Raw genomic sequence first — 144,179 nt, forward strand, 5'->3', positions numbered from 1 at the left:
AAAACAATTTAAAAATTAATGAATTAAATAATTTTATGTAAATTTTCATTCACTTGTGAAGGCCTTACATGTTGAAGACCTATTTGTGTCTAAGAAAATTCTTAATACTCCGTTCTGAGCACTAACCTTATTACATACTATAAAAAGGAATGAATCCCTCTCATTGGCTGTATACCATAATAACAATTACTAAAGAAGTAAAAATCTTCCCTGGTAGATGGTATATAACTTATTTAAAATTTTCTAAAATAGATCCAAGTTGGACTTAAAGTAAAAGACTAGTACAATACAGACGTTTTCGGACTAATCAGTCCATCATCAGGTTAAAGTTCCAGATCCAAAGTAGTTGAAACTAGCTACAGGGGTAGGTCGAATGACCTTACCAATATAAAAAATTTGCTATTTCGGCTACATCGAGTGCGACAATAAATCGATTTTACAAGAATAAAGTGTATTTAAACCATACAGGAGTCTTCATCTTGGCTTCAAACTACATGGTTATCGAGTGCGACAGTAAGTCGATGTTACAAGAATAAAGTGTAATTAAACCATAATGGAGTCTCCACTGAACCAAAAAAGTACGTAAATATAATGAAAAAAACATTGATTCAAAAACGGGGAGCATTAATTTTCGTCCAAAGATCAGTATCATTGGTCCAATGTAAGTAGATACATTAACTAATGCCCAAAAACATCAATTTTTATGAATTAGTACGTTCATTCAATGTACTTTCTAGTTAAGAGTCAATGTATCGGTACATTGAATCAATGTATCGGTACATTAATTCTTAACTAAAAAGTACATTGAATGAACGTACTAATTCATAGAAGTTAATGTTTTTAAGCATTAATTAATGTATCTACTTACATTGGACCAACGATACTGATCATTGTACAAAAATTAATGCTCCCCGTTTTTGAATCAATGTTTTTTTCATTATATTTACGTACTTTTCTGGTTCAGTGAATGTCATCTTCATGTATATTTGTATATAACATACAAAGAGTTAATAAGTAAACAAAATGACGACTTATTATCTACATAAATATTACAAATATAGGTTAAAGCAACGATTTTTTGCCGATTCTCAAACTAATGTGAAATCATATATTTTTAAAACACAAACAACTTTTTATAAAGTAACTTGGAAAAAACTGAATAACTAAATATAACAGAAATTGATTCTTCTTTTAAAATATATAAAAATATATATACTTATATTTATATTATATAAAAAATATAATATACCTGATATCGTGAAAATAAATATATCTACAATAACATCTCCATAAATACAACATCCCTCTGGGATTAATTATCACCACCCATACAAAAAATAAATGGTTGAATGGCATTTTTCTTTGATTTCAAAAATCTAATATGATCTATGATCTTCGACTTCTTGCTAGGTCTTCCCGATGTAAGAATGATTACTGGGAATTTCTGATGGTATATTTTATTATAGGCGAAGGATTTCCTGGCTGAAAAATCTACGAACGTGGTTCAACACAACCACTACAAATCTTTTCAGAGCAGCAGTGTGCAAAGTGCAGATTGCCATGATGGTCGCCAACATCCGAAACGGACAGGCACTGCAAGAAGAAGATATTTTATTATATATTTGATTGTCCATTAAGACCTTTTTTTAACCACTTTAATAGTTCGTACAAACTATCGATGTAGAACCCAAAGAAGAACTCCATGTTAGCCATTTACAATTTATATTAATAATTATTATAAAAAAATAAATCTAAATAGTGAACATAGTTGTATTTTTGGGTATCACTTTTTTTATAGAAATATTTTAATTTATCCTGAAAAAAATTGCTAGATATTGAGATGTTTATTTTTACTTTGATAGATACTACCGACTGCAACAGTTAATAATATTTTTCAATTATTTACGGTTTAATCACCTAAATATTTAATTTACTAATCTTTTATAAGATTATACCATTTAAAAATATTTTCAAATGGTTCATATTTTCTTTTACCTATGTGTCGAATTAGCTTTTGAAAAAATTTACAGAGAACAAAAATTAATTAATAAGAGATATGCAGGATTGAATAATGAAATAGGTACTTACATTCCGTAATGTCTTTATGGGTAATATTTTCAAACAAAAATTTATTTGTTTTATCCTTGATATGACTTTCACACCGAAGAAAGGAGATAATTCTTTCGAAATTGCTGTCCCATCCATCAATAAGTTCATTTCCATTTCCAAATGCCACTCCAAAGTCCATATCAATCTGCAAAAGTGGAAATAGAATGACAACTTTTTTTATAGAAATCCAACAAAATAATTTATAGATAGTTAAAAATATGTATATGTAAATACATACCTTAGAAAAATCAACTAAATCGCTAGTGCCAAACACCGCTCCTCAGAGTTTGCAGGGTGACTGTCTGCTAGGAGGCTGCAACTGTTGTCACGTGATTTTTTTACACCAATAAAAACACTTATAGAGTTTTAAGAAATGTATCGGTTAATGTACAAGATTATTGTTACAATGTATTGATCATTGATTCAGGTATATTACATTAATACAATGCTTGCGTTACATCAAAACAATGTATTGAGTTATCAATCAAAGTCGAAAACATTGATTTAATGTTACGGAAACATTAATTCAATAAACGAGTTCGTAATTTAAAGAACACTGTACATTAGTGCAACATTTTATATTCATTAATTTAACCGCATAATCCTGGTGTATAGTTTCATATATATGCAATGAACAAATTATTAGTATTATGAAAAAAGTCATAGGATAGATAAAACGATTCATTGGATTAATGATTCTATTCATTATTTTTTAATAATGAATATGGTCATTACTTAATGACTACGTGTTTATAGTATTAACGAAATTTTCATGGAATCAATGTAAAAAAAAGTCAATGATTGGCGTTCATTGGTACTATGTACAATATTTTTTTCAGTGTTCATTTGGCTTCAAACTACATGGTTATGTAGTTTGAAGCCAAGATGAAGACTCCATTATGGTTTAAATACACTTTATTCTTGTAACATCGACTTATTGTCGCACTCGATGTAGCCGAATTGGCTAATTTTTTATACTGGTAAGGTCATTCGACCTACCACAGTAGCTAGTTTCAACTACTTTGGATCTGGAACTTTACCCTGATGATGGACTGATTATTTCGAAAACGTTTGTATTGTACTAGTGATGTACCCACTTTAAGTCCAACTTTTATCTATTTTAGAAAATTTTAAATAAATTATATACCATCTACAAGGGAAGTTTTTACTTCTTTAGTAACTTATTACATACATTCGACTATTGAGAGGGTTGCTTTCTGCAATAATTTCTCGAAGTGTATTAGGATATTGAATTGTAACTTGGCTTGTTATAGAGCGTTTCTCTCTACACTGTCACAGGCACATATAACATTCACAAACACATGGTGAGTATTAATCCCTTACTGGTAGGCTTTTTTACTTCTTTTATTCTACCCTCGAAATTTTCTGCCCATATTTCTGCCAAACAATTGAAAAAACCAATGCAGTTTTATTACAGATCTATGTACAAAGAATTTTAGATAAGGTTGTTGCAACGAGTGAAGAATTTGGTCTGTCACTAAACATAAAAAAACAAAATTCATGGTTATATCAAAAAAAATATTACAAACATCGACCTACACGTAAATAATAAGACGATAGAACTAGTTCAGAATTGTAACTATTGAGGGACAAACATTAATGAAATAAACGATTATACCAAAGAAATCAGAATTAGAATAGAAAAGGCTAGAAGTTCTTTCAATAATAAAAAGAATAGAGAACCGCAGGGAGATACTAGATTTCATAAAAATAAGAAAACTACAATATTTGGATCATATAACACGTGGTGACAGAGATGAACTAAAATTAATAATGCAGGGAAAGATTCAAGGAAGGCGCAGCATAGGTAGAAAAAAAATGTCCTGGCAGAGAAAGCTCATGGATACAGCTCAACTAAACTCTTTCAGGCTGTACAGTCGAATCCGCTTATTGGAATAGTCTTCGTGCCAATCAAAAGTATTCCTATAACCGGGATATTCTAATAACCCATCATTGGTCGCTAGTAGAAACGTTTCGAGATTGCAAATTTATATTCCTTAAACTGGGATATTCCTATAAGAGGTATTCTAATAAGCGGGTTTGACTATAGTATGAAAAGTTAGAATAGCAATGATGATTGCCAACCTTCGTCTCGGAGAATGCACATGAAGAAGAAGAATAGATAGTTTTATATTATACGGTACCCTCTATTTCCTTCTATGTTGTTCTAAGTTTATATGTATAAACTGATACAACAGTACGCCAATGTCCTTTTGTTCACGATTTCATCCAATAATGGGCACTTTTTGTCTTTTAATATTTATACATTTTCAATGGGAAGACGGAATTTAATCTTGGGCTCGGATTCGCATTGTTTTCCAAACAATAATCCAATTAAAGTCACTTCTGTCTAAATTATCAATGATTTATAATATTACATCATTTTAATTGCAACAATTGCTTGCCTCTTTCTTCCGTTCACACAACCAACAGTTAAGGTAGATGGCGTTTTTGATTAATTGCTGTCTTAATGATCTAATCATTAAAAATAATTAATACAATTGGAGATAAAGATACGATATTATTTTGTTTTATTAATTTTTTTTATGTTTATTCTGGAAATACTTTGGGGTACAAAGAACCAAGCAGCTGGGAAGTGAGATAGTGAAAGTTGGAAAAGGTAGGTACCCTCTTTAAAAGTGGCGGGCTAAATAACTGGACAGGATACCTGTTGTGTGTTTTATGGTGTCAGAGAGAATAAGTTGACTAGCAGCTGACTTTTTGAGCAATATCAGAAAGACTGTGTTCTTTAAAATTGCGCAGGGAATAGCTGATTTAGAAAAATCAGTTTAATTAACACACACTCTCCTACAGAAAAGAAAGACATGGAAAGATAAAAATAAGTTCTACGAACAACAATGGGAACCGAGAAATCATGTTCTCATGACCATGTTTTTATTGAAAGAAAGCACAATAAATCTGTGACTGATCATAGAAGCTACAGAGGAGTAGATACCGACAGTGATATATATTGACAATAGTCAAACTTAAGCAAGAAATTCCCAAACAACCAGGAAAAAGAAAACATCGATAAAAGTGAAATGGAGCATCTCCAAGATAAAGAGCATAAAGAACAGAGGAAAAAGAGAGTGGTAAGAATCATGACGGAGAGCTTAGAGGAGGAATGGGAACAAATACCTACAAACAACCATTATAGAAGCGGCGGAGCTTAGCATTGGGAAAGCAGAAAAAGAAAAGGGAGGACACTGGCTACTTGAAAAAACCGCAGGCCACAGCCAGTGACATGTAGTATGCCATACCCCGCCGACAATATATTTTGTTAAACGCTTTTATTTAGTTCAATAGTTTGCGTCAAATCTTTAGACGTTAATTTGACTGCCTTTTCTTCAATGCAAATGAATGAAAATTTGCAGACATATGCATTCGCGGGAACAATACACGAATAGTCAATTAAAAAAAAGTTTTTCATGTTTATTAATTGTTTAAATAAAAAAAAATACCCTGGGCTAATTAGCAAAATTCATGGAAAAGTTATTTACCAGCAATTTTATTGCTGGAATCGAATTATAAGATCCTTCATATTAATAATATAGGTATGCAAAGTCCGCAAATAGTGTGCTACTTTTTTTATAAACAAAATGGCGCCGACAAATCGTATTTTTTTCAATTATTGTTCTATAACTCCGAAGATTTTAACTTTACAACAAAAACACCCAAATAAAAATTCACCGCAATTAAATTCTGCATAGAGGTATGTTTTTCACGATTTGCTCCGACGAAAATTTTCCTCGGAAAATGCGGGTTTTCCTAACAAAAACTCTAATTTTCAAATAAAGTTTTAGGTAAGTAATTATTAATCAATAATTAAATAACTTAGTGACATCAAAACTTTCTTGCTGTAGATTGTAATTCCAGAAGCCGGTGAAAATTAAACGAATATTTTAGCAACAATTCAATTGTTAATTAACAATTTTTGATCGCAATAAAAACCAAAATAATCATGATACATTGATCAAACTTATAAAGAATATAAAGATGAGATGCTTATTTAATATTTTATCGATAAAATATAAATTTTTCTTTTTTTTTGCATAATCTTTAAATTTTGAAAAAAAAAATAGTTATAATACGCTGGTCTAATTAGTAAAGTACATACAAAGAAAGGTTATTTAAAAGCAATTTTATTGCTGGATCGAATTATAAGATCCTATATATTATTAATATAGGTATGCAAAGTCCGCAGATAGTGTGCTACTTTTTTTATAAACAAAATGGCGCCGACAAATCGTATTTTTTCAATTATTGCTCTATAACTCCGAAGATTTTAACTTTACACCAAAAACACTCAAATAAAAATTCACCCCAATTTAATTCTACATAGAGGCATGTTTTTCCCGATTTGCTCCGACGAATATTTTCCTCGAAAAATGTGGGTTTTCCCAACAAAATCTCGAATTTTCAAATAATTTTTTTCGGCCGCCGGTGAAAATTTTAGTTACAGTACTGTATTATTCTACTTTCGCGCGTGTAAATTACAAAAAAATATATTTATAATCTTTAATTAAAATATAACCATTAAACTTATAATCGATATTTTTTTGTAAATAATTAGCTTTTACTTCAAACTCACTTCTACGCTTTGAAAGAATTAAAAAAATTTATAAACACCGTAGTCATCGTATGTTTATTTTGCAGTTTCATAACTTTTTTGCAAATGGTTGCAAAAAAGTTTTAAAGCATTCATTTTCAAGATATTCGAAATGCGCATTTTAGCTATTTTTTAAAATTATAATATAGTAAAAACTTTCTGAGAAACGTTAATTTGTTTATAACTATTTTTTTAAAACATTTAAAGATTATGCAAAAAAATTAAAAATTTATATTTTGTCGAGAAAATGTTAAATAGGCATCTCATCTTTATAAGATTTCAAAGTTTGATCAGTGTATCGTAATTATTTTGGTTATTATTGCGACCGTAAATTATTAATTAACAATTGAATTGTTGCTAAAATATTCGTTCAATTTTCACCAGCTTCTGGAACTATAATCTAAACCAAGTAGGATTTTCAGTCACCAAATTATTTAATTATTGGTAGATAATTACTTATCTAAAACTTTATTTGAAAATTAAAAAATTTGTTGGGAAAACCCGCATTTTCCAAAGAAAATTTTCATCGGAACAGATCGGAAAAAACACGTCTCTATGTAGAATTTAATCACGGTGAATTTTTATTTGGGTGTTTTTGTTGTAAAGTTAAAATCTTCGGAGTTATAGAGCAATAATTGAAAAAAATACGATTTTCGTGCGCCATTTTGTTTATAAAAAAAGTAGCACACTATCTGAGGACTTTGCATACCTATATTAATAATATATAGGATCTTATAATTCGATTTCAGCAATAAAATTGCTGGTAAATAACTTTTCCCAAAAATGGCCTATTCTCCGATAATCAGCCCAGACTAAAACGGTTTTAATGGAAAACGCTTAAATTTTCTTGTTTTTTACAATGTAAAACTTGAAACTTTTACGGATTGTATAGCTAATGATATGAACAATACATAATTTCACTTTTTACGTTAATTGTTTACGTTATGCTACATAAATAAACAATAAAGTTTCAAATTTTTTGCCGAGTCCGACTACTTTTCATGTTAGTACATTATAATATGTTTTATACATATTTTAATAAACATGACGATATATATTTTAATGTTTGAAAAGTGTAAGACTATAAAGTAAAAAATACAAAAATATGAAAAAAAATTTTTTAAGAAACGCTTTTCTTTAGTTACGAGTGACTAAAATTAAAAATATTATAAAAAAATCAACTAAAAAGCAAAAAATTAAAAAAAAAATTTAAAAAAATCTAACACATCCGTCAAAGAAAAACGTGGCTTAGTCACTCGTAACTAAAGAAAAACGTTTCTTAAAAATTTTTTTTTCATATTTTTTTGTTGTAAAATTTTTTTTATAAAAGATGCATAGAAAACCATTTGTGTACTTTCAAGTGGTGTATAATATTTTACCTGCTCCCAATTGCAGTTTTAGTATAGTTTAGTCACAGTATTTAGTGGTTTAGTCTTTGAGCTACGTTGACGTCAGTGCCGTTTTATCTATTGGGCGCTTTAGGCGGACGCCCAGGACATAAGCCCCGGAGGGACCCGTAGGGACGCTTCCTTTTATTAATAACAAATTCAAGTCCGCTAAATAATCGAGGACCATATTTTTTTAAATAGAGAAAAAGAACTGTGACAACTTTTAAACTAAAGAGCGATTCCTTAGAAAATTGTAAAAACAATGTATGAAGCTGGAGACAAAGCTTATTATAGAAGATTAAATGAAAGCAACTCTTATAGAGTAAAACCCAATGGAGGCGAAGAAAACTGTTAGCTGTTTATTGTTACCCGTGAAAATTATTTTCAATTGAAAAAAAATAGTTTAACTGATTTTGGATATATTTTACCCACTAGAAATATTTGAATAGTTTACTCAAATCTCACGAAGAAAGTTAATCATCTGAACTCTATGGTTATAGTGGAGTCACTGAAGGTTTTCACCTCCGATTTCGTTGAACCTTTATCGATTCACATGAAAATTTGTAAGTAGTTAGAAGATACTTCAAGGAACAAAGGCGACATTATGCCAACTTGCGCTTTTACCCTGGGGGTGGATGCCACCCCTTCTCGGGGGTGAAATTTATTTTAATAAAAAAAATACCCGAAATCAATAGAGGGGCAACTTCTAAACAAAATGTGTTATATAAAGTTATTAACATAAATCAATACTTTTTGAGTTATTAAATATCAAAAATTTTATATTTTCTTATAAAAAATGCATGTTTTAAAGCTGTTTTTGACGTATTACTCAAAAACTATAAGCTTTTGTAAAAAAAAAGAATGTGTGTGTACTTTGTACGCACGTAAGAAGTTATACTTTTACTACATATTATGTGATTTTTAAGACAATACCATAAATTTAAAAAAATAAAAGAATAAACCCCCCACAAACACATTGAAAAATGCCACAAAGAAAAAATGATTTCTGAACGATAATAATTGTTGGCAAAAATTTTAAATACGCATTTTCTGAAAAAAAAAATATATAACAAATATACTTACAATCATAAAATGCATAAAAAATAAAAAAAAAACTTGCATCGGGAATCGAACCCGTGAATTTCGGGACGCTTTGATTCGTAATCGAAGCCTAGACTCACTCGTCCAATTCCACATTATTTGTCATGTGGAAAAATATGGTAACTGAACGTTTTACTGTTTGACAGTTGTTTTGAATATAATTAAATTATGTAGTTTAAATTTTGTGGAAGAAAATATTAAAATATAACAAAACAGTAAGAAAACAATATATTAAATGAAGATTGGTAGAACTTTTTTTGGTAATCAAATTAAGTATGCAAATCAAAGCATTACATACCTACTAGATAAATAAATCTACGCCAAAAAATCATAATTTAAAAATAAAAGTGGGACCTAATTTGGGATTTCTCTCTAAAATCCCCATTCTTGAGAAAATAAATGTACAGTAGAGCGTCGATTATCCGAACGTCGATCAACCGAACGACCGCTTATTCTAACTATCGACTCCCGCGTCCCGCACTCGAATACCGAGCAAGCGTTAGTAATTGACGCTTAAAATATCTTCAATTTTCTTCAATATTGTATGCAAAAATAATTATGTTGTTGCAAAGACTGCACTTATTTGTTTAGTTGCTAGTTGTCATTATCAAGATATAAATAAATATGTAGGTATATAAATATGGCTTTTATTCACTTGTGGATAAATATGTATGACTATAAATATGTATCAATATATTGTAGTTCGATTATCCGAACAAATCGGTTTTCCGAACACCTATGTCCCCCAATTAGTTCGGATAATCGACGCTCTACTGTATTTCAACCTAATCCAAATGTATAATTACAATATGATTATAATAAAAACTACTTACCAAATTAGAATGAGTTTTCCTTGTCCAAAATAGTCCAAAAATCCAAAAATATAGGTATATGAAAACTATTTAAAAAGGCAGTATAACTATAACTAACTTTTGTTTGTTGTTTCTTTTCACACAAATTTTAAAACGCAACAACCATAAATAATCAAACTATAGCTGTGCCACAGCCGCCATATTGAATAATTTTTGACATGTCATTTGAACATCCAATCAGAACAAAGTTATAATGCGCATGCGCCGGGATCATAGGTTTTAACATATACAAATTCACCCTCATATCGCCGGTAAAGAAGTATAACTTCAAAAACTCTTATTACCAAAATTAAAGATAATAAAAAATTTAATACACTTTCCACTTAAAGAACTAAACTAATGTTATTTCAAAGTGAGTTATGGCTAATTAAATGTATATTTTTTTCGACGAGTACTCAAATCTAAGTATTCAAGCTTACATAACGGGAAAACGATGCATTTTATAGAATATACTTGTAAAACACTTGTCAAAGTACTTCGAAGTACCTATCAAATGAGCTCCAGTAGAAGTTATTAGCATCAAAATTAAGCAAGTTATGATGAAAATAAGAAAACCCTTTCGATTTTTTTAGGAAAAAGTGAAAAATTAAACATACGCCATTTCCACAACAATTAAAATTTGTAGTAATCCTCACAATAATTTCTTTAGATTAACATACTTAATGATTTCAACAATTTTCACCGGTTTAGAATGCATATTTTTTAAAAAAAGGTACAATTTAAAAAATCAGAATTTTTAAAATTATCGTACTTTCCATTTTTTTTGATAACTCCAAAAATACTCACTATACGTAAAAAATGATATATAGCTAAATTTTAGTATTTTTTGTTTCAAATACTTTCTTCAATCTACTATTTCCGTAGAGTAAAAAATAACCGAGATAGAAACGTTAAAATTTTCAATTCTGCTACGAGAGCCATGCAACCGGGGCCATTTAACCTTTTATTGTTAAAAAAGTGAGAGGTTTAGAAGACTAATTTTGACATTTTTTAATAGCTCTTAGAGTCAGATTTTCACTAGTTTTTAGGTGAACCTTATATCTTAAAAATTAATGGAGTTATTTACAAAAAAACAATAACATTTTTTGGAAAAAATTTTAGAAGATACCTTTTGAAACATTTTTGGTGCATAAATTTCATTGCTATCAACTTGTTCGAGGGCTTATTTGATAGATATTTCTATGAGCTTTGACAACTGTTTATTAAGTTTATGTTATAAAGCGCATGATTTTGCCGGTATTTAAGCTTGATTACTTAGATTTGGGTACTCGACGAAAGAAATATACATTCAATTACCTATAACTTACTTCTAGTTAACACAGAAAGGTTTTCCTAGTGAGGAGTTTATTTGATTTTCTATTAACCTCAATTTTAATAAGAATAATTTTTTGTAGAAACTTATAGTTTTTGAGTTATTTATAAAAAATCGGTTAAAAACATTAATTTTTCTCACGAAAAATTAAAATCTTTGATCTTTAATAACTCAAAAAGTTTTGATTTATTTTAATAACTTTATATAACAAATTTTGCTTATAATTTGTCCCTCTATCGAATTGTGGGGTTATTTTTAATAAAATAATTTTCACCCCCGAGAAGGGGTTGCATCCACCGCCAGGGCAAAAGCACAAGTTGGCACCATGTCACCTTTGTTCCTTGAGATATCCTCTAACCACTCACCAATTTTCATGCAAATCGATGGAGGTTCAACGAAATCGGAGGTAATAGCTCATATCCACCTTCAGTGACTGCACTATTACATTAATAACAAGATCAGTTGGAGGTAGATGGATCATCAGTTAAATTGGAGTTATAGACGTTGGCTTGAAAGAGCAAGTAGAACGCGAAGCTGACTATTGAGTAAAGGTCCTAAGAGCCAAGAAGAGTGGTTGTCACCATTACATTATTTGCTTGTCAAGGACTAGCTTTTCGTTGATCCCATGAGAATTTAACAAGTCGCCATAAGGGAAATTACTTAAGTTTTCTTGTATATTTTGCATTTGACAACTTCTTAGCTCAGCATTTACAGCGGAATGCGAATAAAGAAAAAGGTTCAGTTAGCTATCTGCCTGACCAAACTTGCAATGAATTCCTGGAAGCGATGAAAACAAAACATGTAGAAACTTTTGGCGCTGTAAACGCTTTACTTAAAAACTACGGATCCATCGAACATATTTTTCCAGTTACGCAATAATAGAGACAAAAAATCAGCAGTAAGAAGTGTAGCCAAGGCCCTGCATAATAAAATGGATACATTTGAGACAGGTTAACTTGGATACTCAAGTCAAGTCAAGTCAAGTCAAGTCAAATTTATTGATCACATGCGACATTATATAAAGTACATGTATGAGGCAAGTCAAAATTACAGACATAAATATTAAAAGTATATAAATTAATAAATACGATAAAACATTCTTAAAAGTTATTTTTAGAATATGGCTCTAGCTCTCAAACGTACTGATGTACACACCTCCGAAAGTTTGGCTGATGTAAATTCATTCGTATATCTATTGGCAATTTGTTAAAGAAACTTATGGCTGCATAATGTGTGCTACCTTCCAACAAAAGAGAACGATGTTGTGGAAGCATAAAGTGATTGTCTCTGAATCTTGTTGAATAAACAGGGTTAAATTGAAATTTATTAAATTCATAAATTTTGCAATGTAAATACATTATACACGAAAATATAATATACAGACCAGGAATTCTAAGAATATTGTTTTGTCTAATGATGCCTCTACAAGAATCTCTAAATTTCATTTTATACATTATCCTAACAGCTCTTTTCTGAAGTAAGAATATCTGCTCTAATTCAGAGGTATAACCCCAGACTTCAATGCCATATTTGGCTATTGAGTAAAAATGGACTAATAATACTATGGACTAAATGGACTAAAAAAAAATACTCTATTGACACTGATTTGGGCAAGGATTTTAAAACGAGTGAATGGAACAAGCGAAACGTTAGAAACTGTGGATTGGACGTGTCAATTGGAGTAGAATTATTGATATTTGAGTTTTGTTGGAGACGTAAGGAATAAATTAAGCGAAATTGAACCAGAAGCCAAAAAATATTTTTTTGTGAAAGCAATAATCTCAAACATATTCTATAGAATTGGCCTTCAAAAAACAAAGAAAAAAACATTTTTCGATGAAGCAGTTGAAAGTGAAACAATTTTAAAGGGACAAGAGATATTCAGATTTAAAGTACCTATTTAATGTTAGATGCCACAATATTTCTCAAAATCTTTTAAAGAGAATATAATGCTACAAAAATGTTACATCAGCTGTTAGATGTTTTTTACGCTAAATATAGAAGAAATCAAAAAGTGAATGAAGAAAAAAGATGTTGATGAAACCAAAGAGAACTAGCCTAAAAAAATTATTCATTATACTATAACGTTATGCCCAAATTTCAATAAACATTTGAAAATTTGGTGTCATCCAGGATGTAAAGACAACTTTTGCCAATTTTTAACTTTACTGCAAGTTTATTTAACGATACCAATTTCTAATGCGTCAGGCGAGCGGCCTTTTTTGGCTTTAAAAGAATAAAGGTACAATATTGAAGGTCAAAGGATCAAGAAAATCATATTGTAAAAAATGTAGTGGAGCAACTGAATTGCTCTGAGTCAAGAAAAAAAGTGAGCTAATTTTTGTCTTATATATTTTTTAGAATATGTTTTTTGTTTGTCATGTGTTGTTTTGTAGAACGTTCTGTTTTTTTTTATATCTTTAAATGTATTTTTTGGAATATCTTTTACGTTTGCTATTTTTCTCGTTTGTTTTAAAAATTAAATGTTTGCTTAAAAAAATTTGTTTTTTAATTTTTAAAAATGTATGGGTTTTACAATAAACGTTTATAGTTAATGCAGGTTACTGCATGTGATTTTTTTTGTCAAAAAAATTGACAACGAATAGCAATGAAGGGGGCCCCTAAATCTCTAGTGCCCAGGGCCCGAAGTTAGGTTAAACCGACACTGGTTGACGTAAAGTTTTCTTGCGGTATCACGTACCGCATGCCAGTGTTTGGGTCATTCCATTTCAAATCACTCAATTTTGGAGCAAAAAAAAGTTTGGACCTCCGATTTGTCTGAAAATTGGTATATAGCTTCTGCGGAACGTAAAAATAAGATATTTAAGGTCAAAAAATCTTTTTCTTCTTTTTTTCTCAAAACGTTATTTTATGCGATTTTACAATGATTTGGTGTTTATTTATACCAATTTGCATTTTCTATCGTAAAGTATCAACGAAAAACATAATATTTTAATAGAAGGAACTCAAAAATGTCATTATATGGCATTATAACAAGTTACTTTGATTCAAAACAAGCTTTTGATCAAATTTTATAGTGTAGAAAACGTTAAAATACCGTTTTTTACATTTTAATCCATTCCCAAAATACATCATAATCGATTTGGCTGAAAATTTGCCCACAGAGAGACAAAACATAGGACTTTAAGTGGTGAGAAGTATTTGAATTATATTACAATACCAAAAAAGTTACTGCAATATTATAGTCAAAAATATAGGAGTCTACTGTAAGTACAATTAACTCGAAAATATCAACCTCACGTCAAAAATTGTTAAAAAGAAATTGTAATAATTGTAAATACGATTTATTTGGAACAATTTCCGTTCCTACCATTTTCGTCGAAAAGTTAAAAATGGCGGAGATATTGAGCAAAACAAGTTCTCCTTTAAAATCAAGATGGCGGCTAACGTAATGGAGGAATTCATTCATGATTTTAAATTTAGGCTACTATTGACTCCCCTAAAAATCAGAAAAATAAAATTTTGGGCAGCTCGGCATTCAAGGTCAAATGCTATCCCGACTGGACTAATATATACTTTTGAGTTTGATATTACTGCATGTAACATTTTTGGTATTGTAATATAATTCAAATCCTTCTAACCACTTAAAGTCCTATCTTTTTGATATCTGTGGGCAAATTTTCAGCCAAATCGATGATGGGATTTGGGAATGGAGGAAAATGTAAAAAACGGTATTTTAACGTTTTTTACACTATAAAATTTGATCAAAAACTTGTTTTGATTCAAAATAACTCGTGATAATACAATATAATGACATTTTTAAGTCCTTTATATTAAAATATTATGTTTTTCATTGATACTTTACGACAGAAAATGCAAATTTGTTTAAATAAACACCAATTTACTGTAAAATCGCATAAAATAACATTTTGAGAAAAAAAGAAGAAAATTTTTTGACCTTAAATATCTTATTTTTACGTTCCGCAGAAGCTGTATACCAATTTTCAGACCAATCGGAGATCCATAATTTTTTGCCTGAGTGATTTGACATGGAATGTACCGTATACCAACCTTAAAACCACAAACCACAAAAATATAGATATAAATTTTATAAAGATCTCCGAAGAGCAAAAGAAACAATACAAAAAAATACTCCAATAATGATTTTTGAGAAATAAATGCAAGCATTGTTTGTAGCTAATCATTGAAGTTACTAGTCATCAATCCTACTTTGTTTATTTATGAAATAATAACACTCTGTACGCTTCTTATCTTAAAATTTATGTCAAAACGCATTATAAACGCATGAAGCTACTTTTGATTAATGCATCATCATTAAATCTGAATTTGAAAAGCTCATCTTAGAAGTAGCATTTTGCATACAAGACATGCATCACAACTTAACTGTCTCTGAAGTAATAGCATGCATTACTCAATCTATACGTAGAAACGGTCACGAGTGATTGCAATGGTTTCCTTTATTTGTAAATATATTTTTGTTACGTTTATGACAACCAAGAGAAAACTCTAAGGCCGTCCGCACATTGGTCGATCGAAGACACGTTTCGAAGTTTGCGCGTCTTGTACGAACCCTGCGGCACAAGCGATTGTTCTCCGCACACTAGTCGATTCAGTTTGTTCACATCTTCCAACTAGGAAGAACCCATTTTTTATAAATATATCAACTAAAACGACTATTTCGATATGTAAAAAGTACGGTATTGTTACATTTTTAGTATAATTTGTATACAATGAGCATTATACAGTTGAGAACATGTTTCTACTTCCCCAACGAATTTTATATTAATCTAGAAACAGGAGTTCAATGTCTTCAGAATTTTATATTACAAACAATATATTTCCACAAAGCTACGTGTACTACAATCAACGAACATAACATGCACCGACCTTTAATTTACTAACTTACTTAGCACTAATTTAGCGCAAAAAACAACAAAAAACGAAGGAAACAAATAAAATAAACTTATACTCTGGGCTAATTAGCAAAATACAAGGAAAAGTTATTTACCAGCAATTTTATTGCTGGAATCGAATCTTATTATTGTACGTATTAATAATATAGGTATGCAAAGTCCGCAGATAGTGTGCTACTTTTTTTATAAACAAAATGGCGCCCGAAAATCGTGTTTTTTTCAATTTTTGCTCTATAACTCCAAATATTTTAACTTTACACCAAAAACACCCAAAAAAAATTCACCGCAATTAAATTCTGCATAGAGACGTGTTTTTCCCGATTCATTTTGAAGAAAACTTTCCCCGGAAAAAGCGGGTTTTTCCAACAAAATCTTTAATTTTCAACTAAAATTTTAGGTAAGTAATTGTTAATTAATAATTAAATAACTTGGTAATGTAAAAGCTCCTTTCGTGTAGATTATAATTCCAGAAGGCGATGGAAATTGAATGAACAGTTTAGCAACAATTGAATTGTTAATTAAAAATTTACGGTCGCTATAATAACGACAATATTTATGGTGCATAAGAATAACTATGATTTTTTCATAAAAATGCACAATGTACTTCACAGAATTAAAATTAGAATATTTAAGCGGCCTCAGGAATATTTTAAAATTATAAACAATTTTTTGGCTTATAAACAAATAGAATATCTCGGGAAATATTAAACTAAATTAAACTATAAAATGGCATTCGAAAATCAGCGGCAGGACGCTTCTTTTAAAAGAAAAACGTTTAATTATTACGAGTGGTTCCTGAGATACAACCGGTCAAATTTGACCGGAATTTACGGCAAAGATATAAACAATAGGATCATAATTTTTAAACCATCATCTTTTTATTTTTGTCCTTTTTTCCAAACCAATTTTCATATCTTTAAAATACTTATCACATATATTATTATAATAAAAACTATCGATAATACGTGTGAAAATTGCCAAAAATAGCAAAATTCCAATCAAAAATTAGGTTGGAGAAAATGTAACACTCAAAGTTCAAAATCGGTATACGTTAAAAAAAATGCAGTTTCTCGGCTTCCCGTATAGCAATTTCCTTCATTCTTTTTTGTTCCCTAGTAACTCGAGTAGAGCCATCGAACTAATGCATTATTAAATGTCAAACTTGCTTTTGTTTTGTTATAATAGATTAATTTATTTATAAGAACAGAAAACTACATATTTTTTCCAGTTGTAGGCTTTTTTTTAGATAAACTTACTACAAGTGTACCTTTTAAAGTTAAAAACATAAATATTCTCATTTGAAAGCTGTATAATTATTTAAACAATTTTTATTTAAACAAATTAAAATTTTGTGTTATAAGAAATAAATTAATTTATAACAACAAAACAGAAGCAAGTTTGATATTTAATAATGCGTTAGTTCGATGGCTCTACTCGAGTTACTTGGGAACAAAAAAAGAATGAAGGAAATTGCTCTATGGGAAGCCGAGAAAATGCATTTTTTTAACGTATACCGATTTTGAACTTTGAGTGTTACATTTTCTCCAACCTAATTTTTGATTGGAATTTTGTTATTTTTGGCAATTTTCACACGTATTATCAATAGTTTTTATTATAATAATATATGTTATAAGTATTTTAAAGATATGAAAATTGGTTTGGAAAAAAAGGACAAAAATAAAAAGATGATGGTTTAAAAATTATGATCCTACTGTTTATATCTTTGTCGTAAATTCCGGTCAACTTTGTCCGGTTGTATCACAGGAATTACTCATCATAATTAAATGTTTTTTTCCGCAAATCGCCAGGAAATTTTGACATTCCTGTCAAAATTTCTTGAAGAAAAAGTCGGGACTTCCTTACTGTAAGGAAATGTCATTTCCTTACTGTAAGGAAATGATATTTCCGTACAGTTGTTAGTGTTCTACATAAATGATAGAAAACACATTGCTATTAAAACCTTGTAAATTACCTTAATCATTAAATTTTCTTTATCTGGAGCTTCCTGGATAAATTTTTCAATTTCTTCCTTCGTTAAAATCTTAGATTTCTTTGCCCTATAACCTTGAGCTTGCCGTTTCAATAAAGAACGAAGTTTTGAGTATGTAGATATATCTACATTGTGTTTAAGTGCAAGGGTTGACTTCAGCATTGAATAATTAGCCCATAATGTTGAAGATTTCATCTTTAAACAAAGGTCTAGGAAGTATGCCATTACAACATTTTCTGAGAAAGAACTCGTATTTTTACTCATGCGATAATCCATAAAACGTCTGTATGCATTTTCGTACTTTTCTCTTGATTTCTTTGGCAATAATTCTAATGAAGCAGTATTCACTGCCTCAACCAGCTCTGGAGGAGTCCCAGGAATGGAAATTTCATCATCACTTATCATTTTACTTTCGAGAACACCAGCAATTAAATTTATAAGCGTCAAGTTTGACAATTCAACCTCAATACGTTTCCATAGTAACCCAAGTAATTTTATTAGGAATTTCAAAGCACCATTTATTTGGGAATAAAATTATCGCGTTTTTTTTAAATCAATCAATATCTGTCGAATTTTAAACGATTTGCGGAAAAATAGTATGTTTACCTCGTAGGAAAAACCACATTCATGGACTCTGTGTTGCTAAGTCTCGGCTTGCGCCTCGACTTAGCAATCTTCACAGTCGTCCAGGAATGTTAAGCTTTTCCTACCCGGTAAACAATGTACTATTCTTTTAAAAGAAGCGTTCTACCGCTGTTTTTCGAAAATCGCTTTTACAATTTAATTTAGTTTAATATTTTCCGAGATATTCTATTTGTTTATAAGCCAAAAAATTCTTTATAATTTTAAAATATTCCTGAGGCCGCTTAAATAGTCCAATTTCAATTCTGTAAAGTACGTTAGATAGGTATAGTGTCTTTTTATGAAAAAATCATTAGTTATTCTTATGCATTATAATTAGTGTCGTTATTATAGCGACCGTAAATTTTTAATTAACAATTCAATTGTTGCTAAACGGTTCATTCAATTTCCATTGGTTTCTGGAATTATAATCTATACAAAAAGTGCTTTTATACTACTAAGTTATTTAATTATTGATTAACAATTACTTATCTAAAATTTTAGTTGAAATTTAAAGATTTTGTTGGAAAACCTGCTTTTTCCGGGGAAAGTTTTCGTCGAAGTGAATCGAGAAAAACACGTCTCTATGCAGAATTTAATTGCGGTGAATTTTTATTTAGGTGTTTTTTTGTGTAAAATTAAAATCTTCGGAGTTATAGAGCAATAATTGAAAAAAAATACGATTTGTCGGCGCCATTTTGTTTATAAAAAAAGTAGCACACTATCTGCGGACTTTACATACCTATATTATTAATATATACCATCATAAGATTCGATTCCAGCAATAAAATTGCTGGTAAATAACTTTTCCCAAAAATGGCCTATTCTCCGATAATCAGCCCAGACTATTAGCTTCATGACTGGAAACGTGCGTCTCACTCGAACTTTCTCGTGCGCTACCGACCGCAAGAGACGAGAGTCGTACACGACGAGGAGATTTGCAATCCTAAATGCCCCGTCTACGGAGCTCAATGCCACAACGAAGGAACTTAAATGGTGAGAAGAAATCTAGGCGACTGGAATCGAGTCGATTACTTCGAGCGTCGACCCATGTGCGGACGGCCTAAGGCTGTCCGGCAACTGCTAGCAAAAGACTAAGTTTTCACTCTAATGGCATATAAAACAACATAATGTTATTCTACATCGCACCGACTGAAATTTGTTGGATCTTTACCGCGCTGAGCAGATGGGACGTGAATTATAAATTGTGAAATTCCCTCATCTTCCTTAGTCTCAGCATCCGTTATGGCTTGCAAATTGTAGAAGCCTCGGAGGTGTAACCAGAGAAGGTTCCCATTGTTTTCAGTCTGGTGGGATGTAGAGTAACATTATGTTGTTTTATATGCCCATTAGAGTAAAAACTTAGTCTTTTTTCATAGGAATATCTTTAAAACATGACTCATCAAGCTGATGGTTCGGTAGTCACTACATCTTTTCGCATTTGCTTTTTTAGGTATCGTCACAAACGTCGAATGCAGCCAATCCCTTGGTATATAGCCAGTTTCATAAATTTTATTAAAAACATGAAAGCGAAATCTTTTACCAGGCGCATCGCTTATATGGTCTTTGCTAAAAATTTCTTGTTGCAATTTCGTCCATAGTTATGTCAGGTCATATAACTGCTTTGTTAATTTCAAGCTCGGGACTTTGATCATTATGAAGAGTTCCTACAAGTCAGAAAATTTCAAGGCATTATAGATGAGTTTCAGGTTCGATCTAGTACCCTTTTTACTCATAATTACACAGGTATAATTATCGTCGGTCTAATAAGCAAATTGCCTAAGTCACAAATTGGATTTTACAGGAGAGACAAAAAACTTTGGAACTTTCCTATGTCCAAAAGACAACAAAAGTAATAAAAGAGAAAATTACCTAACTCTATGCAATACATAATTGACCAAAATTAATTAAACAAAATATTTACAAAAACTTTTTACTTATTATAATACTATATCCATATTAATAATCAAAATATATTTATTTACTTACATTTTCTAACGTTTTCAATCAAAACAACTTCAGAAACATTGTTACGTACAAGCGAACACCTGATCAAACAATGGACATAGGCAATATTCGTATGAATGTGAAAGAAATAATGGACTTCCACAAAATCCGTTTAGCGAAATTGGCGCGAAATAAAATAATAATAGCGCTTGTGGGAATTGTCAGCCGGTAGCCTTTACCGCCTACTACTAGATCACAATAAAAAACAATTTTCGCAAAAAATGGACTTAAGCAATTGGCGTATTAGACCGACGTTATGTTCTCTTCCTAGTTCTTTTAAAAATTTTCCTTAATTATTTTATTCATTTAAATCTAAATGATATTAACGATCATAATTCCTTGTTTTTTTCATAGTTCTGTAGTCATGGCATACTTTTCAAGTATTTTTATTTTTAGTTTCTTTAAATGCCCTCCATTGTTACCACAAACGTAATTTTTAGTGATTTTGTTGCAACTGTTTGCTGTTTGAGTGAATTACTGAACGGTTTTGCTACTTTGTCGTAAAACAACCGCATCAATATTGTATACATTGAATATTGATGGTTTTGACCTCAAAGCTAGTACTAGATCCACATTCGAATTTTACGGATCATCACATGCAGACCGAAGAAACAATTTGGACCCAAGAAAACAGTAATGAGATTTGTACTCGTAAAATAGAGTTTGGCTGAAGCGGCGAAAAGGAAATTACGGAAGGAAAATATTAAATCCGGATGAATATTTAAATATTAAGTGTTCTCATATCGGTTGAGGTTGCAAAAAATCTAAAAGAGCTCGTAATTGGATTCTTAACATTAAAATATTTAAAATATTTTGAAAATAGCGGTTTTATAGAGATTTCATTTTAATTTTTCTTATATAGGGTGAGGCAGATAAAGGGCTTATTAGAAATATCTCGAGAATTAAAGCCAGCAGAATCATGAAAATTCGAATGAACGTGGTTTTTAGAGCGATCTATTTAATGAAAATATTTTCTTATATTTTGCTTATAACTTCGTTTTTTTTAATGGGACACCCTCTATATTTTTACATTTCTGGATTCTCCTCGATGTCTTCTTTCTTAAAATATGAGCTTTTGCAATGCTATATGGGTTGGTCTAAAAGATAATTACGTATTTTTATTAATTTCGTAGCAATTTTCACACCCTGTAGAATTGCAGTATTTTGACATCATAAACTCTATATACGTTGAAATGATTGATATGATATAGTCTACTATTGTTAAAAATTACTAATTAATACTAATATTGTAATGAAATGGTATTTTATGGTACTTTTTTATTTCTTAAGCATCCCCTATACCTAACTGCTTTAATTTGCGCTTAATTATTAATCGCACAAACCATCTTAACTACAGAGGTATTTTGATAACTCAACCATTATTGGTAATTTTAAGGATCAGTCTAGATTAATGTAACGTTTATTTCCGAAAAATTATTTGTGATTGAATATTTTCACGGCCAACCTAATAAAATTTCACGAAATTTTTGTTGCAATTAATGTTTCGGTTGAATCACCAATAACTCACAAATTAAAGCAGTTAGGTATAGGGAATGCTTAAGAAATAAAAAAGTAGCATAAAATATCATTTCATTACAATACTAATATATAGGGTGTTCAGTTTAATAAAATTCAGAAAATACTTATTCCGAGTTTCGACTAACCCTGTATGCTAAAATTAAAGATTTAGCAACACTAATAATCTTTAACAATAGTAGACTATATTAAAAATGATTTGAACATAAATAGAGTTTTTGATGTCAAACTACTACAGGGTGTGAAAATTTCTACAAAATTAATAAAAAAACGTAATTATCTTTTAAACCACCCGATATAATATTACAAAACCTCATATTTTAGGAAAGAAGACATCGAGGAGAATCCAAAAATGTAGAAATATACAGGGTGTTCCATTCAAAAAATGGAAGTTATAAGCCACTTCCGGTGTAACAGGAAGTAAAAAACAGATAAAAATATGTTCATTAAATAGATCACTCTTCAAAACCCCTTCATTCTAATTTTCACGATTTTGCTGCCTTTAGTTCTCGAGATATTTCTAATAGGCCCTTTATCTGCCTCACCCTGTATAGTAACATTCCATACAATTTACTACTTTACTCCTTACAACGCAACGATCTTTGATATTTTTGCATATCGTCCTAATTTGGTTTTCTAATTTTGTTAGTTTATTGATTCTATTTACCGAAAATTAAATTAGAAATATGTTATACGACATTTTAGAAGATGTACAGGGTGAATTTTTATAAACATGACAGTATGACGTACGTGCACATCGACAGTATGAAGTTAGTTGCTAATTCTTTCAAGTTACGTATGTATCAGTACAAATAAAGTGTGAAAGAAATATATTGGTTTTTTAGTAAGTATATTTATTAAAATTTTTGTGTCTTTGGATTTGTTTTCATCGGGAATAGGACAACAAAAATGAAAATATGATGAAAATAATATTAAAAAGCAATCTTAATATTATTTGTACAATTTGTAAAAATAATTCATTTTGGTATCAATTTTAAAGCATAAGCACACTGACTTACACGGTTGCCGCCCGATAACCGTAGTCAAGCAATGTTTAGCGCCGTTATGTTTTGGATGGGTGACTGCTTAGGAACACCTTATCTTGTAGCTTTGCCTTACTTTTTTGTAGCATCGGATACATATATGTTAGTATAATATATAGCGTTCTTCTTCTTCACGTGCAATCTTTGCGACGGAGATTGGCAATCATCATGGCTATTCTGATCTTAGATGCTGCTGCTATGAATAGTTCGGTTGATGTGCATCCGTACCATTCCGTCAAGTTACGCAACCACGGGATTCGTCTCCTTCCTACACTTCTCTTGCCCTGGATTTTCACCTTTATAATCAACTGAAGTATGTTGTATATCTCATTACGTATAACATGCCCCAGATACTGCAGCTTTCGTGTCTTGATGGTTTCCAATATTTCCAGTCTTTTGTTGACTCTTCTCATGACTTTGTTGTTTGTTATATGCTCGGTCCATGATATCTTCAGGATCCTTCTATACACCCACAGTTCAAATGTTTCCAACTTTTTAGCAGTCGATGCGTTAAGTGTCCATGCTTCTGTCCCGTAAAGCAGAGTCGAGAAAATATAGCACCTTGGCAGCCTAACTCTCAAGTCTAATTTCAGTTCTCTTGCACAAAGTACCTTTCACATTGTATTGAACTTTGCTCTTGCTTTCTCAATTCGAACTTTGATTTCTTTGGAATAATCGTTTGTGTGATTAATTATTGTGCCAAGATAGTTGTAGTTTTCTACTTGTTCTAAAGTTTTACCTTTAATTGTCAGGCTTTCATTATTATTTTGGGTTTTTGATATCCTCATAAATTTAGTTTTCTTGATGTTTATTGATAATCCATATTCTTCTCCATACTCAACTATCTTGTTCATTAGATTTGGAGGTCTTTAAGGTTGTCTGCTGTTAAGAAAGTATCGTCCGCATATCTAATGTTGTTAATTGGCGTTCCATTTACCTTTATTCCTGTTGTTTCTCCCTCAAGAACTCTTTTCATAATTTCTTCAGAGTATGCATTGAATAGTAGTGGTGATAATACACACCCCTGTCGCACTCCTCTTTTAATTTCGATCTCTTCTGATGTGTGTTCGTTAATCCGTATGTGTGCCTGCTGTTTATAATATAGATATGTTATAATTCGAAGGTCATTGTATTGTAATTGTTTTGCTTTGAGGACGTCCATTAGCTGTTTGTGGCGGACTTTATCGAAAGTCTTGTTGTAATCTATGAAACAGATGTACATATCCTGGTTCACGTCCAAGCATCTCTGGATTAGTACTTTGAATGCAAAGAGAGCTTCACGGGTACCTACGCCTCTACGGAATCCAACTTGGGTTTCTTCAATATCCATATCAAGTGTTTGGTAAATGCGTTTATGAATGATCTTTAAAAACATTTTTAGTGTGTGAGACATCAGGCTTATGGTGCGGTGGTCGGTGCATTCTCTAGCATTTTTCTTTTTTGGGAGACAAATAAATGTTGAGGTCAACCACTCATTGGGTATGTCACCCGACAGATAAATTTGATTAAAGAGGTATAAACATTCTCAATTTATTTGCAAAACGAAAATGCAGCAGCTGCATAATACTCTGGTTAAAGCGGAGAGTGCAGGAAGAGTCTATACCGTTTTAGTGATTAAAGAGCTTTACGAGGACATCTATGTACAGGTCTATATAGCGTTAACAGGATTTTAATGTCCATTGATGATGGAAAATTTCCTTCATTTTCTCTTCCGATCGGCTTCCAATCTCTGATCCCATCTCTCTGACATCTTCCATTACTTTATCTCGGTAGTGTACCGAGTTTTCTTTGTCTTCCTCTCTTTTTTTACACTCGGGTGCTCTTCAACCAATATTTTTGTCTTGTCTTTTACTCGTCTCTTTCTAGATGTCCGAGACATCCTAGTCTACGTTTTTTTGGCTATTTTTGTTATTGGAAGGTAGGCATATAATTGGTACTCTTCTACATCTTTGCCAATCGTCCTCTCCTACTTTTCCACAAAAATTCTGAGAAATACCTTTCTTCCCCGTACCTCTAATCTGTTCTCTTTCCTTAATCCTCCCTACACCGAGAGAAAAAAATTCTTGACATAAAGAAACTTTATTAATATTTAAGAAAGATCGACTTGGCATATTGCCTATGAAATATATCTTTGTATGTAAGATATAATTCTCTAAAATATTTCAAATAAATTCTACTATAGCCAAAGAAATATATCTTAAACATGATTGAACTATCACTTTCTGGCAAACTTCAAACCCATTTATCAGAAAGAAATTACACTTGATGTTAATTAATTTTATTAGTCATAAAAATATATTTTCTACACATTACAAAACTATTCTTTCTGAGCAATAATATTTCTTAGTAAGGAATATTATTATTTTACTATTAATAATTAATTTATTTAATGTTAAGAAATATATTTCGCAGAGATAAACGTATATTTAGAGTTAAGCTAATATTTCTTGAAAATAAAGTGATATTACATACGGCGAAATAAATCATTGTGTTAAGGTAAAATTATTATTTATTAATAAAACAAGATATAAAACGTTATTATTACATACAAATATTTTCTCCACTCTTAAACCACTGGCTTCTACACAACAATAAAAGGATGGAGAGGCAAATCCAACTTCCTCAAATTTTCCTTCTTTTGTTAATAGCACTTTGTATATCAGCAATTCACTAAAACAAAATCTTTATGAAGAAAGAGTAAACTTACTTTAATAATTTTTTTTATAAAGATATAGATATTTATTTTGACAAATTTAGGAAATACAAAAAAAAACAAATACCCGGCCCCACATAAGAACTATTAATATTAATAATAATCAATCATATTTAGTTCAAACATGGCATTATTTAGCCTACACATCTTTGTTTATTTTTTTCTTTTTGTTAATGAAATATTAATTATTTATCTGTATAATATTAAGTCACACAATAGACATTGTTTAGCTAAAACAAGAGGGAAAATACAACCAATGTAAAACATTGAAGCAGACATAATAATATGTAATTTTCTTAATTTTTATAATTTAAAAGAGACAGCATACCTAATCATTAAGAAATTTTATTACGTGAAAGTATTATTAGTTTACATCTAAGTCGTTTAATACATATTAACTAATTCACGGTTTTCGGCAATAACATTTCTTAACCATAAACATATATTTCTTTTAGACTAACTGATTTCTTTATCTCAAATAAATTAACAGAAAAAATCCTCTGCGTTGCACCCGCCATGTTTGATATAGCGTTGTATTGTATATTTTTATAGAAGACGATACATTCAAGAAACCTATTATAGTTGATACATAAGTATACACATTTTTAAAAAGGTACTTACATGTATGAAGTTCTACCATTTCTGTAAGGCCCCGCAGTTGGTTAATAACTCCTTTCTTAATATTGTTCTGAAGCTATACATTATATCATTCTGACCCAGCTTTAAATTGTGGCATATTTCCCAGTTAGAATAATAAGCTCCTTTATTTCAGAGTCGTCCATCATTATACCTAAAAAGCATATAAAGATACTATTATGTTTCTTTTTTAACCATTCGGATACGCAACAATATTATTATTACATCTTAAATTACTCAATTTACTTTTATTTAATACCTATATATTATGTACGTACCTTCAAAAAATCCGTTAATTTTTAAAGTACACCAATAACTCCAACATCCATCTATGTGAACATGAACATATCACGCCATCTTGACAAACACTGACGACTAATATACGACGTAATCTACTGACGACGTAATATACTTTGTATATTACCTCTAACATAGGATAGGAACAAGGATATTTCTCTATAGTGTGCACATTCGGTGCTATCTCCCTTTTTGTGTATGAGCATTGCAATGGACTTGTCCCAGTCTTGAGGCATCTTTTCGGCATCCCATATTTCTACTATTAACAGAACTCATCAAGTTGGTTTCGTAAAGCCTCTCCTCCATATTTTAAGGTCTCTGCCACAATTCTGGTCTGCCCGGGCTGGTTTGATTTTGCATATCTTTTATTATTTCTTCAATTTTTTGCTGTTGTGAATTTGGTATTACTTCTACTTCTATTTGGGGTTCGGGAGTATTATAATTTTATTTAGTAGTCACTTCGCCATTTAGCAATTCTTCTAAGTATTCTTTACATTTTTCACATTTTTCGTCTTTGTTCACTATCAGGTTTCCTTGCCTATTTTTTTACACATTGTTCTCCCCTGGTACATTCTTATATATATTTAGGTTAAAAATGTACATCATTAAATTATAAAACCTATTAGTTAGTTATTTCTTCAAGTTCCGTAATAAATTTCTTTACTTAGAGCTAACACAGTCGTTTCGTATAACGGACATCCAAAATGATTTGTATCAAAACACAATAGATGTTATGGCGCTCTCTTGAATAAAAGCCAATAAAAAGCCACTGAATAACATTAAAGTAAAGTAGCAGTACATATTAAGCATTCGATCACAGTGTAACACGTTTTTAACAAATTAATTGGCCTTCTTGTCATTTGTTAATAAACAAGAAAACCTATGAATGTCCGAGCGTAACAGATTTTTTAATCGATATCTAAATAAGTTTAACTGTACACGTGGATATAAAAATGCAGAACAGGAATTAGCCTGTTTTAATTGATGTAAAAACATTTTATAGGCAATAATAGAATAAACTTTTCACAAAAATTATTAAAAAACACTAGAGGCCAAGTTAGACTTCTATCAGCCTAGAGAACAAGCTGGATTTAAATCCGGATATAGCAATAACGACCACTTACTGGTAATAAAAACCGGATAGAGAAGTCTGCAGAATATAAGAAACCATCGGCACTGATATTCGTCGACTAAGAGAAAGCATTCGATACCATAAGCCAGCGGAAAATGTTAAAAGCATTGACAGAATGCCGATTAGACCATCGCTACACTAACACGATCCAATATATTTACCCAAAGGCAACGGCTAGCGTAAGACTATCTTACAAACAAATAAATTCTGTATACAGCGAGGAGTACGACAAGGAGACAGCATCTCACCAAAGCTATTCACATTGTCTTTCGATGTCATCTATGATTCATTCTATTCCCATTTTTTTGTCTAATATCATCGTTTCTTATGTGTTCTAGTGTAGATCTTATCGCTGACCTTATCCAAAAATCCATCTGAATCCCTAGTAATTTAGCGTTGTAACTTCTTGATTAATCTTGCCAGACTTCAGCTCATAGGTTAACACTGGTTTTAATATTGTGTTTTAAATTCATTTTTATTTTCTGTCCTTAATTTTTTTTGCCTTCTTCTTAACGTGCCCTATCAAGTCCCCTTGACGTTGGCGATTAACATGGCGAAACTGTCTCTGTCTCGAGCTATTCTAAATAGGTGTTCTGCTTTCTTTATTCCTGTCCACTCCCGGATATTCTTCAACCAAGAGGCCTGCTTTCTACCAATTCCTCTGCATCCTTCGATTTTACCCATCATAATAAGTTGAAGAATATTATACCGGTCTCCCCTTACTACGTGTCCAAAATAGGCCATCTTTCTATATTTGATGTTATCAAGCAGCTCGCGGGTAGCATTTGCTCTCTTAAGGACTGCCACATTTGTCAGCATAGCCGTCCATGGTATTTTTAGAATACGTCTGTGCAGCCACATTTCAAAGGCCTCCAAACGGTTAATGGTGGATATTTTTAATGTCCATGCTTCGACACCATACAAGAGGACTGACCAAATGTAGCATTTAATCATGCGCTTTCGAAGTTGAAGTTGCAAGGTATCATTACAGAAGAATGACCTCATTTTTAAAAATGTCGTGCGGGCTATCTCGATTCTACATTTTATCTCTTTATCTGGATCTAGTTGCTCAGTAATATGGCAACCAAGATATTTAAAACTGGGTACTCTTTGAATCATATGACCATCAACATATAACCGTGAATCTTGATGGGCCAAACGGCTAAATACCATGTACTTTGTTTTTGAACAGTTTATATTTAGGCCAAAATCTCTTCCCACTCTGTCAATGGCATTTAAAAGGTGTTGTAATCCATTCATATCATCACTTAAAATAACTGTATCGTCTGCATATCTGATTGTATTTATCAGAATTCCATTAACCTTCACACCCCATTCCAAATTATGCAGCGCTTCCTTAAATATTCTATCTGAATACAAATTGAACAACAGTGGGGACAGTATACAACCCTGTCTGACGCCTCTTTGTATTTTGCATATTTCTGTTGATTTTCCATTTATGCAAGCTGTCGCTGTTTGACGCCAGTATAATTTTTCTATGATTCGTACATCTTGACTATCAACTCCTTTATCCTTTAGTATTTTAATTAATTTGTGATGTTGTACTCGATCAAAGGCCTTCTTATAGTCAATAAATACAGCAAAGACGTCTTTCCTTTGATCTCGGCATTTCTGCAATAACACATTTAGTGCAAAGAGTGCGTCCCTGGTTCCCAGTCCATTTCTGAAGCCAAATTGTGTTTCATCCTGGTCTTCTTCACATTTATCTCTGATTCTACTGTGGATGATACGTAGAAAGATTTTCAAGGTGTGGCTCATAAGGCTTATCATTCTATAGTCGCTACAGTTTTTCGGACGTTGTTTTTTTGGTAGGGTTATGAATTCGGACTTTAACCAATCTTCAGGGATATCACCAGTTGAATAAACATCATTGAAAAGTTTGACTAGTATTTCAATGTTTTCCTCATTTATGAGCTTTAACATTTCTGTAGGTATGTTGTCGGGACCAACGGCTTTCTTGTTTTTTGCCAATTTTATAGCATGTTGTATTTCTGATTTTAGTATTTCTGGTCCTTCACCTTCATCTAAAGTGTCCAGTTCTTCGGGTCTATCATCATTATACAGTTCATTTATATAATTATACCAGGTAGTTCGGATTTCGTGTTCGTCTATTATCATTTTTCCCGACGAATCGGTTATAGTATGTGGAGTTTTCTTATAATAAAGACCAGCTACTTCTCTAACTTTTTTAAACATATTAAAGGTATCATGTTTTTCATTCAACTTTTCTAATTCCTTGCATTTATCCTCCATCCATTTTTCTTTAGCTACCTTTATTTTTTGTTTAATTAGTTTTTGTTTTTCTTTGTTTTCTGTTTTGTTATCTTTCAGTTTTCTTCTCTGCTCCATCAATTCCAGGATTTCATCAGTCATCCATTGTTGTTTTTTGTGCCTCTGCATCGTTGTCGTATATTTTTCCATTACTTTCCAGGTAAGATCTTTAAACGTGTTCCATATTTCTGTATTGTTTTCATTTGTTGAATTCTTTAGCTGATTATTCAGGTCATTTTCTATTAGCGTTTTGTTGGATGCTGATATATGTAATTTTGGTGTTTTGGGGTTTTCTTTGACTTTTTTGAGCTTCACTTGGATGTCAGCTATTAGAGGGTTATGGTCTGAACCGATATCTGCACCAGGATATGTCGTTGATCTCTTGACACCATTCTTAAATCTCTTGTTTACTAGAATATAATCTATCTGATTTCTAATTATATGAAGCGAGTTATCTCCTGGTCCCTTCCATGTATATACTCTTCTGTTGTGTAATTTGAACCATGTATTTGCGATTATCATGTCATGTTCTTGACAGAACTGGTATAATCTATCGCCTCTTTCATTGCTCTCCCCTAGTCCATATCCACCTATCAGGTCAGATCTTCGTCCTTGACCAATTTTCGCGTTAAAATCTCCAATAATATATGTGATTTCGTTCCTTTTTAGATTGTTAAGTGTTTGTTTTTTTTGCCACAGTACCGAATTCAGGGCTCCTATCATCTCTCTTCTCTTTACTGGCCCTGGACGTAAACGTATATCCCGGCTGGCCAATTTTAGGAAGGTCTAACGTTAACTGATCCATTTCCAGCTGCTGTGAATACAATAAGATGGATCAATGTAGTCGGCTACACCACTACATGATAGGTACGTTTAGAATAAAAAGATCACTTGTTTCCCTTTACTATTCTTTCTTTATATTTTCTTCGTTTCGTCCTATAGGTACTCGTTTTATACTGTTCCAAGTTCAGATTCTCCGTTCCTTCCCTTAATACGCATAGATATTGTGTTTTTATATTTATTTCCAGGTCTCATTTCTACATTCCTCTTAGATTTCATCCATTTGAATAAATCCTAATCTACTTTGAAATTAGGTCAAAGATCCTAATCAGCCTTGAGAAAATCTAGAACAGATTTTTCCACTCTCGAACCCCCAATCCTTCCAATATTTACTTTTTAAACTACCCTCTTCCCAACGAGGTCTCAATTTACCCCCACTCCAGAAAAGTTAAAAATGACCAGAATGAGCATTAGTGTTTCTTATGGGATTTTTCATTATGGAATTAAAAAAAATAGTTGTTACATTCCTGATAGCTATTTTGCTATTAATTACCTGAGTACGGGTCTGACTTCATTAAAAAAATATTTATTAGACAGCTTAATAGCAAAAGATTCTTTATGAAAGCCATAACATTATCATTAAAATGATTTGTCCATGTATAACCTGTAATACAAACGATAAACGAGACAGAGACTTATTTGATGGAGTATATTTATCAATTTGATTTTCCATATTGAATATTAAGTGTTATTGACACATTTAAAGCAGTGTTAAAGCAAAGCAGGTTGTGAGAAAAAATTCAACATATTTCCTTGTGTCAGTTGGAAAATAAACCACCAAACCACTTAAAGAAAAAAGAAAACCTTGGATGACATTAGAAATTCTTGAACCTATGGAAAAACGAAGAAAACGTAAAGCAAAATACCTACCTGAATAAATACAAAGAAATTCAAAGAAACATCAGAAAGAAATTTCGAAAGGCCCAAAGGGAGGTGACTCTTCGACAGATGCAAGGAAATACAAGATCTGAAAAAAAAGGAATGATAGCTTTAATCTATATAAAAAATAAAGAAATGAGAGGTTCTAGGAAAAGCACAATAACGAATATCCTCAAAATGATATAAGATATTGTTATTAAAATGAAGGAGGAGAAATTTTGTCTATGGACCAATCACATCCAACAACTATATAATTATGAAACAGAAGAACTGTCATTAGAAATCACAGACGATATGGACTACCAACATTACGAGAAGACTTCATCAATGCCTTCAAAAACACAAAAGAAGGCAAATCTACTGAACCAGATGATGTTCCTATCGAATTATTAAAACTCATTGATGAAGATGTTATTGACATAGTCGTTGAACTCTAATATAATACATCAAACTGCCACAATCCCCAGACAATGGCTGCAATGGATCTTTGTAGCAATTTCCAAAAAGTCATGTGCAACAACATGCTCAGATCACAGAAAATCTTTTTAAGAACATGTCTGAGGACGATAGATATATTAAAAATTTATCCTCAAATTCATTTTAATAATTATTGTAATATTGAAAATTTAAAATGTATCAACAAAATAATTAATTTAACTCTATAACTACGTAATATGTTTGCGTTACAAAATAATAAAGAATTTTTTTGTTGTGAATGATCATAGATAAAATCATGTATACAACTTGCATTTAATTATCCGTCATAGTCGCATCATAATGACCATCATTAAATGCTCCTTGCATAACATACTATTTGCAAGTACTTTTAATAGTATCTGCTCCTGGTGTATACGATAACCTAGAAAACCTTTTCATTTTTTGGGTTAATAATTGACGGTGTACCTATTCGTAGCTGTACATCTCTGCATTGCGCCATATTTTTTACACTTTTACACTAGGCAAATAAAAGCACTGGACCAAATGGACCATTTAGTTTATACGGAGATATTTAAGTGGAGACGTATAAAATGTTAGTCCTAAACATCGAATCTAGAGTTTCGGAATTTCTAAGTTTTACGATTTCGCATATTATGAGCAATTTAATGACTAATAAAATGTTTTATTGGTCGTGCTAATAATACATACGATCGTTGAAACTTTATGCAAAAAGATGGGATGTTATGAAAGAGGCAAAGAAAAAAAATTGTTGGTTTCAAAAACTATAGAACTTATAATTGCGGACGTTACAAAAGCAAACTAATATTAAAATTACGAGGAATATTGGACTCATGCATATTAACAAGCATTCGATTCAAGTACTTTAATTTATGGTAATATGCAAAGTAATGTGAAGATGTGTGGATTTGCTAGAACAACAAAAATTAGTAAAGAGCGCACTAGTCATATGTTGAACAAACTTTTGAATACTTATAAAAAAATATTGTGACGCTCGTAGACCCCGATTGACCGCCGAAGATTCCGGCCCATTTTTTGTAATTCAACGTAAACAAACTTTTCATTACCTGTTTGATTTCTGTTGTAAACAGTCTATTTATTCTAGCCCTTTGCCGATTGTACTAGTTAAATTCTGTTTACCCGTAGTTAATGTATTCCATATTTGAAACTCTTCTGTTTTTCGAAATATCCGATACAGTTGGTTGTCTACATTTTGTTAACTTTTCTATTTTCCTAGACTAATTGTAAATACTACTAAAGGAAACGAAAATAAATGTTTGGGGCGGTCTAATAAAGCCGTGGTTATGTTGTAACGTATAAAATAAATATCGTAAACTTTCTAATGAATTAAATGTTAAGCACTTATTGTTTTTAAAGTGTTTGTAAAGTTAGAGTATTGACGGTTAACTGCAAAACCTCGTAAATCGATTTTTGGTCCATTATTACTTTTATACTTTGTTGGTTTATACTTTTACATATCTTTTAAACTACGAAAGCTGGTAATTCAATATTTAAATTTAATGGTACTAGCGACATCTACAAAAACCTCATAAGTAAGATTTTATGAGACAAAACCTCGTAAGTTTAATGATAGTTTAAGATTTTAAGTAACAAAATCTCGTTAATGGTAATGGAATCTTTACCTAAAAAGAACCCTACACACACAAAACAAATAAATTGACTCTTACATAAAGAAGCCAAAATGTTTTTCGCATCTCCTCTAAAGTTACATAAAACTGACTTACGAGGTTTTGCAGTTTAACCGTCGGTATGTAAATAAAATAATATAAAGTAGGTCTTTTTATTTAGACGAATATAAGTTAGTATCTAAAATCTAAAATATAAATCAGTAAAAATAAAATAGTATAGTCAACCGCGTAACATTACAATGTCCTGCCGATGGGTGCCACGTTTGATGACCTTTGACAAAACAAAAATCGGGTGACCTTCTCAGCAGAGTTTGGACCTTATGAAGCGTAATCTGTCGGACTTTTGCCGTCGATTTGTAAATATTGATGAAACCTAAATCCACTACTATATACCAGAGGACAGAATGAACACATGGCAGAGGACTGAAGCTGGAAAAAGTGCTTCGAAGCCACCAAAAGTGGCTCAATGGGTTGGAAAGCCTATGGGTAATTGCCATTATATTTTGGGATTGCAAACGCATAATTTGAATTGATTATCTTAAGAAAAATTTCGACCAGAATAGAACTTGCACGAAAAAGCTTTATTAGCTTGGCGTTCTGTATTGTGCAGTAGAAGTCTGTCACTGACCACACGTTTAAGAGTATTAAAGTTAAAGCATTTTAAATGTCTGCTCATATGGGGACAAGGAAAGACTATCTACTAAGATACTGGGGGATCGAAATGGGGCTAGTAGAAGGAACAGACACGCAAACTTTCATGCGAACGACAGCTCATTTTTTGTGCGGTGGCGGGTCGTAGATTCGTTGGGAAGGGTAGGAGGGTTTAAAGAAGACTAACTACATAACCAAATAAGTAAAGGATACTTACACAGACTTGAGGACTTTCCTACTATTTAAACAAATTGGGAAGCCGTTTGAAAAAATCCTCAAATTCTCATATCGAGTACTTACTGGAAACCAACTGGGGGGACATTCATCGTAGATTCCTCGTTGGGGTTATACTGGGCTATCATTTACCTTTATTGGCTTCTATGCCATTACATTTTCTTCTATTCTAAAACTTAATTCGCTTGTATTAGATATCTGTTAATAATTTTCTTGAAGAAAGAGGTTACATAAATAAAAATGTGTACATTTTATAATGTTTATTTAAACCTTTATACCTTTTATTATGAGAATAAATATATTCTCAAACAAGAAATTAATAATAAAAACAAATACATGGTTTTACAATTCTTAATCTTATTTATTTTTAGCAGTGTACCAAAACAAAAATTTGACTTATGGCTGTCAAAAGTCACTGCCATTAAATTTACTTTACATAAAACTTTCCAAGAATCCATGTTGAAAACAAATTATTTAAATATGTAAAACCTTTACCAAATTAATATCCACTTGTGAATTATTTAAAATAAACATTATCATACCTTAAAACAAAAATCCATGTCACACGTCAAAAACTTATCCAAAATTTTCCATTCTAAGCGGGGCTGGGAGGGAAGACATTCAATTTTGAACCAAACAGGACACAGGATAAAATTGATACCAAATCAAATATAATCGGGGTACTTCAATACAGGAATGTTACCATAACATCATAAAAACAGGAAACCAGGAACCACGCACTCTTTTTTACCGGCAAATCAAACTGCGTAACAATAAAACTGTTTCACAATAATATATCCACTTAAAATGCTGTGAAACTATTGTAATAATATTCCTTGACAAGTTATAAATCCATCAGTTCTTCTACTATAAGAAGAAAACCATTTTAAAAGCCGGCAAAGTGCGTTTCTTTGTGAGTCTGTTGAGTTCTACACAAAAAGATGCTTATACTTCAAACATGCTTTCAGAACTACAGTACTTTTAGAACTGCCTTGCATCGTCACGTCTCTCTCGCGTCCAACGGATGCATTTCTTCTCGATCTTTCGACCAAAACTATTGACCAATCGTCAACTAAAACTCAAGGATCTTTCAAAATTCAGACCAATAATATCATAGGGTTTTTAGCTCTCAAAACTTAAGGGAAATATACTGGGACTTTTGAACGGATCCTTCCAGAACAATAAATGTTTATACAAGTAAACAGGAAATTTCCTATGATTTTACTATGTTGCGAAACAAACAGTATTACTCATAAGCAGGGACGGCTTAGTATTTTTAATGATATATTAACTCACAAAATATATTAGAAAAATAAATATTTTTCTTGGGATAGGATTAAAATTAATGGATATTTTTTATAAAACATTGTAGTATAAATCCATCTGCTACAAAATGGTCCGTTTTGTTCTACGAACGTGTGCTGGAGACCATGCACAAAGAGCGAGAATTGCTCAACGTCATAAAAATGAGAAAGGTTCAATACTTTGGTCATATAATGAGAGGACTTAAATATCGCTTACTCCGGTTAATCATTCACGGTAAAATCGAAAAAAAAAACACTGGGTTAGAAGAAAACAACTGTCCTGGCTGCGTAACATTAGACAATGGACAGGTCGAACGGTCGAGGAATTGTTTCATGTAGCTGCTGACCGAGAAATAATTTCATTAGCTTGTTAACACGATGATACCGAACACTTGAAAACAAGCGCGGCACACAAAGAAGAAGATCTTAAAAAATTTAAACCACCAATAACCATTACATTGCATTACTGAACAAATTGAAGCTGGAACTCAATGAGAAACAGCTTCGCATTGCTAATTGATCTATTTTGTTCTCCTGATTTAGTCCACTCCGATTATTCTATGTTTCCAAATTTAAAGAGATAGATTTTAAATAAAAACTCAGCTTGAACGAAGAGATAAATGACGAAACAAACGTCTATCTTGTAGAGCTTTAAAAATCGTATTATTTGGGATACCTACAACCTACATAAAGCAGTTGGAAAATCGCTGGAAATTGTACTGAGCTAAAAGGACGCTATCAAATAAAATAAAAGCATAATTTAAACGTATTTATGCAATCAAATCAAATTTTATATGTCTATTTGTAAAACAACTCTGCTTAAAATATAAACTCAAGCAATTTGCTTGTAAAACAAAAACTTAGTATGTCATCGAATGACAATAAACTGTGTAACTTTTTTGAACTGTGCATTAGGTAGATAATAGGGCAGATATAAAACGACATAGATACAATTGAATTGCCCTGTCAGCAATAATCATTTTTTCAGCTTCATTTTCTCACGCCCGAGCAATAAATGATCTAATGTGGTTCGAATGTGGCACAAAAACAAATGAGAAACAAGAAAACTGGGTGATGGACTCAATAGTGTTTGTAACGCCTAAGAAAAAAATTGAAAATAATATCAAGAGCCTACTCGCATGTCGGAGATATGGTTTCGCGGCGAAATCACGTCAACTTGGATGGCTTTAAATATGTGGCAACACGTTAAGGAAGGCGGTTAATAAGCGGTTTTAAATTCAAACCTGTCTTATTCTTCTTGTACTGTTTTAATTGTTGTTAGAGATTGTGTTAGGAAAAGAAGTCAAATATTTATATTGCTCCCAGGGAATTGTAACTTGTAAATACACTCACCGGCAAAATTATCCGCCCGCCTAGTATTTCTTTAAGTTTGCAGAATTTGTCAATTATATCGACGTATTTAACACTAAAAACATCGAAATAAATCGATTTCTAAAAACAGCACCTAGAGACTAGTAACTTTTTGCATTGTGTTCAGAATGATATCAGGAAAAAGTGTACTATAGAAAAATGGGTGGAAATGAATAATTGCAGTTTAATGTGCATAAAATGAATTCAAAAGTGCATAAACGTGTCAAAATAAGCACAATAAGGGCTTGATTTTGTTACTCGGAGGGTTTTTGGGTTTGCTGAACACGACTACGCCATCAGAACTGACCTCAGGAGCGCCTGGTTTCCAGGGTCACTGCTAAGGTATGTCATCTTAAGAGTTTTGAAGGTTTTCGGCCTTGCATGCATGCAAATAGATTACTAGGCAGTTTTTGAGGTCGCTGAATACAAATACGCCATTAGAACGGACCTCCTGCACCTCTGGTATTCAAGATCAGTATTAAGGCATGTTATCTTTGGAGTTTGGAGGGTTTTAGGGCACCAGATGTACCGGGGGTCGATTCTGAGGCGTATTCTTCAGCGGCCCAAAAAAACCCAGAGTAGGTAATCTGTTTGCATCAATTTAGTGCCTAAATCCCTCGGAAGTTCAGATGAAGTACTTTAGCAGTGAATCTGGACACCATGTGCTCCGGTAGTCGATTCTAATGGCGTATTCGTCATCTGCGACCCCAAAAATCCCCCTGACTAAAAAAATCTGGCCCTTAATACACTTATTTTGACATTTTTGTGCACTTTTCGATGCATTTTATGCACTTTAAAAATGCAACTATGCCTTTCCACCAATTTTTCTATAGTTGACTTTTTCCTGACATCATCCTGAACACAATGCCAAAAAGTTGAAAGTCTCTAGATGCTGTATTTAAAAATCGATTTATTTTGTGCTAAATGCCCTGCTCTAAATCTTGGACTATATTAATTTATGAAAGATACGGTGAAACCTATCTTTAAGGAACAGAAAACAATAAAATTATTGAAAAAAAAATTCGTTTATCAAGGGATGTTTAGCACAAATCCAATTTTCGGACTAAGTGAATTAGGATAAATTATCTTAAAATAATCTAAGAAATCTCCGGTTTGCATCACCACTTTTTTACCGGTAGATTAGAGTAATTTTACACTGCGTGTAGAATGGAGTGATAAACGAGAGTAAGTGGAACAAAATTTACAGCCTCCAGAAATGATTGTCTTTATTGGATATACGCATTTACACTTTTCAGTTCCAGGTGTATTCTTCCCTTCGAGCTAAAACGTTTGTAAACGATTCGTTCTAGCAATAATCAACGACTAAAACGATTCCAATACGTTTAACTACCCATTACGAAGTACCTAACAGCTTATTACGATATTTTACCATTCAAAGAAACTTCCTTTTGAGTAAGTCGTAGATAGCTATTACGTGACCACTGGAAATCAACATTCCACATCGATAATTTACTAATAAATAACAATAATATCGTAAGTACTATTGTATTGTTTATTTATTAAACGGATGTCAACCCTATACAAGGTTTACAAAGACCAGTTGTTTGTTTTGAATATATTACTGGAAGGGACATATAATATGTATGTAGACAATGCGTTTTATTAGTCAGCGGGCCAGCCTCTCGTAAAGTATATAAGTTAATATAAGCTTGTTTAATTGAAACACATTTTTGGTCAGGTTAGCCTTCGAAACAATTGTAATCACTCAACTGACGTTCTGAGATGTTAGCAAATACTATTGACTGTAATACATCCAACTCCCACAGAAATCTGACAGGACGTTGCCACTAGCGCCACTGTCGGCTTGCGGTGAAACTACGTTGTGACAACGTAAAATTTCAAATTTAATTTTATAAATTTTTGAATAACAAGCTTATTTTGCTAAATTAAATTAGAATAAAAATAGTTCAAACACTTATACAAAAACAATAATAAAGCAATTTTATAAATGTAAGGATAGATTGCTCTGGTTATCACCTTAGACCGCCTAGATGGCGCTCTTTTTTGCTTCCTCTAATGTAATGGGAAATGTCAAGAGTTATATGTATTACAGTCCATAGTATTTGCTCTGAGCTTCGCTGGTGGCGCTCCTAGCGGATTACTAATTCAACTTTCACCGGTAATTTTTAAATTTATTATTTAATTGTTATCGCTTAACATTTACAACGCAAAAAATTAATTAAACTGTAATCGATTATTTTAAGATTTTGTAAATCATTTTGACGTCCTATTGATAAAATATGAATTTTGAAACACATTTTTGGTCAGGTTAGCCTTGGAAACAATTGTAATCACTCAACTGACGTTCTGAGATGTTAGCAAATACTATTGACTGTAATACATCCAACTCCCACAGAAATCTGACAGGACGTTGCCACTAGCGCCACTGTCGGCTTGCGGTGAAACTACGTTGTGACAACGTAAAATTTCAAATTTAATTTTATAAATTTTTGAATAACAAGCTTATTTTGCTAAATTAAATTAGAATAAAAATAGTTCAAACACTTATACAAAAACAATAATAAAGCAATTTTATAAATGTAAGGATAGATTGCTCTGGTTATCACCTTAGACCGCCTAGATGGCGCTCTTTTTTGCTTCCTCTAATGTAATGGGAAATGTCAAGAGTTATATGTATTACAGTCCATAGTATTTGCTCTGAGCTTCGCTGGTGGCGCTCCTAGCGGATTACTAATTCAACTTTCACCGGTAATTTTTAAATTTATTATTTAATTGTTATCGCTTAACATTTACAACGCAAAAAATTAATTAAACTGTAATCGATTATTTTAAGATTTTGTAAATCATTTTGACGTCCTATTGATAAAATATGAATTTTGAAACACATTTTTGGTCAGGTTAGCCTTGGAAACAATTGTAATCACTCAACTGACGTTCTGAGATGTTAGCAAATACTATTGACTGTAATACATCCAACTCCCACAGAAATCTGACAGGACGTTGCCACTAGCGCCACTGTCGGCTTGCGGTGAAACTACGTTGTGACAACGTAAAATTTCAAATTTAATTTTATAAATTTTTGAATAACAAGCTTATTTTGCTAAATTAAATTAGAATAAAAATAGTTCAAACACTTATACAAAAACAATAATAAAGCAATTTTATAAATGTAAGGATAGATTGCTCTGGTTATCACCTTAGACCGCCTAGATGGCGCTCTTTTTTGCTTCCTCTAATGTAATGGGAAATGTCAAGAGTTATATGTATTACAGTCCATAGTATTTGCTCTGAGCTTCGCTGGTGGCGCTCCTAGCGGATTACTAATTCAACTTTCACCGGTAATTTTTAAATTTATTATTTAATTGTTATCGCTTAACATTTACAACGCAAAAAATTAATGAAATTGTAATCGATTATTTTAAGATTTTGTAAATCATTTTGACGTCCTATTGATAAAATATGAATTTATTACTTCGGATACTTTCACAATTATCGTGTAGATGGCGCTAATATTTTTAGATTAAATTATAATTACATATTACGGAACATTAAAAAAACTTAAATTCAGTATTTAAAACGTAAGTATATTTAAGGTAAAAATATATATCACATCTTTGACCAACTAATATTTTTTATAATTAATGTTTTTAATTTTAATTTTAAATTAATCACTTTGACATTTATGTCAAATTTCCGGTAAACGTTTACAGACTTGCCACTACTGGCGCTCGCGAATTTGTAAATATCCCCTCTAGGTACGAGCTCACAGCGTATACGCTCTGAGCTTCGCTGGTGGCGCTCCTAGCGGATTACTAATTCAACTTTCACCGGTAATTTTTAAATTTATTATTTAATTGTTATCGCTTAACATTTACAACGCAAAAAAGTAATTAAATTGTAATCGATGTTTTTAAGATTTTGCTAATCATTTTGCTGTTCTATTGATAAAATATGAATTTCTTACTTCGGGTACTTTCACAATTATCGTGTAGATGGCGCTAAGATTTTTAGATTTAATTATAATTACATATTACGGAACATTAAAAAAACTTAAATTCAGTATTTAAAACGTAAGTATATTTAAGGTAAAAATATATACCACAGCTTTGACCAACTAATATTTTTTATAATTAATGTTTTTAATTTTAATTTTAAATTAATCACTTTGACATTTATGTCAAATTTCCGGTAAAGGTTTACAGACTTGCCACTACTGGCGCTCGCGAATTTCTAAATATCCCCTCTACGTACGAGCTCACAGCGTATACACGTCACACTGATCAGTTCCTATCATTTGCATTTCACTACTATTTATTTTAAGTGTAGTGACTTCAAAATGGCGTTTGTTGTTAACAATCCGTAAAAATATAATCAGCGTGCGGCTTAGCTTCCTTATTTATCGTTTCTAGTAGTTATGGCTATGTGTATTAGTTCACATTCCTGTTCTAATTTTTCCCAATCTCTCCTTTATTTATTCCTCTATTCTTTGCTTTCTTTCTATTTTAGAGCTAGTTGGTATTTTTTCCATTGTGTTCATTTTCTTGATTGCTTGGTAATTTCTGAGTTAAGCTTGACTAAAATGTCAATATGTATATTATGGTCACTGTCGGCATCTGCTCATCTGTAGCTTCAAAAATCAGTCACAGATTTTAATGAGAATATGATACATTTGGTTACTGTTTTCCAATCAGGAGAGATCCATCAAATGGAAAATAGATAAGAGAGATTTTTTGTCACAAATTTAACTGAGAGTTAAAAAATGATCTTTGATTTAAAGTATCTCAGTGGCACTCTAAGTTTTGGATTTAAAAAAATTTAGACCGTTACCTTTAATCGCACCAGTGATGTACATAAAATTCTTAATTCTATGTCTAAAATGCGCAATAAATATATCTTAAAACTTATCAAATTTCATTTGCATATATCAACTGGTTTCAGAAAAATAAATAAATCGTTAGTTAGAAAGATACAATGAAATCATAAAAAAAATAAAAAAAATTTATAACACGACCACGAAAATTAAAAAAGGACACAAACTAACCGAAGGGTTTTTGACCAATAAAGGACTCAAACAAGGATGCTGCCTCTCTCCAACACATTTTAAAATATATTTGGAACAAGCTCTGAAAAATTGGAAACGGAAATGCAAGAACACGGGAATCCCATTGAATGACCATATACTAATACTCTTCGTTTCGCAGACGACCAAATACTAATAGCACAAGATTACGATGATGATGATATCTGTTACATGAAAAGAGGAATATAGGAAATGGGAACTAGAGATTAACATAGGAAAAATCAAGTATATGAATATCGGTGGGACGCAGTAGGATTTGATTCTAGATGGAGGAGAAACAATTAGTAAATTCAACGAATATAAATACATGGGTATGAAAATCACGAATGACGTAAGCCTGAACGGAGCCATTAAAGAACGAAATACTCAGGGCAGGAAAGCAATTACGCTTCTAAACTTAGTACTCTGGAACAAGCAATAAACAATTAAAACAAGAAAAGACTGTAATTCCGTATTGAAAAGCATTATAACATACAGCTACGAAGTATGGCTTATGAGGGAAAAATCAAAACAAATGTTAAAGGTCACCCAAAATGGATTTTTGAGAGAGGAGCTGCAGGAAGATCAAGAAGAGAACATGTCACCAATGAACGGATACGAGAAATAATGAAGGTAACACATAGAATAAATACGAAATCAACGAAATACAACTAAGATGGTTTGGTCACGTACAAAGAATGCATGAGAACAGAATCCCAAAACAAGTACAAAACTGGAAACCGCAAGGTAGAAGAAGTAGAGGTAGACCGAGGAAAAGTTGGCAGGCAGGAATAAAAAAAGCCATGGATGAAAGAGGTCTGCAAGTAGATCAATGTGCGGACAAAGAGGAATGGCGAATGGGTATCGGAAGAGGGAGAACGTTGTGAACTAATAGATACATACATAGTTAAAAAGAAAAATGTCAACACCATGTAGTAGCTTTACAATACCAATAAAAAAATGCTGTCGGTTTTCCAACATCTTATATTTTTTACCGGGCTATACTTAATTAACGTGTACGCTTAAACCACTCAGTATCCATTTAAAATATCGCAGCCTATAATTAAATCTTAGATTTGTAGTTACATCTTTCCGCTGGATTATAAACCGATATAAATTCACCAACGAGTCGCCTATCAATTATTAATTACTGTTTTAATGTAGACTGTAATTAGTTATTCAATTCGAGGGATTGCGAGATACACAAACTTTGATTAATTGACACTACGATCGTCCATTGAAGAAAAAAAAATAGTGCAGAAGAAATTCCTTTGAGGTACTGCGATTACTGCGGAGTCATTTGTCGGAGATTAAAGTAATGACTGCGGTCATTTAATTACGGCTGTACGCTTCTTCTTCTTTCAGTACCCTGTCTGATTATCGAAGGGCCGGCGTAGCTCAGGCGGTAGTATGCTTGGCTCGAGTACTGGTAGGCCGGAGTTCAAATCCCACCTCCGGCAAGAACAACTTCTTTTTCTTCAGGTGCCATCTCCGCCACGGAGGTTGGAAATCATCATAGCTATTTCAATTTTTGAGGCAGTAGCTCTAAATAGTTGTTTTGAGCTGCATCCAAACCATTCTCGCGGGTTCTTTAGCCAAGAAATTCGTCTTCTTCCGATGCTTCTTCTACCATCTATCTTTCCTTGCATTATGAGTCGCAGGATACCATACTTCTCGCCCCGTATCACATGTCCGAGATACTGTAGTTTTATTTCTTTAATTGTAAGTTCAACTAGACATTTTTAAAAATGTCTATAGGCCCCACGTCGACTCAGCCTTAAGTAAATGAGTACCTTGGGTCAAACCAGGGGTAATAAGAGGCGGTTGAAGCGTAGCACTGGCCCTGTTACCTTCCTTGTATACCGTAGGCCCTAGATATAGCAGACTACCCTGCTATACTCCCAAAGCCACGTAAGAGGTATGAAACGGGAGACTATTATTTATCATCATGGCATCTACATATACTCCTAGCGGAGTGATTGCCGCCCTTTTGGGCTCTTCTGATTTATTTTTCGCGGTGAATCAGTCCACATTAACATTTTGGTTTTACAATTGGCTGTGTGACTTGGCATCTTCTACAATTTTTCTCCATTCGTTCCTGTTTTTGCTTGTGGTTGCCCATTCTCTAACTCCCATCTTCTTAAAGCCCTTGGCTATTTGGTTCTTCCATCTGGAAATGGTCTTCCTCGTGGTCTGCTTGAGACAGGTCTCCATTTTGAAATTTTCCAGATGGCGGCTTCTGGATTTCTCCTTTCTATATGTCCCATCCATCTGAGTCTCTGTGCCTTGATAAATCTGACGATATGTCTTCTCCTTTCAGAAGTTCTCTTACTTCGTGGTTCATGAGTTTTCTAAATTCATTATTACCTAAGTTTAGTGGGCTTGGTATCCTCCTAATTATTTTCCTCTCTTGGATTCTCGATCTTTCTTCCTCTTTCTGTGTCTTACTTAAGCACCATATGTGATTACTGGTCTAATTGCTGCTCTGTAAATTTTCAGTTTAGTATTCTGAGTAAGATTCTTATCTTTGAGGAAGTTGTTGTATTTCCAGTAGGTTCTGTTTGATGCCTGGATTCTTTTATTAATTACGATGCTTTTATCGTTAGTTCCATTAACTAAGACCCCAAGATATCTAAAGTATTCTACCTTTTCAAACTCACCAATATTTAAACTTGTCATATTAATCGGATCTTCTCTTGAGCATAGTAGTTGAGCATTTTGCTTTGTTTTGATTTATTGCTAAGCCTCTTTTGGATGCTTCTTTAGGGTATGAACAGAACAAGTGGGTCGCGGTGGAGATGGAGGTGTCACCTAGGAGTCATGTAAAACAAACACATTGTAATTGTAATGAATGGAAGCGAACAGAGCAAGTAAGTCGCGATGGAGGTTTAGCGCGATGCTTTTGAAAATAAAATGAGTTTGTTTTACATGGATGTCTACTGCGCGGCCTACAAGGATGCTTCCCTGTGATTGGTCCGTTCGAAGCCAAGTTGTCATTACCTGAGCTATCTGAGTTGATTCTTTTTATATAATCCCTTTTTTGTATTCAGTTTATTTTTGAATTTCTAAAGTAATTCTTCTTCTTCTTCTTTTTTGTTTTTCGTTTCGCTGCAAGGCGATTACCAGCACGATTTATAAGCGATCTTGACGTAGTCTGGCTCTAAGCCATACCAAAATCGCTGACTATGTTCTTGTAAGGAAGCTTTTGATGAGGTGTGATGTTTATAATTAAATGAGATTAATTGGGTCAGGTTCAGTATGATTAAAAATTAAAACATAAATTAAATGACAAATAGCAACATAATATAACACGGATACATATAAACAGTTGAGCCTTGCAATTTGTAAGCTTATTTTGTTAATTGCTAGAAAACGCATTGCAGTTTATAAGCTTATATGGTTAATTGCAAGAAAACGCATAATTACATTGACTGATTCTTCCGTTAAAGAACTTAGAATATTGTATATAGAGAGCGGTGTTTTGAAGTTCATGGAAATAAATTTTGTGTATATATCGAGACGACCACATTCACAAAAAGGATTATCTTTTATATTCATTTTATACAGATGTTGTTTTGTTAAACAATGGCCTGTGCGCATTCTAATGATGGTGGTAGTGTGTCTTCTATTTCTATATGGAAAATTTGAATACAAAGGTTTTGTAGGAAAGAAATCTTGAATTGTTTTGTATTGCGAAGTCTTCTTCTGGACTAAAGATTTCCATTTTTCTTGGTACTCTTTTGTAATTTTTCCTCTGATGATTGATAGGGCATCCTGGGAATTCAGTTTTACTTCCATGGGTACATTCAGGTCTAAAGTAATTAAATTCAGTAAATTTTTGAAGTATGAAGGAGGATCTGATTATTTACAGCTGACATTTCATCACTATCATCTTTTGACTGACACAACATCGCAAAAGCACAGTATTTTTGTCATTCAAATTTCATTAAACTACTTCACTTGATAGTAGTTCTAGCTCGACTGACAGCGCAGGTGACCTCCTTGCTATGTGCTGTCGACATCGACCGCGACTTAACTAGCAGCATCCAACGCGACCTACACCTCCACCTCGACCCACTTGTTCTGTTCTTACCCTTACATAACTTCGTAAATTCTTCCATTAAACTGTTTAGGTTTCTGCTAATTAATGCTATGTCGTCAGCATACGCCACAAGTTGCGACTTCGACGTTATAATTGTACCTTTTATTTATGTAGCTCTATGTTCTTTCTAGGGCGACATTAAATAGTGGTGTTGATAGAGAGTCGCCTTGTCGTACTCCACTTGCTATGTCCATATTCTTGGTTTTCGTAAGCTTTATTAGTTTCATTGGTATACTTATCTAGGTTTTTCATGTCTTCTATTAGGTCGGGTCTTGCTAAGCTGTCAAAGGCTTGCTTGAGATCTATGAAAAGGATGTGTAATGTGTAAGTCGATATCATGTCCGTAACATTTCTGAATTTACTGTGTGACTATGTGTACTGCGCCTATTGTTGACCTTTGCCTCTCTAAATCCGTGCTGGTAGTCTCTTATTTTAGTTTCAATGTATTTGAGAGTCTTTGTCTGATTAATGGTGTCAATATTTTGTAGCAGCTGTTTAACAGTGACACCAGGGGCGGCCCGTCAGGGTAGGCAAGGTAGGCGCCGCCTAACTTCTTCAAATGTACAATGAGAAATTATTTATTAATATAAATTACTTATTTCAAAACTGTAATTTATAAATTTTGAGACAATACCGAAGTATCTAAAAATCTAAAATAAAGCAAAGCTACTTTTTAATTCATCTCTGAAGTTGTAATAATTATTGTACGCTCCCCGCAGCGTAGCATTACTACGACGACGGCTTTACCCTAGGGCAGGCTCTCTAAAAAGTAGCCGAACAGAATTCGCATTTGTCTCACTCTTTACGCTAAGCACAGCGGCTGTATTGTCGCTTGCCTGGCCGTGTATTTTCGGGCTATAGGTAGGCTAGATTTTTTTGAGCCTTTGACATTGGTTGTGTCGAGCTGCATCTCGGAACTGCCAATTGCATGTTTTAGGATCTTGACTACCAATTCTGAAAAAAACGAAAAGTTCGAATTTTGTCATGAAATTTGGTATGTGGGGTCAGAATAATATTTCTAACAATTTTTCCAAATAACTTTTTGCGATAAAAATTCGTTCTGTTTGCGAATTCGCAGTAGGCCACGTTTAAAATTTAAATTTCAGTTGACTATCTTAAAAAGTGTAAACGATCAAAATCAATGACTGCAAAATTTCAAATTTGTATTTATTTTAATAGCCGAAATATAAGGGTGTCTTCATCTTAAATGCGACACACTGTATACAGGGTGTTTGGTAAAGAATGGGCTATAGGTTAACACTAGATTCCTGAGGTTAAAATATGTCGATATGAGCTAACTTACCTTAGTACGAAAGTTGATAATAACCGAAATACAGGGTGTCAAAGTTAAAACTTTTATTTTATTTATTGTGGAATATTTCCTAACAGACATGGGATAATAACAGAAAATTTGGTAAGCGGGGAATTTTTGAGACGAGAAATCTAAATTCGTCACCAATAATGATGTATTATCCAGGGGGCGCCACATACGCCTTTCAGCGCAAATTTAATAGGTTCAATTTTTTTATTACCCACTCTACATACTTTCCAAATAAAAAATTTTATTCTATTAATATTTTTACTTAAAAAAGGTATACTACATTCATCTCGCTAAACTCAACCGTTTTCGAGATAAACGCATTTTAAATCTGCGAGGCAACGTAATTGTTTGCAGCATATCATTATAGTTACAGTTACACCCGAAAAATAACTTAAAATCATAAAAATTTACAAAAATGTTTCCCAAATTTCTTCAAATGGAATTTGCGACATAAATATGAGAACTGGCACAATTATTATGGTTTCAAGTTTATTTTTCGGGTCTAACTACAATGATATGCAAAAATTATGTTGTATCGCAGACTTAAAATGCGTTTATCTCGAAAACAGTTGAGCTTAGCGAGATGAATGTAGTATACCTTTTTAAAGTAAAAATATTAAGAGAATAAAAATGTTGATTCAAAAACTACGTGGCGTGGGATATACAAAAAATTGAACGTATTAAATGAGCGCTGAAAGACGTATGTAGCGCCCTCTGGGTAATAGATCATTTTTGGTGGCAAATTTAGATTTCTAATCCCAAAAAACCCCGCTTACCTACCAAATTTCGTGTTGTTATCCCATGTCTGTCAGGAAATATTCAAGAATAAATAAAATAAAAGTTTAAGTTTGACACCCTGTATTTCGGTTATTATCAACTTTGGTACTAAGGTAAGTTAGCTTAAATCGACCAATTTTAAGCTCAGGAATGTAAGGTTAAGCTATGGCCCATTCTTTACCAAACACCCTGTATCTATATAGGTATGTACTGTTGTGATCTTGATTATTGATATGAGATAATATTCTTATATGTCATTTAATTTAATCAATGCATTAATTATAATCTAATTAATTTACCAGATCACATATCAATATGTTTTCAATCTCAGGGCGAATTATAAAATTAGTTACTTACTCTCGTGGCTTCTAAGTATTTCTCAATGGTTTCTAATCGGGATAGGAAAGAAAAGAGTAAAATAATACACACATATGGGTTACAATTATAATCAACATATTGTTTATTTTATTTAAATGGCAATCACTGCTTAATATTTGCTAGATCTTATTATTCTTAAACATAACATTTACAAATGGGAATCTTATTTCCTTTTGGTTTCCAATTGAAAGTTTTTATTAACATTTAACTATTAGGATTTATTAGCAACAATTCTATTTAAGTTTGATGAAGCTTTTCTGATATTATTTATTATGTTCTTCAATTTATAATGTGGTATTTAATACGAAAAACCCATACATTCATGTCCAAACAAATGAGACTGACCTTTTTCTGGTGAACTTAGAATGTCTTCACACAAGACCCGTTTCCTGCTATCCTTGGCTGCGATCAAAACCTCGTCCTGGCTTTCAGTAATGTTCTCCTTTGAAAACTAGCTCGTATAGCTCTCGTTCCTGCTTCTGTCGCGATGCTGTATTCTACCTTTTTCGAAACTGCAATCAGCTACCGGGACACTCTTGGCTCAAGGAGGTTCTTTTACTCTCAACCTGGCCTACCTCTCGTTCCACGATAGATACTCCACACTCACGGAACTACACCGGCTTTCTCACTCTCCGTACACTACCGTCCACTACTGGACTTCTCTTCTCGATAGCTCAAAACATTCTGATCTCTATTTTCAGTCATTCACCTACTTTCTAAATATCCCTTCCAGATTCACAAATCAACCTTCCACCACCAACTCTCATTCGCAGTATTCCTTAAAAACCAATTTTTAATCTTTCTAAATATGCTTAACGGATTTCAAAAAAAAATTAGTTAATTCCCATTCTAAAATTACTTTCTACTATTTACAAAATTTAATGACCTATTATCTACTTCAACTGAGTCTTATTTAGCATAGGCTAATGATCGAACCTTCCGCGAACAACGATAATGACCTATTATCTATTTCAACTGAGTCTTATTTAGCATAGGCTAATGATCGAACCTTCCGCGAACAACGATAATGGTACGCGCCATTCACTTTGTTTATTCTCGACGCATTGTCCCGAGTTTCGTAAGCTTCTTCTAATCACTTCTTAAAATTAAACATAACAATTTGTTGTATACAGGTTGTTCTAAATTTATATGCCCGTGGTTGAGAAAATTGAAAATATTTTATATTAAATTGAATTTTGTTTATAATTATCAAAATTTAATTTTCATATCAAATAGAAATATAACAGTACATATTATTATACACCATATGTGTTGCCTACCCGGATACTGAGGTCACGAGCCGCCACTGAGTGACACTTCTCTATAGTTGTTGCATTTTGTGGTGTCTTATAGTCTTAAAACAGTCTGGTGACTATTTTAATGTAGACTGTTATTAGTTATTCAATTCGAGGGATTGCGAGATACACAAACTTTGATGTAAACTTTGATGTAAACTTTGAAGAAAAAAAATAGTGCAGAAAAATTCCTTTGAGTTACTGCGTTTCCTGCGGAGTCATTTGTCGGAGATTAAAGTAATGATCGCGGTCATTTAATTATATCTGTATTTTTCTTCTTCTTTCAATACCTACCTCGTCCGATTATCGAACGTTGGCGATCATATATCCAATAATAATTTTGTTTGCGGCAGCTATAAACAGATTAGTGGTGATCTCTATACCATTGCTAGAGATTTTGGAACCAGGATGTTCTTCTTCAGCCTGGGCCTCTTCCTCTGGTGATATTTCCTTTTATTATTAGGTGTAGAAGGGTATATCTATCTGGATATCTCATTACATGATCGAAATATTGTAACTTTTGAATTTCTATTGTTTTTGTTATTTATGTGCTCTTTTTCATTCGGTGTAAAACTATTTCATTTCTTATTCAGTCAATCCAACTTATCTGCAATATTAGTCGATAGATCCACATCTCAAAGGCATCCAATTTTTCATTAGCGTCTCTGTAAGGGTTCAGCTATACACAATTAACTAATTAGCTCTGTAATTGCATGTTTTACACTGTGATTCTAGCGAGTAAATAGGAGGAACTGAGTTGCCTAATGAGTAAGATAAAAAAAACAAGTGCAAAATACGGACCCAAACTAAACATCACAAAAACCAAATGGATGTTACTAGTAAGCAAAACCCAACAACGATCAAGACAACTGATATTAGAGAATCAAAGAATTGATTACGTGGATTCGTACATCTACTTAGGAACAACAGTTAACTAAAGTTGGTATTAAGTGAAGGAAATACGTATAAGAATAGAAAAATTAAGAGCGTCGTTCACTAGCATGAAGCAAATTTTCACCTCTAGCAGCCTCACCCGACCTCTCAAAATCCGACTTCTGAAATGTTATGTATTCCGGTTTTGTTATATGGAATGGAGGCGTGGACAATGACCGCATCATTGATGAAAAAATAGAGGCCTTCGAAATGTGGGCTTACCGACGTATATTACGTATGTCCTGGACCGAGCACGTGACCAACGAGGAGGTGCTACGCCGGATAGGTAAAGAGAGAGAGAGAGGTAGGAATAACTATAAAGAAAAAAAGTTGAAATACTTGGGTCACGTTATAAGCCACAATAAATATAGAGCACTACAGCTGATCATCCAAGGGAAAATAGACAGCAGAAGGAGTGGAGGGAGGAGGAGACATTCATGGCTCCAAAACTTGCGGTAATGTTGTCATCTTCCGAACTATTCAGATCTGACATAAACAAAGTCAGAATAGCCATGTTAATTGCCAACGTTAGGAACGGACAAGGCACATGAAGAAGAAGATAATTGCATGTTTTCGCTCTATGCAGCCTCTCCAGACTGTGAGGCATTGGATCGGAGACAGAAAAGGAATACTTTTCGAAGACATCGAAGTGACTCCAAATATATATGGCACCCATCCACTAGACCTGTATAAGCTGGTACAGGGTTCCAGAATTCTGGAGCGGGTTTCATAAAGGAATGGAAGATGTACAATAAGCCAATTGACTGCAGCACGACCGGTTCACACCACACGGCTTCCAGAAAAAAAATCCAGCCTCTCCGTTGGGGTAAAAAATCGGATATACTTGGAGCTAAAGGCTCATTAGGATTGGGTCTGAGATGTATAGAGTAGTTGGGATATGGCGCCTTTGGCCCTTAATTAATTAAACGTTTTATAAAACTTCTCCCATCTGACTACAACATACTTTATTTACTGGTATTTAAACTACGAGTATAAACATCAACAATAATTAGTAATGACCTAGCCCAAGATTGACATGCATGCCATGTCAATGTTACTCGGGGTTATTGAATCCAAGAATTAATAATACCTCGATTATTAAGTTTAAGTGAGGTTTAACCATCTTTTATACAGAGTGTTCTAATATTACTACACCTAGCTCGACTGTACAAAATTTCGTTCACTGAGTCTGTATCCATTAGTAGTTTATATTTTTTCCACCTACCTCTACCGAAAGTATACTTTTCCGGACCTGATTGTAGGGAGCAAAGTTGTACTTTTCCTCCCTAGGGAGGAAAATATTTTTCCTCCCTAGGGAGGCAAAGTAAAAGTGACGTCATTAATGAAATATAACTTATTGACGCCCTGTACAATATCTATTTTCTATTACGTAAGTATCTATACATTTTAACGTTTATTTATAAAACACCCAGTATTTTGCAGAATGGTAAAAAACAGTAAATTGTTATTTTTATTTAACAATGTTTACATTAATAATTTGACTTATATTTGACAGTTATATTGTACTTATTTGTTAGTTTTAGTTTTAATAAATTTTGTTGGTTAGTTACATAAATAAATTAAGTAAAAATGAAAAATGACTTGCTATTAATTTGAGAAAGGTGGAAAAACCATATGTATAACATGGGAGTAAAGTGTCTTTTCCTCCCTTGAATGATTACTGCCCTCCGCTACGCGTCGGGCAGTAAACTTCATTCTCGGGAGGAAAAGTAGCACTTTCCTCCCTTGTTATACAAATAGCTATTTCATAATTTAAATATTTGCATCATCAGAAACATACAACTTGTAAGGCGGATCCATATCAATAAAAATTTGTGTGTGTGTTGTATTTTAAAATACAGAAAAAATATTTGCGGCACAAATTTAAATCTGGTCAAGTATTTTTACGACGTAAATATTTATCTTGTGTGTTGTACCGCCGAATAGAATAGAATAGAATAGAAATATGCTTTATTGTCACTGAAAATGTTTACAATTTTATGGACAAAGCTTACATACAGTCAAAAGAAAAATAATATCAACAAGAAATAACAAATAACAACTACAATTCAATAAAATTAGATAAATCGTCAATATACAGTAAATAAGATATAAAACCAAAGACAAAAACAATTAATTGCAAAATTTATATACATTGCAAATTGAAAGTTGAACATACTTACAACAACTAAAATACAACATTAGGAATTGACAGTTTAAGCTACTGCGTATGAAACCCAATTTTCTTAGTTATTCATTAAGAAATTCTTCTATTGAATAATATGGTCTTTCAGATAGATAGGCTTTTGTCAGTTTACGGAATTTTGGGAAAAATATGTTATTTTAGCAGATGCTAAATTGAGTTCCCTTGAGACAGATCTTATTGCAAAGCAAGCTGAGGCGAGTTTCTTACTTAACGAATCGATATGAAGGGACCATTTGAGGTTGCTGTCTAAAAAAATACCAAGAAATTTTACAGAATCAACGGTACTGATCTGACTGTTATTAAGAGGCAAAGGTTGAAGAGCTCCTTTATAGGATAATGCTACTGTTTTATCTACATTAAAAGAGAGTAAATTAGAGTCAGACCAGGTCTTTATCGTCAGTAGATCCGAAGTTATAGTTTCATGAAGAGATGCTATAGTTGAGTTGCTCCAAGTGATACTGGTATCATCAGCAAAAAGAAAAATTTTCCCATCGATTTTTAAATTAGTGATGTCATTTATAAAGATAAGGAACAGAAGAGGACCCAATACTGAACCTTGCGGTACTCCACATACAATGTTTTTGAGACTAGAGTCAGTATCATTTGCTCTAACTAGTTGTTTCCTGTTATTCAAGTAGGATTGGAACCAATTCAAAGAAATACCTCTAGTTCCATAGAAATTTAGTTTTTTAATCAAGATGTCGTGATTTACACAATCAAAAGCTTTGGCATAGTCACAGAAAACAGTGGCAGTATAAAAATTATTGTTTAGTGCTTGATAAACCTCATGTAGTACAGAAAACATGGCATCAGTGGTACATTTATTAGTTAAAAAGCCGAATTGATTTTGAGATAAAATGTTGTTATCAACGATAAAAGACATAAGTCGAGTTTTAATGAGTCTCTCAATAATTTTGGAGAGTACCGGTAGTAAGGCAATAGGTCTATAGTTGCAGGCATTAGATTTTTCGCCACCCTTATGAAGAGGAATAATAATGGCTGTCTTTAGGCACTCTGGAAATTGACCTTTTTCGAAGGAATCATTAATTAGTGAGACGAGGATTTCCAACACATTTTCTGTGAGATTAGAGAAAATTTTTATAGATAGTCCATCAGTACTACAGGATGATTTGCTTTTGATACTATTGATTGTTTGGGTCAGTTCAGAGTTATCGACTGGTTTTAAAAAGAATGAATTCGAGACCTTTCTTGAATTAGGGAGATAGGAAATGGGATCTTTTTGCGGCAAAATAGTTGATGTTATATTTTTACTGACATTAACGAAGTAATCGTTTAGACTCTCAGGATTTGGAAGGGAAAATGATTGAGCTGTGTGAGTTTTATTTCGAAGATCGTTTATTATAGACCAGGTTTCTTTTGCAACACTTTTAGAGCTTCCCAGACGATTTTGATAATAGGCTTTTTTAGCTGATTTGACAAGTTTTAGATATGTTGTCCTGTACTTCGTGATATATTCAGTGACAGACACATTGGTAGTAAATTTCTTGATGTATAGAAGTGAACGCATATTCTTGGCTGATATGCGGATACCTTTCGTAACCCAAGGTTTTCGATGTTTTGGCTTAATAGGAATTAAAGGAAAAGCTTTATTGAAGATGCGGATAAGCTTATCTAGAAAAACACTGAAATTATAGTCCACGTCCATAGAAGGAAACTGCCACTCAGAAGTTAAGCATAAATTTTGGAATTTACGAAAATTCTGGGCGGAAAAAATCCTACCTAAACGTCTGGGTTCTGAGGAGGGTTTGCTGAAGATGTTAAACTTCGTATACACTGCTTCATGATCAGATAGTCCCGCATTAATAACTGTAGAGCAGACATCAAGGGGTGAGAAATCTGAGACAATATAATCGATTATGGTAGATGTAGTTTTTGTAATCCTTGTAGGAGAATTAACGTGCATTGAGAGACCATACGATTCAAATATGTTGACCAGGGATACTTGGGTAGCACAAGCAGCAGCATAATTAATGTTAAAGTCACCGCATAGAATTTTTCTGCTTTTATGAGGCAGGTCATCTAACAAATTTAGCAGGTTCTGAAAAAATAGTTCCACGGCAGAGTCAGGTGATCTATAAATGCAAATAATGTAATCCACTTCAAGTCCACGCGACAAGTGGATTATCAAGTCCACATGAACACTGCTGTGCGGCGAAAATTTCTTTGAAGTCGACTGAAAAACCGCCGGCAGAACGTATAGCGTGCGTTGTTCGTCACGAAAATATTTTTGCATAAATCTATGCGGCGCACAGTCCACATCAATAAAAAGTTCAACGCACACGAGCAAATTTTTGTGTCAAATACAACGTACAATATAAATTTTTATTGATGTGGATCCGTCTTTAGGCAAGTTTATTCGAAATAAATTTTTTGTTGTCTCTGATATTCCATTCTTCTTTTGTTCCTAATTGATTACATATAAATCGAGCATCCTAAAGTTTCTCGTACAGGTACCCGCTCTTTACAACATTAACACAACAGACGAACTAAAGCTCCATTTTTTGCTAGGCGAAAAGATAAGAGCCTAATGAGATGCAGCATCCTGGGGGTCCGCACAACACTGTCTGCCGTTATCTGATACGTATTGAGGCCTCGTTAATAATGCCACAACGGCCTTGATTTCAATACGAAGATCGACGGTGGGCATCCACTGTAAACTGAGATAAACGCTAAAATTGGCTATCGTTGGAATTGACTCTGAGCGGAGTATTTTCACGTGGCGGAAAGATACGCAAATAGGGGTAGCAATTTGTCGGATCGGCTGATTAGTATACGGGTTATAATGTTCTCATTCAGTACAAAATATGTAATTTTACCTCATATTATTTTAATTTTTTTTTTGGTAATATACATTATTGGGATTTATTATAATGCGTAAACATCTATTGGTGAGAAAATTAATTTTTACTAGGAATTTCGTTCAAATAAAGAAAACATAAATTTAGTCTCATATCTCATAATTGAGATTGAGACCCAACAGAAATTTGATGCAAACAGATTAGATACAATATAAACTACGAATATACATAAAATATAGCAATACTTATAGAGAAAAGGTATGACAGAGAAGATTACTGAGAATGAAGTATTGGAAAACGATGACATCGACGAAATCTAAGAAAATCTTTCTGTTCTCCAGTCCAGGTTCATTCCATTAGGTCGTTCTGGATGTAGGGGGAACAGTTCCGGTGGTTCGACCCTGACATTTCTGATAAACCTTATCCTTGATTTCAGTCGGCTGGTTCCTGGCGCTTCGTCAAACCCGTCGTATAATTGGTGCCTTTCATCGAAAGTTTGCCTGAACTTTTCCACATAATATGAGGCGCATCTACGGTCGTCTGATGACTTGTTAGGAATGTCTAGATCTACCCCAAACAGAACAAGCATATTCCTCTGTTGAGAAACATAAGGCCTCAGCTGTTGGCTTTAAGACCTGGGGGATTGCGCTTCACTTGCTCCCTACAGTTTCCGGAGAAGGTTGTTTCTCGTAGAAACCTTTTGTATTTTGCTCTGACGGTGGAATTTTTACGTCAGTGACCGGTCTAGTATTACCCTAAGATATTTGTGCCTATCAGTATGTTCTAAACGTTGTCCCTCCCAAGAGACATTCATGTATTCATCCCATTCATTCATTTCAGAGTTCTACATGGCGTTAGATGGTTGTTGAGATGGAATGCACATACTTGGGTTTTAGTAGGGTTCGGCTTTAATGAGTTTTGTTTGTAGTAAGTTGTCATTTTTAAAGCCTCTTCCATTGTCGACTCTATTTGAGTGAGTATTTTCCGCTTTACGGTGATACCAAGATCGTCAGCGTAAACAAAAATCTCAGTCAGCATTGGTTGGTCGTTGGTGTAGATGTTAAATAGGGGCGGCGCGGTGCCAGAACCATTAAGGTATGCCATTTTTTTTGTGTTCTCCAGAACTTCTGCTCTTCTTTTTATTTAGCACAACGTAGAAGCATCTGTTAGACAACAGTGATCTAATAATATTTATCGCCAACCGTCACTAAAGTCATTCATTATTATACTCATTTTACGCCATTTGCGGCAGTAAAGTAACACTTTATTGTACTGAAAGAAGAATTTTACTTTACCTGCCGCGATTAAGCAAATTAACCGAGATTTAATGTAAGTAGCCGATGGCAGTAATCGATTATTATTTGAGTGAATTTAAAATTTATTTACTGTAATTATTAAAAATATTGTTCTGAAGCTATTTTTTTGTGGCATTTTAATAAAAATAAGCCACAATTTTACCAAAAAAATTATTTTATTAACGGTTCGAAGCCCAAATCGAAACATTAATAAAATCATTTTTTTTTTTGGTAAAATTGTGGCTTATTTCCCATTAAAAGTAATTTATTATTAAAAATGTTGTACAAAATTTACGGTATTCTTGATTAAATTTACGTCAAAAAGTGAAATTCTGTACTATTTTGCAATTACTTATATTCATACAATAGTCCTGTCGCCAATGGGGGTACAACGGCCTCCTTAATTCAGATGGACTTACCCAAGTTTTTTTTATGTAGTTTGACCCGTAGAACACGAATTTTTTGGGAAACAGTCGATCCGGATGTCGATAAGATTGTTATAAACAAAGAACTTGAGGAATCACATAACAGCGATTTCTCGCAAAACAAAACATTTTTTTGTATTTTTTATTTTAACACTACTTTTCTACCATCTATCCAGCTGTCGAGAATATGCACACTGTCCGGCTTCTCGTCCTTGGCACTTTTTCGTTGGGTCTAGAAGTTATATTATAAATATTATCGTATTTAATTTGTTAATGCCCTTCTCCTTCAACACAGTTCAGTTTTGGTTTAGTTTATTAATTTTTTCTTTTGTCTTATATTAAATATTACTTTTTATTGGGGTCTTTTCGCAAAGGTCTACCTTTGTGGTGGACTTTTTGTAATCGGTTTTATAATCGTGAGAAGATCCTTTTTTGTCTAAAAACGTTTAGTATATTCTCTGTTGTATATTGTAATATTCTGTTTTTTTGGCAAAATAAACTTTTTGTATTGTATTGTATTGTATTGTATTGTATTGTATTGTATTGTATTTTTTGGGTCATTCTAAGCAAAAAATGTTCTTACAAGTTTTTTCGTAGGATGCATAGTTTTCGACATAAACGCAGTTGAACTTTCAAAAAATCGAAAAATTGCAATTTTTGAACCCGAATAACTTTTGATTGAAAAATAAAATAGCAATTCTGCTTAACGCATTTGAAAGTTCAAGTCAAATTCTATCGGTTTTGATTACGTTCATTGCTAAAAATTAATTTTTTTATTTTAAACAAAGCTATAAACACATAGTGATTGAATGATGTTTTCAATGCATTTCTCATTTGAAATCGAACGAGTAGGCGCGCATACAGACACTTTCTACGTAGATTACGTATATTAAAACGCATGCATTGGGCACGGGAAACACTATGTGTTTATGGCTTTGTTTAACAAATAAAAACTAAATTTTTGGCAATGTAAATAATCAAAACCGATATAATTTGACTTGAATTTTCAAATGCAGTAAGCAGAATTGCTATTTTATTTTTAAATCAAAAGTTATTCGGGTTCAAAAATTGCACTTTTTCGATTTTTTGAAAGTTTAACGGCGTTTATCTCGAAAACTATGCATCCTACGAAAAAACTTGTAAGATCATTTTTTACTGAGAATCACCCAAAGAATACAAAAAATGTTTTGTTTTCCGAAAAATCGCTGTTATGTAATTCCTCAAGTTCTTTGTGTATAACAATCTTATCGACATCCGGATCAACTGTTACCCAAAAAATTTGTGTTCTACGGATCAAAATACATAAAAAAACTTGGGTAAGTCCATCTGAATTAAGGAAGCCGTTGTACCCCTCCTGGCGACAGGACTACAAAATAAATCAAAACTTTACACATTTTTAGTAATTAGGTATTAAATATTGATAAACAACTATCGAGAACGAACATCGAAACTGGCCGTCCGTCATGCAAACGCATTCTGTCATTACTGTCATACGAAATGTTTATTTCGTCTAAGATTTAAAAAAAAATAAATCTTAGGTTAGGTATTAATTCAGATAAAATGTAAAATGGTGTTTTTGTTAATTCGATTATATTAGGACGGTGATAGATCTTGTTAGTAAATAATATTTTATAAAGATATAGGTATATTATATTTATTTAGATTTTCTATTATTCATCAAGGGAAAAGCCACTGCGGGAAGCTAGCAACTGCGGGGAGTTCATAAACACTGACGTTGTTATTTTGTTATTTTTAATTTTGGGAATCATTTTAAGTAATTATTAGTTTAAGGTTTAAACAAAAATACAATTAAGTAAACTGTTTAAAATATTTTTATTTCGTTGAAATCAAAATAATAGAAATAGACCTTCTTACGTGAGTACAAAGTACACACACTCTCTTTACATTAAAATAATGTTAATGTTTTTTATGATTGGCGATAAAATTTTGTATGCACCACCTCAGTAAAAACTCTTTATCGAACTCGTCTGTTACTCACCTCGCTCGCTTCGCTCTCTCTGCTCGTAATATCAGACTCGTTTGATAAAGAGTCACTTTACTGACTTGGTACATAAATAACTATTACCAGGCCATAGTCAAGTACAGTGTTATATATCTTAGTTAGCAAGGTTCTGTGGTTTATCGTATCATAGACCGCTGTGAGGTCTATCAAGGCAACTCCCACTATCTATTTCTGCTCAAATCCCTTCTCTATGTACTTTGTTAGGATCAGCACTCGGCCTGTTCTTGATTTACCTGGCTGAAGCCTGCTTGTTGTGGGATTAGTTTGGCATCTAATTTTTCCTGGATGCGGTTCAAAATCAGGCGTTCATACAATTTATACAAATGGCATAGCAGAGATATCGGACGTTAGCTACTCGGGAGTTCAGGACCTTTCCCAGGTTTCAGAAAGGCTACTATGTACTTTTGATTTGTGCCACAGTTTTGAAATTTGGTAGGTAGAGCGACAGATGTTAAATAGATCGAGCACCCATTGTTTCGCTGTTTGTCCGAAGTGTTTTATCTGCTCTGTTAGGATTTCGTTCACCCCAGGTGATTTTCCCTTTTTCATATACTCCATACCATTGCTGAACTCTTCGATTGGTAAATGGGTTTCGCAAGAGAGTTGTTTCCTGTTCTTGAGTTCTTATAATCTTGTTTTGCAACGATGGTTTGCTTTGCCATTCAGAAGCAGTTGGTTGGCTATCTGATTTGGCGTTATTGCACATGGCTCTTTCATCTCTGTTGGATCACCGTTAAGTTTCTTAATCATATTCCAAGCCTACTTACTACTGTGCGTCATATCCATTTTACTTAATGTATCGCCCCAACGTTCTTGTCTGGAGGCGCTTAATATTTTCTGCAGTCTCTCTCCTATATCTGCCGTAACTTCGCTAAATGGGTCTTTACTAGATTCTTCGGTGTATTTTGTCATAACGTCTTTTGCTTCGTCATTTAGACCAGATATGTAATGTTGTTGACATACCCAGAGTATGTGTTTACATGAGGTACGTTTTACAAGTTTGATGAACGCATCATAGTTTTTGGGGATCGGGACTATGTTTTTCACTTGTGTTTGTTCTAGCATATACAGGGTGTAACAAAAATACAGGTCATAAATTAAATCACATATTCTGGGACCAAAAATAGTTCGAATGAACCTAACTTACCTTAGTACAAATATGTACATAAAAAAAGTTATAGCCCTTTGAAGTTACAAAATGAAAATCGATTTTTTCGAATATATCGAAAACTATTACAGATTTTTTATTGAAAATGGATATGTGGCATTCTTATGACAGGAGCATATTAAAGAAAAATTATAGTGAAATTTGTGCTCCCCATAAAAATTTTATGGGGGTTTTGTTCCCTTAAACCCACCCAAACTTTTCTGTACGTTCCAATTAAATTATTATTGTGGTACCATTATTTCAATTCAATATTTTCAAAACTTTTTTGGCTCTTATTATTTTTTCGATAAGGCAGTTTTTATCGAGTTGCGGCTTCTTTTTAAATATGTTTACATAAAAATTGTATGGGGGTTTTGTTCCTTTAAACCCCCCAAATGTTTGTGTACGCTCCATTTAAACTATTCCTGCGACACCATTAGTTAAACACAATATTTCTAAAACTTTTTTGCCTCTTTGTATTTTTTCGAGAAGGCACCTTTTATCGAGATATGGCTTCTTTTTTAATACGGTTCGAAATATACCTAAAAATGTAAATCATACATAATTTTTCATATTATTACCAAGTCTCCATAATCGTACTTAACCATATACAAATATGTGGTGGATTTGACAAATATTCAAAATATCTCGATAAAAACTGATTTTTCGAAAAAGTATTAAGAGCCAAAAAAGTTTTAAAAATATTGTGTTTAAGTAATGGTACTACAATAATAATTTAATTGGAACGTACACAAAAGTTTGGGAGGGTTTAAAGGAACTAAACCCCCATAAAATTTTTATAGGGTGTCCAAATTTCACTATAATTTTTTCTTAAGATGCTACTGTCATAAGAATTCCATGTGTCCATTTTCAATAAAAAATCTTTAATAGTTTTCGATATATTGAAAAAAATCGATTTTCATTTTGTAACTGCAAAGGGTTGTAACTTTTTTTATATGCACATTTGTACTAAGGTAAGTTAGGTTCAATCAAACTATTTTTGATCCCAGAATATGTGATTAAATTTATGACCTGTATTTTCGTTACACCCTGTATTTACAAGGAAAATCGTCCTGCCACATAAGAAATGTAATTCTTCACTGTAAATTACGGACGACATAACTCAAATTTATTTTTTAAGCCAAGTATAAGTGAACTGTTCGTTAATTCTATTCAAGTACCTTCTATGAGCAAACTTCTACCCTCAGCAACTTTTCCAATCTCGCAATAATAATATTTTTATTTTATACCTAAACTCAGCTACGTGTGAAAATTTAATTATATACTAAAATCAATTCCAATTTTCCACAACTTCTTAATAACACCCGAGCGGTTTTATATCCATCAACTTTTCCCCATTTCGTTGGCTCAGGTGTTTGTTAGGGGAGCTGGTCGATCAAAAATCAGTTTTAAGACATTTTAGGCACGTGTTCTTTTTCTGTTGTTCGTAATATAATATAAAATATAACAATATTTTCCTCTTTGTTATTTTATGATCGTGAATTTTCAATATAACTTTATGTCGCATTCCTGGGCTTATAGCTCGAAAAAGTTACATTATTGAAAATTGGAGCTACAATAATGAAAATTGTAATAAAATATACCCGTCAAGATGTTAAAATACGTTAACTAGTAAATATGAACGAGCATACCAGTACCCGAGTCAGCTATATTTGTATCTGATTTATTAATTGTACTATATTGTAATACATAATAGACGAAAAGTGGAGGGAAAGAGACGGGTTGGTCGAAATAGTATATTGTGCAACAAGTGCAGAAAGGTACTAATTTCTCACGAGTTTGAAAAGTTGCGGTACGAGCGCAAGCGAGTGCCGCAATTCAAACGAGTGAGAAATTACCTTTCTGCACGTGTTTCACACTATACTTTTTCTACAAGCACAGTTTTTCCTAAAAATAAAAATCACAATTTCCAAACGACGATTAATTATAATAGGTACCTATGTGATAAATTTTAAACTGTATTTAATTAATACCTACTAATCAATTTAAATTCCTTATACCTAAATAAATTGCACAGAAATCAGTTAAAAAAGTAATGCACTGCCTTAATTTGTTTAAATTTAAACAATTATTACACATTATTGACATTATATTTATGCAGTCACGGATTTACACAAAACCTACTTCATTCGACGTCTCTTGCACAGGTTGCTAAATCCTTATTGGTTATTTGATAATTATAAAATGTTTAATAAGAATAAAATTGTAAAATAAAACAGTTGTAATATCCATAATTTAGTTTCTATGCTATAGTTAAATATAATAATTGTCTTATAGGTTATATATTTGTCTAAAATTTAACCACGGATGTAAACAGAATATAACGTTACTCAGAATGCGGTAGTCCACGGATGTAAACAGAATATAACGTTACTCAGAATGAGGTAGTCAACTGTGCAGAAAAGAACTTTGCGGCACAGAAACGTCACTTTTCTGCACACTAATGTCAAATATCTTATACTGTGAAAAAATATCAAGTTTGCTAACATAAAACCGTGCAGAAAAGTGCACTTTGAATAGTGGTTGTAGAAAAAATACTTTTATGGCTGCTTAAGAGGAAACAGTAGCGATCAACAAGTAGCAAAAACGTGTTCCAAGATTGCGGCTGTAATTTTGAATATTTTTTCGAGATATTTGGCACACGTATTCGTAATATAATAAAGAATGGCGGTACAGAGCCCAATTTGAAAAATATATTAATATGTGGAAATTACTCTGTCATTAAATACAATATTAAAAAAACGAGCCTGTACCGCCATTAAGAAGAACAAAAAAATACACTTTTTTCAAATAAACTTTTTTATCCGATGCCTAGATTTTGTGTCATTTTGGAACTACTAAAATTTTTTATTTCATTAGTAGTTCCAAAATGACACAAAATCTAGGCATCGGATAAAAAAGTTTATTTGAAGAAACTGTATTTTTTTGTTCTTCTTAATGGCGGTACAGGCTCGTTTTTTTAATATTGTATTTAATTACAGAGTAATTTCCACATATTAATATATTTTTCAAATTGGGCTCTGTACCGCCATTCTTTATTATATTACTAATATGTGTGCCAAATATCTCGAAAAAATATTTAAAATTACAGCCGCAATCTTGGAACGCGTTTTGGCTACCTGTTGATCGCTACTGTTTCACCTTAATATTAGACAATGGTGTGGTTCATGTGGTTCCACAGTCTAGTAAAATTATTTTGGATGATTTAACTATCAAAGAAATAGACCTTGACGTAAAGTCCACGGAGGTGGAAAACAACGAAATTGCAAATGGAGAGTTTTTGAAAAAGGACAAAAGAACTGGAACTGGAAAAAAGTGGAAGAGTCTTCTAATAATCGGTGCATCTTTTCTAGTAAGGAAGTCCAGGGAGATATGATCAATAAACGGTTGGAGTTCATGAATAGTTTTTTTGCTCTATTGCCATATGTTTTGCCAGGTATCTTCTATTGACTTTTTGAAAATAAGTTTGAGATTGCTAGCTAGTTGAATTATGGTTGTTTCAGTACTATGGTTGGTAGCTTCTTTGGCAAAATGATCTGCTGCCTCATTACCTGTAACTCCAGTATGACAAGGTATCTATACGAGAGAAGTTGTTACATCGTGAGCAGACAGATTGTGGTAGACGTCATAAATGTTTTGAACCAATGAGAAGTCAGTGAAAATTTTATCGATTGAGTGATTAGATAAAAGACACTTTTTACAAATACTAATCTGTCTATTTTAATAAGAAATGATTTGGAAACTGGAAAGTTTATGTTTAATGGATACTGCAGAGTTAACACCAGTGTTAGTTTTAGAAGCATCGCGTCGCGCGTCGGTAAAGAGAATTAAGTCATAAGATTTTCTTTTCTACTATTCCTAAAAATGCGATTTTTATACAGGGTGTTTCATTAATAATTGTTCATATATTAACTGGAGAAACCTTAGCACAAAATACGAAGATTTAACCTAAAACACTTAAATAAAATGTGGTTCCTTACTGAATTACAGGGTGTTTTATCTAAAAATTTAATAGTACATTGTTTACCGGGTAGGAAAAGCTTAACATTCCTGGACGACTGTGAAGATTGCTAAGTCGAGGCGCGAGCCGAGACTTAGCAACACAGAGTCCAGGAATGTGGCTTTTCCTACGAGGTAAACATACTGTTTTTCCGCAAATCGTTTAAAATTCGACAGATATTGATTGATGTAAAAAAAACGCGATAATTTTATTCCCAAATAAATGGTGCTTTGAAATTCCTAATAAAATTACTTAGGTTACTATGGAAACGTATTGAGGTTGAATTGTCAAACTTGACGCTTATAAATTTAATTGCTGGTGTTCTCGAAAGTAAAATGATAAGTGATGATGAAATTTCCATTCCTGGGACTCCTCCAGAGCTGGTTGAGGCAGTGAATACTGCTTCATTAGAATTATTGCCAAAGAAATCAAGAGAAAAGTACGAAAATGCATACAGACGTTTTATGGATTATCGCATGAGTAAAAATACGAGTTCTTTCTCAGAAAATGTTGTAATGGCATACTTCCTAGACCTTTGTTTAAAGATGAAATCTTCAACATTATGGGCCAATTATTCAATGCTGAAGTCAACCCTTGCACTTAAACACAATGTAGATATATCTACATACTCAAAACTTCGTTCTTTATTGAAACGGCAAGCTCAAGGTTATAGGGCAAAGAAATCTAAGATTTTAACGAAGGAAGAAATTGAAAAATTTATCCAGGAAGCTCCAGAAAAAGAAAATTTAATGATTAAGGTAATTTACAAGGTTTTAATAGCAATGTGTTTTCTATCATTTATGTAGAACACTAACAACTGTACGGAAATATCATTTCCTTACAGTAAGGAAATGACATTTCCTTACAGTAAGGAAGTCCTGACTTTTTCTTCAAGAAATTTTGACAGGAATGTCAAAATTTCCTGGCGATTTGCGGAAAAATCTATTTTTGCTCAGCATTTTAAAACTATTCGACGTATCCTTTTCATACTTGGCAGAAAGTGTAGGTACTGTACACCCTACTAAATTAAGATAAATAAACGTTTCTAGCTACTACCAGAGGCGTACGACAGGGGATAGTGGCTGGTTGACCCTTCCCAAATTTTACGCCACTGACTAAATTGCTATTTTAGTGCATTTTTTTATGTTGCAGTACTTTTGATGTAGATAATATACTCGTCATTAGTAACGATAAATTGATTAGTTTTCGAGATATTTCAAATAAAAATTGAAGCGACACAATACACTGATCAAAATAACCGTGTCGTTTCATTTTAAACTTCAAAGATCTCGAAAACTAATGACTTTATCGTTACGAATAAAGAGTATATTATTTTCATAGAAAGTATTGGAAAATCCAAAAATTGAACCAAAATAGCAATTTCGCCAGTGGCGTAGAATTTGTAAAGAGTCAACCATTCACTTTCCCCCGTTGTACGCCTCTGGTAATAGCCAGAAACGTTTGTTTAACATAATTTAGTAGCTTGTACAGTACCTATACTTCCTGCCAAGTATTAAAAGGATACTTTAGATAGTTTTAAAATGCTGAGCAAAAATAATTTTTAAATTTTTAGATAAAACACCCTGTAACTCAGTAAGGCACCCTGTAACTCAGTAAGGAACCACATTTTATTTAAGTGTTTTAGGTTAAATCTTCGTATTTTGTGCTAAGGTTTCTCCAGTTACTATATGGACAATTATTAATGAAACACCCTGTATACTCCAGAAAGCCACTGCGCATCCGCTAGAAAAATATTCTGATTCGGATTTTTTGCACAATCTTACTCAAAAAGGACCACTTTTAACAAATTTGCATGTTGCCAGGACCAAAAGTTGGTCAAAAATTTTTTGTTTGTTTTTTTACGGAGTTTTGAAAGTTTTGAAAAATTTGGAAAGTTTAAAGGAGTTTTGAATATTGTATTGCAAAAAACTCTTCGGAATTTCATCAACCGATGTTTAAAGAATATCTACCTACCTTGGCAACATTAAAATTTTCAGTTTTGCACATAGTTTTTGAGGGTTAAAAAAGGTCGATTTCGCAATTTTCAATTTTTAATCGCTTATGTGTCAAAAACTATCAACTTTAGAGAAAAGTCACTAAAGACCTTTTCTGTTTGGAATGATCCAAAAAACGTAAAAAAAAAATTTGGCCAATTTTTGGTCCTGGTAACATGCAAATTTGTTAAACGGGGTCCTTTTTGAGTAAGATTGTGCAAAAAATCCGAATCAGAATATTTTTCCTAACGGATGCGCAGTGGCTTTCTGGACTAATAAGAATGTTAAAAGATTCACGCTTGTTAAAGATGGTGAGTGAGATGCCTATTGACGGAATATGTTCCCAGGAGGGAAATAAAGTTATGGGAGATATACTAGTCAGACGGAGGTCTATATTTTGAAGTAGCGCAGTAATTAATTGAGGTATAGATTTCATAATAATATTTTGGACATTGTTATTGGCAGAAAAGGGTATTGTGCTAATTGAGAAATGAAGGGAATTTAAGGAATTTTCAGATGTTGATAGGAAAATAAAAGAAATTGTCATCTTAAGGTAAGAGGGGGTTCATTGGATTCACGGTATATGCTCTGGGGCGAAAGGCACCTAGATATAGACGGAGTGCGCTATTATGAACGGTGTTTAATAAATTTATGTCAGATAAGGAACCAGAGGAATAAATAAAGCTACCGTTCAGCTTAGATTGGATGAGAGCTTGTTGACTATATTTTTAACCCGGTCGAAGTTCAATTATACGATATCGACAATAATATAAGTATCATTATGATTATGACACATTTGAACATATTTTTCTCTTAAATCCTTGGTATTTGCTAGCTCCCTTTTTATGGTCATTTAACTCTTTAACATGGACCTTGACCAAGGCAAACATGGATAAAATAATAAAGACACAAAGAGCCATGGGGAGAGCAATGTTAGGAGTAAAATTGACAGACAAAAAGCAAAACAACTGGGTCAGAAATAGAACAAAAGTCAAAGACGCAGGTCAACATATAACCAGGCTAAAATGGAGCTTCGCAGGTCATAACGCTAGACAAACGGACAATAGGTGGAATAGCACGATACAACAATGGAGACCATGGACAGGAAAGAGAGCAAGAGGACGACCCCAGATGAGATGGGGAGACGACATTAAAAAGATAGGAGGAACGCACTGGAAACAGAAAGCACTAAACAGAAGCGAATGGAGGAAACTGGGGGAAGCCTATGTTCAGAATTGGACGAATTAAAGGGCAAAAGAAGAAGAACTCTTTATGAGATTATTTACATGCATTTAACTTTAAACTCAATGCTAAATTAGATAGCGTCAGTTTTTTTTTTTAAAAACGTGTGTATATTATTAAATAATTAAAGTTCAAACACTTCATGCGCTAACTACATGCCTTTCCTAATATATTTTAAGCCTAAGAAAATATGATATAAACAACAACTATCTTTTAAATAGGTATCTTTTGCATATTAAAACGGCGCTATTAACAATACAACGATGAGACTCGGATCTATTTATTCACATCAGATCCAGTTTACAGTGTTCTGTAAGTTCAAGGAAGTGCCTAGTATAAACCACTGCTATTTTAATACCGGCGTGCGAATTTTCTACCGAGAAATACCTCAGAAAATATGTATATGCGTGAGAGAAATTTTTATTAATGGTTATTTTACAATACGTGTCCTTAATATTATCATTAAAACTAGAATTATACGTGTAGTCCAGTCATCGGAGACGGTATCTATCAAAACGAGACGAACAAGCTGAATTTGCTTAGAATGTCCTCAGAGAAATTTAGGACGTCAAAAATATGCCACACTTACTCCCGGGCTTACCCCTAAAACCCACCCTCGCACGGGGGATGGAAAACGTCATTTACCAAGAATCTTTGACAAATAGTTTCAAAAAAATAAAAATATTTTTCAAACAAAAGTCAGTCGATTTCACACATAATTTTGAACAAAAATGTTTATTAACACTTTTCGTTCCCTCAGAAACAACGCTTGAAGCGACCGGAGATAAAATATGCCTAAAAAGCGCTGAATTTAAACTTTTACATTACAAATACTCTCACGTCACGGAAAATATTTCCACGAAGAGGGCTTGAACGGAATGTGTAGCTAAAGTTGTGTATTTCGAAAAACGTACTTGTATTATCAAAAATAAGTAGTTTTAAACGATTTATGTCGTTTGTAATGAGAAAGTTTAAATTCAGCGTTTTTAAGAATAATTGAGATGCATCATATTTCACACTAAAAGTCGAAATAATTAATGTGTGTGTACTTTGCACTCACGTAAGAAGTTATACTTTTATTGTTTTGATTTCAACGAAATTAATATACTTTAAACAGTTTATTTATATTTTATTTAAATAATAAACTAATTTTAATACTTACTACTTTTCAAAAAAATTTATTAATTAAAACAATACCAAAAATTAAAAAATAAAAGAATAAAACACACACAAACACATTGAAAAATGCCACAAATGATCTCTGAACAATAATTGTTGGAAAATTTTTAACTAAATACGTATTAAAAAAAATTGTATAATAATATACTTACAATCACAAAATGTATAAAAATAAAATAAAAGTTTGTATTGGGGATTGAACCCGCGGACCATGGACGCGGTTAGTTTTGAAATTCAAGTATCTTTAGATTTCGGCTACGGAGACATATATGTATGTATTATGTTGGAAAGATACCAACTGAACGTTTTAAACTTTTGACAGTTCTGACTTTAACCTAATTACTTAGTTTGATTTTTGTGATGAAGAAAACAATATTAGATGAATATTGGTAGAATTTTTGTTGGTAATCAAATTATGTAAATCAAAGCATTACATACTAGGTAGGTTTATTAAACATTCTCCAAATAGGTAGGTAGGTAACTATGTAATTTTGTATTACGATACTGAAATATTTAGAATTACGTACCTGTTCCTTTTAAAAACTATTTAAAAAGTCACTACAATTTTAATCTTGCTTTTTTCTCTGCCCTCACAACGATAAAACTAATATAGACAATATTTGTTTACTCACTCATAACCGATATATTGAACAATTATTGACAGTATATTGTAATTACCCAAACAGAGCACATTTAACGTTTCAGTTGCGCTCATGACCAAGACTTTTGAGGAATTCGCGCACATATAAATTTACTCCCAACGCGCCTAAAGAAGTATAACTTTAAAAATTTTAGGTTTTATTTTAAACACTGCAGCTCTATTAATGAATATTCCATAGTGACCGGTCAATCGATGAGATAAATATCGTAAAATAATCAAAACTTGCGCAACGTTTATTTATTTAATAGCAATATAGTAAAATTTCACAGGAAAACTGCACTCTTCAGCTTTGAAACGCATTTTAAATTTTGTCTATAGGACACTCTTATCAATATTATCGATTTTTCACTGTCAAGTTCATAAAAATTGTATTTAAAAAATTAATTATGCTTGCGTAGCTGACATTCAACATCGTTGAACGCTTCAGGCGTTGTAGTGTGGCCGATATGAGAAACAATTGCACATTTAATGATACAAGCATATAATTTGGACCACATATACTACATATATAAAGGTTCAAATTAAGATATGAGGCCATCTCAGATTTTACCTTTTACAAAAATGGCGGGCATTCAAAATGGCCCCTATACATATGTGTTTAATAGTACCATAACTTTTGAACGAAAAGTCCGATTTCAACCAAATTTGGTATATAGGATCTCTTTTTGATTAGCAAGATGTATATGGTGAACCAGAAGAATCGGTTTACCAGAAGTTGTGTTTCTACTGGTTGTTTATGTAAAAATATATTTTTTTCCAATTTTTTTCCTCTGTATATATTAATTTTTCAAAATGGTAATACCGCAATTGAAAATAGCTTAAAAATATTTTGTAAAAAATATTTTGTACTTTTTAGTTATGCTAATTACCATTTAATAAATGCATAACGTATCTTCACATGTACCTATGTGTGGCAGATTCGTGCAAATATTATAAGAATTATTGTGCATTTAATGGTAGAAGCACATAATTTGGACCACGTATACTACACCCATCAAGGTTTACATTTAGATATAGCTCCATCTCAGATTTTAGCTTTTACAAAAATGGCGGGCATTCAAAAATGGCGACTGTACATATGTGACTAATAGCACGATAACTTTTGAACAAAAAGTCCAACGTAAACCAAATTTGGTATATAGGTTCTTTTTTGATGTGTAAGACCAAGGTCTTGAACCAGAAGAATCGATTAACAAGAACTTGTGTTTTTCCTGATTTTTATGTAAAAACATGTTGTTTTTTTACTAATTCTTTCACCCTGTATGAATTAATTTTTCAAAAAGATAATATCGGCGTTAAAAAGAGTGTAAAAGTATTTTTTAGGAAATATTTTGAACTCTTTAGTTATTTTAATTACCAATTAATAAACGCATAACGTATCTTCATGTACCTAGGAACCTATGTGCGGCAGATTCGTGCAAATAATATAAGGATTATTGTTCATTTAATGGTAAAAGCATATAATATGGACCACACACACTAAACATACAAAGATTCAAATTTAGATATGAGGCGATCTCAGATTTTGTCTTTTACAAAAATGGCGGGCATTCAAAATGAATTTGCCGCACATTGGTACATGTGAAGATAAGATATGCATTTATTACATTTATTAAATGGTAACTAACATAACTAAAAAGTCCAAAATCTTTCCTAAACAATATTTTTACACCCTCTTCAATGGCGGTATTACCTTTTTCAAAACTTAATATATACAGAGTGAAAGAATTGTGAAAAAAAAACAACATATTTTTACATAAAAAACAGTAAAAACACAGCTTCTGGTAAACCGCTTCTACCGGTTAAGGACCTCGATCTTATTCATCAAAAAAAAAACCTTGATGCCAAATTTGGCTTAAATCGGACTTTTCGTTCAAAAGTTATCGTGCTATTATTCACCTATGTGTAGCCGCCATTTTGGTATTACCATTTTGAAAAATTAATATATACAGGGTGAAAAAATTGAAAATATATTATTTACATAATATAAAATAGTATTACATAAAAAAACCAGAAAAAATACAACTTCTGGTAAACCGATTCTTCCAGTTCACTACATCGATCTTGTAAATCACAAAAAGAATGTATGTACTAAATTTGGTTGAAATCGGACTTTTGATTCAAAAAATATCGTGCTATTGGTCACAGATGTATAGTCGCCAATTTTGAATGACCGCCATTTTTGTAAAAGGCAAAATCTGAGATGGCCTCATATCTAAATTTGAACCTTTATATGTGCAGTATATGTGGACCAAATTATATGCTTGTATCATTAAATGTGCAATTCTTATATTTGCACGAATCTGCCGCACTATTGTTTCTGAGAGATGTATTCAAGGTTCGAGCACGAGCATCAACAACAAAAATGCCAAACGATATACGAGACGCAATACCATCAGAAGCGAAGTAGAACGGGAGATCCATAACGATGTTGTAATTGAAGATCAAGTCCCCAATGAAGTTCATGAGCAGATTCCTGAGCTTGCCATACAAGAAACTCAACCTGACAATACAGAGCAGGAAAACAACGAGCTACATGATAACCTAGTAAGCGAAATGGCACGTGCTTTACAAGAGTTACCAGACCACCGCTACCACGAGCTACCAGGTTCGAGCACGAGCATCAACAACAAAAATGCCAAACGATATTATCCAGATTTAGCCATACGGCTCACACTCCCTCTGAGGGGAAAATTGACTCATCCCAGATACCTACGGTATCAAAAGGATTGAGCTCTGGTGGGACTCTTTCCGTGTTATCGAGCCCTAGGTGACTTGGAATGCAGGTGCATCTCCCAAAAATTTTCTCACACTTCTGGCCGTCGCAAGTAGTACAGCTTTCTGCATGGTCTTATAAATATGTTCATTGAGACCCAGCTTTTTTATGCTTTCGAGGAGGGTCTTCGGAATGACTCCAGTAGTAGACATAACAATAGGTATCGTCTAGGTACTTTGCATTCTCCATTGTCTCCGTATTTGAATTTCCAGATCTCTATACTTGGCGATCTTTTCAGTAAATTTACTACGTAGATTATTGTTGTTAGGTATCGCCACATCAATTAGTGTTGTGTGTCTTGTTAATTTATTAATTAGTATGAGATCTGGTCTATTATGTGCCACTGTTTGGTCTGTGAGCACACTGCGGTCCCAGTATAGCTTGTAGTTGCCATCCTCAAGCATACTCTCAGGAACGTATTGATAATATGGGAGATGGTCCGCCAAACGATATCCTCTGTCCTGTGGGAGTTTTTGTCAGTTCTTCTATCAGGCGCGGCCCCCTGCGAATGGGGGATGCTTTCTGGGTATTCGTAGCGCCAATACCCAGAGAGTAGCAGGAATACTTGCCGTGGAACAAAAACTGACACCTGGCAGTAGGTATAAAATGCACACCCATGAGAATGGAGAATAATAATTTGTGTTTAGGATCGCTGCCTGGGGATCGCCAGGGCACGTCTAGAGCCGGCGCTGGACGTGACAGCATGCGGGACGTCGGTGGCAGGGTGTTGAGGAGGCGGGCCCCTGTCATACAATCACCTGCGGTCCCAGTATAGCTTGTAGTTGCCATCCTCAAGCATACTCTCAGGAACGTATTGATAATATGGGAGATGGTCCGCCAAACGATATTATTATTATTATTATTATTACTAGATTCTACACAGATATTTTTGTTTAAAATTATCTCAGCTACATTTTTTGTTTCAAATATTTTTTATGCTACGGCGTACAAATTATATAAAAATATATAAAATTATTACCAAAACAAAATATACTTACAGGCAACAACCACTGTCAAATTACATACAAATATACCTAACAGTAATTGCATAAAAGCAAGGATTAGACAAGGAGACCCAATATCACCTAAACTTTTTAATACGGTCTTAGAACATGCTTTCAAGAGTTTGGATTGGATGACAAAGGGAATAAAAATAGATGGAGAATACCTAAACAACTTATGTTTCCCCGATGATATAGTCATAGTAGCTTAGAGTCTAGGTATGACAAGAGAGATGGTAACCAACCAGAGTAATTTGGTAACCAACCAGAACATCATGATTGGTGGAAAAGAAAGAGAACTCGTAGATAGATATAAATACCTGGGACATGAAGTTGCGATTGGCAGGGATAACCAGCCTCATGAACTGAAGAGAAGAATCGGTCTTGGGTGTGCAGCATTTGGAAAACTGATAGAAACTTTTAAAAGTGAGTTACCCACATGCCTAAAGAGGTATTTGAAGGTTCTCCCAGTCTTGACGTACGGATCAGAAACACTTACCTTAACTAAAGCCTCGGCTATCAAACTAAGAGTCACGCAGAGAAGAATGGAGCGGTCCATATTAGGAATAACTCTGCGAGACAAAATCAAAAACGAAGAAATCAGGAGAAGAACAAAGGTGACTGACGTCATCGAAAGGATAGCCAGGTTGAAGTGGAGATGGGCAGGACACATAGCGAGAATGACAGATAGGCGATGGACAAAGAGGTTATTAGAATGGAGGCCAAGAGAAGACAAGATAAGCGTCGGTCGACCGCCTACAAGATGGACTGACGATTTAAGAAAGCTAAATAAAAACTGGATGAGAGCGGCGCAGGTTAGATGGGGTTGGAAACGAGAGGAGGAGGCCTATGTTCAGCAGTGGACTTTTAAGGCTGGATGATGACTACAAATTCTTGGTAACTCGATGTTTTCCATTTAGACCCCTTCCCCACTACCACCAGTTTTAGGAGGGCCCGGTGATGGTAGAGATAGTAATCATTTTTGCATTCCTGATTTTTAGAGATTCAGTGGCAGTTTTGTCTCTGATGACTGGACTAATACTGGATATAATAATTTAGTCCTTCCGTCTTAGTAATGTCGTTTAGATAAATGTGTTTAAAATGTAAATTAAGGTTAAAAACAAGAATAAAGCAGGAAAATATATTTTTCTTTTTTGTTTAATGTCGTGCTTTTCTGTGTAGGTATTTGCAGTCCGTTTGTTCGATAGATTTAGACCAGTAAAAAAACAGTAGAAAAAATCTTAAGCAGCTTTTTGAAAATTCAATTTTTTTTAATTTGCGAGTTTCGAAAATAAAATGGTTAAACAATGGAACTGATATCATTGCAAAAAATTCTTATTTTTGCAATAATGTGCAAATGTTAATAACTTCGTTTTTTCAAAAATTATGTAATATAACTACACATTGGAACTTTTGGCAATTAATAAGTTGAAATTTGCTAAAACTCAGATTTCGGATTGACCAAATACGAGTAGTTTGTAAGTTTTTTAATTTGTTTATCTCAGAGAATAACTATTTAAAAAACTGTACTCACCCAAACAGTGACTCTAGAGGTAATTTTATCAAAACTCTTAAAAAAATCGTTTGAAAAAGGAGTTGACTTATTAGCTTACAAACATTTATAATAAGTTTTATATTTTTTATGTCGCGCGCTTGTAAGTAGACCCACTGAAAAGATGATAACAAAGGAAATCTTAAAAAAACGAGCCTATAATTAATAGGAGTCAATATGAAAATTTTTTAATCATTTTTTCATTGTGTATTTAACAACTATTATTAGGAGCTGTAAATTAAACAGATTATAAACTAAGAACTAAATTTTGATCCACTTTATAGATGGTGTATGTACACCGAATATTAAAAAGGTTAAAGTGATGGTAGTTGTAAAATACTGCCTCTCCGAGGTCCGTGATTTTTGGAATCGAACTTCAAATCGTAGCGCGCTAAAAAATTGTAATATCTCGGTTTCTATGACACCATCTATCTACCATATGTGCAAAGTGTGCAATGCACACGGGTGCATTGAAGAATCCCTATCCTCTCCCAACGACTATGTGCGTTGAACGTAGCCATGAAGTTAATAAGTGACTAACGATAATTATCTTTTCTTTTGTATCTTTAAAGCAGTACCTTTAGAGCGTTTTAAAAGTAATATTGTTTTTGTTTTAACTGCGCACTTAATGTTTCAAAGAAACATGTCGTGATATACAACTATTATTTTTTCATTCAACTCTACTTAATTATTTTGTCTTGTGTTATCTTTAGCCTAAAAGGATTTTACGGAGACCATTTTGCCACTATCCCCTATTCAAAAAAATCCTATACTTTTACATATTTGATATACTTTCACATATACTCACTACTTATACTCACTACTCGTATACTCACTACTACTCATATACTCACTGCTTATAGATACATACTAACATTCTTGATTAAAATCAGTGGCGTACCGATAGATCAACGGGCCCTGGTTCCAGTTGGAATGCGGGCCCGCTGGCCCAATAAAAACACACATTGTATATCAAAAGTTTTTAATAAACATTAAATATAAATCATCATATATCATAAAATATATCATATACATATTTATTAAAACTCAAGCTAATTTATATATAGTCAGGGCTTTTGCTGCAATTTTTAAAACACTGCTTGAAAGGCATACATATAGCTAACATGTAAAAGAAAAAAGTGATATTGTACCGATGTGTGCTTTTGCAGTGTTCAAAACAAGTCCAGATTTAATCAACTGACTAATTCTACACTTTAGTTCTATAGTGTTTTTTCATTAAGTCAATACTTTTCGAGTTATTTGCGAGTGAATATGTTTATTTTTCAACAAAAAAACCACGTTTTTATAATGTTTTTCTCAAGTAAGTCAAAAAGTAAGTATTTCATCGAAAAAAATTTTCTTAGTAGTAGACCCAGTAGGAGCAGAGTTGTAGGTAATAAAAAGTAGGTTATCATTTTTCAAATTTAAAATCTAATATTTCAACTTGAAATAACCAAAAAATTAAGCACTTTTAGGGAAAAACTCATCGCCACTTTTTTAAAGTGTTTAAAAAATCTTTATTTTTTTTAGTTTCTAACATCAAAATTAAGTATGTAACACTCAAAATAGAGTTTGTCCCTTTTAAGTTATTGGTGATACCAAAAATCTCAAGTAGTAAAAAATATAGGTTTTGCTATTGTGAGTATATTGGACTTTTTGTTTTGCTTAAGACAAAAATTGATTAAGATATGGATGTTCAAAATTTGCATAGACTCATGATTAGTGACTCGTCTAAGCCAATCTAGATAACTACATCCTTTTCAAAAATAAGCACTTTGAACCAATTAATTTTACACATCTTATAAACTATAAACAATAAATAAGAAAAGTAATTTGTGAAGCGGTAACGATTAATTTTATTTGGATGCTAATTAGGGGGTGATTATAGCGATTCTTTTTACCAAAAAATAAAAGAGCCAACAATATTTTAAACGTAACTCACTTACTTTTAATGTTCGAAGTTTTTTTCAAAAACAAAATTGAAGCTTTTTTAAATGCTTTAAAAAGTTTAGTTTTCCCCGAAAAGTGCTTGATTTTTTGGTTATTTCACGTTGAAATATTCGATTTGGAATTTGACTAGTAAAAACCCACTTTTCATTAGCTACAACTCTGCTTCTACTGTATGTACAAACTTTATACATACACCATTTTTTTCACTTTGTTATGTTATATTTTTGCTAATAATAGTTTTTTTTTGACAAAATACTTACTTTTTGAGTTATTTGTGAAAAAACCGCCTGCAACTTTTTTTTTGTTGAAAAATAAACGTTTTCACTCCCAAATAACTAGAAAATATTGGCTTTTCGTCGAAAATATTATTATATTGACTTGAAAAAAAAAATGCCTAGAATTAGTTAGTTCATCCAATTTCGTACTTATATCCAGTTCCCTGTGTTTCTTAATAAATTTTGTTTTTAAATTTTTTGATGAATAGGTATTCCTTGTTTTTATTTATAAGTACTATCTACACAAAAATTAAAATTTATTAAGCAGTTACATTTCCTAGTGTGTACTTGTGTAGTTCAAAATGTCCCCATCCAATTAGAAACAAAAAAAGCAAAAAGCGCGTTATAGAGGGCCTCTACGGGGCCCGGGTCCTGGTTCCACGGAACCCGTGGAGCCATGCTCAGTACGCCACTGATTAAAATATACAGAAACAAGTATATTCGTTCATTTATGAAATACCAGATCATATCTCTACACCTTCTCAGCCTGCCACTGTACGAACCCATAATAGTCTGCAACTCACTCTGGCCGCGGTATTAATTGTTGAACTGCATAATATGACTTGAGGTTAGCGAAAACCAAATACTTTGGCTTCGGAGCTTCTAGACAATTGACAGTTAGAATTATTGGGGACTTAGAAATTTTACACCTGTATTTTGAATTTCTCTAATAGATGGTTTGTTTAAACCCTAAAATTTCCTTTAAGGTTTTTTCTTATTAATTGAAAACAATCATTTTTGTTTAAGAATATTTTTATTATGTGAAATATTTATGTTTTTCTTTGGTAGTAGGTACCTACTGTTTTTGATGTGGTAATAATATAACTTTTATAATAATGGTTAATTATTTGACTGTAATTTATAACTTTCCTATGGTTAATTATTTTATAGAGAAATTCAAAATACTGGTAAAATTGCTAAGTCCCCAAGAGGTACCGAACTATAAGTAACATATGCTATACATATAGGTACATATTATTATAGGTACCTACATGACAAAGTTTTTTATTTAAAATATTGCTAATAATATGTACTAAATAATTAGGTTAATATTATAATAAGTATATTTTGAATTTAATTTACATTTATATAGATAATCTACCAAGCGAAGTGAGGTTTTTCATTTACTGTCTTAAACTCAATGATGTATAAGTTGTATATGATGTATAAGTAGTATAGGTACAATATGTATACTTTTCAAATTGCCCGCCAAATCCAGAGAACTGTCAATTGTCTAGAAGCTCCGAAGCAAAGTATTTGGTTTTCTCTAGACACAAGTCATAATATGCTGATGCATCTTCAAACGGCAGCAAAAAGAACCCTCGAAGATAAGAAGAAGAGTGCGAAGAAGAAGATGACGGAGCTATCGCCAGCGCAAGGTCGTTTAGTCAACGACCGCATTTACTACTTCCTTGAACTTGGCAGCAAACTGGATCTTTCTTCTTTCTTTCTCATTTTATTTATAAGTATAAATAATTGTTTTATTACGTCAAATGAAATACGGTTACGGTTCGCTGAGATTTTAATAGCATGCGTTTTATGCAGAAATTGTAGAGGACGGCTTGCGTTTTGTGTTTTCTATATTTCATCGAAGGTTGTAATTGAATTTAAAAAGTTTTTGCAAAAGAAGATAAATTGCAAGGCTTTTAGAGTAAATAGACCTATACCAGATGTACTTAAAATATAATAGTTCATGAGAACTCAACAAACCAGTATACTACGCTGCGCGCCGCAAACAATAATAGGGAGTTTTTGTTGCTACGTAACGTAACGCATCTCCGTATACGTAAAGCAACTAACGTGTCGTAGAGGATGAATGTTAAAATAGGTACTTTTTGTAACTGCCTTAACGTAACGTAAAGCAAATCGTAAAGTCATTTTTAAATTCCGTTGACATTAAAAAATAAAACAATGTTCACACAATATACAATTAATATACAAATGTAAAAAAAGATCAATGAATGATGAAATTGTATGGTTTTAATTGCTTCTATTTAAATATAAAAATATTATTTTTCCTTGGGTTAAAATTTTTTTATTTTTGTTTATACCTATTTTTTAGTTGTAAATTATTGTACCTACATCAGAATTCCAGTATAATGTAAATAGTTTGGTAATATTTATTTGAAAATTTTACTGAAACTAGGTCATTTGTTTATCTAGTTATTAATTGTGGTGATCACTGTATTTCTTAAATTAATACAAGAATTGTTTGTTTTGCTTTATTAATAGACAACTTAAAAACAATAAAATTTTAAATCTATTATGAAGTTCGAATTTCCAATTACAAACAGAATAATTTTACTCAAATTGACTAAACCAATAACCAATATAACCTGATCTTCAATCCTGTCAATCCTGTTAAAATAGGTACTTTTTGTAACTGCCTTAACGTAACGTAAAGCAAATCGTAAAGTCATTTTTAAATTCCGTTGACATTAAAAAATAAAACAATGTTCACACAATATACAATTAATATACAAATTTAAAAAAAGATAAATGAATGATGAAATTGTATGGTTTTAATTGCTTCTATTTAAATATAAAAATATTATTTTTCCTTGGGTTAAAATTTTTTTATTTTTGTTTATACCTATTTTTTAGTTGTAAATTATTGTACCTACATCAGAATTCCAGTATAATGTAAATAGTTTGGTAATATTTATTTGAAAATTTTACTGAAACTAGGTCATTTGTTTATCTAGTTATTAATTGTGGTGATCACTGTATTTCTTAAATTAATACAAGAATTGTTTGTTTTGCTTTATTAATAGACAACTTAAAAACAATAAAATTTTAAATCTATTATGAAGTTCGAATTTCCAATTACAAACAGAATAATTTTACTCAAATTGACTAAACCAATAACCAATATAACCTGATCTTCAATCCTGTCAATCCTGTTAAAATAGGTACTTTTTGTAACTGCCTTAACGTAACGTAAAGCAAATCGTAAAGTCATTTTTAAATTCCGTTGACATTAAAAAATAAAACAATGTTCACACAATATACAATTAATATACAAATTTAAAAAAAGATAAATGAATGATGAAATTGTATGGTTTTAATTGCTTCTATTTAAATATAAAAATATTATTATTCCTTGGTTTAAAATTTTGTTATTTTTGTTTATACCTACTTTTTAGTTGTAAATTATTGTACCTACATCAGAATTCCAGTATAATGTAAATAGTTTGGTAATATTTATTTGAAAATTTTACTGAAACTAGGTCATTTGTTCATCTAGTTATTAATTGTGGTGATCACTGTATTTCTTAAATTAATACAAGATTTGTTTGTTTTGCTTTATTAATAGACAACTTAAAAACCATAAAATTTTAAATCTATTATGAAGTTCGAATTTCCAATTACAAACAGAATAATTTTACTCAAATAGACTAAACCAATAACCAATATAACCTTAAAATGTTTATAAACGGGTAGTACGCTGATGACATGTTCATTTGGTAGGTAATCGGGCAAGATCCTCGTGTGCATTCGGTGACTTTCGTCTCGATAGGGATGTGTTCTCACGTACGTATCAGAGCGTTACTTTAGGTAATACGTATCGAGATACGGGAGTTCAACCATTAATGCGCAAGCGTATATGTCAAAAAGATGCGTTACGTTTACGTATTTGTGTGCACAAAAACTCCCTAATATAGATATTTAGAGGAATAGATTCGATGAGGCGGCTTTTATCCTATTCCACTGCTACCTTTTCAGATATATTTTGGTCTTCTACTTCTAATCCTAGATTACATTCTCTAGCCTAACTGTTTTTAAAAGGTATGATAGCTTCGGGACTCAACCTTCCATTTAGCCCTTTGCCGGTGGCCTTTCTTCGCCTAATGTAAAGAACCGCGCATTTGCTAGCCTGTCAAACTGATATAATATGGCTCTGCTATTTCTCCATATAGGTAGCAGAATCATGCATAGGTCATCATCTGCCAATCTCATCAGCTTCAACCGGTTGGAATTTCAAGAAAAGTTCTCCCAAGGCTAATGTCTATATCCGCCATTGGCTTCGACTGCCTATTCAGCTTACAATGGCAGACCTAATATGTTTTACTTTAATTGTGTTCCTGTACTTTTACTCGGTGCTTATATTATAAATTCGATATAATCCTGAGGTCATTGTAGTCTATCTTCTATGATTCCATAGGTATTAAATAAAAGTAAATTGATTAATTTAAGATGTAATAATAATATTGTTGCATATCCGAATACGTAGTTCTAAAAGAAACATAATAGTATCTTTATATGCATTTTATGGATATCTATAATGATGGACAACTCTGAAAGAAAGGATCTTATTTTAACTGGGAAATAAGACATAATTTAACTTTAAAATTATTTTATTGACGTTTTGACTTCCACCTCGGAGAGAATAATATAATTTAAAGCTTCAGAACAATATTGAAAGGAGCTATTAACCAACTAGGGGCTTCCATAAATGGTAGAACTGTATACAGGTAAGTTCCTTTATAAAAATGTGTATACTTATATGTATAAACTATAATATTATGTTTCTTGAATATATTGTCTTCTATATACAATCCTACAATTCAATGTTGTATCAAACATGGCGTGTGCTTTATTTGTCATAAAGAAATATTAGTTAGTCTAAAAGAAACATCTTAACGATTAAGAAATTTTATTGCCGAAAACTGAATGGGTAAGTTAATAGGTATAAAATAACTTAAGATGTAAACTAATAATACTTTTCTGTAATAAAATTTCTTAATGATTAGGTTTTATGTCTCTTTTAGATTATATAAATAAATAAAATTACAATATATGTCTGCTTCAATGTTTTACATTAGTTGTATTTTTCTTCTTATTTCAGCTAAACAATGTCTATTGTGTGATGTTATACAGATAAATAATTAATATTTCATATATACAAAAGGAAAAAAAATAACAAAGATGGTATAGGATAAATAAAGCCATGTTTGAACTAAATATGATTGATTATTATTTGTTGAAACACCAAGAAATATTTTTGGATTGTAGTCTGTTTTACTGATACCTACCGTTCTTATACCAAAAAATTAATAGTTATATGTAAGCCCGTGTATTTGTTTTTTTTTGTATTTCCTTTTGTCAAAACAAGTATATGTACTTATATCCTTATAAAATTTTTTTTATTAAAATCAGTTTACTCTATCTACATAACGGTTTTGTTTTAGGTAATTGCTGATATACATAGTGCTATTAACAAAAAGAAGGAAAAATTAAGGAAGTTGGATTTGCCTCTCCATCCTTTTATTATTGTATAGAAGCCAGTGGCTTAAGAGTGGAGAAATTATTTGTATGTTAATATCTAACGTTTTATTATCTAATAAAGAATAATTTTACCTTAACAGATTGATTTATTTCGCCGTATGTAATATCACTTTATTTTTCAGAAATGTAACTTGATTCTAAATATACAATTGTATCTGCGAAATATATTTCTTAACATTAAATACATTAATTAATAATGGTAAGATAACAATATTCCTTACTAAGAAATATTACTGCTCAGAAAGAAGAGTTTTGTAAGGCCAAGAAAATATATTCTTGTGACAAATACAATTTTTTTCTGACAAATGGGTTTGCAGTTTGCAAGAAAGTGATAGTTCAATCATGTTTAAGATATATTTCTGTGGGCATATTAAAATTTATTTGAAATATTTTAGAAAATTATATCTTACATACAAAGATATATTTCCTAGGGAATATGCCAAGTCGATCTTTCCTAAATATTAATACAGTTGCTTTATGTCAAAAATTTTTTCTCTCGGTGCAGGACATGCATTAATGCATTAATTGTACTTTGTCGAATGCTTTATTATAGTCAATAAAACTAAAATGCTTTATTATAGTCTTTATATATAAAGTGATTTATATCTCGTTTTAACCATTTTTTTAACAAATTAGATATGTATGAATTAGGAATATAAAGTTCTTTTAAAAGCTGCAAAAATATACACGTTAAGGTAAGTTACTAAATTACTATGGTATATTTAATCAAACAACATTTTATTATTCAAAATGTGAACAGTATAATTATGTCCACATTCATATAATGGTAAGCCCACAGCAATAACAGTTCATCGGATAAAATCTACAAATATCAGTTTTAGCACTTCCTTTTGTTCTCTTGTTTACTCTATCCTTGCAAAATATTCCGTGTTCTTCGCGTTTCCCAATGTACTTTAAAAACAGTTTAACTGTAAAGCTATCTAATAAAAATAATCGAACAATAATTGTCCTTGTGAATTTCCGTGTTTGGTCAAGTCCATTGCCGGGATGCAATTTCTATAATCGCAAATGCAAAACGTTTCTAATAGTACTCCTAACGACAATAAAGCGGCTTCAACTACATTGTAAAGACAAAGTTCAATTTCTTCAAAATTGATCGAATCCAGAGGCGTAGTAGATGAAATTTACTGATTCTATGTCGATAACTAATAAAGTAATCTGTAAACCTAGGTACTAAAGTACCAAACAAGCGACACGCTAGGAAAATATTCCAACAATGCATCGCAGATTACCCATATGAAACGCTGTCAATTTTGTACTCTAATAAATATAGAGTATGGTATAAAACAAAAATGAAAATAATCGGTTTTGTTTTGATTCAAATTCGATCATTTCATCGTTCCCCGTTAGCGGTTAGTCTAACCATACTCCGATGTAAATATTTGAATATTTATACCATCTTCTCGGCGCGTTTTGATTCAAATCAGTCTTTTTGCAAAGCCCCGAAACACGGTGTCTAAGTTTATGCTTTATTTATTGACATAGCTAATTAGACTTTTTCAATTTTTTCATGTGTTCTTCATTTTATTTACCCTTTAAACTCCCATGTCGGGTTTCATGGAGAGCTCAGACATAATCGTACGTTATTTTGGTTATTTGAAGCTGCAGGCAACATTGATTTTAATACTTAACTAAATGAATTGTCCTAAGAACCCCAATTGGGTATGAATGTGTAACAAATTGTTTTTAAGAGAACACAGTAGCGATCAACAGGTAGCAACAAACGCGGTCCAAGATTGCGAAAGTTCTGCGAACTTTCAAAAGTGAGGCAACAGTGCGTCGGTAATTCGACACTGACAGTGACGTTTATACTATCAAAAACAATAATTTTTATACACGTAGGCGTGAAATGTTGCCAAGTCAGTGACGTTCGAGTTCTTGATATAAAAAAACGATTTTTAGTAGTTCGAATTTGACACAAAATCTAGGCACGGGATAAAAAAGTTTATTTGAAGAAAGTTTATTTTTTTGTCTTTCTTAATGACGGTACAGGCTCCTTTTTTCAATATTTTATTTAGTTATAGAGTAATTTCCTCATACTAACATATTTCTTAAATTGAGCTCTGTACCGCCATTCTTTATTATACAGGGTGTCCCGAAAAGATTGGTTATAAATTATACCACAGATTCTGGGGTCAAAGATAGATTGATTGCACCTCACTTACCTATATACAATAGTGCACACAAAAAAAGTTACAGCTCTTTGAAATTAGAAAATGAAAATCGATTTTTTTCATATATATCGAAAACTCGAGATTTTTTATTGAAAATGGACATGTGGCATTTACATAGCAGCAACATCTTAAAAAAAAATTAAAGTGAAATTTGTGCACCCCATAAAAATTTTATGAGGTTTTGTTCCCTTAAACCCCCAAAACTTTTGTGTACGTTCCAATTGAATTATTATTGTGGCACCATTAGTTAAACACAATGTTCCTAAAACTTTTTTGCCTCCTAATACTTTTTCGATAAGTCAGTGTTTATCGAGATATTTTGAATATTTGTCGAATCCACCACATATTTGTATATGGTTAAGTACGGTTATAGAGACCTGTTAATAATCTAAAAATGTATTTATAATTTACATTTTTAGGTATGTTTTGAAAAAGAAGCTACATCTCGATAAAAAGTGACTTATAAACAAAATGACTAAGAGAAAAAAGTCTTAAAAACACTGTGTTTAACTAATGGTACCACAATAATAGTTTAATTGGAACGTACACAAACATTTGGGGGGTTTAAAGGAACAAAACTCCGATAAAATTTTTACGTAAATATATTGAAAAAGAAGCCGCATCTAGATGAGAACTGGTTTATCTAAAAAATACTAGGAGGCAAAAAAGTTTTAAAAACGTTGTGTTTAACTAACGGTACCACAATAATGAATTAATTGGAACGTACACAATAGTTTGGGGGGTTTAAGGGAACAAAATCCCCATAAATTTTTTATGGGGTGGACAAATTTCACTATAATTTTGTTTTAAGATGTTCCTGCCATAAGAATGATACATGTCCATTTTCGATAAAAAATCTCTAATACTTTTCGATATATTGAAAACAATCGATTTTCATTTTGTAACTTCAAAGGGCTGTAACACATTTGTACTAAAGTAAGTTAGGTTCAATCGAACTATTTTTGACCCCAGAATGTGTGGTATAATTTATGACCAATCTTTTCGGGACACCCTGTATTACGAATATATGTGTCAAATATCTCGACAAAATATTAAAAATAGAGCCGCAATCTTGGAACGCGTTTGTTGCTACCTGTTGATCGCTACTGTTTGCTCTTAATAAAAGTTTTTTAACGTGAATACTTCTTATGTTGTTTTATTATTTATTTAAAATAATTTTTAATTTTATGTAACACATAAGGAACTCCAAATAATTGCCGATACCTTGAACTAAGATGATGACAATCTGACAAACGCGAATGGTGACACTAGCAACTAGAACATTTTGATACTAAAACAATTTAACATTGGTTGCTTTGATTTTGTTGTTCTGTTCTGTAAAGCTAATTTGAGAGTTTAGGTCTAGAAAATTTATTATTTGAACATGATTTTATGTTACAAACACAAAAATGTTTCCTTTTTCTAAATCATTACTAGATGGAAGTTGCAAACAACAAAACTGGAAAATATCTTTGGAAAATACCTAGTAGTTAAAATGTACCAAGTTTAAAAATAGTAACCGTAAATATTTATTTCTAACTAGCTCGTCGCCATCACAACCTACGGTGCAACCAAGTTAGAATGGGAGAACATTAACTGTAGGGAAAATGATCACTACAGGAGCAATAGGTACGACCAATTTATGACAATAGTGTTAAGAAATCCCTGCTGGTTTCCAGGGCAACAACTAATAACAGCCACGAAGAAAGCTACAACTAGCTAAGGAAAAAAATTCCAAACGTATAAAACGTTTAAAACAAGTGGTAAATTTTAATGCGAGTGAATAGTAACAAAGGGAAAACTATTGGCATATCTCGCAACAAAAATAAAAAAGCAATGGTATCGTACAAGATGGAAGGTAACCGTAAATATATAAATATTTTGAAAATAGGACTTTCTATTAAAAAGTATGACGATTTTTTTACAGATGGATTGGGGTAAAGGGAATAATTATTATTGTAGGATCTACGATTAAAAATATATATGGTCATGAGATATATTTTTTAAACATATGACATACCTCAACAATAAAAATAGGTTAAAATACCGTAAACAGTCGCATCATGTGTGATTGTATTTCATGGAATAAACAACAATCGAATTAAACAAATTCTTGCCGTTATTTAAAATTGTGCGCTACCGTGCTTTGCAATGTCTCGTTTCCTGTAATTTGCCTAAAACAGTATTCAGTTCATTATTGTCATTTGTTGCCTCCAAAAATTACATTAACTTGCTTTTCGTTATAATTATATGGTTGCTTATTTTATAGCAGTAATTGAAGTAAACATATGTACAAAAATTACTGCTACTATACTTATAGAATTATTCTCAGGTAGACTCATTTGTGTATCTAATTAATTATAATAATGTTTAATGTACTAAAACAGTTTTCGAATGTATTTGTCTAACTAATAATCAGAATATTTTTTTATGTCTAATTTAATTATTTTGAAACTAAAAAAGAGCTTGAAAAAAGAGATCTATGAACTCTACTGCTGCTATTTCTTTCCGTTCAAAACTATCTTCAATATGTTAAGTGAGATTAAGATTTGACTGCAGCAGCAATTTCAGTAATTGTAAAGTACGGATGCAGCTATTCATCAAGAGTCACTATAAGGTTTTTCAAAGTACTTTATTTGTTCTGTTCGTATATCGTCTAGGCCCTAGGCCAACTGCTTTATTATCTTTCTTTTGGTGGATCGCGCCTCTCATCTCCTCCAAATAAATTGAGTACTCTCGTTCAAATTCGTTGTACTGTTACGTTGTTCTTCCTTGATGTCATCTTATCGTTCAGCCAGGGGCAGCAAAGGTTTCATCAGCTTACACCACATGTCCGTTTTATTGGTGGATATCGCATGTAGCATTTCCTCCCCAGCCTATATTGCTGCTTCCGAAAAAGGGTCATCTTCATATAGCTGCTTGTATCTTTCAAGGGGGGGTTTAGATTCCTCATCGAGTCCCGATAAGTCGATTCATCCACCTCTAGGGCTATGTTTTCGTGATATTTATCTTACGATTTGTAGAAATTTATCGTAAGTATTTATTAGTGCACAATGTTTCAGATAAACTGGGAAATTTCTTGATCTAATGCTTAAGAAAATTTTTACTCTTTTACTTTAATCAAATTGAACCTTCTCTTTAAAGAAACAATATAGTCTCTGATTACATGTCTATTAAGCTAGAATAGCCATTTCATAAGGGGGCCATGAGACTTACCCCATATTTTTTATTATTTTATTGCTAATTTATTACGCAATTTAAAAATTTATTGCTTTATCTCCTTCAGAGAAACAGGTGGCTATTCCAGCTTAATATTAAGCTAGAGTAGCCAACATTCATTATATCCAGAACGAAAGTAGATAGAGAGTTGCTTCCGGCGGCCTATTTTATTGCTAATTATTTGCTAATTTATTAAGCAAAATAAAAATTTATTGCTTCAACCCCTTCAGAAAAACAAGTGGCTATTCCAGCTTAATATTAATCTAGAATAGCCAACATTCATATTTCCGGAACGGAACATTCTGATTACGGCATTGAAAAAGCAAGTTATTTAAGGTCTCTGCTGAGCTTTTATGAGGGCGCTTTTAACGCTTTTTGTCACCTGATCTTCAATCCTGTCACTGACAAATATATTGTATGAGTTGTAACCTCTGTACCATCTTCCGCAGTTAGAAATTGCAGGCTGTTTGGATCATGAAGAAATTTTAGGTTCATGATTTTAGTCCATTTTTCTAGTTCTTTGCCATTGGAGTCTGTTTCGTTATAACCCAACGCGACAATATGGTAGTTGAGGTCACCCAGTACTAATTTTATTTACTGTGAGTGAAAGATATCCGGTTCCCCAAAATCAAAATCAACGTTTGGAAATCTGTAGATGAACGTTACTGTAGAGGAGTTTAGCTTCACTGTGAGGATCTCAATGTCATCTTGGTGTGTTAAAGATATGAAAGCTACGTCGATATCTAGTTTGAAGAAAACTCCGCTATCATTCTGATCGGGTTGTTTTTCTAATATAAGCTGTATATCGAGGTACTGCAGTTTGCAGTACTCGATAGGTTTCTTGAACAATTAGGATATAGACACCTAATTCTCTGCCGATATTAGACAACAGACTCCTTTATCTATTGAAACTCCTTCAATATTAATTGTAGGAGTGATCAAAAACGGTCTTAATAAAGACTGTTTTGGTTGCGTTTCCATCTGTGTTGGTGCACCGGTGTTAAAAAGATTAGCCGACATAATTCACTTCCAGAGGACGCCCGATTGTTTTCACCAGTTATCACAATCTACGTGGGGCTTCTTTGTTGTCCCCCATGAGCTAATAATAACTACGTAATATCAAGACTTGTCAGTAGACAAAACATTTCTTCAATCTTACATAGCCTAACCTGCATGAGCAGCAGAGAATTTCAAATATTACCTTTGATGAGCTGGATTCAATAAAGGGACTGTATTAGGTACATAGGATGATATATTTTGTTTGCCTAATCTTATGAGTACGGTATCCGGTGAAACTGTGGTGCAATGAACATCCGACTGGGCACTGGTCAAAGTTGCAGTAGTATTTGTTCCCTCTCAAAGCACTTGAGGCCTAAGAAATTGATTGGTCTTCTTGGTCTTCCCTTTCCTGTCGTTTTAAGTAAAAACTACTTTCTCGATGAGACACCCACCATTGTGCAGAGCAATAGCTTGCGGTACTTGGACTGACATCATTGTAAATTATTCTGTGTTATTTAGAAAACAGTTTTTTGCCCAAAAGTCACATATTCAAGCCAACAATACATCGACAAAAAAATTCAATCAATTCAACAACCATTGGTTTATAAGTAAATATTCAATATATCGAGAGTATCTCAACAAAAACTATCTTTTGCGGGGCAATGTATATTTATATAGTCTAAAAATAGAAATCTATATCTTAATATTAATTCGCTGTATCATTCATAAAGAAGTATATTAAAATACCTTTGATAAAAAACCAACGCACTCTCATTAACAATTAATAACTTCTCTCAAGTGCATGCTAGAATAATAACGAAAGATATTATATTCGCCATAAAAAACACACATAGCACAGTAAAGGAAACGAAAGGGTACGAACAGGACAAATATGGCAAACCCGGCGCTAATCTAAACGACAACAGATCCATTTTATATGCCGGGTCGCTCCGCTATATAATATGCAAGATGATACTGACAAGGAATACTAATGGAAAGCCAACCATTCATGCGACACCAATGGAAATGTGAAAAGTCGTTGCTGTTAGGAGTGGTGTGGTGCTATATATATTGTCTGGAGTAGAAGTTAATTGACGAGTACCCTCATAGGGGTTTAAATAACACTATACAAAAGGAAACTCAATTATTAATAATACACGAATACTTGCCATCTAAAAGGGTTTAAGTTACATGTAGATTAACCCTTTAAATATATGTATTTGTTTTCGTAGATAAAAAAAATAGATATCTGTGTTGTAAAAAGAACAATTTGGTTTTTGTTTTTATAAATATTGCATGTTGAATATTTTGGAACAGACTGTACCTTTTTACAACAAAGATTTTTGATTTCAACTGTGAACGCGTTGTGTTATATAAAAAAAAACACATGTCACACCCCGACTTCAGTAGTGCCATAACCCTAAAATGATGGAAAATCTGTTTGTTGGCCTAACACATTCTTTAAGGCATTGCCTTCATTGTAGAATAATCTCATATATCTTAGTTATCTTAGAATCTGCATAGTGAGTGTCGTAACTTTGTTATTTCAAATGGATATGACATAATATTGGATATGACACAGTATCAAATCAAGTGGTCCCATTTAGTAAATACAAAAGCATAGTTTATGTCATATCCCCTCTCTTTCATATTGTTCGTTTGCTCTAACTTTTCCCATGCGTCACGATTCATTTTCAAACAAATTAAGTCAAAACATAAAGTGAAACGAACGTCGATGTGTATATACATTGTGTATACTGTATATATAGTCCAGGGTAATAAGGTTTTTTCCATGACACTCGAGCAGCCAAGGTACTGAAGCGTTTTTTCGACAGGTAATACCTATAAGAGCAAATTGTAACTATTTCCTGCGTAGGATCTGGCGGCCATTTTTATTTATAAACAATTAAGTGTCAAAAAATGTCATTTTTCCTTTTTTTTTCAAATCAATGGAAAACAGTGACACTTGTGGTTTTTTTAGTATAAATATCTTTGAGATTATGGAAAAAGCTTTAAAATGACGTATTACAAAGTTTGATATGCTCATTTATTGTTAATAGAATTGCGAAAAAAGGTCGGAATTGCAAAAAAAATTTATTTCGCAATATCTATTGTAAAAATTAGTGTACAGCCTTGAAATTTTTGTCATTTAAGGGTTCTTTAGTGCTTAATATGTGATAAAAATTTCAAAGCGATTTATTCAATTGTTTAAATTTTATTCAAATTGTTTATCCCAGAGAGCATTTTTTTGCAATAACATAAGTCGTAAAAAAATGACGTTAGAACCATTCCACAGGTGTCAAATGAAAGAGCATGAGCTATATTTTCAACTTGATTTAAAAAAGCGAATAAAAAATGCATTTATTAGTAATAAATAATAAATAATTATGCAAGGGTATCGTAAATTTTTCCTTATAAACTTTTTATTTTGTTATATAAGAAATTATATATATTTATTACAATTTTTTATCAATTATGATATAAATAACATTACTTGGTAGTTGTGCACTTAAAACAGGGTGAAAAAGTTAATTTTTTTGGTAAAAGTTATTCAAAAACTTTATAAGGAAAGATTTACGATACTTTTGCATAATTATTTATTACTAATAAATGCATTTTTAATTTGCTTTCTTTAAACCAAGTTGAAAATATAGCTTATGCTCTTTCATTTGACACCTGTGGAATGGTTCTAACATCATTTTTTTCTGACTTATGTTATTGCAAAAAAATGCTCTCTGGGAAAAACAATTTGAATAAAATTTAAACAATTGAATGAATCGCTTTGAAATTTTTATCACATATTAAGCACCAAAGAACCCTCATTTGACAAAAATTTCAAATCTGTACACTAATTTTTACAGCAGTTATTGCGAAAATAATTTTTTTGCAATGCCGACCTTTTTTCGCAATTATATTAACAATAAATGAGTATATCAATCTCAAAGATATTTGACCTAAAAAAATCATAAGGTCCACTGTTTTCCATTGATTTGAAAAAAAAAAGGGAAAACTGCCATTTTTTGGCAGTTAATTGTTTATAAATAAAAATGGCCGCCAGATCCTACGCAGGAAATAGTTACAATTTGCTCTCATAGGTATTACCTGTTGAAAAAACGCTTCAGTATCCTGGCTGCTCGAGTGTCACGAACAGGGTATATTTTTGTCTTATTACCCTAGCCTAATAATATATTATTATACTACACACATCAGCGTACGTTTCACTTTATGTTTTGACTTAATTTGTTTGAAAATGGATCGTGACGCAGGGGAAAAGTTATAGCGGACGAACAATATCACTGTATTATTATGAGTATTACAATCAGCGATTTTTAATTCAAAAATGGTAAACCTAATGGTAATTTTTGGTTAAGGCGTCTCGTTTCTTGTTGATTAATGGTACAGCAGTTATTGTTCGTAACACACCTGTATTCAGTACATCCAAACTATCTTGAGTATGGCATTGTACAGTAGTAGTTTATTTTTCAACGACAACTGGGACTTTCTTCCGAGTAAACAATAATATTTTCTAACATTGCAAGCATCAAATTTGAAATCTCCATATTACAAAATAGTCATATCGCGATTTTTGTACAATTCGAATCATCCATTTAAAGGGATAGGCGCAAAATTTCGGCTCCAACACTTTTTAAATGCATTAATTTTTTTCGGATCTTGAGAAAACTAATAAGTATTTATTTTTGAAAAACATTATTACCGAGAGCCGAAAGTAACTGAAAACTTTTATAATGTTTTTTTTAACAAGTTACAGGGGTGAAAAACAAAAAGGAAAAAATTTTGTGTGATTTTTAATTTCAAATATCCCATTCAAAAGAAAGTTTTTGTTTATTCTAAGGGACTTTCAGCCCTCGGTAATAATGTAATTTTTTATTCTGTGGTTAAGTTTTTTAAAAATTTGTATTAGTTTTCTCAGGATTTAAGAAAATTAATGCATTTAAAAAGCATTGGAATCGAGATTTTGCGCCTATGCCCTTAAGACATGATTGATGTTTCCATACTTTGGGTCCACTCTGTATATATGTATATTATGATACATCTCTAAAGAATCATTTTTTATAATCCACCTTTACGTAACTGTACAAAAACGGCAGATTTTATCTCAATGTCTCTCGTCTGCAACATTGCAGTTTTCATACAAAAAATGTTTAAGTTTTAGAAATAATGTGACTTCAACTTGTCTCTATAAATTAGAATTTTATATCTACTCTGGAATTTTTATGGTCGTTTAAAAATACCAGAATAGTGTATTATTTGTAGACTCTTTACTGTAGAGTGTAGTGTAGGCAAGTAGTTCTAGGTATACGCGGCTAGAATAACTATCTGTAAAAATATGTAAATAATTTCAAAAAGATTTATTGTTGCTAGTAAAGTGTGTTAAATTGAATACAAAATCAAGTAAAATCCATAATTTCCTAAGGGATATAGCGATTAATATCGCGATTAAAATATGTAAAGTAAATCATATTATCAACAAAATGGCCAATAGGTAGGGAAAGAAGAGAAATTATCAGCAGTAGGAAGCAATACTTCCAGGGCCGCCGCCAGAAAAAAAATTAGGGAGGGTCAAAAAAAACCTTAAGTCATTTTTCAATTCTAGAAATGAATTAAAGAACAAGAAAAATTTATATTTTAATAATCATATATAATACAGAAAAGATTAATCGGTAAATAAAAACTGTAGTCTCCTTCGATCTTGACCAAATTTATCAATAACCTTGTTTTATCTTAAACTGTAATTATCCAGGGGGTCGGCGGACCCTCCCTGACCCCCCTGAAATCTTTTAGGGTTTTTATGAATTGCTAAAATACTTTCCTCCTGTCTTCTATCTTATTTCCTCTATGTGCGTTTATCATCTATCCTTACACTATTTTTTTGTTCTGTTTCCATCGATTTATTTTACTATTTCATTGACAAGATTTTGTATTTCTGCATCAAACACTTCAAGTTTCTCCTTCACTCTTTTTCCTTATGGTGCTTTTATTTGTGTATTGGCCTTTCTTTTCTTTTATTACTCTAGTGTTTATTTCTCTCAATACTGCTGTACCTAGTCTTTCCTTTTGCTCTTCATGCCATCTGAATTCTCAAGTACAATAGGAGTATATTTTTACTCCAATTTTAGCCATTCCATTTCTTCCTCCGTTATCTGGAGTATAATATTGTCTCGCTTATCCCTATTAACGATTTGGTATCTTTCCATTTCGTAGCTCACATTTTTCTTCTTCTTGTCTTCACTACAACCCGAGGTGGGACTTGGTTAACTGCACAACTCGCTTCCATCTCGAACGGTCGTCCATGACAGTTGGGTCAGTGGGTAGCCCCATTGTTCTTAAATCTAACCATATATTGTCTCCCCATCGCATTCGTGTCCTAAAGGCTTCTTCTTGTCGGGGTTTCCTCCCACATTAACTTGGCAATGCGGTTACTTAGAGAGTCTATGAACGTGGGTAACATCCGGGATCAATCATGGAAAGAGGCGATACTAGATCAGTAGAAAAAGAATAGTAAAGGCACAACATGCATATTACTCCATGGAACACACGTGACAAATTACAATTAACTGAATAAACCAAAATCAAACTATTTAATACAGGGCCCCCGTAAGGGGTACTGGCTCCTGTGTGCAAAAAAAGATTTTGGCGCCTTAAGGCATTTTGGATCATGTTTTTTATTTACTTTTTGAAGGTAGATAGGTGCTTAAAATCAACCAGAAAACTGAACTTTAGAATGTGAGTTTCACCCCCTTCTCGGGGGTGAAAAAACATACGTTCAAAAAAGTCCGGAATGGAATAAAATACCCGATTTTAAATAACTTTTCTTCTATAAAGATTTTTCTCCGTCAATACTTTTCAATAGTTTTCAAGTTATTTGCGAGTAAATAATATGTTCATTTTTCAACAAAAAAAAACAAGTTTTTAGACGGATTTTCGCAAATACCTCAACAAATATTTTATCGAAAAAAAAATATAGCTTATAAAAAATTGAAAAAAATGGTGTAAATATATGAAGTTGGCAAACCCAGTAGAAGCAGAGTTGTACTTAATGAAAAGAAGGTTCTTATTCGTCAAATTACAAATCAAATATTTTAACGTGAAATAACCAAAAAATCAAGCAATTATCAGGGAAAACTAATTACAACTTTTTTAAAGTGTTTAAAGTAAGTTAAAAATAATGTTGGTCCCTTTTTTTGGTAAAAAAATCATGAAATCACCCCCTAATTAGCATTCCAAATGAAATTAATCGTTTCCGCTTCACCACAAGTTACTTGACTTATGTATTGTTTATATGATCTGAAGTTTCATCGGTTCAAAGTGCTTATTTTTAGTTAAAAGGGCAAAAAGGCTGAACGAGTTACTAATCATGAGTCTATGCAAAATTTGAATGGCCATTTCTTCCAATTTTTGCCTTACAGGAAAACAAAACATCCAAAATATTCAGAAAAGCAAAATCTACATTTTTTACTGCTTGAGATTTTTGGTATCACTAATTAATTTTAAAGTTATTTGGAAAAAGGAATTTTTTCAAGATTAAAAGAAATTATTTTAAAACCAAATTTTTTCAAAAATGAGCACTTTTAAGCGATGAAACTTAGAGATCATATAAATAATACATAGTACTTATATAAGGTAAGCTGAAACTTTTTTAACTATTAAAAATAAAGCTTTTCTTAAATACTTTAAAGAAGTTGTAAAGAGTTTTCCCCGAGAAGTGCCTAATTTTTTTGGTTATTTCAAGTTGAAACATTCGATTTGGAATTTGACGAATAAGAACCTACTTCTCATTAGCTACAACTCTGCTTCTACTGGGTTTGAAGACTTGATATATAAATTATTTTTTTCACTTTCATATAAGCTATATTTTTGCTAAGAGTATTTTTTCGATAAAATAATTAGTTCTTAATTGCGAAAAACCGTCTAAAAACGGGTTTTTTGTTGAAAAAATGAACATATCCACTGGCAAATAACTCGAAAAGAATTGATTTAGTGAAAATCTCTATACAACAAAAGTTGCTTAAAATTCGTCAGTTTATACAATTCCGGACTTATTTTGAACGAATGTTTTTTCACCCCCGAGAATACCCCCGGGCGTATTCCCCTGAAAATACCCCTTTTACCCCCAGGGTAAAAGCACACATCGGCACAGTAGGTATCACTTCTGTTCTTGTTACCTATGTGGATGACAAATTTTATATGAATATAAGCCGTTCTTTAAAATTTACAACAACCGTGAGTAAGTGGACAATTATTTGTATGCTAAAATATCAAAATAAAACAAACAGAATAAAAGCATAACAAAATAAATTAAAATGCCTGACTTCTGACATAATAAGTTTTCGCAAATGGGAATCGGCAGTAACTGGATGATATACTAATAAAATTTCGTGAGTGATTAAACTGAATCCTATTTAATTTCCCAACTTTTATTTTAAAATTAATTTTTGTTTTTTTGTTTCTTTGCTTTTTTTTGCAATTTTTGAGCCCCGGTTTTAGCGCCCCTAAAGGATGGCACCCGTGTGTATTGCACACTTTGCGCATATGGTAGCGGGGACCCTGATTTAACAGCTGCATTTAGAGTACATAATTATATGCCGCAGAATCTTTAGAACGACAAAAAAAACCAAAAAATTACAAACGTTTATAACTAAATCGTTGAGAAAAATGCTAAAAATATACTTGACTGATAAAATAACAGTCGCAGAGCTACAGAAAAGAACCAAATAACAAGAGAAAAATATCAGTCACGGTTACAAGATCACAAAGAAATGAGAACTGATTGGACAAACACCAAGGAAAGACCGTAATAATATAACTAAAGAGGCACTCGAACACCAACCCGACGGAAGGTGAAGAAGAGGAAGACCGGATAATATTTATAATAATTTGAGAAGAACTGTAACAAAAGACCATGAACTAATTGGCCTGAGATGGAGAGAGATCAGAGCGTGAAATAGGAAGAAATGGAGAAGACTAATTGTAGATGAAATTTCGAAGGAATAAAACAGAGGAGGATGCGCTGTTCCAGCCAATCAGCCATCTTTCACTACTGGAGAAACGAAAGAGCTCTCAATAGTACATAAGGAGAGAAAAGGCTGTCCCTGTAATTGTAATAGTTTATGTCGTAGTTGTTATCTCTGCTGATGTCATGTTTGTTATGTATAGAACTCTTCTCAGGTAAGAGAATAATACGATTTCTTTCGGAGTGATTCCTCCATTCCTTAAATTCGTTTAACTTTTCTTTTCTTTCCTAAATAACGGGCACAGAAATCCAAAGAACAATAATTACAAATTTTCTCGGCGTAAAAAATCATGTCATCATCATCATCACGTAGCGCTACAACCCTGGGTGAGCCTTGGCTGATTGTACAACCTTTTTCCAATTTGTACGATCTTCCCTCAACCTAGAGTCAAGTGGAATGTTCATTTTCCGGAGATCTGCTTGGATATTATCTCTCTATCGCATTCTAGGACGTCCAAATGGTCTTTTGCCAGTAGGAATCTCCTTTCATACCAGCCTTAAAAGTCTCTCATTATGAAGTATGTGCACTTGGCATGTTAATTTCTTTCTTGGACAATATCGGCGTCATTAGTGCTTTTAATTCGATATTGGTTTTGATCCTATACTGGTTTGTGGTGATGTCGTGGTGAGGTCCGAAATTTTTTCGTTCAAAACGTCTGAGCTTTTCTTCGTTTGCTTTGGTTATAGTCCAGGTTTCGCATCCATGTATGCTAGGACATAGGCGTAACCGGGGGGATTTGGGGATTATAACCCCCCCCCCATTGGGATGTAGTTTGAGCTCTATACGCTTAACACCCTTTAACCCTCGGAGACCTTCCAGTACTTTTAACCCCCCTCTTAGGATTATCCTGGTTACGACTATGTGCTAGGACAAATAATGTCACAGAAAATAAATGCATTTTTCATTATTACTGTTTAACAATCCGCAATATTTCATTTTTTATTTGAATTTTCGTTTTAATTATCTCAAAAAACCCGACGCGATTTTAACTTTTTAATACTTCACCAAAAATAAAAGTTCGAGAGTAAAAAGTTAGCAGAAATTGTCGCAAATGCTAGTAACTGATTCTGTGTCAAACTGAATAAAAGTTACGAATCATCGAGCAAAAACTTTTAGCCTTCAATTAGTTATAAAAGCTCGTCGTCCAACTTAATCTATATCTGTCTGATAGAGAGCTTTTAAAAAGTACATTTAGTTTTGGCGTGATAAAAGAGATGGAATTAAAAGATTTGAAACATTTTTGCAATAGAGAAATTAATAGTTCTGCCATATGTAAGATTTAAGAAGGTATCAGCAGCATAAATTATGACTCTAACTCTAAAGTATATTTCACGAATTGGTCTACTCTACTCTACAGCATAATAAGTACGAAAGTAAATTGCTGTAGTAACGAAAATATGAAATAAGTAATTTCTAAATTGAATTAAAAAAATTCCTTTTATAACATTGTTTTACAGTACCTACCTACTGAGAAGTTATTTACAGTGAATCCTTTTGTTAAAATTCATGTGCAATGCACATTTTACGCAGAAATGTTAGTTTCCTAGCAGTTTAACCTTTTTGCTTAACATTAAAGACCCACATTAAGAAGCTTATGAAAAGATTTATATTTTTGTAACATATTTATATTTTAGTTGAAGTATCCAGATGACCAAATTGATGCACAAGACAAGGAATATATTGAATATAATATAGCAAGGAAACTAATAGAAAAATAGAAATGTAAGAATGGAAAAACAGACATATAGAAAAGAGGGTATGAAGGTAAATACCAAAAAGACAATTTATATGCGAAGGAAGGAATGAACGGATAACCTGAACCATTCTAAACCTAGAACAGCAGACGTCTATTGCAAGCTACAATGAATATGTATCTATATCTGGGAATAAAACTAACGAGTACAGGACGAAACTAAGAACATTAATTTAAAGAAAGGATACTAAAGGGAATACAGGTGATAGGAGCATTGAATTCGGTGCTGTGGCAAAAAAATTTAAGAACAGAAAATAAAAACGAATTTACATCACAATATTAAAACCAGTATCAACCTATGGAGCTAAAGTCTGGTAGTTAACCAAAAAGTACAAAGATAATAACTACTAGGCACTGTGATGGATTTTGGAGGAGCTCAGCAAGAAGATCAATACTAGAATACATAAGATACGACAAAACATTAAAAAACAAATGGGAGTATAAAGAATAGTCATAGGTGAGATCTAAATAAAACAACTAGGATGGTACAACAATAAATAAAAGAATAGTTAATGAATGAAAATATTTCATTTTTTTTCAGGATTATTTCAAGCTGGAATTATCATATTTAACCAAAAGGAAGCAAACCCCAAAATTATTTATAGTAGACGAGATTATACATAGTCCTGGAGATAATATGCTAATGCCCCCTGTGTGGTAAAATATGTTTGGTAGTTGGTATTAAGTGCCTTTGGTCCTTAATTACTTAAACTTTTAATAAAACTTCTCCCATCTAACTACAATATACTTTATTTACTGGTATTCAAACTACAAGTATAAACACCAACAATGATTAGTATATAACTACCTAGCCCAAGCATGCCACAATCGTCTTTACATTAATAAATACTTACTACTGGTAATCATTCTTTGATTACCATAAAGCGTTCGATACAGTAAAGCACGACAAAATGATGGAGATATTAACCAAGATTGGAATAAACTCCTGTGATTTAAGGATTATCAGCAATCTGTATTGGAATCAAACATCATCTATCCGGACAGAGGCAGGAAAATCCGACGATAACAAAATCAAACATGGGGTTCGTCAGGGATGTATACTATCCCCACTGCTGTTTAACATCTACTCTGAGGAAATTTTCAAGAATCAGTGGATGATGTTGAAACCAGAATTTTAATTAACGGAGAATGTATCAATAACATAAGATACGCAGACGAGAGTCTGGTATTCGCTAACAGTTCTGAAGCTCTCCAGGGGTTAATGAACGGAATCACAGAAGTCAGTCAGAGATACGGACTTTCACTAAACACTAAAAAAAACAAAATGTATAATGATCTCTAAGAATGAACAGCAATTTGGACAAATCAGTGTGAATGGTCAACAAATAGAAAGAGTAAAAACATACACCTACATTGGTGCGAACGTCAATGAAAATTGAGACCATTCCATAGAAATCAAATGTAGGATAGAGAAAGCAAGATCTGCATTTAAAAAAATCGCAAAATTATTCAATTTGTCGATATCCATAAAAGTCAGATTACTACGATGGTATATCTTTCCTATACTGTTGTACGGAGTTGAGTCGTGGACTCTCACAGACGCCACCTGCAAGAAAATTGAGGCTTTTGAAATGTGACGTTATCGTCGAATCCTGAAGATATCTTATACCGACCACATTACTAATGAGGGTGTTTTGCTGAGAATGCAAAAAAAAGAGCTGTTAATCAAAACACAAACAGCCAAAATCGAATACCTCGGTCACATCATGAGGAACAGTGAAAGATATGGACTTCTGCAACTAATCTTGCAGGTTTAAGTGGAAGGAAAGCGAGGACCAGGAAGGCGAAGGATTTCCTGGATGGAAAATCTACGTACGTGGTTCGACACAACCACTACAAATCTTTCCAGAGCAGCAGTGTGCAAAGTATAGATTGCCATGATAGTCGCCAACATCCGAAACGGATAGGTACTATAAGAAGAAGACAATAATCTATTACACCTGGGTTGTTGTTTATATATACTCTTGTAGAATTGTTTTTTTGGAAAAATTCAGAAAATAAATTTATATAAGAGGCCACGAGATCATAGATTTCTTCACCCTGTATATGACCAAAAATTGTATAGAGCCTAATTTAGTTAATAAACAGTGCTTTTTCGGGGAAGGTAAAATCGTTAATGTGGTTTTCGTTAATGGGTTTTTTGAAAGGATTTACAGACAATGGTTCGAAAATATTGTAAAGTGCATGTCATTTCGTTTTGTGAGCGTCAATAGAATTTTTGTAAATAATTCGTAGAAGATAAAAATGTATACCATTTTTATTCAGTTTCAATGCGAAGGCAAAACTCTTACTTTTCAATTAGAATACGGAGCGCAATCCAGTTCTCGGAATCGCAATTTTCGGCTCTTATTGGAGCCTCATCGGAGAGAACGTAGGCTTGTTCTCCATACCCCAATTGACCAGTACCGAGAGCTTTTCCCACCCATTGCAGCCGAAGTGAAGGTATTAGGTGACTAGCGTCATCTGGCAATTGAAGCTATCGGTGCTGTTCAATTGCCAGATGACGCTAGTCACCTAATACCTTCACTTCGGTTGCAATGGGTGGGAAAAGCTCTCGGTGCTGGTCAATTGGGGTATGGAGAACAGTATCTATGTTCTCTCCGATGAGGCTCCAATAAGAGCCGAAAATCGCGATTCAGAGGACTGGACTGCGCTCCGTATTCTAATGGAAAAGTAAGATTGTTTTGCCTTCGCATTGCAACTGAATAAAAATGGTATACATTTTTATTTTATAACCGTATTACTCCGTAGAGTAACCAGGTGCATTTTCCGTTGGAACTTTACCAAGCTGCAGACGGGGGATGTGAATTGCATAGTGTAGAATTCCTTCCCTTTGTCTTCACTACAGCATCAATGTGCTTGCATATTGTAGAAGCCTTGGAGGTGTCACCAGGAAAGTGTACCAATAAGTTTTCAATTTAAAAATCTTTTAGTAATGTTTTTAATATTTTCAATATTAGTAATTTTGCTATTAGGATTGAAAAAAAAATTCGTAGAAGGTTTAAACGATAAACAAAATTTATTGAATTTAGAATGTAAGGCTTTTTGTTTAGTTCTTTGGAAACAACGATAGCAATTGGATGTCTCTTAGAATTTTAACAAAGTGTAAAGTTGGATACAAATTAAGTTGGTTTCTTAGGAAAGAAAAGTATGGATGTTTTGGGTAGAGAAAGATCGATGGAAAGGATGAGAATGTGGAGTCGGAATTTCAGAGAGAAAAGATAGCCACTGTGTGATTAATATCGAGAGAGAGCAGTCCAGTTTTTGAAAAGTGAGAAGTCAGTGTAAAGTGGTGAAATCGGCCTTTGCGAGCAGAATCAAGTTGAAACAAAATCGTTGACCGGTTGAGAAGTGAATTTTCCTGTGTCCAAGGAAGATTCCTTTGTTCTGTCTAGAACTAGTAGCTGATTGGTTTCTATTTGCACAAGATATCGAGAAAGGAGAAAACTGAGTAGAGAATTCGAGGAGTCCTGGTTTTGTTTGTTTTTGAAGCAGTTTGGACGAGACGGACCTTTTCGCAACATCCAAAGAGTACGTGTGGAAGAATCAAAGAGGAGGCAATCTGGGAAAAGAAGGAGTGAATAAACAAAAAGGTTAGTCAAATCATTTGTCGAAACAGAGGGAGCTTATTTATATGATGTGGATATAAATAAGCATATATTATATGCTCATTTTTTTTGTATTGAACAGTTCTATAACTCAGTTAGTCATTCCAACTTTAAGTAATCAATTCAAAAGGAGAAAAATAAATTTTATTAGATTTAGTATGAATAAACAATAATTTATTTAAATAATTTTTTTGTTAAAACAAGGAGACATCAGAATTAAAGCTTGATTTATTAAGTAAGAAATTGTTGCAACAAATTTAGATTTTAGTATTTCTTTTCAAATATTATTTATACGGCATATTGGATAAATAAATAATAGATTACATTTATATGATATTGAATGTGTTTAATTTCCCTGTTTTATCCTGGAAGGAGTAAGCAACTAGAAGTCACAAATTAAAGGTATTGCATCGAATAAAAAATTAGCCCTGAGAATAAAGTTTATTAGAAAATTTAATTTGAATTTGGTTTTGTTTACATAGGCGGCAATTAAATTAATTGAGTAATTAATTAAATTAAGGATTTGCTAATCAATCTAATTAAAGAGATAAAGTCGAGCATAACAATACAGTAGAGCGTCAATAATCCGAACTAATTGGTACAGCGGTAGTTCGGATTATCAAATTGTTCGGATTATCGAACATAAGTTTAAAACACATACAAAGCTCATAAACATTAGTACATACGTACATACGTTTTAGTTACAATGAATAAAACACCTGCATAATAAACAAATATATTGTATGTATTTCTGCATAAACAAAACAAAAATCCGCGGTAATGTTTTGCCCATATTGTCATATTAAATCCAAAAGCTCGTTCCGCGATATTTTTTAATTTTATATTTTTTGCGTTTGGATTAGCAGGGTTCGGAGTATCGACGCTCTACTGTACCTTTAAATAATAACATGCATGACATTTCAATGTAGCTCGGGGTTACTGAAGCTAAGAATTAATAATACCTCGATTATTGACTTTGAGTGAGGTTTAAATGTCTTTTACAGAATAGAATAGAATAGAAATATGCTTTACTGTCACTGAATATTTTTACAATTTTATGGACAAAGCTTACATAGAGTCAAAAGAAAACATAATATCAATAACAAATAACAACTACAATTTACTAAAATTAGGTAAATCTTGAATATATTTACAGTATAATATAAGATATAAAAGCCAAGACAAAAACAATTTATTGCAAAATTTATATAAATTGCAAATTGAACATACTTACAACAAATAAAATAAAATACATAGGAACTGACAAGTTTATGCTACTGAGTATGAAACCCAATTTTCTTAGTTATTCATTAAGAAATTCTTCTATTGAATAGTATGGTCTTTTAGATAGATAGGCTTTTGTCATTTTATGAAACTTTGGGAAAGATGTTGCAGATTTCAGTTGTAACGGGAGATGGTTGTACAGTTTCTTTGCGGAATATAATATAGATTTCTTTACTAACTCAGTGGATGGAATCGGTAAATAAATGTCAAAGATTGAATTTCTGGTGGAGTAAAGATGATTGGGCCTTGCTGGAAAGACATAAAGGTGTTTACGAATTAAACAAACTGTTTCTAGAATATAGAAAGGTGGAAGGGTTAAAATTCCGTTACCTCTGAAGTAACTTCTGCAATGTGTAGATCTTCTGAGGCCAAACAGATATCTTATTTCTCTTTTTTGCAAATTATAAATAACATCAAATTAAGCAGCTGTACTAGAACCCCTAATGTGTTAGCTCAAAGATGCATGGACATGAATGTGGATGTGCATGTTTGTTACGTTGATTTTGAGAAGGCTTTTGACAAAGTAAGACATGAAAAATTAGTCCAAATTCTAAAGACAAAAAACATAGACAAAAGGGACTTACGAATAATAACAAACCTTTACTGGAATCAAAGAGCACAAATTGTAATAGATAACGAACCCAGTCCAGAAATTGAAATCAGGAGAGGAGTTCGGCAGGGATGTATTATGTCTCCATTACTCTTTAATGCATATAGTGAAGCCATTTTTGAAGAAGCATTGCTATCTCAAAGTGAAGGAAAAATAATTAACGGAAGATCTATTAACAACATAAGATATGCAGATGACACCGTGATTATAGCAAGCTCTGCTGAACAACTCCAACTACTACTGAACAAAACAAACAATTTCTGTAAAGAATATGGACTAAAAATGAATATAAAAAAGACCAAATACATGATAATAACTAAGAAAACAAACATACAAACAAGCATACATTTGGGAAATGTGCCGATAGAAAGGGTTGATAAATACAAATACCTAGGAACCTGGATTTCAGAGAAAAATGATCAAACAACAGAAATAAGGACCAGGATAGAAATAGCAAGAAATGCGTTTGTAAAGATGAAAACAGTTCTCTGCAACAAAGACCTTAGTTTAGAACTGAGAGCAAGAGCTTTGAGATGCTACGTGTTCTCGATACTACAATATGGACTTGAAAGCTGGACATTAAAGCAAGAACACATAAATAAGCTACAGTCATTTGAAATGTGGTGTTACAGAAGAATGCTTAGAATAGCATGGACACAGAGGAAAACAAACACGGAAGTACTGCGAGAAATGGGTAAAGAATGCGAAATAATAAACACAATAAAAATAAGAAAGTTACAATATCTGGGACACGTAATGAGGGGACCGCGATATGAAATGCTAAGACTGATAATACAGGGAAAGATAAGAGGCGGAAGGAGTATAGGAAGAAGGAGAGTGTCATGGTTAAAGAATTTAAGGGACTGGTTTAGATGCAGTTCTATAGAACTCTTTAGAGCAGCGGTGGATAGAGTAAAGATAGTGATGATGATATCCAACCTCCGATTAGCAGACGGCACTTGAAGAAGAAGAAGAAGACTAGAACCCCAAAAGGGAAGACCATATCGAAGATGAGACTCGAACAACGAAAAATATGTTATTTTAGAAGATGCCAAATTGAGTTCCCTTGAGACAGATCTTATTGCATAGCAAGCTGAGGCGAGTTTCTTACTTAACACATCGATATGAAGGGACCATTTGAGGTTGCTGTCTAAAAAAAAATGCCAAGAAATTTTACAGAATCAACGGTACTGATCTGGCTGTTATTAAGAGGCAAAGGTTGAAGAGCTCCTTTATAGGATAATGCTACTGATTTATTTAAGTTAAAAGAGAGTAAATTAGAGTCAGACCAGGTCTATATCGTCAGTAGATCCGAAGTTATAGTTTCATGAAAATATGCCATAGTTGAGTTGCTCCAAGTGATACTGGTATCACCAGCAAAAAGAAAAATTTTCCCATCGATTTTTAAATTAGTGATGTCATTTATAAAGATGAAGAACAGAAGAGGACCCAATACTGAACCTTGTGGTACTCCACATACAATGTTTTTGAGACTAGAGCCAGTATCATTTGCTCTACCTAGTTGTTTCCTATTATTCAAGTAAGATTGGAACCAATTTAAAGAAATACCTTGAATTCCATAGAAATTAAGTTTTGTAATCAAGATGTCGTGATTTACACAATCAAAAGCTTTGGCATAGTCGCAGAAAACAGTGGCAATATAAAGATTATTTTTTAGTACTTGGTAAACCTCATGTAGTACAGAAAACATGGCATCAATGGTACAATTATTTGTTAAAAAGCAGAACTGATTTTGTGATAAAATGTTATTATCAACGATAAAGGACATAAGTCGAGTTTTAATGAGTCTCTCAATAATTTTGGAGAGTACCGGTAGTAAGACAATAGGTCTATAGTTGCAGGCATCAGATTTTTCACCACTCTTATGAAGAGGAATAATAATGGCTGTCTTTAGGCACTCTGGAAATTTACCTTTTTCGAAAGAATCGTTAATTAGAGAGACGAGGATTCCCAACACATTTTCTGTGAGATTAGAGAAAATTTTTATAGATAGTCCATCAGTACTACAAGATGATTTGCTTTTGATACTATTGATTGTTTGGATCAGTTCAGAGTTATCGACTGGTCTTAAAAATAATGAATTCGAGACCTTTTTTGAGTTAGGAAGATGGGAAATAGGATCTTGTTGCGGCAAAATAGTTGATGTTATATTTTTACTCACATTAACGAATTAGTCGTTTAGACTTTCAGGATTTGGAAGGGAAAATGATTGAGCTATGTGAGTTTTATTTCGAAGATCGTTTATTATAGACCAATTTTACAGAGTGTTCTAATAGTATCTACTACACCTGCATTGTGAATTCAATTCCATTGAATATGCAAAACTTACTACCATAACTAGCTACATAATTATATTGGGCGTAACAATTCCAGTGACATAGCACTTTTGGAACCAGGGCAAGAATTATTCAATACTTACTGCTACTGCTGCACTGTTGAGCGCAACAGTGCTATCAATAATAGTACTTTACATATTGGGATTATTATCTTTCTCACCAAAGCGGACCGGTTAAGTCAAAGCTTTCATTCCTAATCAAAAATAGTTGCAAATTCGTGTAATATATTCTAGTATTTCTAGTGTGTTAATTTTATCCAGCAGTATAACAAGATTTTCTAAAGATGAAAGTAAAAAAGATTCTTCATTTTTTTTAATTTAGAAATTCTTTCCTGCCGAGTGCCACTCAAAACACCGCCGAGTGTCAGATTGTCACAGTTGCTGTCCAATTCTTTAAAATTGTTCCGGTGCGACGTCTCGCGATGTCATTGAATCGCAGTCACCGAGTCAACACAACAAGTGATGTCAGTGTCTTATAGTGGTTTTTTTACGGTTACACAATTACTTCTTCGGTGCTTGACTATGACTATGATAGCACAGAAGAGAACAGCGTGCGCACATGCCACACGTGCCCACCAGGAAGTTATGAGATTTCAATTTGATTCTGATTAGACCATAACGAACAACATCGGGTAGTCAATTATGCATTCGAAACTTTCTTTATCTGATATTTGTGGCTCTCGGTTGCCTCTCAGGCAACAGTCATGTCAGATTATTTCTATTTTTTTCTTTAACAAGTTCGTGGTAGTTGAAGATACCAGGGAAGTTATTATTTTTTAACTTGTGTAAATTTACTATATGTACCTAGTATAAAAAAGAAAATAATAATTTAAAAGATAGATAACACATCCTTTTTATTCTTCTTCTTCTTCCTCTTCTTCTTTTATATAGGCAGTACTGCCTGTTTTTCTTCAACGGTGCCTTTCATTCTGCCCATAAGTTGTCATTACATTTTTTCCATGGGCGTCCTATACTTCTCCTGCCTAACAGTGACTTGTCCCTGGCTATTCTTACTATCCTTCATTCAGACATCCTGCTTATGTGCTCATTTCACTCTTCTTTTCTATTCTCTACCCAGGTATTTATATTGTCTACCCCACATATGCTTCTGATTTCCTCACTTCTTACCCTATCCCGTAGTCCTTTTCCAGCAATCCTTCTTAAGATCTTCATTTCATTGGTTTCCAGATGTCTTTATGTTTTGCTTGTATCTGGTCTTGTTTCGGCCGTGTAAGTCATAACTGGTCTAATAACTGACTTATATATTCAGGAGTTTCTAATCTTAGGTGTTTGTTTTTTCAAATTGTGTCGTTTAGGCATCCGGCCGTTCTACTAGCTTTAATTATTTGGTCTTTTACCTCTTCTTCGATATTGTTGTCGGCTGATAGGTTAATTCCCAGATATTTGAAAGTGATTACTTTTTGTATAATTTTTGTAGGTTGTTTTCACACTCTGCTACTAACACGGTGTCATCAGCGTAACAAAGTATTTTTATCTCTCTACTGCCCATTTTGTACCCTCTTTTTTTTCACTTGTTTTATTATTGCATCCAACATTATGTTAAACAGTAGAGGACTTAGTGAATCTCCTTGCCTGATTCCTGTGTTTGTTTCTATGGGTTCTGTTATTATTCCATTGACTTTCATTTCCATTTTATTTCTTACATATATGTTTTCTATTAGTTTTATGATATCCAGTGGTAAATTTTTGTCATATATTAAGTGTATCACATCCTTTAATTGGATTCTATCAAACGCTTTCTCTAGGTCTATGAAACAGAAAAAGCTTCTCCTTTTAGAAATCGTGTCTTGAGGTACGTCCATGATGCCCTGCCTACCAACTAATACCACCCTCAGCCACACATGCAGCGCTAATCTTATTTAGACCGTCCTAACATGCATGAGCGACTTCTTTCTCTTTCGTTTTTTCCCTTTTATGTTTATTTCTGATATCATTCCCTTTCTAGGATCTCATTCCTATTTATTACTCTAGTTATTGCCTCCAGGATTCCTTTGCATTCGTTTTTGAAGTTATACTTCTTTACGGGCGTAATGACGGTGAAATTTTATATGGGAAAACCTAGCGACCGGGCGCATGCGCATTATAACTTTGTTCTGATTGGATGTTCAAATGACATGACAAAAATTATCCAATATGGCAGCTGTGGCACAGCTGTGGGACTGTGCATGGTTTGGTTATAATGTATGCTTGTTGCGTTTTAAAATTTGTAGGAAGAGAAACAACAAACAAAAAGTTAGTTAATGGTTATACTGCCTTTTTAAATAGTTTTCATATTATATTTTTGGACTTATGTACATAGAAGAGATGATTGTTGCATGCCAATGTGAAAGCTCATCAAACTGTGCCTAGTATGAGTGCCGCAGATCTCGCTTATTCAAAGCTAAAGAATCTTTCACTGGTAAGTGTTTTATAAATAGTTGATCAAGTTTTGTTATGATATTTGAACATAGCCACTTTGCACGACGCAAGTGATTGCGAAATTTATTAGTCGTTATACGGGCTCCGATACCTACCTTGAACCTACCAAAATACATAAGTAGTATGTAATACTTTTATTTTACACCTTAATATTCACCTAATATATTGTCTTCTTACTCTATGTTTTGTTGTATTTTTTCAATTCTAAATCATTTCAATTCAAAATCAAAATAATTTGATTTACATAAGTTAAAAATGTCAAAAGGTTAATCTGTTTAGTTAGACGATCTTCGCACATAATGACAAGCTGTCTCTGTGGCGCAGTTTTAATGCGGGTGAATCCCAATACAACGCAAATACCAGCCGCGTGGTAAGTTGGTTCGAATCCCAATAGAAACTTTTATTTTTTAATTTTTTTTTTATACATTTTATGATTGTAAGTATATTTATTATATAATTTTATTTTCAGAAAATACGTATTTAGTTAAAAAAATTTCCGACAATTAATGTTCAGAAATCATTTGTGGCATTTTTAATGTGTTTTTTGGCACTGTTTTAATAAGAATGTTTGAGAAGTATAAATTAATTTAATATTTAAATAAAATATAAATAAAAAGTATATTAATTTCGTTTATAATCATATAATAGAATTATAACTTCTTACGTGCGTACAAAGTACACACACATTCTTTTTTTCCTCTTCCCGCTACATACATTATGTTATTCGCCCTAACTTCAACCCTTTCTTATAGCTTTACCCTCTCCTTCATGAACCTTATGCAATCGAACATACAGTGTTTTGCCACCTCATCGTCAACGCAGATGCCATCTTCTTGCTTTCCTATGTTCACGTGTAGGGTTTGAAGGAGCGGTGCTCCATAGGGAGCTGTATGAAGAAGTCTCCCTATGGCTGTGTCCTACCCCCAGTCTCTCACGTCTGGTATGAGTGTTCTTGTTCATTCAACCTTTGTTGTTTTTCCCAATCTTCTTTTCATTTCGCGTTTGTCACCTCCCTTCTCGTCTGGTTTGTTGTTTTTATGCATGCTGTACTTGATTGTCCTTTATCTCACTAGTAGGTGTATTAATGGCACCCCTGCCATCATTTTTTAAGCAACTGTCGAAGTCGTCTTACATGGACGATCATCAGAAGGGCCTTTTTCTGAGCTTTATTTTGTCTTTACGCATTGCCTGCTACCATACTGGTGCTGCGTATAGTACCTATGGTGTAGTAGACCACTTCTGTAAGAATGCTACCTATTCACGGACCTCAACGTTTGACATAATCTTTCTAGGTTTCTCTTCATTATGAGATGTCTCATTGAAACATCTATGGTTATATTAATGCTCCTATCTATTTTAGTAGAAAGTTTTGCAAGTATGATGATATTTCCATTTTTCTGATATTTTGATGATTTTTCCACAGCTCGATTTGTTAAATGGGATCTTAATATCCAGGAAGAGTGCCAGCATCTACCCACACCTGCATACTTCTTTCTACCTTCTGTCGTATTATTTCGAAGGTTAGCGATCAGTATAACTGTTTTTGTATTCTGTTTAGAGCTGCTTTAAAATTCTAGTTAGGTGAGCCATTACACCAGTCCCTGAGATTGCGCAACCATTCCAACGCTATGTTTTCCTAATTGATACCCCTTCCCTGCATGATATTCTGCAGAAACTGGTATTGTGTTCACTTATCACGTAACCAAGGTATTGGTTTTCGGGTCTTTGTTTTATTATTCAGTTCTGTTCCCCTTGCAAAACTTGCGAACGTCTTTGCAAGACTTCCGTTTACTGCAATGCCAGTGCAAGATGTTTCATTGTCTAATATAACCTCTTTTATAATAACTTCCGGATACAAGTTAAATAGCAACGAATAGAGAATGCAACCTTGCCGAACCCCTCTTTTAATTTTGATGTTCTCCGATTGTGTGTTATCCATTTTTATGTACTCTGTCTGGTTATAATATAAGTTTTCTAATATTATTAATAACATTGACACTGGCCTTCTAAATTACTTCTTATGTATATTTTTTCCTTATCTATGAAGGTAAATTTCTATTCTTTTCTTTATTTATGAAGGTAAATAATATTGCGCGGAGCTACAATTTTTCTTTTCATTTTACACCAGTTAGCAAGAAAGAATAAAACACAAAATGTTTTTAGATCTACGGGAGAGATATTCAAATTCGCAAAATTCCCACGTAGTTGGGATCTTATCTACATCTCGTATATAAAACAGTGTGCTTTCAAATTAAAATCCTTTAAATTTAAATTTTTGGTTGTTAAGTTTGCATAAAAGTAATGGCCTAAATTAAAAATATGACGTGTTAGAAGAGCTTGTCATGCACCACGATTTTGGTACTTGCAAATACCTTAGGGCTATCAGAAATTAATTTAAATATTCGTCTTAGTAACAAAATAGTTAGAAACTGGTGGGAAAGAAGACGAATCTGATTAGTTTCCAAAGGAAACAACTTGAAGGCAACCTTTTACACATGTAAGGATATTGCCTAAGTATATAGTGTGATAATACCAAAGAGGGATATAAGTTGAATAAATGTAGTAAAATTAATCAGTAAAAATAAATTCTGATGCGAATATTAAAATACAGGTTGGATTGGTGGGTCGAAAAAATAAACTTCTTCCTCATTGTCACGTTGGCTATCAAAAAAGATGTGGTAGGTACTTTAGATGCACTTAAGACACTACTAATAGATATTCAAAACACATTATTGTATTTATTTACAATATTTTTAGACATTAAAAGTACGTATGACAATGTGAGTCTCTACATTATCTCAAAAACAACTGCAATAATCAAAATTCGACACGTTTTTTGCATAATACTTTTGTAATAATTGAAAACTTGGCCTTCAATAAAATCCCATTAAAAAAGTGTAAAAATTCACTTTCTATAGGGTTAGTATGAAAATTTTAGTAGGCTATTATAACAAAATAATTTAATTCATACTGCCACCCCGGCGATGTAAAGATATCCCATGTAATTTAAGAGCAAAAGATGTCCACTTTATGTCCATTAAGACATTCCGTGTTGGGTTAACCTAATTTGAAAGTGTCGGTCGAGCCATTTGAATTGAAAGCTTGGAGACCCTTTAAAGTGATGCTCGTATTTTGCAGCAAACAGATAAAAAGGACACCAATGTCTATTTCACATTTTTAAAATGAATTAAACTATTTTAAAAACTCTGCCATAATATGTATCAAATATAATATGAAACATACAAGCTATAACTTATTTTCTCATTTTTTCCTCGAACTGCTAAAACGAATTTTTGTTGTGTAAGCCAAAAAATCAAGTTGAGAATATCATCACAGAAACTTAAAGCGATCAAAGCTTGGGCAGTGAAACATGCTGCTATTTAAATGTAAATCCAGAGTACATATAGGTAACAAACTGCAGAATCGTTTGAAATAAACAATGGCCTGAAAGAAAATTTAGATTGTTTGGGAGAAAACAGATGTCAAACAATGTGTAGGGCCAGCGACGTAGTACAATACTAAGATGGACTGGCCATGTGGCCATATTGATAGACTCCCTAATTACGTCCACAAATACGATGAAAAGATAATAAACGTGGGGCTATCCATTGACTCGAGATATAAGTAGGTTGTAGCCCGGATTGTAGTACTACAAAAAGGAGCACACCAATTGAACAGGCTGGTTTCCCTCCTCATCTCAGCTACACAAATCAATTGATCAGTCTTAACATACCCTATCAAAGCTTGTTCTCAACAACGTTTAAAAACTGCGGTAGCTTATATTATAGTAGGGGAGGAAAGTATGCTAAATGTGTAGCCACTCGAGCGCTTTTGGGACCTATTGGGTTGTAAAGAGTAGGTTCTAAAACCAAAAAAACTTATTTAAAGTTTTCCATTTTAGTGGGGACTTCCCATTTTTAATTTAATTTTCCATTCCAACAATCGTTTTTTCCGATTATAGCGTCATTTATCCATAATTCGAAAAAATGTTTCAAATAAAAGTTACTTATTTTTACGTAGGGAATCTGAATCTGCAATAAAAAATGGGGGCTCCTATTTAAAATTTTAAAGTAACCCCCACGCCACATCTGTGGGAGGTCGTTTTTGGTGCCATTCGATAGATTTTTCAAACATATTGAATACGTGTATTTTTTCAGTTTTTCGATCTGATGTTCATTTCGCGAAATATCGCAGGATTCGTATTTAAAATTTTAAATTTACCCCCCACCCCTCTCCGTGGGCAGTCGTGTTTGGTATCATTCGATAGATTTTTGACAAATATTAAGCACGTATTTTTTAGTTTTTAGATCTATCCTTCAGTTCGCGAAATATTCGCTTTTTTCTTGAGAAACTTTGTGACTCACCCATTTCCTTACGCCCCGCCCAAATCGTCAGATTTTTTAAATATACACTGTTTTGCATGTACTTAACTTACTTTATCTTAATCTGACGATTTAGAGTTTTTCTAAGGTTTGATTTTTTTTTCGACCCCCCCCCTTTAACGAACTCCCCTGTGTTTAAAGCCAATATATGGTAGAGGTGCATCTACAGGGTACCAGGGTTCTCCCCATATGCTAATCTGATGCGCTCGAGTTATTGCAAAAATCCCCGCTTGGGCTCCTCTACCATTAATCTAAATGCTGCTTATGACACGATAAGTCTTTCTAAATAATAACTAATGGTAGTAGCATAAATTTAGAAACAGAAAGCAAATACTACATCTACCAGGGACATATAATGAAAATTAACAAAGAAAATCAAGCTGCCGAAATTACCAGAAGAATAAGGTTAGCGTGGGCATAATGAAAAAGTTGGATCTGAGTTGGATCTTGAAAAACACCAAAATAGAACAATATTTGACAACCAGAGTATACGATCAGTGAATGCTCCCTATACTTACGTATGGTTTACAGACGTGGACACTCAACAAGCCTAATATGGATAAAATGGTAAAGGCACAAAGAGCGATGGAAAGATCAATGCTCTTGGTGAGGCTTATAGACAAAAAAAATGGATAAGAAGCAAAACCAAGGCAAAAGACGCAGGAGAACATGCTGCCAAATTAAAATCGAGCTTCGCAGGATACAATGGATACAACAGGAAATACAATAGGAAGGAGAAGCGGAGAAAGGCCACAAATGAGATGGGCTGATGACATTAAGAAGATTGGAGGACACAACTGAAAACAAGTGCCGCAAAAGAGAAAACACTGAAGTAAGAGCACGTAGTGAAATTGTAAAATGGGTTACCTCAAGGGTTGGTGCTTGCTCGAATACTCTTCAAGCTCTATATATTTGACATTCTTTTAACGACGGTCTTTTATAGGTATAAAGCGTAAATAGCAAGTGGTATTCAACTCAAATCAATCATTATCATCATTCTCTTTGCCTCATCCCTATGCGGGGTCGGCTTCCCTAATTGCATTTCTCCAAACAATTCTATTTTGGGTCATATCAATATTAATCCCGTTTACCAACATGTCCTGTCTAATCGCCTCCCCCCAGGTCTTCTTTGGTCTTCCTCTCCTACTCCTTCCAGGACTCTGCACTTCAGCAATTCTTCGTATTGGGTGATTAGCGTCTCGACGTTGAACATGGCCAAACTATCTCAACCTACGCTCTCTCATTTTGGCATCAATTGGTGATACACCTAGACTTCCCCTAATATACTCATTTTTAATTTTACCTTATTTCGTCACTCCACTCATCCATCTAAGCATTCTCATTTCCGCCAAATGCATTCGTTGTTTCTCTTTCTTTTTCACTGCCCAACATTCAGTTCCGTACATTATAGCCGGTCTTATGGCTGTTTTATAGAATTTTCCCTTCAACTTCATTGGAATTTTCCTGTCACACAGCACACTACTCGCTTCCTTCCACTTCATCCATCCAGCCCTAATTCTATTGCATGAATCTCCATCTATTTCTCCATTACTCTGTAATACTGATCCCAGTTACTTAAAACTATTGCTTTTTACAATCAGTTCACCATCCAAAGATATCATTTTATTTGTAGTAACTCCATCTTTAAATGAACATTACAAATACTCTGTCTTTGTCCTACTAAGTTTTAAACCTTTTTTCTCCAGAGCTTGCCTCCTCTGTTCCAGTTTGTGTTCTAAGTCTATTTCACTATTTCCTACTAACACGACATCATCAGCATACATTAAGCACCATGGAACGTTACCCTGTAGTTTCGCTGTTATCTGGTCCAAAACTAATGAAAATAAATACGGACTAAGCACCGAGCCTTGGTGCAATCCTTCTTTCACATGAAATTTATCAGTCTCTCCCACACCTCTCCGAACACTAGTCGTTACTCCCTCATACATATCCCTCACAATCTTTACATATTCACCAAGGACTCCTTTCTTATTGAGTGCCCACCACAGAATCTCTCGAGGAACTCTATCATAGGCTTTCTCAAGATCAATGAAAACCATATGAGCGTTTGTTTCTTTACTCCTGTATTTTTTCATCAACTGCCTTATAATGAAAATTGCATCTGTTGTTGATCTGCCCTGCATAAAGCCAAATTGATTCTCGGATATTTCGGTCTCTTCACGTATCCGTCTAGCAATTACTCTTTCCCTTGTTTTCATGGTGTGGCTAAGCAGTTTTATAGCCCTGTAGTTTGTACATTGTTGTGTATCTCCCTTGTATACTGCTTCTCCATTCGTCTGGCATTTGTTCAACTTCCACAATTCTATTAAATAAACCTGCTAGCCACCTTGTTCCTGTCTCTCCAAATGCTCTCCATACTTCCCCAGGAATATCATCTGGTCCTACCTCTTTTCCTTTCTTTATTTTTTGAAGCGCTTGAGCCACTTCCTCATTTATTATTTTAGTGACCATTGCTGCTACTGTCTCCGGTGACTCTACAGGCTCTGTCAAATTCTTTATTTAATAACTTGTCAAATTACTTTGTCCATCTCTTTTTGACATCCATTTCGTGAACTAGTATTTTATTATTTTCATCTCGAATACATCCAATCTGATTAAAATCTTTTGCTTTCTTTGCTCTCTGCTTGGCAATTTTATATATCTTCGTTTCGCCTTCCCTGGTATCAAGTTAATCGTATAGGGTTGAATACGCTTCTGCTTTGGATTTTGTTACTGCTACTTTCGCTTCCTTTTTCGCCACCATATAGTTTTGAAGATCTGTGTCGGATCTGGCTTCTTGCCACTTTTTATATAATTTTCCCTTCTCTTTTATCTTTCCTTGTACTTCGTTTGACCACCAAATTGATTCAATTCAAATCAAGAAAACGTTAATTTATATAAATGGTTAAAATCAAAGACTTGGTAATGTTTTGTAAATTTGGTTATCTTATTCAGGGAGACTGGTAGCGTCGGTCAAAAAATTGGAAAAGGACGGCTACCAGAATTTAAAGCCAAACCTATTTTATCGAATCCTGAAAATGAAATTATTTATTTTATGACTAAGTTTCGGCCAATACCTACTTGATCGACAGTCGATATAATGTTATACACCTTACACATATGACAAATTTTATATAAATTTTCTTTATCAGTATTCCTTTGGCTCTTACAGCTTTACAGCCACTTAAAAAATATTACTATCTTTCATTTACTTCTTTTATGTACATAAATCACATACCCATTTGCCGGGAAATAAAATACACAAGCGTCATCCTCAGCGTTTGCTAAGGCTGTTAAGACCAGATTTACAGCATCTACATGTTTCTACCAGTACGCGTAGATACTTTATTCAAATTGGTCTCAGAACAATATCTTTACCATAAATGGAAGTTCATTTGAATGTCCGATAAAAAATTTACCCTGTAAAACAAGTCCCAGGGACGTAGTAAGGTTTGTGGGTATATGTAGCTTTTCAAAAAAAAGAGCTGGACATCTAAAAATTCATCTAGGTATTCTCCTTGTAGGAACAAATCTTATATGCTCTTGCCACATGTAGACTAGATTTAATGTAGTCTATGTCCAGTTTTCTAGAGAAAAGTTATATTCGGGTATAGTGGATTCGCTAATCTGAGACACAACTGTCTACACTACAATCACAATAAAAATGCACTATACAGGGTGAGCCACACTCAACGGGAATGGACTCGTGGTGAATCGACATAACTTTCACTATTATAATACGGAAAATCAACATGAATATAGATGTATTGATCGACGAAACCGATGGTCCCTTAAAGTATATGGTGGAATAATAGGAGAACATAATGTGATAGGACCGTATTTTTTAAAGGCCATTTAAATGGACAAAAGTTTTTAAGATTTCTAGGAAGAGACTTTTGGATACTTTTGCAAAATATCCCTTTAAATATTAGAAGAACAATGTTTCTGCAGCTAGACGGTGCTCCAGTACATTACACGCGTAATGGTAGAGAATATTTAGACAGAAAATTTCCCGGAAAGTGGATAGGTAGGGGTGGTGCTGTCAATTGGCCCCCTAGATCACCTAAGTTAACATCAATGGACTTTTTTTGGGGGATATATGTATTAAAAGTTTGGTTTATCAAACTCCACCTACAACCGGTGAAGACATGAAAACGCGTATTCGTAATGCGTTTGCAACAGTTACTCCAGAAATGTTAAGAAAAGTAAAACAAAATTTTGAACACAGAGTGAGTTTATGTATTGAAGAAAATGGACATCATTTTGAACATTTAATGTAAATTAATTTTTTCCAGTGTGTTTTTTTTAACTGTATATAATAAAGTGTAATTAATTAATTTCAAGAATAGTGCATTTTCAAAAAAACGCTAATAAATCGAAAATTATCAAAGATAGGTATAAGGATTGTTTAATAAAGTAATATTATTTTTTTGATTAGGAATTCAAAATTAAAGTAAAATACAGGGTGTCTCATTTAAGTTAAGAAAATAATTATACAAAATATTGTACAGCATTGACACTTCAGATTGCGAAAACTCTGTAGATTAGTTTCAAATGGTAATTATTCTGATGTAAAGCATGGACAGTTGACAATTAACTGACCAAAAGACGTTAATTAAAATTCATGCGATAATGTGTAATTAATTAATTTCGCGAATAGTACATAATAATATTTCAGAAAAACCCAAATAAATCTAAACCTGTCAAAAAGATGTATAGTAGTCCAGGGCGGATCTGTTTTGAGATGGACGTTGAGAGATGACTCTAATTTTTTTGCAGAAATTGCTTGGAAATAACTCAAATAATAATATATGAGTTATCCTCCCACTCAAAATGGTCCGGAACATTGTTTAAATAATCAAAATGTCAAAATATGAAGGAAAAATTCGATTTTTTTATTGGTTTTTTGATTATAACTTTAAAACTGTTAATTTATGAGAAAAGTTATATTGACATAAAAGTTGCGTAATTAAATTTACTACAATATAGAATTTGTTAAAAAATTTAAAAAATGGTCACCCTTGTTGCAAAATAGCAATAATTGCGAAAAAATAATACAAAAACAAGTATTCGCATTTTACGTTTTTCATCCATTTCTGCTAAACTTAGGACCTTCATATTTTACCCAGAAAAACATTATGATATAGTAAAATAACATTGTAAATTTTATTAAGATCAGTTTAATAGATTTTGCAAAATAAATTTTGCAATCCAGCTTTCGCAAAAAAAATTCATTTTTTTAAATGTTGCAGGACTGAAAATAAAGCAGATAGCAAGTTGAATTTTTTTTGCTTATAGAAGTGTACTGTACCTTTTATTTGCAATTTGGAAAATTAAAATCAATTAATTACCACGGCGTCAGGAAATTTTTTAAATAAACATTAATTTTTGGTGCTACGCGCAGGACAGCGTTGTTCGATTCACACAAGTTGATTTCTACCAAAATTTCTTCCAATCTTTATCTAATATATTATTTTCTTACTCTATATTTTGTATTTTAATATTTTAATGTTGTTCTGAAGCTATTTTCTTGTGGCATTTTTATAATCAAGTATATTCAAATGGGAAATAAGCCACAATTTTACCTAAAAATGATTTTATTAACGTTTCGACGCCCAAGTCGGGTGTCGTTGTCAAAATACAAAATAATACTAAATAAACAAAAATGTTGTTGCTTAGTAAAAAATTCTTCTAATAATTTATTTAATCTGACTCATTTATATCGGCAATTCAGACACGTATTATACATTTTAAAGTAGACGACTTTAAAATGATATTGCCAATATTGATGAGTTGCGTTCCTGGGACGACTTTACTAAAAGATAGTTCATTCGATTACATGAAATCAATCCCAACTAAAGAATATCCGCCACAAAAAATCATAGCATGTGATCTGTCTTTAAAAAGACAACCAAATGCAACGGTGGCACTGAAATTCTCGCGTTAGAGATTCCATAGTAAATCACGAGGGAAAACCAGGAAAAATAAAATCATTTTTAGGTAAAATTGTGGCTTATTTCCCATTTGAATATACTTGATTTTAATATTTTAATTCCACAAAAATCAAACTAAATTTATTATTGTTTGTGAAATGTTGTTTAAAAAATTGCATATGTTTAAAAATAATAAACTTTTATTCTCTAAGTTAAAATATATGAACAAAGAAAGTTTTTGCTAAAAAAAGTGTTATTTCAAAGGATAGAGTATGTGTTTTTATTTTAATAAATAAACAAATAAACAAATTTATTTACTTATATCGAAATGTAATAAAAATTAAAAATGTATCAATCCTTATCAAAGGTCATTGGAATGCCCAATCAGAGCAAACTATCTGCTGTCCTGCGCGTAGCACCAATAATTAATGTTTATTTAAAAAAAATTCTGACGCCGTGGTAGTTAATCGATTTTAATTTTGCAAATTGCAAACGAAAGGTACAGTACACTTCTACATGCAAAACAAATTTCAACTTACTATCTGCTTTATTTTCAGTCCTGTAACATTTTGAAAAAATGATTTTTTTTTGCGAAAGCTGGATTGCAAAATTTATTTTGCAAAATCTATTGAACCGATCTTAATGAAATTTACAGTATTGGTTTACTGTATCATATGGTTTTTTTGGCTGAAAAATGAAGGTCCTAAGTTTACAATAAATGGTTTAAAAACGTAAAATGCGAATACTTGTTTTTGTATGTTTTTTTCGCAATTATTGCTATTTTGCAACAAGGGTGACTATTTTTTAAATGTTTAACCAATTTTATATTGTATAAAATTTAATTACACAACTTTTATGTTAGTAAAACTTTTCTCGAAAATGAATACTTTTAAAGTTATAATAAAAAAACGAAGAAAAAAATCGAATTTTCCCTTCATTTTTTGACATTTTGATTATTTAAACAATGTTCCGGACCTTTTTGAGAGGGAGGATAACTCAAATATTATTATTTGAGTTATTTTCAAGCAATTTCTGCAAAAAAATTTGAGTCACCTCTCAACGTCCAAATGTGCTAATATTTTTACAGATGCGACCTGGTCTATAGGGAATGTTGAATAATAATATATAATAATAATAATAATGTTTATTTAGTTTCAAAATAATAGAACGGAAATACACTTAACAGTTCAATACATATAAATAAATATAAATATAGATATAAATATAAATAATATGAGTAAAATATAAATATATATATATATATGAATGTATCATGAATATACTGTACAAGTTATAAGCAAATAAATAAACACAAAAGAAATTCCCTGAAGAACCAAAGGTTGTGCACAGGGATTATTCACATTTATTTAGCTCTAATTAAGTGTTCACAATATTTTATGAAATAGACCAATCAACAAAGTAAAAATAAAAACCCAGAAAAAGTTTTGCCCCATTTGAATAATCATAATAATTACAAAAATACTGCATCCAGAGTTTCAGTTTCCTCATACTTAAGAAATCTGCTGAAAATTGTTTTGACAAAACTAAATGAGTTTATTTTTCTGATATAAGTTTTATACATGTCTGGTAAACAATTAAATATTTTGGGTACGAAGTATGTATAATTATGTTTCCCAATAGATTTTTGTGCATTAGAAATTTTAACATAGTCGTGATATTTCCTTCTAGTGCTATAAGAATGATCCAAAGATTTTAATATATGTTTATTCTTGTATGTGAATAAAATTATGTTTAATTGATACAACTTTCTAATACTCAATACGCCGGCTTCTCGGTAAAGTAGTTCTGACGGGTATAGATTTGACTTGTTTAGCATTATTTTCAGAAATCTTCGTTGCAGTATTTCAAGTTTCGTTAAATGCGAAGCATGTGTACCACCCCATGCCAAAATGGCATATCTAATACGAGATTCAATCAATGAATAATAAACAGTTTTTAAGTAAGACAAATTTAGAATATTGCTGAGATAACGAAATTTATATAATAACATTCTTAAAGTTCTGCACACCGTATCTATGTGGATATCCCATCTTAAGTGACAGTCAATATACACACCTAAATATTTTATATTGTTTTTTCTACTTATTGTTATATGTGTATTATTATTTCTTATATCTAATTCCGTGAAAGCAGGTAAATTATTTTTATAAATTGAAAACGGTATGAAATACGTTTTGTCAAAATTAACAGTAAGCAATCTTTCATTCAGCCGTTCTAGTACCCTAACAGTTTCTCTTTCTGCTAAAATTTTTAGTTCGTCCCAAGAATTACTGGTGTAGAGAATAACTGTATCGTCAGCAAAACAGATAATCTTGCCATTTATTTCCATTCCTGCCAATGCAGAATAAAGTACTTAACATTATTTTGTTCAGTAGAATTCAAAATTAAAGTGAAATATACGTTATTCCATTTAAAAATATATAACTTTATATCATTTCGCCAAATTAGGACACCCTGTATATATTTCACAAATTTTAATTTGTAGTCGGTACTGACCTACGTATTCCTACGAAAGGAATTTTTAATATCTTTAGCCGTTTCTCCGGTAGGCTCCGTCCCGTTGAGCGTGGCTCACCCTGTATAGAAATAAACAAATCAAGACAAGTTGTAGAACAGAATCAAGATAACAGAAGGTCAACTCTATATCAACCAAACCCCTGTAGAAAGAGTGAGGCACTACAACTACCTCGGCACCATAATAAATGAAGAATGGACCAATAACCAAGAAATAAGAGCGCGCATCGGAAAAGCTAGATTAATCTTCAACCGTATGGGGGCGTTTTTCAAGAGCCACAACCTTTCTCTTGGTATAAAAGTAAGAATGCTGAGATGTTACGTCTCCTCTGTCCTTTTTTATGGTGTTGAATCATGGACCTTGAACGAGGATATGTGCCGAAAGTTGGAAGCATTTGAGATGTGGCTATATCGGAGAATTCTTAAAATCCCATGGACTGATAGGGTCACAAATGAGGAGGTTCTTAGAAGAATGGGGAAGAACCGAGAAATACTAACCACCATCAAATCTCGAAAGTTGGAATACTTTGGACACATTATGCGAAATGAATCCAGATATGCCCTCCTACAAGCCATCCTGCAAGGAAAAATATTTGGAAAGCGAGGTCCAAGAAGAAGAAGAACATCCTGGTTAAAAAACCTCAGAACCTGGTTCAACACAACATCTGTGCAGCTTTTCCGCGTTGCTGCAGATAAGGTGAAGATTGCCATGATGATCGCCAACATTCGTCACGGATAGACACATCAAGAAGTAGTGTAGACAGTTGTGTCTCAGATTAGCGAATCGACATGAACAAAATCTAGGTTTTCATAGGCTCTTTATTGATTTTAAACAGGCCTACGACTCCATCTCGCGAAACCGACTAAGTATAAGAATTATAATGGAATGAGATCACTAGCAATATCAGAGAAACTAATTCTTCTTCTTAAAGTTCCATCTCCTATCGGAGGTCATAATGGCTATAGTCACTTTGTTGGCTGCTGCCGTGAATAGTTGTAATGAACTACAGTTAAACCATTCTCTAAGGTTCCTCAGCCAGGAGATGCGTCTTCTTCCTATGCTTCTTCTTCCTTGGATCCTTCCTTGCATAATAATTCTCAGCAATACATATTTTTCTCCTCTCGTAATGTGACCCAAATATTCCAGTTTTCTAGTTTATATACTCTTCATAATTTCTAACTCCTTATTTAAACGTCGTAGCACTTCAACATTGGTAATCCTTTGAACCCACTGAATTTTCAATATTCTTCTGTAACACCACATTTCGAATGCTTCTATTTTTCTTATGTGTTGTCTCTTTAATGTCCAAGCTTCCATTCCGGAGAAACTGATACAATTAGTTAAAATGACGCCAACCAATCAGTCAATAAACTCATGATCGAAGAAAATTTTTCAAATCGGTTTAACGTCAATAAAGGATTAAAACAAACTCTGTCAACAGACTTATTTAATGATGACTTGGTATTTCTGACATATTCAAGAATACAAAATATTCGCAAAATTTGAATAAGAAGCTAGAAAATATAGGTCTTCTATAAATCAAGAAAAAGCCCAATAATATGGTAATGAGAGAGGAAATGCCGAAGAAAATAAATGAATCACTCTAATGTAAGGACGAATGAGAGAGATTATAAATCTAAGAAGGTAACGGCATTCAAGGACATTGGAGTAACAGTTACAAATAATGATGCCGAAAAAAGAGAAATAGATAAAAGCTGTTGAAAAGTAGCAAAGCAGTAGAACTATTAAACGCACTATTAAAAGCAAAAAACGTGTCCAAGACAACGTGTCCAAGATGGTCTTGTATACCTGCTAAACTTGGACAATGAAGGAGAAAAAAAAATAAAAAAGTTAGAGATGTGGGTGAGGTAAATCTTGAGAAAAGTTTTTGGTGGTATGTATAAACGAGGCAACGGGGAATTGCGCGGAAGAACAAACCAGAAGCTAATGGAGATAAAAAAGAGACCCAAAGTAACCGCAGAGTGTTAGATGTGTGGCAACACGCTTTAATTACTATTTTGCTAATTTTAATTTTTAATAACTTTTTCAAAATGAAAAAATACTTCCCATTTAAAATTCACAAACCATATGCATAGAAGGGCTTGTTAAATTTTAAGAAACGAAATATATAAGTATTCAGGTAAAATGCCTTCTAAGCTTTTAAAATACCAGATGTTAATGGTCTGTTCAGTTTATGGGAAATAAAATTCCACATGTCAATTAATTAGTTTTCCACTTCGTTAAAAACCTATATATATATATATATATATATATATATATATATATATATATATATATATATATATATATGTATATATATATATATATATATATATATATATATATATATATATATATCAATCGGTTTTAAAACGTCTTGCGACGTTGTCCGATGCCTAATTTCCATGACACTCTATCATCCCATTGGCCCTCTCTAAGATCTCTTGCGCTCATCGCCTTCGTTACTCCCTCTCTCCAAGATTTCTTGGGTCTTCCTCTCTTTCTGCGGTTTGGTGGTACCCATTGCATAATTATTTTAGGGAGTCTTGAGTTATCCATCCTCTGGACGGGTCCGTACCATATCAGCTGTTTTCTTTCTATGTCTGTTGTTAGAGAGCCGTCAACCCCCATTCGCTGTCTTATCTCATCATTACGTATTCTCTCTCTGCGTGACACTACTACTGATCTTCTTAAAGCGTCCATTTCTACTGCCTCCAGTTTTCTTCTGTTGTTTTCGGTTATCCGCCAAGTTTCTGCTCCGTACAATAGACTGCTTTTAATAAGAGATTCGTAGATATTGTGTTTTCTTCTTTTTCCTATTTCATGATTCCACAGTAGGCTGTTTAGACAACCTATTGTTTTTCTGGATTGTGTTATTCTTCTCTTTATTTCTTCATCATCTTTCCCCGTTGTGTCGAAAACGATTCCTAGATATGTGTAATGGTCGCAGGGCATGATGATTTCATTATTTTCTAATGCGATGTTCGATAGTTCGGTACCTATTGGCAGGTATTTTGTTTTTTCTGTATTAATTTCTAGTCCCCACTTTCTATATTCTTCTTGTAATTTCCTTGCCATGTACTCTAAATCATCTTTATCGTTTGCTATAACAACCTGGTCATCAGCAAACTGCAATGTATATAAGCAAATCTCTCGTTAAAAACCACAGACATGTAAAACTAATGTTTGTAGGTCAGTATAGTCACAGCAGGCACCCGGGGCAGTCACACCACCACACTCGCAAATAATAACAAACCCTCTTTCGAGAAATATTCACGCTATTTTACCGACACAAATAAATATATTATTGACAGTTTGTTGTGTTTACACTTACTTTAATTTCATTTAATTGCTTCCGTAAACCACCCACGGAACAGAAGGTTGGGACATTTTTGACGAATGCCAAAAGAAAGAAACGTCGTAAGAGTTTTACGAGCAGGAGAACAAGGGAAAATAGAAGATGGGAGATTGCCAAAGAAGTAGTAGAGTAGTGGTTGGTTGATTGTTTAACTATTATCAATAATATGGTGACTGTTGGCATGTGCTCCACTGTAGCTTCTACAACCCGGCATGGTCCTATTTTGTTTTCTTTCAATAAGAACATAGTATATTTGGTTTCTCGTTTTCTTATCAGGAGAGATCCAGGGTATTATGTACATATTTATGATCAAGTATTGTACTTTCTATCTTAAGGTTATGTTCCATTGAAAATTATATTAGTGTTTTTCCTTTGTCATATTACTTTTTTTATGCAGGCTTTTACTGCCTGTTAAGTTCGTACAAATATCTTCTCTTCCTACTTTCGCATTCACATCTCCCACAATTATGTTATGCCATATTTTGGTACTTTTTCAATTAGCTCAGCTAGTTTTTTAATTAAATCTAATATCGAAAAATAAGCGAAAGGCAGAATTTACAAAACAGTCATCAGACCAATAATGACATACGCGACAGAAACACGACCTGATTCAGAAAGAACAAAAAGAATGCTATAAACAGCAGAGATGAAAACCCTTCGAAAAATCGATGGTAACACACTCTGGGATAGAGATAGAAGTGCATAAATACGACGGAGATGCAAGGTGGACAACAATAACAACTAACAACTGGGTAAAAACAGAACAAGAGTAGAATGGAACGACCACATAAGCCGAATGACAACAAACAGAGTAATAACGACGGCGTTGAGACGGTTCCCCAACAGGAAGGCGATCAATGGGAAGACCAGGAAATGTCATGTCTACAAAAAAAAAAGAAGTTATTTAGATCTCATTTTTTATTTCCATGTTTTCCCTTCTCTAGGACTATGTGCGTTAATTTATGCTGAGTTTTCTATATTTTCCGAGTAATCATGGTCAAGTAATATTCAAAAATATCTACTTATTCTGGGCTTATTAGCAAACTACGAGGAAAAGTTATTTGCTAGCAATTTTATGGCTGCAATCGAATCTTATGATTATATGTATATATATTAATAATATAGGTATGCAAAGTCCGCAGATAGTGTGCTACTTTTTTTATAAACAAAATGTCGCCCGAAAATCGTATTTTTTTCAATTTTTGCCCTATAACTCCAAAGATTTTAACTTTACACCAAAAACACCCAAATAAAAATTCACCGTAATTAAATTCTGCATACAGGCGTGTTTTTCCCGACCTACTTAGATGAAAATTTTCCCCGAAAAATGCAGGTTTTTTCAAAAAAATCATTAATTTTCAACTAAAATTTTAGAAAAGTAATTGTTTATCAATAATTAAACGACTTGGTAATATAAAAGCTCTTTTGATATAGATTATAATACCAGAAGCCGATGGTAATTGAGTGAACAGTTTAGCAACAATTGAATTGTAAATTAAAAATTTATGGTCGCTATAATAACCATAATAATTATGATACATAAGAATAACTATGATTTTTGTATAAAAAGATACTGTACCTCTAGTACCACTAGATACTTGTATCTAGTGTACTTTACAGAATTGAAATTGGACTGTAGAAGCGGCCTCAGGAATATTTTAAAATTATGAACAATTTTTTGTCTTATAAACAAATAGAATATCTCGGGAAATATTAAATTAAATTAAATCATGAAAACGATATTGGAAAAAAAGCGGCAGGACGCTTCTTTTAAAAGAAATACGTTTAATTGTCATGAGTGGTTCCTGATATACAACCGGTCAAATTTGACCGGCATTTACGGCAAAGATATAAACAACAAGATCATAATTTTCGAAACGTCACCTTTTTATTTTTGTCCTCTTTCTCCGCACCAATTTTCATACCTTTAAAATATGTACTCATAACATATATTATTATAATAAAAACTATCGATATTACAAGTGAAAATTGCCAAAAATAGCAAAATTTCAATCAAAAATTAGGTTGGAGAAAATGTAATCTCAAAGTTCAAAATCGGTATACGTTAAAAAATTGAATTTTCTCGGCTTCCCATGGAGAAATTTTCTTCATTCTTTTTTTGTTCCCAAGTAACTCGAGTAGAGCCGTTGTAGTTTCCCAGGAATTTGCTTTTGTTTTGTTATAAGTAATAGATTAATTTATTCATAAGAAAAAAAAATACATATTTTTCCAGTTGAGAGATACATATTTTTCCACTTTTTTTAGATAAACTTACTACAAGTGGAGCTTTTAACGTTAAAAACACAAATATTCTCATTTGAAAGCTGTATAAATATTTAAACAATCTTTATTTAAACAAATTAAAATTTTTTTTATTACTGGTTGTATATCAGGAACCATTCATCACAATTAAACGTTTTTTCTTTTAAAAGAAGCGTCCTGCCGCTTTTTTTCCAATATCGTTTTCATGATTTAATTTAATTTAATATTTTCCGAGATATTCTATTTTGTTTATAAGCCACAAAATTTTTCATAATTTTAAAATATTCCTGAGGCCGCTTAAATAGTCCAATTTCAATTCTGTAAAGTACATTAGCTAGGTACAGTATCTTTTTATACAAAAATCATAGTTATTCTTATGTATTATACCACAATTATTATGGTTATTTTTAATTTTTAATTAACAATTCAATTGTTGCTAAACTGTTCACTCAATTACCGTAGGCTTCTAGAATTATAATTTATATAAAAGAGCTTTTATATTACCAAGTTATTTAATTATTGATAAACAATTACTTATCTAAAATTTTAGTTGAAAATTAAAGATTTTTTTGGAAAAATCCGCATTTTCCGGGAAAAATTTTCATCGAAGTAAATCGGGAAAAACACGCGTCTATGCAGAATTTAATTACGGTGAATTTTTATTTGGGTATTTTTGGTGTAAAGTTAAAATCTTCGGAGTTACAGAGCAAAAATTGAAAAAAAAGATTTTCGGGCGCTATTTTCTTTATAAAAAAAGTAACACACTATCTGCGGACTTTGCATATCTATATTATTAATATATACAATCATTAGATTCGATTCCAGCAATAAAATTGCTGGTAAATAACTTGTCCCAAAAATGGCCTATTCTCCGATAATCTGCCCAGACTACCTGTAGTTTCGTCCATTCCCTTTAAAAAATTGTATTAAGTAACCAATTGAGAATCATATATAAAATCTAATTTTTTAATTTCTCCCTCTTTTTTCTCAATCCGTTACTGAAGACATAAATCTAAGGAGCTGACAATACTGCGTTCGTTTTTCAAGTACTATAGAACCGTGCAATAAATCATGTGCTAGAATGTGCATTAAAAATTTTTGCTCGTTGGATAGATCGCTTCAACTAGCTAGTGTCGTGGTTGTGGATGCCCACGCTGTCAAGGGTTAGTTAAAATATGCAAGAAAATGTCAGCAGTAAACGCTCAGATTGTTTATGAATCTAGAATATAAAATGCAAATGTGTCAGGTTAATAACAAACCTAAAGTGTCAGTAAATTTACTTCTACAAGACTGTTATAATAGTTATGAGATTATAGATATTTAACATACCTTTATTGAAAATATCTCTAATAGAATGGTAAATACACTGCGATGCAGAAAAATCGATCCACTAAAAATTTGGTCATTTTCGAAGTTTCGAAATTCCTAAACCCGTTGTTCGACTTAAGTGATTTTTTTACCACGTTATAGCCTTATTCATTGACAATATCGCTGTAATCATATTGTTGCTAGACAGTTAAACTGCCATTGTATACCGGGTGTACGAATTAAACTGTGTTTTTTTCTCAAAGTTCGCATCACCTTGTGGACTATTTTAGCACTTATAAAATACTGAAATTACAACCTAACCCTAGCCTCAGGTTTTCTTAACATTTTTTCTTTCGATTCATTCGCTTATGTTGGACAATAAAAAAGTTAGGTACTTTAACAACTGGCCATGTTCGTCATCAGTACAGGGTTTTTTGAAATAAGTGCGGCAAACTTTAAGGGGTAAATAATGACAGTTTGCTACGATGGGCACCAAAAGGACGGCGGAAGAGAGGAAGACCTAGGAAAAGCTGGATAGAAGGAATCCATAGGGAAATCGGAGAAAGAGGCTTGAACGAAGACATGTGCTACGATCGAGAGCAATGGCGATTGGGAATCGGAAGACGTCGTAGAACGTTATGAACCGATTATATATATATATATATATATATATATATATATATATATATATATATATATATATATATGCTTAATAATCATATGTCCGCAAACGCTTCGTTTCCGAGATACGGGATGTTCATTTTTTTTACAAACTGACGATTTATTTATTGCTTTAAAACCTGTTGAGATATGCAAATCAAATTTGGTGGGTTTTAAGACGTAGTTATTGCACATTTTTTGATATACAATTAAGAATTTTATATTCACCATTGGCGTGCGTACGGGTAATATTATGGGTCATAATACCCGTTTGTGCGCCAATGGCGAATATAAAATTCTTAATTGTATGTCAAAAAATATGCAATAACTACTTCTTAAAACCCACCAAATTTGATTTGCATATCTTAACTGGTATTAAAGCAGTAAATAAATCGTCAGTTTGTAAAAAAATATTGAACATCCCGTATCTCGAAATCGAAGCGTTTGCGGACATTATGATTTTAAAGAAAATTGTGATTATTTTCTCATGTAAAATTACCAGCTAAAGTTTGTGACACTTATTTAGAAACACCCTGTACTGATGACGAACATGGCCAGTTGTTAAAGTACCTAACTTTTTCATTATCCAATATAAGCGAATGAATCGAAAGACAAAATGTTAAGAAAACCTAGGGCTATAGTTAAGTTTTAATTTCAGTATTTTATAAATGTTAGAATAGTCCACAGGGTGATGCGAACTTTGAGAAAAAGGCACAGTTTGATTCGTACACCCGGTATACAATGATAGTTTGACTGTCTAGCAACAATATTAGTACAGCGATATTGTCAATGAATAAGGCTATAACGTAGTAAAAAAATCACTTAAATCCAACAACAGGTTTAGGAAATTCGAAACTTTAAAAATGACCAAATTTTTAGTGGATCGATGTTTTTGCACCGTACTGTATATCAGAAAATTATCTTATTTTTGAAAGTGATTCAATATTTTCAATATTATGTAAAGCCACATCCCAAAAACCCTCACGTGTGATGTGTTGATCATATATTCAATTTTTTTTTTTTTTAATTAGCTTTTTGCTTGCATCGCAGAATATTTAATTGAATTTACATAAATTTAAACTTTATACATACATTATTCTTCTACATGTGCCATCTCCTCTAAGAAGGTCGGCAACCATCATGGCAATTCGCACTTTCGATACCGCTGCTCTAAAGACATCAGCAGAATTGCAGTTAAATCAAGCTCTCAAATTTTTTAAACAAGAGGATGCATCTTCTTCCACGATTCCTTCTACCTGTATTCTTTCTTGTATTATTAATTGCAACAAGTTATAATGCTCGTCCCTCACGACATGTCTCAGATATTGCAGTTTCCTAACTTTAATTGTATTTAAAACCTCGTATAATACATTACAAAAAGATTATTATAAATTTGCGAAAAATATAATAATTCAGTAAAAGCTCAAAATTTTATCGAGCTGTGTTTCGTTTATGACCATTACAGTGGATAGTACTCTTATAGCTATCCACTTCAAGTGGCTTTGGCCACCTGTGTGAATTTGAATCAACCTGAGTCTTGAAATGCAGGAATATGCTGAAACGATGTTCTAAAACTCTATTGATACTGATTTATACAAGGGAGGTTTCATGAATATTGTGTCCTTCCGTCATATATTTGGGTTTTAATTTACCTGGCAATATCCTAGAGTCGGCTGCTAAGTGGACGATCGAAATATGATTCATAGTGTTATCAACTGTGATGTAGAAAATAAATAAGTTTTTTATCTGAGAAAATGAAGTTAGCAGATTTTTCGTAGTTTTGATCTGATAGTTGTGTTTATTAAGGTGAAATATTCTTAACATACTGTTAAGAGTTAGTAAAAGAGCGGATTGTCAGTAGTTATTGTAACTATTTAGATTTGTTTTCATATGATTTCGTTGTGCTTTATATGATTTGTTGTACAAGCTAGAAGTTGTAGAAGTTATATGCTCCTCAGAGAGATCTTGCTTGAAAGACGAGGCAAAAAGAATATTCTTTGTTATATCGGTGGTTAATACACAACCATATCGTTCACAAGCTAGTGCAATTTGGATTTTATAGAAGCAATAAATATTAGTTGCCATCTAATGCCCTTATAAAAGAGACAGGGATTAGTGTCAACCTAGTAGGTTACTTCCATAGAATCCGAATTGCACTAGTCTGTGAATGACTGCATGGTTGTTTATTAGCCACATATATACGAAAAAATAGTCTTAGCCTCGTCTTTCCGACAAGTTCTGCCTGATGAGTTAAAAAAGCGACACACGTATCACAGAATGGCAAGTTAAACGAGGTTTGAATATTCTTTTCGTCTATTATTTACATATATAATATTATAAACACGACTGAATGCAAAACAACAGCTGTCTGGACTAGCTACATCATTTATATGTGAAAAATTGTAATGTTATTTATTTGCAGTTGAAACAAGGTTCCTGTTTTAATTTTTTTGGTACTGTATAGGACTGCCCACATAACAATTTCATGTTCTTAGTAGATTCATAGAACATACTTTCCAGAAAAAGTATAATATACTGAGAATATGTGTAATTACCATTGCTAATGTGCAGAGCAGATACTGAGTATATACTACATTACAGTATTTAAACGTTCTATGTATATACTTAGAATGTACTACCGCACTTCCTTTCAGTATATACCAAGAATATACTTTTTAGAACATTCCAAGGGAGTGCTATAAACCTCCTATTTATATACTTAGACCGTACTACCGCACATCTTTTTAGTTTATACCAAGAACGTACTTTTTAGAATATTCCAAGGAAGTACTATAAACCTTCTATTTATATACTTAGAACGTACTACCGTACATCTTTGTATGGGAAGAATATATTTTTAAGAATATTCTAAGAAAGTGCTATCAAGTGCTATATTGCTCAGAAGTATGTTTTCAGCATCACCTAATCTCATCTTAGGTTCTACTGGTTCTACCAAATACCTATTATACTTACATAGTCAAATTGCATATGAGAATGTAGTTAGTATATACCTACATTCTACAGTATTACTTAAAAAGTAAGTACATATTTTATAAATTTTAGTTATTTTTATAAATTATTATAAATTATTTAGCTTAACTAAACTATGTATAAGTAACTAAAGTTTATATAAATAAATATGTACTCACCTAGATACCTACTATTTAACTAATATTGAGTTACCAGAATAGATTTTATTTTGAAGCACCACAAACAAAATAAAGAGATTATGTATGTTCTTTTGTTCTAGTGCTTTATCATTCGTCTTCATCCTTAACACTGTATAGATACAGATTATTACAGATACAAATAATGCCTGTTTTCGTTTTCATATTTTACTTTAGTTTCCTATCCCTAATCCCTATTCAGGTAGAAAAAGACAGGCCTTGTGGCCGTTTGCAGTTTGGGTACCGAACAACATCGGTGCATCGGTGGTTAGTGTTGCCAAACGGAGAAAAATTTTCCTTTTTGCGGGAATGTTCAACATAAACGGTGATAAAAGGAAAAGGTTAACTCAAAAGGGAATTTTTGCTCCAGTCCAAATTGTAAAACACTTAAAAAAATTTAAAATATTTGAAAATAATTAAACATATCTTCTCAGATTTTGTAAACAGGAGGGCATTTTTTTATAAAAGTGGGAATTTTTAAGGTAAGTAGACGGAAAAACTTACTCGACGGTTGGCAACACCAAAGCCTTTGGTTGTGGGTTTTTGCACGTTTTGGTGCTGGAATGGCCCATATTGAATTGAATGTAGTACCTAAATTCAAATTCCAACGATGTAAAAATACTCATGATAAACTCGAAATGGTAAAGTCATTTTAATTATGGAAACTAATTTTTAATAATAAACGTTAATACAATTAATGTTTAAACTTTTTTACCATACAACAATTTTTAAATGAAATTTGTCCAATACTACCTACATACATTAATTTTATTAAATATTCTAAAAAATAACGAAGTTGATAATCTATAAGGCAAATATTATACTTCCTATACATACATATTATTTTTAAGATATTTTCAAAAGAATCTACTTCTAAGTATGTGTTAAGAATGTACTTATAAGTATGTGTTAAGAATATTCAATAAAGGTATATTCTAAGAATAAACTTTTACGAATATTCCGAGATAATACGTACACGAATGTGCTCAGTATATTCCGTACGAGAATATTCATTGAAGTATATCCAAAGAACATGAAATTTAGAATGTTTTTTAAGGTGCTTGTACTACGCATATACTAAAACGAATATACTCTGTCGAATGTTGGTAGTATATGCTTTGAACTTGATGCGAACATCATTGTTATGTGGGTGCATGGCAATACTTTCCATTTGGATCTACAATAATGCTGACATTTATGTTCTCATTCAGCATAGTGCTATGATAGTATGGTTTTTGTCTTAGATTTGTTGAAAGTTGCGACTTTTCCTTTCCTTTTTATACAACCGAGATTATCAAGCGCTTCCTAGCATCCTCTTCTATATAGAAGTCAATAACCGCAGTATAAAATTACACTACGTTAGCTATTTATATCTAAGAGTGATGACTGATTAAGCTGTCCACGTTATTTTTTAACGCCCGATCAACCGATCACACATCTATTTCAAATTCATCCTGTATCTTCTCTGAAATTCTTAAGCGTCGCAAAATTGGCACCACTATGTCGGAGTGTTCGTGCATGACCTACGACACCATGTTCCATCTTCTACTTCCATCGGTAAGGTAGAGTTACAAAAGGCAATGAAGGGCGGACGGCCGGCGTTTGTTTGGCTAGAGGTGGCTTTACCCGTTAAATATTCTGTGTTGTTACTATTTATAGGAAATTGATTTACAATTTGTTCCAACAAAAGAAATCATCATCATCAGCAGCAGTAATTCCAACATTGACATCCTTCAAACATTCCAAAACAAAGTGTTGCCAACCATCGTCGATGCACCTTTCTACATCCCCAACAGGGCATTCTACACGACGACGTCAAGTTGAAATCCATCAAGGAAGTGATCCACCAGTTCAGTGTTTTCGTTACAGTGAAAGAGTGTCAGTGCACCCTAACCCAGTGTTGTTGGTCAACCGCCTAAACGTGCCCGATGTCAACGAAGTGCGTAGACTTGGACGCCTGCTGCCGCCGACCTTTCTACAGGACTCAGATAAGTTTTAGATTCTAAGGACATATACAGGGTGTCCAGAAACTCTACCGACAAACGAAGACAGGAGTTTCCTCAGGTAATTTTAAGACAATTTAACCAAATTTACCTCTAGTCCGAAAATGCTTCCTAAGGGAGCTAGAGCTCTTTAAAAATGGCGTCTTGTAATTAGTTTTTCTTAAATACCTTAAGAACGCTTCTAGTTAGAAAAACAAAAATTGGTACGCAAATCTATCTTCCGGAGATAAATCGATTCCATCCATTGCGAATTCATAGTACCGGTCACAGGCTTCCGTTTTGGGTAGGGTAAAGGTTAATTTAACGCTTAACTTTTTTGTCTTTAAGTTTTAAGCATTTTTCACTTTGGATTATTAAATTGTGAGGTATGCTAGTACTAAAAGGTACTCTTGATTTAAGTCGGTAGGACACACCGTTTTCTAGAAAAATCGATTTGAAAATTCAAAAAATTTTTCCAAAAAAACGGTGTATTTTACCAACTTAAAGCAAGAGTAACTTTTACTACTAGAATACCTAATAATTTAATAATCTAGTGTTAAAAATGCTTAAAAATTAAAGACAAAAAAGATATGCGATAAAATAACCGTTGACCTACACAAAACCGACGCATATGACCGATACTAGAAATTCGCAATGAATGAAATCGATTCATCTGTGGAATATAATTAAACGTACAAGTTTTCGGTTTTCTAAATAGTTTTTTTTTTAACTTTTTTTTGAAATTTAAAACGGTGTATCCTAACGACTTAAAACAGGAGTACCTTTTACTACAAGAATACCTCACAATTTAATAATTCAGTGTCAAAAATGCTTAATAGTTAAAGACAAAAAAGTTATGTGATAAATTAACCGTTGCCCTACCCAAAACGGACGCCTATGACCGGTACTAGAAATTTGCAATGGATGGAATCGATTTATCTCAGGAAGATAAATACGCATACCAATTTTTGTTTTTCTAAATAGAGGCGTTCCGGAGGTATTTAAGAAAAACTAATTACCAGACGCCATCTTCAAATAGCTCTAGCTCCCTTAGGAAGAGTTTTCGGACTAGGTGAATTGGGTTAAATTGTCTTAAAATTATCTGAGCATCTCCTCTATTCGTTTGTCGGTAGAGTTTCTAGACACCCTGTAGATACCAATAAGTACTCTCATTGTCAAAAAAAAACTAAATTTAAGGAGATCACTCACTGGAGTGATACTCTACATGTCAGTCTCACATTATTTGTCAAAGCAAACGCTTATTGACCTTCCGGCAGATTGCAGAGTTCATTAGGGGTTATAAAAAAATCAGCAGCAGCAGTTTTGAGTCCACTGCTGGATATAGGCCTCCCGTAAATAATTCCACTGTATCCTATCTTGAGCTCCTTGAATCTAGTTGTGCTGGATGCGGTTGATGTCGTCCCACCGCCTTGACGGAGAACGTCCTCGATTACTACAAGTAACGTGTCTAGGTCTCCATTCTAGAATTTTCTTTGTCAATCTTCCATCTTTGAATCTGGCAACATGTCCCGCCCAGTTCCATTTCAGTGGTGTAATCCTAGGCCAGGGTAATAAGACAAAAATATACCCTGTTCGTGACACTTCAGCAGCCAGGGTACTAAAGCGTTTTTTCGACAGGTAATACCTATAAGAACAAATTGTAACTATTTCCTGCGTAGGATCTGGCGGCCAATTTTATTTATAAACGATTTAGTTTCAAAAAAGGGCCATTTTTCCTTTTTTTTTTTTCAAAATAATGGAAAACAGTAAGACTTGGTTTTCTTAGTACAGACATCTTCGAGAGAATAGAAAACGCTTTAAAATGACGTATCACAAAGTTTAATACACTCATTTATTGTTAATATAATTGCGAAAAAAGTAGAAATTTCAAAAAAACTAATTATGCAATAACTATTCTAAAAATTAGTGTACAGCTTTGAAATTTTTGTGCTTAATATGTGACAAAAATTTCAAAGCGATTTATTCAATTGTTTAAATTTTATTCAAATTGTTTATCTCAGAGAGCTTTTTTTGCAATAACATAAGTCAGAAAAAAATAATGTTAGAACCATTCTACAGGTGTAAATGAAAGAGCATGAACTAAACGTTCAAATTAGTTTAAAAAAAGTGAATAAAAAATGCATTGATTAGTAGTAAATAATTATTCAAAAGTATCGTCAACTTGTCCTTATAAACTTTTTGAAAAACTTTTTTCAAAAAAATCTATTTTTTTACCGTTTTTTAGGTGCACAACTACCAAGTAACGTTATGTATATGATAATTGATGAACAATTGTAATAAACATATATAATTTTTAATATAAAAAAATAAAAAGTTCATAAGGAAAAAATGAACATACTTTTGCATAATTATTTATTATTAATAAATGCATTTTTTGTTCACTTTTTTTAAACCAATTTGAAAGTTTAGCTCATGCTCTTTCATTTGACACCTGTAGAATGGTTCTGACATTATTTTTTTCTGACTTATGTAATTACAAAAAAAGCTCTCTGAGATAAATAATTTGAATAAAATTTAAACAATTGAATAAATCGCTTTGAAATTTTTGTCACATATTAAGCACCAAATAGTCCTCATTTGACAAAAATTTCAAAGTTGTACACTAATCTTTAAAAAAATAATTTACTCTCGGAACAACAATTTGTATAAAATTTAAACAATTGAATAAATCGCTTTGAGATTTTTGTAACATATTAAGCACCAAATAATCCTCATTTGACAAAAATTTCAAAGCTGTACACTAATTTTTAAAAGAGTAATTGCAATATTAGTTTTTTTGAAATTTCGACATTTTTTCACAATTATATTAACAATAAAAGAGTGTAATAAACTTTTTAATATGCCATTTTAAAGATTTTTCGATTTTCTCGAAGATGTTTATACTAAGAAAACCATAAGTCCTACTCTTTTCCATTAATTTGAAAAAAAGTGAAAAAATATCGTTTCTTGACACTAAATTGTTGATAAATAAAAATGGCCGCCAAATCCTACGCAGAAAATAGATACAATTTGTTCTTATAGTTATTACCTGTCGAAAAAACGCTTCAGTAGCCTGGCTGTTAAAGTGTCATGTAAAAACCTTATTACCCTGGACTAGTTTTTCTCCTAACTATTGTATTTGAAACTCTGTCTCTGAGGGATATCTTCAGCATTGACCTCTCCATCTCTCTCTGTACCACTTGTATTTTATTGATTCCCTTTCTGGTAAGGGTCAATGTTACTGCGTTTTGTCAATGTTTCCGGTCAATGATTTTTCCATGCATTAGAACTGGGAACCATGGGAGTACACATTGATAAAAGACCTTCCTTTTCAAGCAAGAGAATATCTGATCTAAATATTTCTCTCAGTTTTCCGTAAACCGGCCATGCCAGTCCTATTCTCCTGTTTAGCTCTGTTGTTTGATTATCTCTTCCTAATTTAATCTTGTGGCACATATCTTTATAGCTATACAACTATTTAATTTACGTGCCATTAGCTAAGATGTTTTTCGTTAGTACAAAGTTGGTCATGTATTTTGCTCTGGAAAAATTAATTTTAAGGCCAACTCGTGTACAAAAGAAGTACCAAAAAGAAAAGCAAATGCAACAACGGCATACTAGTAACATGCCTGATGTTCATGGTTTTAAGATCCCCCTCTAGGTCGTCTATCTATTTTTTACGGGGCCTTCCTCTTGTTCTATTTCTAAAGGTGGGAAACAATCAATCAATGTAATATAAATTTATAGGTTTATATCGCTAAATTTGCCATCTCTACTAGATTGATCTCATTTTATCTCACAACTTATTATGTATGCTTTCCATCTTTTGCGTTATTTTGCCAGATATTAGCGCGCTCATTACTGTATACAGCCGAAAAAATGAAAGAATACCCATGAACGATCAATCAACCACTTATTTTGTATTTGCCATCTTTTTCTACAACAAACGTTTGTTATTTATAGAAAAGGACAGCAAATACAAAATAAGTGATCGATGTGATCGTTCATGGGTATTCTTTCATTTTTCTGATCAACTATTTATAATGGGAAATAAGCCAAAATTTTACCAAAAAAACATTTTATTAACGTTTCGAAGCCCAAATCGGGTTTCGTTGTCAAAATACAAAATACTTCTAAAATAAACAAAAATGTTGTTGCTAAGTAAAAAAAATTCTTCTAATAATTTATTTAATCTGACCCATTTATATTGGCAATTCAGACTTATATTATACATTTTAAAGTAGAAGACTTTAAAATGATATCGTCAATATTTATGAGTTGCGTTCCTGGGACGACTTTACTAAAAGATAGATCATGTATGTAGATAAGGACACACCATTAAACTTGATAAAAATAATAAACTTAAAGATAAAACCCATAACTAAATTAAAATTCATGGTGACGTTTCAATTATTACTTTAATCATCGTCAGAATAATAAGTTTCTTGAGCGGATGCTTTAAAATAATTTTAAAGGAACAAACAATAATTAATGAAAACGTAAAAATGACATCGACAATCATTGGGTTAAGTCAATAATTTCAAACACGCCATGTCTTGTTGCGTGTTTAAGGGTGGCTTCAAAAGAAATATGGATAATGCCTCCTTGATGCTGAGTTCCGTTGGAGAACTTGCATGACCAATGATTGAGAAGTCCTTACGACTAATAGGGTGGTCAGAATCAGTCATACGTTGGAATACCGCTGAATTTGGAATTGTTCTTGATCGTCTTCCTAAGTGAGGAGTGACACCTAAGTGTTCGCAACATCTGACATTAAAGTGACGTCGAGTCTTCCCGACGTACGTAGCTGCACAGCTACTGCATTTAAATTGGTATATAATGTTAGATGCGAGATCACTAGGAATCATGTCTTTCACATGGAAACGAGATCCTATTCTTTCCAAAGTCGTGAAAGCAAATCTTAATTCTATAGAGGGAAATGCTTTTTTAATTGTTCTACGGATGTTGCGTCGGATTTGTAAGCTGTGGTAACCAGTATATGGAAGTTTGATATAGATCTTTTCTTTGATTTCTTCTACTTTGCTGTTTGGTTGGAATTTGTTATTGAAAAAACGTCTGATGTATTTTTAATTTTATTTTTAATTTTATTTTTAATTCCTAAAAATTCAAACTTTTTAGGAATGAAGCAATCAAAATTTAAAGATCTACTGACATTAGCTGCCAAATAATGTCTATTCAGTTTTGACGGAAAAGTGTATAGACAAATAGATGGCGTTGCAATGGGCTCTCCTTTAGGACCAGTTTTCGCGAATACTTTTCTATGTCACCATAAGAAAACATGGTTAACTGACTGTCCAATTGATTTTAAACCACTTCTTTATAGACGATACGTGGATGATATTTTTCTCACCTTCAAACATACCGATCACATTCAACATTTTTTAGATTATCTCAACCAGAAACACCACAATATGAAATTTACTAGTGAAATTGAAGTCAATGGAAATCTGCCCTTCTTAGGAATTAACATCTTCAGATCACCTTCAGGTTTTTCCACTTCAATATATAGAAAGCCAACCTTCACCGGCCTGTATATAAACGCAGATAGCTTCATTCTCAACAAATAAAAAACAAGTTTAATCAATATACTTGTTCACCGCGCTTTCACTATCTGTTCAACCTGGCAATTCCTACATGAAGAGTTAGAAAACATAAAGGTGATCTTAAGTAAAAATGGTTTTTCGTTGAACTTCTTAGAAAGATACATCAGACGTTTTTTCAATAACAAATTCCAACCAAACAGCAAAGTAGAATAAATCAAAGAAAAGATCTATATCAAACTTCCATATACTGGTTACCACAGCTTACAAATCCGACGCAACATCCGTAGAACAATTAAAAAAGCATTTCCCTCTATAGAATTAAGGATTTCTTTCACGATTTTGGAAAGAATAGGATCTCGTTTCCATGTGAAAGACATGATTCCTAGTGATCTCGCATCTAACATTATATACCAATTCAAATGTAGTAGCTGTGCAGCTACGTACGTCGGGAAGACTCGACGTCACTTTAATGTCAGATATTGCGAACACTTAGGTGTCACTCCTCACTTAGGAAGACGATCAAGAACAATTCCAAATTCAGCGGTATTCCAACATATGACTGATTCTGACCACCCTATTAGTCGTAAGGACTTCTCAATCATTGGTCATGCAAGTTCTCCAACGGAACTCAGCATCAAGGAGGCATTATCCATATTTCTTTTGAAGCCACCTTTAAACACGCAACAAGACATGGCGTGTTTAAAATTATTGACTTAACCCAATGATTGTCAATGTCATTTTGACGTTTTCATTAATTATTGTTTGTTCCTTTAAAATTATTATAAAGCATCCGCTCAAGAAACTTATTATTTTGACGATGATTAAAGTAATAATTGAAACGTCACCATGAATTTTAATTTAGTTATTGGTTTTATCTTTAAGTTTATTATTTTTAAAGAGATAGTTCATTCGATTACATGAAATCAATCCCAACTCGAGAATATCCGTCACAAAAAAATATCATAGCATGTGATTTGTCTTTAAAAAAACAACCAAATGCAACGATGACAGTAAAATTTTCGCGTTAGAGATTCCATAGTAAATCACGAGGAAAAACCAGGAAAAACCTCGTGATACTATCCCGACATCGTAAGTATTTGGTCTTACATTTAATTTACTCTCAAAAAACTAATACCAAATTCTGACTTTAATATGTTTGAATTATAAATAATATTAATAATACATATATATATATATATATATATATATATATATATATATATATATATATATATATATATATATATATACATTTTTCTGATTGTATGCACAATAAAAATAAATTAGAGGGAATAGGTAAAAATTAGAGGGTGTCAAAAATAATTTGATGAAGTTAGAAAAAAATTAAGAGATCAGAAAAAATACAGGAAGTCAGAAAAAATTGGAGGGGGATGCGATAAAATAGGAGGAAGTACAAAAATAGTGCAGTGACTGTAGGAGGCGCATGGCTATGGGTAAAGTCACCAGTTGCTAAGAATGGCCCCAAAATCAGAATGCTCCAGAAATCCTATTTACATTATAATTCCAAAGACTATCTTTCGAATAAAATCTATTTCATGTTAATTTGAAAAAATCATATTTTTCCATTTTAAATTTCTATGCCCATTTTCTTCTAATATAAAAAAGGGATTTTCCCTACTCCTGTCGCGACAAAATAACAGATGTCCAATATAGAATCCATCTCTATACGTGATAATCGCTTCGTCTGCAATTGCCTTCCCAACTTGGTGTCCGCTTCCTGCTAAGTTTATGTGTGTTTTCTTGTCCTTTCTTTTATTTTCTTTTTTCTTTGGCTTCGGATTGCGCTGGACTTCGACAAAAACCTTCAACGACTTATTTATTTCACTATTTTCAAAAACAGTTTTTGCAGGTTTATTTTAAAATTTATTTCTAGTATGATACAATTGATTCAAAAGATGGCATAACCCAGACATCCAAAGTGAAAATTATCCTCCAACACCAAATTGTTCTATATGGTCCACATAATGTTCAGAAAAAAGTCACACCATTTTAAGCGTCGGCTTTGGGGGGAACGGGGGGAGAAATCGGTAAATTCGTAGTTTTTTACGTTTTTCGTCAATATGTCTAAAACTATGGGGTTTAGCATGAAAAACCTTGCATACAAAAATGTTCTACATTAAATTTGAAATAAAAAAGGTCCTATGCATAATCCTTCTAAAATGAACGGTTCCAAAGTTAGGGAGGTAGTATAGTATAATCGGTCCAAAAAAGGCCTAACCCAGACATCCAAAGTAAAAGTTTTTCTTCAACACCAAATTGTTCTATATGGTCCACATATTGTTCAGTAAAAAGTTACACCATTTTGAGCGTCCGGTTTGGGGGGAGATGGGGGAGAATTCGGTAAATTAATAATTTTTTTAAGTTTTTCGTCAATATTTCTAAAACTACGCTTAAGCGTAAGCAATGTTCTATACAAAACTTTTCTACATAAAGTTTAAAACAAAAAAGATCCTATACATAATTGTTATAAAATCAGCGGTTCCAGAGTTACGAAGGGTGGAAACTGGAGGTTTTCGATACTTTTTATATTTTTTGGGCAATTGATGATGATTTTGGGTAGTGAGGTTGACGTTTCTTCAAGGGCTTATCACTAACATACCATCGGCCACTGAAATAGCCCAACACATGCCCAACCGTTTAATTCAATAACCAATGACTACAACAAAAGGATGATGATACCTAGTTATGTACTTGTACCTTAGATTTACGTGGAAGAAACACATATTCACGAAAAGAAACAGTTGGGTCTGAAACTCAGTAAAATGTACTGGCTATTACGAAAAATGTCACAAACGAATTTGTACAATAAAATTCTAGTTTACAAGTCAG

This window comes from Diabrotica virgifera, chromosome 1 (assembly GCF_917563875.1).
Source record: "Diabrotica virgifera virgifera chromosome 1, PGI_DIABVI_V3a".
Classification (NCBI taxonomy): domain Eukaryota; kingdom Metazoa; phylum Arthropoda; class Insecta; order Coleoptera; family Chrysomelidae; genus Diabrotica; species Diabrotica virgifera.